This window comes from Papio anubis, chromosome 12 (genome assembly GCF_008728515.1).
Source record: "Papio anubis isolate 15944 chromosome 12, Panubis1.0, whole genome shotgun sequence".
Classification (NCBI taxonomy): Eukaryota; Metazoa; Chordata; class Mammalia; order Primates; family Cercopithecidae; genus Papio; species Papio anubis.
The window spans coordinates 10,380,710-10,502,605 of record NC_044987.1 but is presented as its reverse complement, the minus strand read 5'-3'; the positions used below and the strand labels follow the sequence as shown (position 1 = coordinate 10,502,605).

At 37.6% G+C, this 121,896-nt stretch overlaps 7 protein-coding genes and 1 pseudogene across 7 annotated transcripts; all 8 read right to left on the bottom strand.

The window, feature by feature from the left end:
• Nucleotides 1-9,211: 9,211 nt before the first annotated feature.
• LOC110741297 (olfactory receptor 8B3-like) lies at nt 9,212-17,142 on the bottom strand. Its single transcript, XM_021926682.2, has one exon. It carries the CDS (start codon nt 15,148-15,150, stop codon nt 14,575-14,577), a length of 576 nt encoding a protein of 191 aa, XP_021782374.1. The 5' UTR covers nt 15,151-17,142; the 3' UTR covers nt 9,212-14,574.
• A 1,022-nt stretch (nt 17,143-18,164) lies between these two features.
• LOC101011499 lies at nt 18,165-23,301 on the bottom strand (annotated as a pseudogene).
• A 6,695-nt stretch (nt 23,302-29,996) lies between these two features.
• LOC101011853 (olfactory receptor 8B3-like) lies at nt 29,997-33,210 on the bottom strand. The gene has a single exon (XM_021926942.2). The coding sequence runs from the start codon at nt 32,486-32,488 to the stop codon at nt 31,556-31,558; it is 933 nt and encodes a 310-aa protein (XP_021782634.1). The 5' UTR covers nt 32,489-33,210; the 3' UTR covers nt 29,997-31,555.
• A 9,009-nt stretch (nt 33,211-42,219) lies between these two features.
• LOC101012212 (olfactory receptor 8B3-like) lies at nt 42,220-44,415 on the bottom strand. Its single transcript, XM_009187556.3, has one exon. The coding sequence runs from the start codon at nt 43,247-43,249 to the stop codon at nt 42,317-42,319; it is 933 nt and encodes a 310-aa protein (XP_009185820.2). The 5' UTR covers nt 43,250-44,415; the 3' UTR covers nt 42,220-42,316.
• Nucleotides 44,416-55,077: 10,662 nt separating this feature from the next.
• On the bottom strand, nt 55,078-61,655 carry LOC101002424 (olfactory receptor 143-like). The gene has a single exon (XM_021926683.2). The coding sequence runs from the start codon at nt 59,554-59,556 to the stop codon at nt 58,624-58,626; it is 933 nt and encodes a 310-aa protein (XP_021782375.2). The 5' UTR covers nt 59,557-61,655; the 3' UTR covers nt 55,078-58,623.
• Nucleotides 61,656-62,057: 402 nt separating this feature from the next.
• LOC101002775 (olfactory receptor 8B3) lies at nt 62,058-65,603 on the bottom strand. Its single transcript, XM_021926684.2, has one exon. It carries the CDS (start codon nt 65,249-65,251, stop codon nt 64,310-64,312), a length of 942 nt encoding a protein of 313 aa, XP_021782376.2. The 5' UTR covers nt 65,252-65,603; the 3' UTR covers nt 62,058-64,309.
• A 21,281-nt stretch (nt 65,604-86,884) lies between these two features.
• LOC101003115 (olfactory receptor 8B4) lies at nt 86,885-95,024 on the bottom strand. The gene has a single exon (XM_021926685.2). It carries the CDS (start codon nt 93,303-93,305, stop codon nt 92,244-92,246), a length of 1,062 nt encoding a protein of 353 aa, XP_021782377.2. The 5' UTR covers nt 93,306-95,024; the 3' UTR covers nt 86,885-92,243.
• Nucleotides 95,025-102,296: 7,272 nt separating this feature from the next.
• On the bottom strand, nt 102,297-117,053 carry LOC101003460 (olfactory receptor 8B8). The gene has a single exon (XM_021926686.2). It carries the CDS (start codon nt 110,425-110,427, stop codon nt 109,486-109,488), a length of 942 nt encoding a protein of 313 aa, XP_021782378.2. The 5' UTR covers nt 110,428-117,053; the 3' UTR covers nt 102,297-109,485.
• Between the last annotated feature and the right edge of the window lie 4,843 nt (nt 117,054-121,896).

The following is a 121,896-nucleotide window of genomic DNA, read 5'->3' as shown; positions in this document are numbered from 1 at the left end:
CCACTGGGCAATCGAATCTATGTAATAAAAATATGTTTTAAAATGATGATTCTAACCTTGTTTAAAATTGAAGCAGAAATTGAGTCAGGGTTAGCGTTCATGAGAAGCCATGAAAGAACTATTATGATTGGTCGAAGTATTTTGAACACATTAAATATTGTGCAAACTAAGCCTTCGTAACAAATATAAGACACAAAATGTTAGAAATATTTACATTTTAGAGAACATGGAAATTTTTTAAAAAGAAAAAAAAAATAACCAAATGGTATAGTGAACAAAGAATACCACACAGGTGACCAAAGATTATATTTAAAATTTAAGTTTAAACCTAAGCAAACTTTCCTTCTCATCATAATAAATTACTGTTTCTCTCTTTAATGTTTACTGAAAAAGAGGCAGGAATCACCTTAAGATGTTCATCTGCTGAAACTATATATACATACATACATGCACACACATATATATTATATATAATATATATAAAATATATAATTATATATACACACACACATATATATGCAGTCATGCATCACATAATGACTGGATGTGTTCTGAGAGATGCATCGATAGGCAATCTTGTCATGCACACATCATAGCGTGTACTTACACAAACCTAGATGAAATAGCCTACTACAAACCTAAGCTATATGGCATTGCCTATTGCTCCTAGGGTACAAATCTGCACATCAGGTTACTATACTGAATACTGCAGATAATTGAAACACAATGGCAAGTATTTATGTATCTAAACATAGAAGAAGTAAAGTAAAAATAAATGATACAAAAAATTTAAAATGGTATACCTGTATAGAGCACCTACCATGAATAAAATTTGCAGAAATGTAAATTGTCTAAGTGAGTCAGTGAGTGAGGGGTGAGTGAATGTGAAGATCTAGGACATTACTGTACACTACTGTGGACTTTATATAAACACTGTTCACTTGGTCCACACTAAATGTATAGAAACGTTTTCTTTCTTCAATAATAAGTTAACCTTAGTTTACTATAACTTTTTTCTTTTATAAGCTGATTAAACTTTTTAACTTTTTAATTGTCTTAAAGTAACACTTAGCTTATAACACAAAGACACCGTGCAGCTGAACAAAAATATTTTCTTTTTCATATCCTTATTCTATCAGCATTTTTACTTTACAAATTTTTATTATCTTTACACTTTTTAAACATTTTTGTTAAACTCTAAGACAGAAGGACACACACATTACCTTAGGCCTACACAAAGTCAGGGTCACCAATATCACTGCCTCCCACCTCAACATCTTGTCCCCACTGGAAGGTCTTTAGAGGCAATAATACACATGGAGCTGTCATCTCCTATGATAACAATGCCTTATTCTAGAATATCTCCTAAAAAAATCCTACTGGTGGCTATTTTACAGTTAACATCATCTTTTATAATTAGAAGGAGTGCCCTCTACAATAATGATAAACAGAACAGTATACTAAATACATAAAACAGTAACATAATTGCTTAAAATGTTACGCATTATACTGGCAGCACAGTAAGCTTGTTTACATCAGCATCATTACAAATTTGTGAGTAATGCATTGAGCTGGGCTTTCAGTGGATACAATGTCACTAGGTGATAGAAATTTTCCAGTTCCATTGTAATATTATGTATATGTGGTCCTCTCTTTGACCAAATTTTCCTTATACCTTGAATGACACAAGTATATTTCATTGTATTGTGCTTCACTTTATTTTGCTTTCCAGCTACTGCGTTTTTTACAAATTGAAGGTTTGTGGCAACCCTCCATCCAGCAAGTCTATCAACATCATTTTTTCAACAGTACGTGCTCACTTTATGTCTCTGTATCACATTTTGGTAATTTTTGCAATATTTCAAATTTTTCATTATTACTATATCGTTATGATAATCTGTGATCAGTAATCTTTGATGTTACTATTGTGATTGTTTCAGGGCACCACAAACCACACCCATATAAGATGGAAAACTTAACTGATAAGTGTTATGTGTGTTCTGACTGCTCCACTGGCCAGCAGTACCCCATCTTTCTCCCTCTCCTCAGGCCTCCCTGTTGCCTGAGACACAGCAACATTGAAATTAGGCCAATTAATAAGCTTGACCATGACCTCTAAGTTTTTAAGTGAAGGAAAGAGTCATATCTTTCACTTTAAATCAAAAGCCACAAATAATTAAGCTTAGTAAAGAAGACATGTCAAAAGCAGAGATAGGCTGAATGGTAGGCCTCTTGTACCTGTTAGCCAAGTTGAATGCAAAAGAAAAGATATTGTAGGAAATTAAAACTGCTACTCCAGTGAACACATGAATGATAAGAAAATTAAACAGACTTATTGCTGATATGGAGAAAATTTCTGTCATCTAGGTAGAAGATAAAACCAACCACAACACTCACTTAAGCAAAAACTTAATCCAAAGCAAGGCCCTAACTGTCTTCAATTTTATAAAGGCTGAGAGAGGTGAGGAAGCTGCAGAAGAAAAGTCGAAAACTTGCAGAGGTTGCTTCATAAAGTTTAAGGAAAGAAACCTCCTTCATAACCTAAAATGCAAGGTGAGGCTGCAGGTACAGACATAGAAGCTGCAGCAAGTTATCCAGAAGATCTAGCTAAGATCATTGATGAAGGTAGCTACGCTAAACAACAGATTTCAATGTAGATAAAACAGCTTTCTATTAGAAGAAGAGGCCAGGCTTGGTGGCTCATGCTTGTAATCCCAGTACTTTGGGAGGCCGATGTTGGCAGATCACCTGAGGTCAGGAGTTTGAGACCAGCCTGGTCAACATGGTAAATCCCTGTCTCTATTAAAAATACAAAAATTAGCTAAGTGTGGTGGTGCATGCCTGTAGTCCCAGCTACTAGGGTGGCTGAGGCACGAGAATCACTTGAACCTAGGAGGCGGAGGTTGCAGTGAGCCGAGATTACATCGTTGCACTCCAGCCTGGGTGACAGAGTAAGACTCTGTCAAAAAAAAGAAGAAGAAGAAGAAGGAGAAGGAGGAGAAGGAGAAGGAGGAGGAGGAGAAGAAGAAGGAGGAGGAGGAGAAGAAGAAGAAGAAGAAGGAGGAGGAGGAGGAGAAGGAGGAAGAACAAGAACAAGAACAAGAGCAAGGACAAGAAAATAGATGTTATCTAGGACTTTCATAGCTAGAGAGGAGATGTTAATGCCTGGTGTCAAAGCTTCAACAGACTGACTGACTTTATTATTAGGAGCTAATGCAGCTGGTGACTTTATGTTGAAACCAACACTCGTTTATCATTCTGAAAATCCTAGGGGCCTTAAGAGTTATGCTACATCTACTCTGCCTGTGCTCTACAAATGGAACAACAAAGCCTGAATGACAGAAGATTTGTTTACAGCATGATTTAGTGAATATTTTAAGTCAACTGTTGAGACCTACTGCTCAGAAAAAAATATACATTTGTTTCAAAATATAACTGCTTATTGACAATGAACCTAGTCACCCAATAATTCTGATGGAGATGTACAAAAAGATTAATGTTGTTTGCATTCCTGCTAGCAAAACATCCATTCTGAAGCCAATGGGTGGGGGAGGAGTTTAGATTTTCAAGTCTTGTTATGTAAGAAGTACATTTTATGAGGCTATACCTGCCAAAGATAGTAATTTCTCTGATGGAACTAGGCAAAGGAAAACATTCCAGAAATAATTTACAATTCTAGATACCATTAAGAACATTTGTGATTCATGGAAGGAAACTGAAATGTCAACATTAACAGGAGTTTGGGAGAAGCTGATTCCAACCTCCACGGATGATTTCAGTGGAGGAAGTAACTACAGATGTGTTAAAAACAGCAAGAGAACTAAAATTACGTAAGTGGAGCCTGAAGAGGTGACTAATTGCTAAGATCTAATAATAAAACTTTAACAGAAGAGGAGTTTCTTCTTATGGATAAGAAAAGAAAGTGCTTTTTAAAAATGAATCTACTTCTGATGAAGATGCTGTGCATATTGTTGAAATGGCAAGAAAGGATTTAGAATATTACATAAACTTAGCTAATGAAAAAGTGGCTGGATTTGAGAGGACCAACTCCAATTTTGACAGGAGTTCTACTAGGTATAAAATGTTATCAAATAGCTTCACATGCTACAGAGAATTATTTCATGAAAGGAAGAGTCCATTCATGAGGCAAACTTTATTGTTGTCTTATTTAAAAACTTGCCACTGCCACTACATGCTGCCTACAAGAAACTCACTTCCCCTGCAAAGTCAAACATAGTGGAAAAAGAAGACATAGAAAAAATATTTCACACAAATGGAAAATATAAGCATGCAGGAGTAGCTCTATTTATATCAACAAAATACACTTTAAGTCATAAAAAACATAAAAAAAGACAAAGAAGGCATGGTAAAGCAATCAATTCAGCCAGAGGATATAACAATTATAAGTACACATGCACTCAACACAGAGCACCCAGATATATAAAGCAAATTTCGATCTAAAGAGATAGACCCCACTAAAATACTAGGTGGGGACTTCACTACCCCACTTTCAGCATTGGACAGATCATCTAGAGAGACAATCAACAAAGAAATATTAGACTTAAACTGAGCTATAGATCAAATAGACCTAACAGACATTTATAGAACATTTTATCCAACAGCTGAAGAATACACATTCTTCTCATCAACACACACACAAAATTCTCCAGAATAGACCATGTGTTGGGCCACACACAAAAAAAACTCAACAAATACTTAAAAATCAAAACTATATTAATTATATTTTCAGAAAACAATGGAATAAAACTTGAAATCAGTAACAAAAGGAACTCTGGAAACTATACAAGGCATGATAATTAAATACTATGCTCCCAAAAAACCACTGGTCAATGAAAAAATTGATTTCTTAAAACAAATACAAATTGAGTCAAGTTATATCAAAACCTATGAGATACCATGAAAACAGTACTACATCAAAAAAGTAGAATAATTTTTAATGACCTAAGTATGCACCTCAAGGAACTAGAAAACCAAGGAAAAAAAACTAAAATTACTAGAAGAAAAGAAATAATACAGACGAAGCAAAACTGAACAAAATAGAGACTGAAAAATAATACAAAATATCAAATAAATGAAAAGTTTATTTTAAAAAGGAGAAACAATATTGACACACCATTAGCTAGCCTGAGAAAAAAACAGAGAAGACCCAAATAAATAAAATCAGAAATGACCAAAAACATATTACAACTGATACCACATAAATTCAAAGGATGATTAGAGTCTATTATAAACAACTATATGCAAAAAAACTAGAAAGCCTAAAAGAAATGGATAAATTTTTGAACCCATATAAGCTATAGAGATTAAAAAAAGAAGAAATGGAAAACATGAACAGACCAATAATGAGTAATGAGATTGAATAGGTAATAAAAAGTCTGTAAACAAGGAAAAGCCCAGAACCAGATAACTTTACTGCTGAATTTTACCAAACACATAAATAAGAGCTAACACCAGTTCTCAAATTTTTCCAGAAAATTCAATAGGAATAAATTTTTCCTGACTCCTTCTATGAATCCAACATTACCTTGACACCAAAATTAGACAAGGACACACACACACACACACACATAGGCCAACATTGGTGATGAACACAGATGCAAAACTCCTCAACAAAATACTAGAAAACAGAATCCGACAATCCATCAAAAAGATAACACATTATGATCAAGTGGAGTTTATCCCAGGAATGCACATTGTCTTCAACATATGCAAATCATAAATGTGATACATCAACAGAATGAAGGACAAAACTCATAATTTTTTCAAGATGCAGAAAAAGCATTTGATAAAAATCAACATTTATTCATGAGAAAAGTTCTCAACAAATTAGATATAAAAGGAACATACCTCAACATAATAAAGGACATATATTTTAAAACCACAGTTAACATCATACTAAATGGAAAGTAGCTGAAAGTGTTTCCTCTAAGAAATAGAACAAGACAAGGATACTCACTTTCAGCACTGCTATTCAACATAGTACAGGAAGAGCTAGCCAGAGCAATTAGCCAAGAGAAAAAAAAAGGCATCCAAATTGGAAAAGAGAAAGTCTAATTGTCCCTCTTTGCAGACTAATAATCTTACATATAGAAAAACCTAGACCCCACCAAAAAACTCTTAGAATTGAAAAATGAATTCAGTAAAGTTTCAGGATACAAAATCAACATGCAAAACTCAGTGGTGTTTCTATACACCAATAATGAGCTAGATGAAAATAAATCAAGAAAGCAATCCATTTATAATAGCTACAAAAAATAATAAAATACTTAGAAATAAATTTAACCAAACAGGTAAAAATTATTTATAATGAAAACTATAAAACACTGATGGAAGACACTGAAGAGACCACCAAACAATGGAAAGATATCCCATGCTCCTGGATTACAAGAATTAATATTGTTAAAAATAACCATATTACTCAAAGCGATAAACAGAGTCAATGCAAGCCCTATCAAAATACCAATAACTTTCTTCACAGAAATAAAAAAAAAAATTCTAAAATTCACATGGAATCACAAAAGACCCTAAATAGCCAAAGGAATACTGAGCTAAAACAACCTAACTGGAGGTATCACACGACCTGACTTTAAAATACACTAAAAAGCTATAGGAACCAAAACAGCATGATAATGACATAAAAACAGACACATAGCTCAATGGAACAGAATAGAGTCCCTAGAAATAAATCCATATGTTTACAGCCAACTGGCTTTTGGCAAAGATGACAAGAATGTACACATTGTGGAAAGGACACTCTCTTCAATAAATAGTTCTGGGAAAACTGAATATCCATAGGCAAAAGAATGAATCTAGATTCCTATCTCTCATATACAAAACTCCACGCAAAATGGATTAAAGTCTTATATGTAAAACCCCAAATTATAACACTACTGGAAGAAAACATATAGGGAAACCCTGCAAGACATTGGTCTAGGCAAAAATTTTGTAGGTAAGACTTCAAAAGCACAGGTAATGAAACAAAAACCAATAGAACTGTATGACACAAAAACCTTCAGCACAACAAAGAAAACAATCAACAGCATGAAGAGACAACCTATAGAATGGTAGAAAATATTTGCAAACAATTCATCCAGCAAGGAACTCAAACAACTTGACAGTCAAAAAATATATATATTTTTTAAATGAGCAAAGGATCTGAATAGACATTTCTCAAAAGAAGACATAAAAATGGCCAAGTATACAGAAAAGACTAAAAATCACTAATACTCAACAAAATGCAAATAAAAACCACAATGAGCTATCATATCACTCCAGTTAAATTGGCTATATTCAAAAATTAACAAATGCAACCAAGGATGTGGAGAAAAAGGAACTCTTGCATACTGTTGGTAGGAATGTACATTTGTAGAGCCATTATGAAAAACAGTATTGAAGTTTCTCAAAAACTAAAAGTAGAGTTACCATACAATACAGCAATCCCACCACTGGGTATTTATCCAAAGAAATAGAAATCACTATATAAAGAGATACCTGCACTCCCGTGTTTATTGCAGCTCTATTTCATAGTAGCCAGCATGTAGGATCAACTTAGATGTCCATTGGTGGATGAATGAATGAGAAAACTTTGGTGCATATAGATAGTGGAAGACTGTTAAGTTATAAAAAAGGAAGGAAATCCTGTCATTCATGACACTATGGGTGATCCTGGAGGAAATTATGTGAGGGGAAAAAAGTCAGGTACAGAAAGATTAATACTGTATTTCTTACTCACATGTAGGAGATAAAAACATGTTGAGCTTATGGAAGTAAAGAGAAGTCGAATTCTGGTTATTAGAGGGTGGGAAGAGTAAACAGAAGTGGAGGATAGGGAGAGATTGGTTAACAGAGACAAATCTAAAGCCAGATGGGAGGAACAAGTTCCAGTGTTATGTAGTATCTTAAGGTGAATATGGTTACCAAAATTTAGTGTATATGGTCAAAAAGCTAGAAAAGAGGAGTTTGAATGTTCACAATATAAATAAATGATAAATGTTCAAGGTTATAGATATGTTAATTACTTGATTTGACCATTACACCCTGTATACACATATGAAGATATCATTCTGTATCCTATAAATATTTGTAATTATTATGTCAATTAAAACATAAGGAAAATATATATAATGCAAGCCAAATATATAAGTTCATATTTTTTAAGAACTTAAGCAAATTTACAAGAAAAAAACCACCCCATCAAAAAGTGGACGAAGGATATGAACAGACACTTCTCAAAAGAAGACATTTATGTAGCCAACAAACATATGAAAAAAAGCTTATCATCACTGGTCACTAGAGAAATGCAAATCAAAACCGTAATGAGATACCATCTCACACCACTTAGAATGATGACCATTAAAAAGTCAGGAAACAACAGATGCTGGAGAGGACGTGGAGAAATAGGAATGCTTTTACACTGTCGGTGGGAGAGTAAATTAGTTCAATCATTGTGGAAGACAGTGTGGCAATTCCTCAAGGATCTAGAATTAGAAATACCATCTGACCCAGTGATCCCATTACTGGGTATATACCCAAAGGATGATAAATCATTCTGCTATAAAGGCAAATGCACACGTATGTTTATTGCAGCACTGTTAACAATAGCAAAGACTTGGAACCAACCCAAATATCCATCAGTGATAGACTGGATAAAGAAAGTGTGGCACATAGACACCATGGAATACTATTCAGCCATAAAAAAGGATGAGTTCATGTCCTTTGCAGGGACATAGATGATGCTGGAAACCATCATTCTCAGCAAACTAACACAAGAACAGAAAACCAAACACCGCATGTTCTCACTCATAAGTGGGAGTTGGACAATGAAAACACATGGACACAGGGAGGGCAACATCACACACCAGGGCCTGTCATGGGGTGGGGGGCTGTGGGAGGGATAGCATTAGGAGAAATACCCAATGTAGATGACGGGTTGATGGGTGCAGCAAACCACCGTGGCATATGAATACCTGTGTAACAAACCTGCAAGTTCTGCACATGTACCCCAGAACTTAAAGTGTAATAAAAAAAGATATAGGTAAAATTAATTTTACTAAGATATTTTACTTAATTCAGTTATTATCCTTTCAGCATGCAGTCAATATAAAAATTGTTAATAAAATATTTACTTCATAAAAAATTAGAAGTCAGTACAAAAATAGAATTATTTTACTAAGTGCAAGCATGTTCTTAATATCATTCTTAATAAAATAACTCATTTAAATTTTGCCTGAAAAAGTTAAATAGAAATGAAATTTGAAGAAACTGCTAAAGTTTAGGTAACAACTTCTGTACCAGAAATAAGGAATTATCATTCGTTATTCCTTTACAGTTAAGGGAAGGGTTATGGAATATTTTTAGGCTACAATCTTTTTTGTTTAGCAGTTTGTTTCAAATCAAATTTCAACCTTCACTTTATTGAGTGGACTTCTATAGTGTGAAGAAACAACGTGTTCACACGACTCTTGTCTGTCATTCCAAACCTGGTAGTTTTAACTATGTAAACTATGTGTCTATATATTCAAGGCTGTAGCATTCAGCTATGCTCTATAATCATAACTCTCAGTTATTTAGTCTTAATTTTGTATTTAAATAATTCAGTGCTTACTCCCAGGCTTCTACTTTCTGGAGTTCTTTTGATTCACTTGTTAAGCATTTTCTTCAAGACTAGCTTAGAAGGACTATATTCTCTGAGGTCTTGCCTGCTTCAGGTTTTGTGTATGACTTTCCATGGCAGTATCTTATTGAAATGTAATTTTAGTACATAGTACGCACAAATCCTAAGTATACAAATTTGGGGAAGGGAGCTTTTCTCAAACTTCTTTTTTGAGGTAAAATTGCTATACAATAAACTATGCATATTTAAAATGTACAATATGGCCAATGTTAACTTGTGTTTACACCATGAAATCATCACCGCATCAGGAAAATGCACATACCCACCACCTTCAAAGCCTTCCTTGAATCACAGTACTAAAACTCTACAATCATCTTAAAAAGTAAAAAACATTTTCACAAATGTCAGTGTTTATGTATTATTTTTTAAAATTAAACCTAAAAATAAGAGGGAATTCTTAACATGATGAAGGGAATCTGCAAACAAACAAATAAAACTACACCTAAGTTCATACTTAAAAGAGTGAATTCTTTACTTATAAGTCTGGTGAAAAGAAAAAAAATTCCACTCTCACTGCTACTATATGATCATGTAGTAGATTAATGGACAGTGCAATAAGGCAAGAAAATATAATAAATGACAGATACATTGCACAGCAAAAAATAAGATTATTTCTGTTAATAAATGACATGGTGGTCTCTGCTATGAACAATTGGAAACTGAAGTTTTTAAAAGGCAGTAATGTTACAACAGCACCAAAAATCATGAAACCTTCAAAACAAATCTAATAATGTATGTACAAGGTATGTACACCATAAACTAAAACTAATTAAAGAAATAGAAAACTATGTAAATAGAAAGACATACTGTATTTATATTCCTTTTTGTTGCTGTGTATTGTTCCATTGTAAAGATCAAGATACCATAATTTATCAATTAACCTGTTAATAGACATCTAGGTTGACTACAGTTTTTGGCTGTTAAAAATAAACCTATTTTTAACGTTTGTGTGTATATGTGCATATATATGTGTATAATTTTTGAAATGTTAGCAAATTTAATTCTAAAGTACATAAAATAGATAATTCATTATGAGAAGTAAAGATAAATCTTGAATGAAATAAGCCAAACAGTGGAAGACTGAATATTTCTAACATGTCCGTCTTTTTAAAGCTGATGTATACAATCCATGAAATTACATTAATTTCAAGTAAGTTTTATTGTGAGAAATTGATTTATATGGATAGACAAAGACACAAAAATAGCCAAAAAAAAAAAAGAATAGCCAGAACAATTTTTCAAAGAAACAGAGTAGGAGGTCTCACACGACTTGATTTCAAGACTCCCTATAGTTCTGCAATAATTAAAACAGTGTGATATTGTCAAAAGGATACACAGATGGATCAATGGAATAGAACGTAGTGTCCAGAAATAGGCCCACATATATTAGGCTAATTGATTTTGACAAATGTGCAAAGGCAACCTATTGAAGAAATTATGGGCTTTTCAAGCAATGACACTGGAATAATTCAATATTCATAACAAAAAGAAAAAAGTGTCAAAACCTACTGCTATGGTTTGAATGTGTTCCCCAAATTTTACGTGTTGGAAACTTAATCCCAAGCTCATATGCTGATTGGAGGTGAGGCCTTTTGAAGTTAACAAGGATTAGATAATGTCATTAAGGTGGACCCCCATGATGAGACTGTTGGCTTCGTAAGAAGAAAAAGAGAGACCTAAGCTGACACACAAGCTCATGCTCTCTGCCTGTGATGCCCTCTGCCATGTTATGACTCAGCAAAAAGGCTCTCCAGATGCTGCCACCTTAATGTTGGACTTCTCAGCCTCCAGAAAGTGTAAGACATAAATTTCTTCTCTTTATAAATTACTCAGTCTTGGTAGTCTGTTATAGAAATGCAGAAGAGACTAAGAAACCTAACTCACATCATTAATATAATTATCACAAAATTACTCATAGACATAAAGGTAAAACATTAACCTTTAAGATTTTTAAAAGAGAGCAAAAGGGAAAACTTTTTGACATAGAATAAGGCAAAGTTTCCTGACAAGCTACCAAAAACAGAGTCCATCAGAGAAAAAAGATAGTTAATTAGACATTATCAAAGTTAAAAACCTTTCCTCTAAGAAAGATAATACTCAAAGAATGAAACAAGCCAAACACTGGAAGATTATATTTTCAAATCATGCATCTATTAAGTAACGTACATCCAGAATCTGTAAAGCACCAGTAAACCTCAAAAATAAGTAAAGAAACAACTGAATAAATAAATGAGCAAAGGTTGTACCTAGACACTTTGCCCAAAAGCAGCATATGGATGGGAAATAAACTCATGAAAGGATCCTCAACATCATTAGTTATTAGGGAAAGTCAAATTAAAATCACAATGAGATACCACTAAAAAGCTATTAGAAAAATGAAAATAAATAAACAAAACGACTAAATCGAATGCTAATGAGTACACAGAGCAGCTGAAATGTTCATTCATCAGTGGTGGGGATGCAACATGGTGCATCTGCTAGAAAACAGTTTGTAGTTTCTCTTAAGATGGTCACGATTTAAGGTATTTGCCTACAAAAATAAAAACTTCTGTTCACACACAAAAACTGTGCACTTATGGTCATAGTGGTCTAAGGATTATTCTAAAGCTCCTCCTCTTCTTTTTCTGTAGAGATGCTAAGGGCATTTATAAGTCTCAGTCTTTGACATCAGTCAAATAAAAGTCATGATTTTTAATTATGATTTTGCCCAGAAGTAATCATTTAACCAAAAACAAGGCATCTAAACAGCAAGCTCTATTTTTGAGGTATTATAATAATTACAGGTAGCATCATGAAAGCTCTTTTATTCTGATATAGTGGCTTCTCCAGGAGCCTGTCTATAATTCAAGTGCTTTAATAAAGCCATAATTATGAAGTCATTTATACACAGACCAAGATGCTTTTGCCCTGCTATCTTCGGAGGCTTAATATTCTATTCAAAATTTTACATCACGAATACCACGTTCCTCCAAGCCTAAAAGATCGGGAATTTTCTTCTCCTCTCCTTTTCTAACAGTGACTGTTTGACTTTTAGGTATAGGTCATTATCACACCATTAGTGACTCCTGAAATGCCTGTCAAAAAATATATTACACTCACGCACATAGTCTTCGTAGTTATATAATTTTAACATTATGACATACATGGCCCTATAATGCATAATGCTCTCTAATCTTTCAGATGAAATCACTTTTTTTCTTTTTACTCAGCACTACCTTCCTCTTAGCTCCCTCCAATTCATTGCCCTTATTTGTTTCACGTTTATAACCTACAACACACCCTCCTGTATGTTATTACGTGTTTATATAATCTCACAACTGCAATATAAGGTTATAATACCTTAAAATGCATATGAAAATAGCTAATGAAAGCCACAAAACCATGAGTGATTTAGTTATCTGCAGGTCCTCCAGCCTTCAGGTTTAACCTTTCTTTAATATCAGATAACTTATGCCTTCGTCCTACTCAGAAAAATTCTGTGATCACCATAGTATTTGTAAGGCCTTCCAATTTTGAGAAAAATAAGTCATAGGGAGAAGCATTAATTTTCCATGGTTCTACTTTCTAAGTTCCTCTTTCCTAACTTGAGATCCAATTACTACTCATTATTTTTCTGGTTGAAGTTTCCTTTCTTTCCCTTCCTGATTCTCCAAATGTGACCACATTCACTCCACAAAACATTATTTAATGTATAGTCATTGTGGATTACAAAGTTTGTCAAAGCTTTATGTTAATAAAAGATAGTTACAGTAATTTACAGAACAGATACAAATTCAGATTGAAAATTTAAATTGATTGAGAGTTTCAGATGGTTTCTAAATCCTCATTGATAATCCCCATAATCCCCACAGAGGGACCTCTTGTATATTGGCTATGTGTCTCTTTGAATTCTTGCCTAAATTACAAATTGGTAGGCTCCTTTCTCTCCTGTGCCTCTATTCTCTGAATTAGAAACACCAGAAAATATTTCAATATGCTTTTTGATTTTGTAAAATACATCAGCTCCCTGCTTGAGCCAATCAATTCGCAACTACCCCAGCTTAATAGATCTCCACTTTCACACACTCCAAAAAAACAATTTCCCAGAACAAAAAACTAAAGCAATAACCATTCTGAGATTATTTGTCATCTAGAAACAAAATGTCCAAAAAAAAAAAGTTTTCTCGTATAGTATCTCTTGTTTAATAAGTAAAACAATAAAGTATACCAGAAAAAGTAGTAGACTTGAAATTAGGAGTCTATTAACTTGTTTTAGACTTTTTTAATAAAGAAATTGTGTGACTTTAAGGGAATCATTAGCATCTCTTAGTTCCAGCACCTCACAGATGCAATATTGGTATATTGGTGATCTATTTGGGGTATACAAAGGTAAACGTAAAATTAATGCCAGAAGAAGCTTCATGTGTATATTTAAAGTGGCAAAGTGGGCTGTATTTGTTAGGTCTTGTCAAACCTTGTCTGTCTGGAAAACACCGGCATATAAAGGACACATGATGCTGCCCAGTGGAGGATGGAAAGACAAGAGTAGAGGCAGGTTGTCAGGTTCTTATATGCAGCGGAACATTGTCATCCTAATTTTACTTTACTTGATCATTTGAAAAACTAATCATCTTTTCTAGAAGAAAAAAGGAAGTCCATAATGACAATGGAAAAAAAGAAAAACTTTCTTTATTATTACACAGGAAAAATGACAAAAAGGGGAAAGATGTGCAAAGGGTGAGGGAAAAAAATTTACTATAAAAATTGGAGACAGATTGATAGGATGATATTCAACTAACCATCATCATGATAACAAATAGGAAAAATTATTTCCTCCTAAGTTATTATAATAAAATACAGAGAATCCCCATCCTGTAACTACATGCACAGAGAAATGTTGTTTATGGCAATAACATTCTCCTACTCAGAGCTTTTCCCATGGCAAATTTAGCATCTTTGCTCTTTAAGCTGTAGATTAAGGAGCTCATCGTGGGACGCACATTCATATAAAAAACAGAAGAGGATTTTCCCTCATCCATAGACCCAGCAGAAGATGGTTTGACATACATAAATGCACTTAATCCAAAGAACAAAGAAACAGCAATTATGTGGAAACTGCACTCATTGGAACTGATGTGGAGGATCCTGGAGAGGATGTCACCATAAGAGATAAAGATGGTGACAACAGGCACAATGATGTTGATGCCTGCCACAATGAAAACCACCAGCTCACTGATGTAGGTGCTGGTGCAGGAGAGCTGGAACACAGGGAGAATGTCACAGAAGTAGTGATTGATGGTGTTTGCATCACAGAAGGTCAGTCTCAGCATGCATCCAGTGTGGGCCATGACCCCAGAAAAGGACAAGAAGTAGGAACCAAGCATAAGGCTGAAATACACTTTAGGGGACATGGCAATGTGATAAAGAAGTGGGTAACAGATGGTCACACAGCAATCATAGGCCATTGACGTCAGCATATAACATTCAGAAATAAAAAAAGAAAAAGAAGAAGAAAAGCTAGATCATGCAAACCACGTAGGAGATAATATTCTTCTCTGAAATACAGTTCCTCAGCATTTGGAGTGTAAACACAGAAGAATAACAGAAGTCTGTGAAGAACAATTTAGAAAGGAAAAAGTACATGGGAGTGTGAAGATGTGAATTCCGCATAGTTAGAATTACCAAGACAGAGTTTCTTATCACAGTGACAACATACAGTACAAGAAACAGGAAGAACAGGGGGAGTTAAAGATCTGGCTGGTCTGTTAACCTCAGCAGAATGAATTCATTCACCAAAGAGCCATTTCCAGAAAACATTCTACTCTAAGGGAATCTATGGACACAGGAGAAAAGAAGACAACCCAGAACTTCCCACGGTATTTTCTCCCACACCTTGGAATATTGCTGAGATTGTCTGAAACTAGACTAATGTGGACCCACAGAATCTGCCTTTACCACTACTATGTTACTGAGTGGCGTTGACTTACCCATGATAGAATCTTACTAAGCCAAATATAGCACAAACTTAGCCTATGGAGTGAAGGCTAGTTCTGCCATGTGCAAACTTAATTCTTAAGAAGTAATAGAATAAGGGAGAAGAAGGATGAACAGGGACAGAATCATCCTTCCCTCATCTCATTATTTCTTTATTCACTTGAGTCCTCCCTTACCATTAAAATTGGAAGCAGAGACCTTTGCAACCTGGTGCCCATATCCAATGCAGATTAGACTCTGGTGTGGTGGGGACAAAGGATCTTGTTTCTAATACACAAGTAGGGAACCCAAGTCCAAAAAAGGTTACATTACTACCCCAAGTCACAGAAAAAGCCATAAATCTACAAGAGGGAGATTTTCATTCATGGAGAGGGAACTACTGACTAAAATACTGCATCCATCGCTTTCTCTGTTTTCTCTGAACATTCCTAGCTCCCACTTTAAATAGATTCTTACATCAGTTGCACTTGAATCTCAAGACTGACAAGGTGTAAAATAAAAGGCAATATCTTATATCCCTGTAATTCCATTTCAAAGCAAGACAGTAATATAAATAGAATTCAGAAATATCTCCTCTTATGCCAGACAACCTCGGTGCTTTCTTTTGATTACTTACCCTGTGGTCCTGAAAGGGCAATGTCAGTGTCTGAGGCTTTGGGTTTTTTGCTTCTAAGAAGATGCAGCCCAAACTCTATTTCCAGTATGTTCTGAAATTTTTTCTGAACTACAGATAGTCTAATTTATGATTATTGCTTTGAATCCTCTCAAGCATCAGAAAAAAATAGTCTTTACTGTTATTACATATGCCATTTAATGAGACACCAGAAGACTTACTACGAGTTTAATGATAATAATACAAGTGGTTATAAACAGGGTAGAAGCTTGCTCAGTCTCTTCCCCAGAAAACAGATTTTAAGAGTAACAGGAAAACAGGGGAATTGTATTTTCACCCTGGACCATAACCTGCCTTTACTTCCTTAGAGACTTAATATTTTACTCAAGTTTTCTTTTTCACTCTGGTCATTGTACATCAGTCATGCAGAGCCAGAAATAAGCTTTAATTTCTCAGTCAGCAATATGGTGCAACAGGAAGCCCTAGATCCTCCTTCCCCCATGAACAAAGTAATTCTACAACAATTCACGGACAGATTCTATTTGTGACACTTCTCAACCTAGTTATAACGTTCCTACACCCTAGTCTAGCATAAAACCAGCCACATGGAATCTGGTAGGAACATTTGCATTATCCCTGTACCATAATCCCTATTTCTGGCAGAGCATCATGCAGTTGAAATAAAAACTTCTCCTTGGGAAGGGCATTGGGGTACACCATGCATCCAATGCCCCACATTTTCCACAAGTTATGCCAAGGACTGGCTTCTATCTAGCCTGTCTCATAGGACTGACAGGACATAAGACACAGCATGCTCTGATCACTAAGGGCCAGTGAAAACATAGTAGGAATTTAGACAAAATAGCTCAGTACAGAGATAGAAGGGAAAGAAAGAAAAGCAAAGAAAGAGAAGGAAAAAAGAGAGAAAGAGAAAAAGAGAGAAAGAAAGAAAGAAAGAAAGAAAGAAAGAAAGAAAGAAAGAAAGAAAGAAAGAAAGAAAGAAAGAAAGAAAGAGGGAGGGAGAGAGGGAGGGAGGGAGAGAGAGAGGGAGGGAGAGAAGGAAAGAAAGAGGGAGGGAGGGAGGGAAAGAAAGGAAGAAAGAAAGAGAGAGAGAAAGAAAGAAAGAAAGAAAGAAAGAAAGAAAGAAAGAAAGAAAGAAAGAAAGAAAGAAAGAAAGAGAAAGGAAGGAAGGAAGGGAAAGAAAGAGAGGGAAGGAGAGAAGGAGGGAGGGAAAAAGGAAGGAGGAAAGGAAGGAAGGAAGGAAGGAAGGAAGGAGGGAAGGAAGGAAGGAGGGAAGGAAGGAAGGAAGGAAGGAAGGAAGGAAGGAAGGAAGGCCCTCCTAGCTTCTCCCTGGAGAGGGAAAGAGATACACTGAACTCTTCCAATGCAACCTCTCCCCAAGGCTCATCACAGGTGCCAGCAGTTAATGCAAACTCTAGCTCTTAGCATTTCCCTAAGGAGGAAAAGAGGTGTATCAGAAGTCCAGTGATCCAACTATTTGAGGGCTACCTGAGCAAATGGCTTCTGCCTTATTTGTTTCAGGGTGCTGACTGGATCTTGCTCTCTCTGGACAACTGGCAGTTACTAAGAACAAAGATATCTGGTGTATTCTACCAAACATTTAAAGAATTAATGCCAATTCTTCTCAAACTCAATAAATTGAAGACAAGGGAACACTTTCAAATTTAATTTATGAGACCAGCATTACCTTGATACTAAAGCCAGAAGAAAAATCACGAGAAAAGTCTTCTCTCTTTTTTTATTGGTTAATGTAACTAAGGATTTCCAATTTTGTTTTTGTCACATGTTGTTGCAAATGACAGGGTTTTAAGAGCCATCATCTCTTGCCTGTTTTTTTCAGAGGGAAACTAATGCAATATCCTATTTTAGAAAAGAAATTGTAATGATTTAGGTTATTCATCAAACATTTCCTTCAAATTATCATTGCTCTTGCAACTGTAATATAAGGTTTTAGTACCTTAAAATCCATATGAAAATAGCAAATGAAAGCCAAAAAAACCCGTGAGTGATTTAGTTGTTCCCAATCCTCCAGCCCTTAGGCTTAACCTTTCTTTAATATCAGATAACTTAAGCTTTCTTGCATCATACTCAGAAAAATTCTGTGATCACCAAAATATTTTTAGGGCCTTCAAATTTAGAGAAGAACGTCATAGGTAGGAGCTTCAATTTTCTTTTCACTTTCTAAATTCCTTCTTCTCGTGTTTTAATCACCACTCACGATTTTTTTCCTGAAGTTTCTGTTCTTTCTTTTCCTGGCTCCCCACAAATGTATCCACGTGTTTTCATATTAACTCCCAAAAACAGTATTAATTTACGCTCATTGTGGATTACACCTTTATCAAATATTTATGACTGTGAAGGACGATTAGTCTACACGACAGATACAAATTCATATTGAAATGTGGTTTCTAAATCCTCATTTATAGTCCCCCATAGAGGCACCTCACATTTCTTGGCTGTGTGTCTCTTTGGGTCATGGTTTAATGACATGTTGCAGGGCTTCTGTCCCTTCCACGCCCCTATTCTCTGAATTATGCGCATTTCAAAATATTTCAAGTTCTTTTTTCTTTAACTCTTGTAAAAAACTTTCAGGTCTCTATGTGAACCAATTATCTCTCACCTAACCTACCTCAACAGACTTCCTTTTTTAAAGTAAAAAGAAAAATAAAGCTGCTTTCCAGAACAAACAAATAAAGCAACAATCATCCTGAAAGAAATTTATATAACATCTAGAAACAAGGCATATTCAACTATCCAAAAGAAATGTTTTTCTCATTTAATATTCAGTGCTTAATGAATAAATATAATAAAATGAAGTAAGCACAAAGTATACCAGAAGGAATAGTAGACTTAAAATCATTTTGGAGGGTATTAGTTTATTCTAGGCTTTTTCATGAAGAGTCTGTATAATTTTAAGCAAATCATTAACCTCTCTGAGCTTCAACAACCTTTCCACGCAAAAAATTTCTATGGGTCATGTGCCATGAGCTACCTTGGGTGTACAAAGGTGAATGTAAGATGTATGCCAAAAGAAGTTTAATGCATAGTATTTACAACTGCAAACTCGATTGTATTTGACAGGCCTTGTAGAACCTTGTGTATCTTGGCATTTAAGGAGACACGATGCTGCCCAGTGGAGGATGAAGAAACAAGAGTGGGGACAGGTTGTCTGATTCATGTTTGCAATGACACGATACCAGTACCTACCAATGGCACATTGTCATCCTAGTTTTACTTCACTTGTTTGTTTGTAAAACTATTCATCTTTTCCAGGAGAAAACAAGAAAGTCCGTACTATTGATGAAAAAAATAAACATGAAAAGTTCCTTAACTTTACTATTAAGCAGGAAAAATGATGAAAGAGGAAAAAAATGCACAAATAATGGGGAGGAAGAAAACCTATTATTAAAAACATTAAAGGCAAATTGAGAGGATACTCAACTAACCGTCACCATGATAAGAAACAAAAGGAAAAACTATCCCCTCTTAAATTATTGTAATAAAATACAGAGACTTCCTGCCTGTAAGTAATGCACAGAGAGATGCTACTTCAGATCAACATTTTCTCCTACCTAGGGCTTTTCTCAGGGCAAAGTTAACATCTTTGTTCCTAAAGCTGTATATTAAGGGGTTCATCATGGGAACCACACTGGTGTAAAAGATGGAAGAGATTTTCCTGCATCCTGGACAGCAGAGATGGTTTCAGAGATACATAAATGCACCACAGTCCAAAGAACAGAGAAACAGCAATTATGCTTAGGGCTGCAGGTGCTGAAGGCTTTGGACCTGCCTGCCCTCCTTGGAGCTGATATGGAGGATGCTGAAGGGATGAAACCTAAGAGATAAAGATGGTGACAGTGGGCACAATGATATTTGAAACCTACCCTGTGAAAACCACCAGCTCATTGATGCTTGGGTGCAGGAGAGCTGGAGGCAGAGGGAAGACATCACAGAAGTAGTGAAGTTTATTGTGTTTATCTAAGAAGAGTCAGTCTCAGCATACATCCAGTGTGGGCCATGGCACAGAAAAGGCCATCAAGTATGAACCAAGCATAAGACTGGAGCAAACTCTAGGGGACATGGCAATGTAATATAGAAGTGAAATAGAAATAGCCACACCATGATATAGGCCATTGATAATGTCCAGCACATAACAAAATAGTGAAACAACAAAGAAAGCTGGGTCATACACCCCTTGTAGGGAGATCTAAAATTATCTCTGATATGAAGTTCATTAGCATTTTGGGTGTAAACACAGAAGAGTAACAGAGGTCTATGAAGGATAAGTTAAAGAGGAAAAAGTACATGGGGGTGTGAAGGTGTGAGTTCAGCGCAATTACAGCTACTAAACCCAAATTTCCCAACCCAGCGATGACATACATTACTAGAAACAGGAAGAACAGGGGCAGTTGGAGATGTGATTGGTTTGTTAACCCCACCAGAATGAATTCAGTCACAAAAGAACCATTTCCAGGAGCCATTCTTCTCTATGGGAAGCTGTGGACACAGGAGAAAAGGGGTGCATTAGAGGACAACTCAGAACTTCCCACAGTATTTTCTCTGAGGGCATGGAATACTGCTTAGGTTATCTAAGTCTAGCCCAACCTGGACTCACATAATCAGCCTTTGCTACCACCATGATACTGGGTGACACTGACTTCCCCTTTTTACTCTTACTAAGCTAAATATAGGAAAGAACAGCACCAACCTAGCCTACAGCAAGAATCCCAGTGCTACCATATGCAAACACGACTGCTGGAAAGACCAAGGGATAAGGAGGAAGGGTGGACCAGGACAAAATGATCCTCTCTCATCTCATCATTTCTTCTTTCACTTGATTCCTCCCCTCATCAGAAAAATTGGAGGCAGAGACCTCAGCAATCTGGTGCCCCTATCTAATGCAGATTAAACTCTGGTGTGGTGAAAACCAAAACATTGTTTCTAATGCAGGAGCAGGGCACCAGAGTCTAGGAGAGGTGAAGTTACCATTTCAAGTTACAGAAGCAAAGCACTACATACAGAACAGAGAGGGTTCTGTCCATGGAGAGGGAAGTTACTGATAAGATACTGCAACCACTGGGCACACTAATGTCCCTTCTTCTCCCTTTACTGATTCTTCTGGTAGCTTCACTTGTATCTCAAGATGTACAGAATGGGAAATAAAGGGCCTTAGATCCCTGAACTTCCATCTCAAAACAAGGAGGACATTAATATACAGGGAATTCAGAAACTCACCCTCTTTATGCCAGAAAACCTTGGTTCTTCCTTATCCTTATTTGCCACTGTGGTCCTAGAAGGACAATTTCAGGTTCTGAGACTTTAGTTCCTCTGATACTAAAAGGATGCAGTCCAGACTTAATTTCTGATATGCCCTGAAAATCTTCATGAACTACAGATCATAATTTATGATTATGACATTGAGTCCTCTCATACAAAAGAGAAACAGTCTTTATCATTATTACATTCCCCACTTGATAAGTCATAGAACATTCTATGTGAGTTTAACGATATAGCACACGTGGTTATAAACAGGGTAGAAGCTTGCTCAGTCTGTTCCCCAGAGAACAGATTCTAAGTGTAAAAGGGAAATGAGGGGATTGTGTTTACACCCTGGACCGTGATCTTTAGTTTCTTAGGGACTCATAATTTTACTCAAGTTTTCCCTTCACCCTAGGGCTTATCTATCTTCCAAGGCAAAACCAAAAGTAAACTCCCATTTCCCCATCTTTATATCTGATGAGAAATATATTGCTTAACCTATTTCTTTCCAACTGCTAAATGGAAAATTTCCACAGGTTCTACCTCCATGCTTTCTATTTTTTTAAACTGAAAATTTTCAAGAATTGCAATAACTCACTTCAGTTGTGCTTCTCATGGGATATGTCAACTTTTAATTGCCTTCTACCTTATAAATTTTTTACTCTAAACAACTACTAGAAATTTCTACCTGAAGATCCTTCTGGTTTTTTTTGTTTGGTTGGTTTTTTTGGGAGGTCTCTGTTATTTTGTTTTGTTTTGTTTTGTTTTGTTAGACAGGATCTGACTCTGTTACTCAGGCTGGAGTGCGGTGGCATGATCTTGGCTCACTGCAACCTCCATCACCCAGGTTCAAGTCGTCCTTCCACCTCAGTCTCCCAAGTAAGTAGCTGAGACCACAGGTGTGTGCCACCATGCCCAGCTAGTTTTTGTATTTTTAGTAGAGACGGGGTTTACACCATGTTGCCAGGCTGGTCTTGAACTCCTGGGCTCAAAACAATCTACCCACTTCAGCCTTCTAAAGTGCTGGAATTACAGGCATGAGCCACCACAGCCAGCACCCTTCTGGGAGCTTAAATGTGACAACTAACTTGAAAAGTTACTTAAACTCTCTGTGCTCAGGTTCATAATTTCTGAAATACATATGGTAATAACAGCATTTCTTTCATTGAGTTGTTTTGACTCCTAAATAAAATATTAGTAAATGATTAGAACACTGCCTGGCAATGGTAAATAGTCAATAAATGTCTGCTTTTATTATATGTATTTTCATGACTTTGATAGATCCCCCATCATAAGACTTGTCAGAAATTTTCTTCCTTTAATCCCTGCTTTCCCCTAAAACTGTAAGTTCAGTGAGGAAAAAGACCACTTCTCCCTCGCTTGTTACTTTGTTCCTGGTGCTCAGTGCAGAGTATATACTAGTACCTCCTTAGGTATTTATGGAAATTACATTATCCGGCTGAAAATATCTGTACTCTTTTTTACATTTCTCACATGCTAAAAATAGTCTAGAAAAACAATGACTTCCATTCCTTCCTCTCAAGCACCACACAAGTCTAGGCACTATTTAGGTTTTACTTAACCTGTACTACTGAACCACTACTGTAGTGGTTCCTTACTCTTATTCTAGCATTTCCCTCATATTCCCTCTTACTTAACACCTATCCTGCCTCTAGAATGAGGTCTGAAAGTACAACTCTGTCTCTCATTTCAGAACTTCCAACGGCCCTCCCTTACCCATGGGGCACTCAAATCATAGTAATAATAGTGTAAATGTCAAAACTATAATTCAGCCAGGTTTAAAATTAAAAAATAATTGAGTCAGAGTTATAGTTGATGAGAAGCCATGAAATAACTCTTCAGATAATTTGCGTCTTTTGAGCACATGCTCAACTAAAAAACTAGAATTAAAATTAAAAGTTTATTTTTCTAATATAACAGCGAATCTGGAGCTAGAGTGTCCTAGGGTAGACTCCACATTAAACACTCTAAGCAAGGGCCAGGTTCTTCCTTTCCACTGTCCTCAGTCTATTGGCCTTAGTCCTCAGGCTTATCACCTCATGGTCATAAATAGCTGCTATGGCTCAAAAGAAAACAAACAAACAAACAAAAAAGTCACATACAAACACAGCTATATCCAAAGAAGAAAGCCAGACAAGAAGGCTAGAGGACTCCCCTCACTTACCTCCCTATGTAAAGTGAAGTAAATCTTCTCTTGAAGGCAGCAGATAGCTTCCATTGATATCCCTTCAGTTAAGGGCTATGTAATATGGCCAATTTAACTTCAAGGAAAGCTAGCAAAATGAATCTCTCCCATTTTCACCCTCTCTCACGAAAGGAAGTTTCTGGCATTAAGAAAGCAGAGAAGGCCAGGCGGCGTGGCTCAGGCCTGTAATCCCAGCACTTTGCGAGGCCGAGACGGGCGGATCACGAGGTCAGGATATCGAGACCATCCTGGCTCACATGGTGAAATCCCGTCTCTACTAAAAATACAAAAAATTAGTCGGGCGCGGTGGTGGGCGCCTGTAGTCCCAGCTACTCGGGAGGCTGAGGCAGGAGAACGGCGTGAACCCGGAAGACGGAGCTTGCAGTGAGCTGAGTTCGCCCCACTGCACTCCAACCCAGATGACAGAGTGAGGCTCCGAAAGAGAGAGAGAGAGAGAGAAAGAGAGAAAGAGAGAGGAAGGAAGGAAGAAAGAGCTGTATCTATTAGATAGGGCAGCAGCACTGTCTCTCACAAACAAAAAGTTTGTGAAAAATGTTTGTAACAGAAACTTGTGTTTGTTTAATTTACCTAAAGAATATACTTATTTTTGGGTGAATATGTTTGTTATTTTAAAAGTTAAAAAGTTTTATTTTTAACAATTCTTAAAATATATACTATTTATTTAATCCTTTAAGCTTTAAATCAATTCATATGTCTTGGGATATTCAACCCATTATATAAATAAGTATGTATATGTATACATATATAATGAAAATAATTTCACACAAAAAATGTTTTGTGCTTGAATAAAATAAATATGTATTTATTTTTATATATTTATAATATATATTTATATATTTATTTTATATATTTATATATTTATAATACATATTTTAATATATTTATATTATATATTTATATATTTTATGTATATTTAAATATATATTATATTTATATAAATATAATATATATTTAATATATATTTAATTATATATTAATAATATTATATAAATATATATTTTATATATATTTTATATATATATATTTAAATATATATTTTATATATATTATATATATTTATAATATATATTTGTATATTTATTATATATTGATATATTTATAATATATATTTTATATATATATTTACAAGCATCCTACTTATTTGTGTTGAGTAGAGAGAAAAGGCATCATTCTGTACTTATTTGGTGAGGGTTCCTTTATTAATCAAACAGCAAAAAAGGAGGATTCCTTTATTAATCAAAAAACTCTCTAAATGTCTTTAAAATACTCAAAATAAGTAGTGCCTCCAAACACAAAATAACAACTTGCACTACCACAATTATGGGACTTTTTGGTTTTGATACAGTATCTCTTAAGCAAGAGAGATGGAACAGACCAAAAAGGTACTGAATTTTCAATGCATTAAAATTAAGATTATTTCCATTAACATTGAGATTTGCATTTCAGTTTGAAGCTTCCTCTTTGCTATCTTTGCTTAGATTCTTCCCAGTACATCACGTCTGATTTTAAAATTGCTAGAGTCATAAATTAGGTAAGCAAAGGGAAATTCATGATGTAGTGTTATGAAAGAAAAGAAAGAGATAATTATTAATTATATGGATTGAAGTTAGGAATGCCCCTAGAAAATGCCACAACTGCTTGTCATTTAAAAAAGAGACACTGGGCTCTCTCCAGGAGCATCCTTGCACCAACCCTGCTTTCCCATCTTGAAAAGAGTATGCCTACGGACTATAAAGACTCAAACAGCAGTTGTGAAGTATTAACAGATGCATAATCTGGATCTATTTCTCTCTTAGTCTCTGCGTAAAGATAGAGAAGTAAAAACAGAACCTGTCAATTCATGTTTTATGTGACCAGTGCATTCAACGTCCATCCCTGTCCCAAACCAAGTGGCCATGTTTGAGGCTTCTTTTTATTTCCTAAAAACTTGCACATTTTGAAGTTTCTGAAGAGATCGAAGTGTGAAAATTCTGTGTATAAAGGAAATGAACCTTTTATGGATATTACAACTCAGAACATATCCTAGCAAATCCTACAACGTGGCAGTGTGTGTATTATTAGAAGAGCAGTGCAGTGCCTGGGGTTTACCCTATTGTGGTACCAATAACCTACTTATATTACAAACGTGTTGCTTCTGAGAATTTGCTGGATCATAAATTCTCTACACATTTTAGAACATAACTCATGGCAAAGCACCGAAGAAACACTGGATCTTCAGAGGAAAGCCTTCTTACAAATTTCCATCGCCATAAAAATAAGAATTATATTTTGTCACAAAACTACTAGTGTGAAAAAATGCCGATCTGGTGACTTTCCATAAAACTCAGGACTAAATCCAGCTGGCCTCATAAATAACAAAGTGGAAATCTGTCCAGAGAAAGCTAAGGCAACAAGACTTGTACATTCTGTCACGTGTTAATTTTTGTTTGTTTATTTTACTTTAAGTTCTGAGATACATGTGCAGAATGTGCATGTTTGTTACATAAGTATGCGTGTGCTATGGTGGTTTGCTGCACCTATCCACCTGTCATCTAGGTTTTAAGCCCTGCATGCATTAGGTATTTGTCCTAATGCTCTCTCTCCCCTTGCCCGCAACCCCCCGACAGGCCCTAGTGTATGATGTTCCCCTCCCTGTGTCCATGTGTTCTCGTGGATTAAACTCTCTAATTTTTTTTTTTTTTTTTTTTTTGAGACGGAGTCTCGCTCTGCCGCCCAGACTGGAGTGCAGTGGCGCGATCTCGGCTCACTGCAAGCTCCGCCTCCTGAATTCGCGCCATTCTCCTGCCTCAGCCTCCTGAGTAGCTGGGACTACAGGCGCCCGCCACCTCGCCGGGCTAGTTTTTTGTATTTTTAATAGAGACGGGGTTTCATCGTGTTTGCCAGGATGGTCTCAATCTCCTGACCTCGTGATCTGTCCGCCTCAGCCTCCCAAAGTGCTGGGATTACAGGCGTGAGCCACCGCGCCCGGCCATGTTTGTTTTTAGCACATAGTTGGAATGTGTTTTCCACACATAACTTCCATTTATGTCTCTTCAGTTAAAGTCTATGTAATATGGCCAGTATTGGAGTTTGTTTTCCACACTCCACCTACGTGTTAAACAGACGTGAAAAAAAAAGCTTTGGATAAAATTCAACACCCATCATGAGAAGATCCTCAAAAACCTAGGCATCAAAGGAACCTATTTCAAAATAATAGATGCCATCTATTGATGTAAGTAAAGTGGCATATCTCATTGTGATCTTAATTAGCATTTCTCTGTTGACTGGTGATATTGAGCACTTTTTCATGTTTCTTGGCCATTTGTATGTCTTCTTTTTTTTTCTTGTTCACAAAAATGTATAACAAAATATAGACATTTTAACCAGTAACATATGACAAATATAGACACCATGACCAAGTGGTATTTATGCAGGAATGCACATTAGTACTTAAATGTGAAACTTTGAAATTCACCATATTAATTAAATCAGGGAGACATAGCAGAGTCAGTTCAATAGATTCTGAAAAACTAATTCACAAAATTCATTACCCATTCATTATTTCTAAGAAAACTCTCAGCAAATTTGAAATAGAGGAGAATTTTCTCAGTGTGATAAGGTATATCTATTAACATTGAACCGACATTATTGGTGAAACATGGAAAACTTTTATTTTTAACTTTTAAGTTCAAGCATAAATGTGCAGGTTTGTCATATACGTAAACTTATGTCATGGGGGTTTGTTGTGCAGATTATTTCATCACCCATGTACTCAGCCTAGTACCCATTAATTATTTTTCCTGATCCTTTTCCTCCTTTCCCCCTCCACCCTCCAATAGGCCCCAGTGTGTGTTGTTCCCCCCATGTGTCCATGCGTTCTCGTTATTTAGCTCCCACAGAACTTGTGATTTTGGTTTCCTGTTCCTGTGTCAGTTTGCTAAAGAAAATGACCTCCAGTTCCATCCATGTTCTTGCAAAAGAGATGATCTCATTCTTTTCTATGACTGCATAGTACTCCATGGTTTATCTGTACCACATTTTCTTTTTCGAATCTATCATTGGTGGGCATTTAGGTTGATTCTGTCTTTTCTGTTGTGAGTAATGCTGCAATGAAAGTATGTCTTTATAATAGAATGCACATGTCTTTATAATAGAATAGTTTGTATTACTTTAGGCGAATACCCAGTAATTAGAATGCTGCATCAAACGGTAGTTCTGTTTTTTAGCTCTTTGAGGAATTGCCACAGTGTCTTCCACAGTGGTTGAACTAATTTACACTTCCACCAACAGTGTATAAACATTCCTTTTTCTCCACAACCTCACCAGCAACTGTTATTTTTTGACTTTTTAGTAATAACCATTGTGACTGGTGAGAGATGGTATCTCATTGTGGTTTTGATCTGCATTTTTCTGAAAAGTATCTGCTCATGTCTTATACCTACTGTGATTGTTTTTTTACTTGTAGAATTGTTTAAGTTCCTTATAGATTCTGGATATTAGATCTTTGTCAGATAAATAGTTTGCAAATATTTTATCCCATTCTGTAGGTTGTCTGCTTATGTGTTGACGGTTTCTTTTGCTTTGCATAAGGTCTTTAGTTTAATTAGGTGCCACTTGATAATTTTTGTTTTTGTTGCAATTACTTTTGAGGGCTTAATCATAAATTCTTTCCCACGATCAATGTCTAAAATGGCATTTTGTAGTTTTCTTCTAGGGTCCTTATAGTTTGAGGTTTTATATCTAAATCTTTAATCCATTTTGAGTTAATTTTTGTATACGGTGAAAGGTAGGAGTCCAATTTTATTCTCCTGCATAAGGCTACCTAGTTAACCCAGCACCATAGATTAAACAGGGAGTCCATTCCCCATTTCTTAATTTCTTCAATTTTATCAAAATTCAGATGGCTATAGGTATGGGGCTTTATTTTGACATTCTCTATTCTGTTCCACTGGCAGCACCCCAGGCTGGAGTGCAGTGGCACGATCTCTGCTCACTGCAGACTCTGCCTCCCGGGGTTCAAGCGATTCTCCTGCCTCAGCCTCCCAACTAGCTGGGATTAAAGGTGCCCACCACCATGCCCAGCTAATTTTTGTATTTTAGTAGAGACAGAGTTTCACCGTGTTGGCCAGGCTGGTCTCAAATTCCTGACTTCAAGTGCATAATGCAACATGTATTACGAAACCTACCTTCATAATACTGTATTACCACACCTCATTTGTTTGTGACATACAGCATAATGCCATAAGTTCACAAGTTTATATTCACTTAGCTATGAACAATGTACAAGATGTTTGTGCATTGTACAGTGTAATGTATAAAATGTTTGGTGTGTGTCGCATCTCCATAAACAAGGAATGATTGAAGGAACAACTGTTCACTCTTACTGGATTCAGGAAGAATTTCCTGCTCAGCCCTGCCTCTCTGGAGTTGGAACTAGGAATTATCTACCTATGTGGCTGTAAAATTTTAATATGAGATTCCACGTGATGCAGGGGTCTCATAAAATAGAAAACTTGAAAGAACTCTGTGTGTGTGTGTGTGTGTGTGTGTATGGGGCCAGGGGACGTGCAGAGAAGTGGATAATGGGGCTCAATAGAGATTGAGGTTATAGAAGTAAAGAGATGTAGAACTCAAACACCCTTTTTACTTCTGGCTTTCATCATCCCTTCATCAGAGTGCATCCTAATCACACTCATTCAAAACCAAATCCTGATCAGCAATAGCAGCAAATTTAGAGAAAGTTCACTTTAAGCAAATTCAGGATATAACAAACTTTCTGGTCCTTAACTGGGAAAAATAATTTTCTGTTAATCCCCAGAAGGCCCAAACTTCCTCCCTGACTTAGAAACATCCCCTTCAAGTACACAGACACATATTAATCTCATGGCTTACTTCTTTCCCACTCTGCTGTCACAACTTAAATAGAACTATACTTTCTTTTATAATTTCTTTGGCATCATTCACATTTTAAAAAATCAAAAACTATGGCAGATAATTCTATGCTAAGCATGTAAGATACCATTTTGGTTCCATTTGAATGAATTCCAAATACACTGCTTAAGTTGCTAAGAAAAAATCTTTCAACTAAATTGCCTTGTTTATACTTGATCATCCTTGGGTTTTACAAACTGTATTTAAATACCTAAATTAATGTTTTCAAAATAATCTGAAAAATAGACCTTAATTTTAAAGTAAGTTTATTTTTTTCAAAAATGCTATTGATTTTATTTGTATTTTAAAGCTTGTCAAATGAAAGATTAGTGACAAGATTTTTCTTACTTTTAGGGTCACCTCAAATGTTCATAAAATATCTAACAGATGTGGCTCTTCCATGTCTACAAAGGGTCTCAAATAGCAGAGATAGTGTTTAATAATCAGATACATTTTTGCCTCAATAAGGAAAATAATTTTTTATTAAAATGAACAGTCAATGAAAAACAAAACAAAAGTTAATCAACATCAACTATTCTGTAGAAATTGTTAAGTGAAAATCGAGCATGTTGATATTGGGGTAAGGGGTTGGAGAATGAGGAGTTCTTAAAGTCATTTAATAACTTGGCAATGCCAAACATCTGAACATCTGAAAAAAAGCAAACAGGCTACAAACCAGCTATGCTAAACTTCAAATACCTAAATACTGAGCAGAGTTTAGAAAAATTATAAAATAATAAGTATATATAACATTATCTTTGAAAATGTTTAAACTGTCACTTGATACATGATTAAGAATTTTTAGAATAGTCATTTTTTGCCTGTTTCTCAAAAGAAAAATACACCAACATATTATTCCAGAAATTCCAGAAGAGGTATTGTCCCAATTTGGTTTATTCAAAGAATGTTTCGTTCAAATATAAAAATTTATCTTTGAGCCAGTAGTCCCCCAACTACACTGGCCCCAAACGCCTCCTGTTTCTTAACAAAAAGGAATCATCAAACTGTTTTCCCAAACAAACAACAGCCAAAGGGAATACCTGTACTGAAAAAAATTCATGTACTATCCTGAAACTAAGTACGGTCAACTTGCAAAATAGAAATCTGCTCTTATATTCCATGTATATTGAAATAAAAATAAAAGAGAATAAAGTAGAAGAGAGTATACTAGAAATGCTGGGAGACGTGAAATCAGAAGTCTATATTAAGTCTGGACTTTAAGAGGCTATGTAACTTGAAGTAAATAGTTAACTACCATTTGCTCCACTTTCCCATGCATGCAAAGAATATATATGGATGATATGCTGCTTCACTTTTAAAATTAAATAAGAAAAATGTTTCTCAAAAAAGGCTTAATGGCTAGTGTTTGCAAATACAAAGTGGGTAGTATAGTCTTCATGGAATCTTCCCTCTTGGGCATTTAAAGGAGATGTATTCTTGCCCAGTGGAAGATGAAACTGTGGGAATAGGAACACATTGCCTGATACATGCTTCCAATGGCAAGTGGCAGATAAGTTTTTCCTACAAGGACACAATGTAACCACAGTGTTACCTGATTCAATCATTAGCACACCATTCATCTTTTTCCAGAGGAAAAAAAAAATGGTGAAAAGAAACGATTACAAAATAACCAAAGACAAATTCTTCCCTAATGTTATTACCATACAGTAAAGAAAGGTGAATAAAAATGTTGAGAAAAGGAAGAAAGTGTACTCTATTAAAAGTGGGAATGAATTATTGAGAGAACATTCAAATTTCCTTACCATAGTAGTAAAGAAATAGGATAAGAAGACTGCTACTAAAACTACTGTAATCTCCCTGTCCTACAACTATATAAATGGAAAGGTACTGTTTCTGATCAAAACTTTCTCCTACTAAGGGTTTTTCTCAAAGCAAGTTGAACGTCTTTGTTCCTTAAGCTATAAATTAAGGGGTTCATTAAAGGAACTGTATTGGTATAAAAGACAGAAGAGATTTTTCCCTCATCCATTGACCCAGCAGAAGATGGTTTGAAATACACGAATGCACCTGATCCAAAGAACAGAGAAACAGCAATTATGTGGGAACTGCAAGTGCTGAAGGCTTTAGACCTGCCCTCAGTGGAGGTGATTTGAAGGATGCTGGAAAAAATAAAGCCATAAGAGATAAAGATGGTGACAGTGGGCACAATGATGTTGATGCCCACCACAATGAAAACCACCAGCTCATTAATGGAGGTGCTGGTGCAGGAGAGCTGGAGCAGAGGGAGGATATCACAGAAGTAGTGACTGATAATGTTTGCCTCACAGAAGGTCAGTCTCAGCATGCATCCAGTGTGAGCCATAGCCCCAGAAAAGGATAGGAAATAGGAACCAAACATAAGGCTGGAGCACACTGTAGGAGACATGGCAATGTTATATAGAAGTGGGTTACAGATGGCCACATAGCGATCGTAGGCCATTGATGTCAGCACATAACATTCAGAAATGGCAAAGAAACAGAAAAAGAAAAGTTGGGTCATGCACCCCTTGTAGGAGATAACATTCTTCTCTGACATGAAGTTCATTAGCATTTTGGGTGTAAACACAGAAGAATAACAAAGATCTATGAAGGACAAGTTAAAGAGAAAAAAGTACATGGGGGTGTGAAGGTGTGAATTCAGCCCAATTAGAGTTACCAAACCCAAATTTCCTATCAGAGTGATCACATACATTATTAGAAATAGTAAAAACAGGGAAATTTGGAGATCTGGCTGGTCTGTTAAGCCCACCAAAATGAATTCAGTCACCAAAGAGCCGTTTCCAGGATTCATTCTTCTCCAAGAGAATCTGTGGACACAGGAGAAAAGGGTTGCATTAGAGGACAACACAGTTCTTCTCACAATATTTTCTCCCACAACATGGGATATTGCTGGAATTGTTTGAAACTAACCCAACCTGGACCTAAAGAATCTGGCTTCACCACTGTCATGAGACTGAATGGCACTGACCTTCTCTTGTCAGAGTCTTACTAAGATAAATATAGCAAAGACCCACCTGAAGTAACCCTACAGAAAGAGGGCCAGTGCTGCCATATGCAGACGAGACTGCTGGAAATAATAAGGGGAAGAGAGAAGGGTGGATCCCGACAGAATTCTCCTTCCCTCATTTCTTCATTTCTTTATTCACTTGAGTTCTTCCCTCACCAGTAAAATTAGAGGCAGGGGCCTCAGCAACCTGGTGCCATTCTCTAATATGACTCAGGTCAGGGGGTGACCAAAGAACATTGTTTCTACACCAAAAGAAAAGCAACAGAACCTAGAAATAAGTTACTGCCCCAAGTCACAGAAAAAAGTCATGAATCTAAAAAAGGGAGAATCCAATTCATAGAAACTATTGACCGAAACTTGTCATTCTCTGAGTTCCTTAGGTCCCTGAACATTCTCACCTCCTATCTTGAACAGATACTTCTGACAGTTGCATTTGAGTCTCAAGGTGGAAAATAAAGTAGAATGTCTCAGATCCCTGGTATTCCACCTCAAAGCAAGTAAGACATTAATATAGAGGGAAATAAGAAACTCACCCTTCTTATGCCTTAAAAATTTTGTGTTGTCTTATTGTTTCCTTACCCTTGTGGTTCTGGAAGGGCAATTTCAAGCTCTAAGGCTTTGTTTTCTCTAAGATGAAACCCAGACATTATTTCCAATAGTTCCTGAAAATATTCCTGATATATACATCATAATTTATTATTTTAATTTTGGTTTCTCTCAAGCAGCAGGCAAAAAAAATCTTTAATAAAGATACGTGATAATAATATTATCACAGTTGCCACACCAGATTTATTGTGAGTTTAATGACACAATGTACTTGGTTATAAGCAGGATGGAAGCTTGCTCAGTCTCCTCCCCAGGGAACAGATTGTAAGAGTAACAGGGAAATAACGGGATTGTATTTTCACTCTGGACCATAATCTATCTTTAGTTCTTTAGGGACTCAGTATTTTGCTCAAGTTTTTCCTTCACTCTAGGGATTTTACATCCACCAAGGCAGAGCCAGAAATAAACTCTCATTTCTCAGTCAGCAAGATGGTATGATGGGAAGGTCTCAATTCTCCTTCCTCCATGAACAAAGTAATTCTGCACAATTCATGGACAGATTCCATTTGTGAAACTTCTAAACCTCGTTACAATGTCCCTACACCTCACTATAGCATAAAACCAGCCAAATTGATTTGATGGAACATTTGCATTATTCTTGGGCCATAATCCCTGTTCCTGGCAGTACACCATGCAACCAGGCAAAAGCTTTTCCTTGGGGAGGGCATTGAGATACACTGAGCATCCAGTACCAACCTTTCTGCAAGTTATCCAGAGAACTGGCTTCTATTTAGCCTGCCCCACAGCAGTGACAAGACACAGGACATGGCCTGCTCTGACCAGCAGAGATCAGTGAGAACACAAGGCAATTTAGACTAACATACACTGTAGCTACCCCCTCAGCTCAGAATAGAGATAAGACTTAAAAAAGAAAACTCTCCCAACTTCTTCCAGGTGAAGTGAAGCAAAAGCCCCTCCTTTTCTGGGACTATCTGGACGACAGGCTACTGTCCAGGAAATCTCAAATTGCTTACAGGACATGGGACACAACATACTATAGCATCCTGGGTCCAATGAGAACAGATTTGGTGGTTTTGTCTAATAATCTCCATGGCCCCTTCCCAAGGATCAACACAGACACTAGCAGTTTAAAAACTCCAGCTCTCAGCATTTCCCTAAGAAAGAGGTGAATCTGAAGTCCAATGATCTAACTTATCTGGAGGCTACCTGATCATTTGGCTTCTGCCTCCCTTCTTTCACAGCACTGGTTGGACCTGTGACACTCTGGACACCTGGCAGCTACTATGAACAAAGATAACTGGTTGATTCTACCAAACATTCAAAGAATTCATGCCAATCCTTCTCAAGTTCTTCCCAAAAATTTGAAGAGGAAGGAACACTTCCAAATTTAGTTTATGAGTCCAGCATTACCCTCATATCAAAGGCAGACAAAAACATCACGAGAAGTCATCTCTCTTTTTTTTTTCTTGGTTAGTCTAACTTAGCGTTTCTCAATATTGTTTACTTTTCCTTTTCAAAACACAAAACTTATTTTTTAATTAGTTATTGTTTTTCTATAATCTATGTGACTTGTTTTTAGTCAAATATTTATTATTTTCTTCCTTCTTCTAATTTGGGGTTTAACAATCTTATTTTCTCCCTTTTTTTCTTAGTTCCCTGAAGTACAAGATTAGATTGCTAATTTGATATCTTTTTAATTTTTTAGTGTAGGTATTTTTTTCCTATAAACTTCTCTCTAAGTACTGCTTTCGCTGCATCCCATAAGTTCTGGTGTTGGCCGAGCCCGGTGGCTCATGCCTGTAATCCCAGCACTTTGGGAGGCCGAGGCAGGTCGATCACGAGGTCAGGAGATTGAGACCATCCTGGCTACACAGGTGAAACCCCGTCTCTACTAAAAATATAAAAAATTAGCCAGGCGTGGTGGCAGGAGCCTGTAGTCCCAGTTACTCAGGAAGCTGAGGCAGGAGAATGGCCTGAACCCAGGAGGCGGAGCTTGCAGTGAGCGGAGACTGCGCCACTGCACTCAAGCCTGGGCGACTCCGTCTCAAAAAAAGAAAAAAAAGTTTTGGTGTTTTCATTTTTGTGTCTCTATATATTTTTTAAATTCCCTTTGGATTTCCGCTTTGACTCAATGTTTAAGAGTATATTGTTCTATTATACATATTCCTGAATTTTCACATTTTCTTATTGTAATCCATTCTTATTTTGATTCCTTTGTGGTCATAAAAGATATTTGGAATGATTTTGATCTTCTTACATTTCTCTAGACTTGATCTATGACCTAACACGTGATTTATCCTGGGGAGTGTTCTTTGGGTCCTTGAGAAGAATGTGTATTCTCTGCTGCTGGGTGGAAATTCTTTCTATATCTATTAGGTCCGTTTGGTCTACAGCGCTATTCAGTTCTGTTATTTTCTTATTAACTTTATGTCTGGATTATTGATCCATTACAGAGAATGAGGAATTGAAATTTTCTACTATTATCATATTGCTGTCTATTCCTTCATTCAGATGTGTCAGTGTTTGCTTTACATGTTTATATGCTTTCATGTTGGATCCACATATATTTATAGATGCTACATCTTCTTATTGAATACACCTTTTTATCATATACAATGACTTCTTTGACTTTTGTGAGACTTTTTGACTAAAGTCTAATTTGTCAGGTAGAAGTACAGCCACCCCTGCTCTTTGATTACTATTTAAATAAAATATCTTTCTCCACCCCTAAATTTTCAGTCTCTGTGTCCTTAAATGTAAAGTGAGTCTCTTATAGATAGCATGTAATTAAGTCTTGCTTTTATAAATCCATCTAGCCACTCTGTATCTTTTGATTTGGGAATTTAGTTCATTTACATTAATTATTGATAGATTAGGACATACTCTTGCCTTTCTTTATTGTTTTCTGTCCAATTTGTGTTTCTCTTATTTCTCTCTTCTCCTCTTGTGTTTCTTTGAGATTTGATTTTTCTGTAGTGATGTGCTTTACTTATTTTATTTTTTTATGAATCCACTGTATATTTTACAGGGTTCTCATCAAATATTTTATAGTTACTGCAGTCTGTTTTAAGCTAATAAAACTTGAATTGTATGTGTACTCTATACTTTGCCATCACCCACACACAAACACTATGTTATTGCCATCCGATTTTATTTCTTTCTATATTGTGTTTGCATGAAGAACTGTATGTTGTTATAGCTTTTCTTACTACTACTTGAGTCTTCTATTTTATATAGTAGTGTTAAAAGTGATTTATCCATTAAAGTTTTACAATCCTTTTTCTTTCTTTATATTTGTATTTAGCAGTTAGATTTTTTCTTTGTTTATCATCATTTTCTTTCAACTTGAAGAATATTTAGCACTCTTTGGCAGGCGTAGTGGTGACAAACTCCCTCAATTTTTGTTTGTCTAGAAGTTATTTCCCATTCATCATTAAAGGACAACTTCCCTGAGTAAGTCTTGGTTAATTCTTGGTTAATGTTTTTGGTATATAACTAAGTAATTCTTGGTTAATATTTTCTTTGACTATATCTTAACCTGCAAAGTTTGTATTAAGAAAATTGCCAATAGTCTTGTGGAGTCCTCCTTGAATGTGACAAATGACTTTCTCTTGCTTTTCTCAAAATTCTTTGCATTTGATTTTTTAAATTTTATTTTATCTTAAGTTCAGGGATACACGTGCAAGATTGTCAAGTTTGTTACGTAGGTAAATGTGTGCCATGGGATTTGCTGCACCTATCGCCCATCACCTAGCTATTCAACCCTGCATGCATTAGCTATTTATCCAGATATTCTACCTCCCCTCACCCTGCTGACAGGCCCCAGTGCGTGTTTTTCCCCTCCCTGTGTCCATGTGTTCTCATTGCTCAGCTCCCACTTATAGGTGAGAACATGTGGTGCTTGGTTTTCTGTTCCTGTGTTAGTTTGCTGAGAATACTGGCTTCCAGCTCCAACCATGTCCCTGCAAAGGACATTATCTCATTCCTTTTTAGGGCTGCATAGTATTCCATGGTGTATACTGGTGATGGGAATGTAAATTAGTTCAACCATTGTGGAAGACAATGTGGCGATTTTTCAAGGATCTATTAATAGAAAGAGAAATACTATTTAACCCAGCAATCCCATAACTGGGTATGTGCCAAAGGGAATATAAATCATTCTGTTATAATGATACATGCATGTGTATGTTTATTGCAGCACTATTCACAATAGCAAAGACCTGGAGTCAACCCAAATGCCCATCAATGATAGCCTTTAATTTTTATAATTTAATTTAAATGTGTCTTGGCATATGGTTCCTTTGGTTCAACCTATTTGGTAATGTTTGGTCTTAATGAATGAAAGTGTCTATTGCCCTCAATAGATTTGGAAAGTTTTCAGCTATTATTTCTTGAAATATGCATTTACTCCCTTTCTCTCTTCTCTATCCGGTACTCCCAGAGGGTGTATATTGGTTTGAGGGTGCCTCTTAAGTCACATATACTTTCACTATTCTTTTTCATTCTTCTTGAATTTTTGTTCCTCTAACTGGATAATTTCAAATGACCTATCTTTAAGTTTACTGATTCTCGCTTGAACCCAGGTGGCAGAAGTTACGGTGAGACAAGATTGTGCCACTGCACTCCAGCCTGGGTGACAGAGCAAGACTCCATCTCAAAAAAAAAGGTTTGCTGCTTCCTTCTTCTGCATGATATAATCTGCTGTTGATACTTTTGCTTAAATTTATCATTTCAGTAATTCTACTATTCAGGTCCAGGATTTTGGGGTTTTTTAATGATTTCTATTCTTTATTAAACTTCCTCTTTTATTTGTGTATTGTTTTCCTATATTGTTTTGCTGTTTATGTGTCATCTTGTAATTCATGGAGTCCCTATAAGATGATTATTTGAATATTTTTTCATCAAGTAGCCCATAAACCTCCATTTATTTAATGTTAGATAGTGGAGCTTTACTAGTCCCCTTTGAGGGTGTTAAGTCTGCTTAATTTTTTGTGATCTGTGTGGCCTTGTGTTGGTGTCTGTGCATTTAAAGAGGCAAATACTTCAAGTTTTTACATACAGACTTGTTTTGGCAGGTTAAAAACTGTCCCAACTGCGTCCCCAGATTCATAAAACTACCTCTGGAATCACAGTCCAGCAGGTCTAGAGTCAGGTCATGTGATTTATGGTGCATTTGTCTTATGAATGCGTTATAAATAGGCGTGGTTTTCAGTGGATCCCTGGCTGGGTCCCTAGGCAGGCATCCCCTCAACTGTGTAGAATGGGTCTGGAGGTGGGAAATGAGGCCGCTTCAGAGTCTGCAGTCAGGTCTGAGCTTGGCAGACCTATTACTAGGACACAAGAAAGCGTATCTTCTGCTGTGATTATGGGAGGGCAGGGCTGCCTCAGGATCATGATAGAGCAGGGATAGAGCAAAGCCACAGGACTACTTTAGATTCCACAATCAGGACCAAGATAGCAAGGATTGTCACCAGGGGCAGAGATGGGGATGTCTTTGACCAGGTCTTTGCAAGGTATGAATGTCCTTACATTGTGACAGAGAAAGGATTGAGCCAGGTTCTAGTGCTGCTTCATGGACTGCAGTTAGTCCAAGTTCACCCAGCCTGTTACTGAAAGCATACATGAGCATAAGTCCTCCAGAGTCTCTTGGAAGATGGACTGGGTAGCAGGACCATGACAAAGCAGAGCTGGAGCTAGGTTCGCAAGGCTAAACGAATGTTTCCAGTCTATATCCAGGAATATGGTTAATGAGTCTGCCACCAGGGCATGAACCTGCTTTCTCAAAGCAACATCTTTGGTCTTGGGCTCCACCATGTCTTCGAAACCTGATAAATGAAGATTGGATACAAATCTCTCACAAAAGCACATTTGTTCATCGATGGATGCCGAATCATTGTTTCTGTGGATATCTGTGTGCTAGGCACCTTCTTATTTCACCATCACAAAATCTACGAAGGATTGTGTGTGCGTGTACACACAGGGGGCAGTATAAGAGGAGTGGATGATAGGACTCAATAAATTTGGGATTGAGGAAGTAAAGGGATGTACAACACAAAGCCTCTTCTACTTCTGGTTTTCACCACCCCTTAACCAGACTTTACCCTGATCACACTCACTGCAAACATAACCCTGAGTAGCATTAGCAGCTTGCTTAGAGAAAGTTCACATTAAATAAATTCAGCAAGTTATCAGCAAACATTCTTTCTGGTCTTTAACCAAGAAAAACATTTTGTGTAATCACACAAAAAGTCTAAGCTTTCTCACTGAATTAGAAACACCTTGTTCTTAGTACACAGGCATAGGAGAATAATACTACTTACCTGTTTAACTCAGCTGTGACAACTCCAATAGTACTATACTATGCTAGTATACTATACTATACTAGTACTGTACTATGCTTGCTCTCATAACTCCTTTTATCACCTGTTCCATAATGAGAATCAAAAACTACAAAGGATTGCTCCATGCTCTGCATTTAACACACCTGACTTGGTTCCTCTGACTTATTCCTTTCTTTTGAAAGAAGTCCAAATAGATACGTAGTGCCTAAATGTTCTAACTAAAAATATATCAGCTAAATGGTCTCTATTAAAACCTTGCCACCCACCCTTAACTTTTACAACTTTTTTTCCAAAATAATATGAATGTTATTTTTAATGAAAGTTGTTTTCTTATTGAAGCACATTTTATTGGTATTTTGAGGCTCATCAAATGAAAGACTAGTAGCCAGGCTAAACCTGAAATAGTAATAAAATATATTCTAAAAGGATGCACCTCTGCAATCTCTACAAAGGGTCTCAAGTAGCACAGACTTATTTACTTATTTAAAAACACTCTTTTTTCAACAAAGAAAACTATTTTTTAAAGCTAACACAAAACAAATGGATAAAAAGCAGAAAGAAAGCTCCAAGCAGGATAAAATATTTTATATAAATAGGACTTGTTAAGCAAAAAATCAAGCATGTTGATATTGGGGTCAGGGGATGAGATATGAGTGCTATTTTAAAATCAAAAGTCAAGGATTTAGCAATGCCTAACATCTAAAAAAAAAAAAAAAAAACCAAGTCAACAAACCACATATGATACGTTTCCCAATTACTAAATATTGAGTGGGGACTTTTAAAATAGTAAAATAATAAATGCTATCATAATTATTTTTCAAAATGTTTACATTGTTATTTGATAAATCAGATTAAGAATTTTGAGATGCTCATCGTTAGACCTATTTTCTCAAAGTAAAAATAATCCAACATCCTATTATTTTAAAAACATCATCACCTAATGTTTCCTTCAAATTGTTATAATCTCCCAGCAGTAATTTGAGGGTTTTGTATCTTAAAATTCATATGGGAGTAATATTTGAAAGCCCATAAAAATGGGTATGATCATTTTGTTCCTGGGCCCTCAAGACCTGTGGTTTTAACCTTTCTTTAAAGTCAAATAACTTAAGCTTTCATCCTATCTAGAGAAATTTTTATCTCCTTAATTTTTCTAGAGCCTTCCAGAAAAGAGAGGAGAGTCATAGGAAGGGGATTTCATTCATCTATTATTTTTCCTTCTAGATTCCTTCTTTCTAACTTGAGTTTCAATTACCCCTCACTATAATAGCTCCTAAAGTTATGCTCCTCTCTCTATACAGTTTACCACAAATGTACCATAACTCTTCTAACATTTGCCAGAACACTTTTAATGTACCATCTTTGTGCATGGTATATTTTATCAAAGATTTAATGAGCAGTATACAACAATTACAGTGCTTTACAGGACAGACACAAATTCATACTGCAATGTGGTATCTAAAGCATCATTGATAGTTCTTTACAAAGGGAAATCTTGTTTAATTGCCATTTGTGTCTTTGGGTCTTGGCCTAAATGTCATGTTTTGCTGGGCTCCTTTCTCTCCCTGATCCTGTTCTCTGAATTACAAGACCTTGAAAACATCTCAATTTTTTTTGATGTCGTAGAAAAATTCAGCTCCCTAGTTGAAGCAATCATCTTCCAACTATGCTAGCCTCAAAGGCCGGATCTGTCCCAACAACAAGAATCATCCAATTGTTTTTCTAAACAAAAAACAAAGCAGCAACCACTTGGAGGAAGATTTATGTATCATTCAGAGAGAAAGCACATTCAAATTTTAAAATAGAAATATTTTTCATACTTATATTTACTGAAATAAAAATAATAAAATGAAGTAGACCAAAAGCATACTAGAGAGAGTAGTGGACTTGAAATTAGGAATAAATAGTATATTCTAGGCTTTTTTATTAAGAAACTCTGTAAATTTAAGTAAATTATTGACTTCTCTGAGAATCAGTATTCTTTCCATACATACATATTAACAACTGAGTTTGTGCTGTTTGGGTATACAAAGGTAAATCAGAAATATCTACCAAAGAAGGTAAATGCATCGTGTGCAGCTGCAAAATGGGTTATATTTGATGATCATTATGAAGTCTTTTATATCTGTGACACTGGCTTTTGAAGGGAACATATTCCTGCCCAGTAGAAAAAGTACATGCAGAAGTAGAACAAAATGATCTGATTCAAGCTTCCAATGGTATAAAATGAGTAGAAAATAAGAAACCCTACACCAATGAATTAAATTCTCACATGTACCCTGAAAATACAAACATCTATTATGTATCAATACAATAATAACATTTTTAAAAAGAAACCCTACACCATATGAGTGGCACAGTGTCACCCTAGTTCTACTTTACCTGATTCTTTGCATAAAAACTCATCTTTCAACAGAAGATGAAAGGAAGTCCATAATGAAAAAACAAAAATGTAGAAATAAATTTCTTCCTTAATGCTATTCCTAAACTGAAAATATCGTGAAAAGATTTAAGAAAAATAGTGAAAATCATAAAGAAAAGAAATATACTCCAAAAAATTGTATGCAATTTAAATTGAAAGAAAACTCAGATGTTTTCACCACAGTAAAAAGAAATAGGATAAGAAGGCTACTACTGTAATACTTTAATTAAATAAAGAGAATATCCCTGTCTTGTGACTATGCATACAGACACATACTGTTGCTTATCAAAGTTTCCTGCTTCTCAGGGCTTTTCTTAGGGCAAATTTAACATCTTTGTTCCTCAGACTGTAGATTAAGGGGTTCAACATGGGAACCACATTTGTATAAAAGACAGAAGAGATTTTTCTCTTATCCATGGATTCAGCAGAAGATGGTTTGAGATACATAAATGCACCTGATCCAAAGAACAGAGAAACAGCAATTATGTGGGAACTGCAAGTGCTGAAGGCTTTGGACCTGCCCTCCTTGGAGCTGATATGGAGGATGCTGGAGAGGATGAAACCATAAGAGATAAAGATGGTAACAGTGGGCACAATGATGTTGATGCCCACCACAATGAAAACCACCAGCTCATTGATGTAGGTGCCAGTGCAGGAGAGCTGGAGCAGAGGCAGGATGTCGCACAAGTAGTGATTGATAGTGTTAGCATCACAGAAAGTCAGTCTCAGCATGCATCCAGTGTGGGCCATGGCACCAGAAAAGGCCATCAAATAGGAACCAAGCATAAGGCTGGAACACACTGTAGGAGACACGGCAATGTGATACAGAAGTGGATTACAGATGGCCATATAGCGATCATAGGCCATTGACATCAGCACGTAACATTCAGAAATAACGAAAAAACAGTAAAAGAAAAGTTGGGTCATGCACCCGTTGTAGGAGATAATATTCTTCTCTGAAATAAAGTTAATCAGCATTTTGGGTGTAAACACAGAAGAATAACAGAGATCTATGAAGGACAAGTTAAAGAGGAAAAAATACATGGGGGTGTGAAGGTGTGAGTTCAGTCCAATTAGAGTTACCAAGCCCAAGTCTCCCAACAGACTGACCACATAGATTACTAGAAACAGGAAGAACAGAGAGAATTGGAGATCTGGCTGATGTGTTAATCCCTCCAGAATGAATTCAGTCACCAAAGAGTCATTTCCGGGTACCATTCTTCTTTAAGGGAATCTCTGGAAACAGGGGGAGAAAATGGTTGCATTAGAGGACAGCCCAGCTCTTCCCACAGTGAGGCTGCCCGACACTAGCCTATCCTGTACCCACAGAATCTGCCTTTACAGAACACCACCAAGGAGCCCTAGAGAGGGAAGGCCAGTGCTCCCATATACAAACATGACTGCTGGAAATAACAAGGGATAAGGGAGATGGGTGGACCAGGACCGAACCGTTTTTTTCCCATCTCATCATTTCTTCATTCACCTGAGCCCTTCTCTCAGAAGCAAAATTGGAGGCAGAAGCCTAAGCAACTGACACTGGCCTCTAATGAAATTAGTCTGATGCAGTGAAAACCAATACATTGTTTCTAATCCACTGGTAGGGGACCAGAGTCTAGGAGAGGTTACATTACTGTCCCAGGTCACAGTGAAAAACTTCTCAATCTAGGACAAAGAGGGTTCTGTCCAAGAAAAGGGAACTTGCTCAGTAAATACGGCAACCATTGAGCCTACTAGTGTCGCTGAACATTCTCTGCTCCCCCTTCAAACACATTCTCCAGTTTCACTTGAGTTTCAGAATTGTTCAAAATGAGCAGAAATGGTGTATCTTAGATCCCTGGGCTTCCATCTCAATGAAAGAAAACACTAATGTAAATAGAATTCAGAAACTCACCATTCTTAGGGTCCGGAATACCTTGATGCTTCTTTCACTTTCTTATTTCCCTGTGATCTTGGAAAAGTAATTTCAGGTGTCCAGGCTTTTGTTCCTTTGATTCTAAGAACATACTGTCCAGTCTTAATTTCTTATATGTCTTTATTTGTGATTATGACTTTGATTCCCCTCAAGCAGTAGAGAAAAATGAAGTCTTGATTATTACCCGTTTAGTCACTTGGTAAGATATAGAAGGTTTAATATTAGTTTAATGATATAATGTGCTTGGTTATAAAAAGGGTAGAAGCTTACTCAGCCCCCTCCCCAGGGAATAGATTCTGGGTATAATAGAAAATAAGGGAACTGTACTTACACCCTGCATCATGCTCTGTCTTTACTTCCTCAGGGATTCAATACTTTTACTCAAGTTTTCCCTTCCCTCTAGGGCTCGTACATACCTCAAAGCAGAGCCAGAAATAAACTCCCACATCGCCACCACCTTCATCTCTGAAGGGAAATCATTGTTTTTGGTTTTTTCTCTCTTTCTTCCTTATGGGAAATTTCCCACAAGGTCTACTTCGAGACTTCGTGGTTTTTTTTTTTTTTTTCTGATAAAACAGACTTTATTATTATTATTATTATTATTATCATACTTTAAGTTCTAGGGTACATGTGCATAACGTGCAGGTTTGTTACATATGTATACTTGTGCCATGTTGGTGTGCTACACCCATCAACTCGTCAGCACCTATCAACTCGTCATTTACATCAGGTATAACTCCCAATGCAATCCCTTCTCCCTCCCCCCTCCCCATGATAGGCCCTGGTGTGTGATGTTCCCCTTCCCGAGTCCAAGTGATCTCATTGTTCAGTTCCCACCTATGAGTGAGAACATGCGGTGTTTGGTTTTCTGTTCTTGTGATAGTTTGCTAAGAATGATGGTTTCCAGCTGCATCCATGTCCCTACAAAGGACACAAACTCATCCTTTTTTATGGCTGCATAGTATTCCATGGTGTATATGTGCCACATTTTCTTAATCCAGTCTGTCACTGATGGACATTTGGGTTGATTCCAAGTCTTTGCTATTGTGAATAGTGCTGCAATAAACATACGTGTGCATGTGTCTTTATAGCAGCATGATTTATAATCCTTTGGGTATATACCCAGTAATGGAATGGCTGGGTCATATGGTACATCTAGTTCTAGATCCTTGAGGAATCGCCGTACTGTTTTCCATAATGGTTGAACTAGTTTACAGTCCCACCAACAGTGTAAAAGTGTTCCTATTTCTCCACATCCTCTCCAGTACCTGTTGTTTCCTGACTTTTTAATGATTGCCATTCTAATGGGTGTGAGATGGTATCTCATTGTGGTTTTGATTTGCATTTCTCTGATGGCCAGTGATGATGAGCATTTTTTCATGTGTCTGTTGGCTGTATGAATGTCTTCTTTTGAGAACTGTCTGTTCATATCCTTTGCCCACTTTTTGATGGGGTTGTTTGTTTTTTTCTTGTAAATTTGTTTGAGTTCTTTGTAGGTTCTGGATATTAGCCCTTTGTCAGATGAGTAGATTGCAAAAATTTTCTCCCATTCTGTAGGTTGCCTGTTCACTCTGATGGTAGTTTCTTTTGCTGTGTAGAAGCTCTTTAGTTTAATTAGATCCCATTTGTCAATTTTGGCTTTTGCTGCCGTTGCTTTTGGTGTTTTAGACACGAAGTCTTTGCCCATGCCTATATCCTGAATGGTACTACCTAGGTTTTCTTCTAGGGTTTTTATGGTATTAGGTCTAACATTTAAGTCTCTAATCCATCTTGAATTAATTTTCGTATAAGGAGTAAGGAAAGGATCCAGTTTCAGCTTTCTACTTATGGCTAGCCAATTTTCCCAGCACCATTTATTAAATAGGGAATCCTTTCCCCATTTCTTGTTTCTCTCAGGTTTGTCAAAGATCAGATGGCTGTAGATGTGTGGTATTTTTCTGAGGACTCTGTTCTGTTCCATTGGTCTATATCTCTGTTTTGGTACCAGTACCATGCTGTTTTGGTTACTGTAGCCTTGTAGTATAGTTTGAAGTCAGGTAGCGTGATGCCTCCAGCTTTGTTCTTTTGACTTAGGATTGTCTTGGCAATGCGGGCTCTTTGAGACTTCATGTTTTTATGTAAAAATTTTTTTTGAAGGACTGCAGTAACTCACTTCAGGTATTGTCTCTCCTAGGACATCACCAAAATAACTTTTAATGGCTTACATTGCTTCTAAAGAAGGTTTTTACTTTCTCAGGTTTATAGTTTCTGAAATAGGGATACTAATAATAACATCCCGTTCACTGGGTGGTGGCAATTAAATGAAATAAATACAATGGTAGAAACAGCCCCTGGCACATGATAAATAATCAGTAAATGTCAACTGTTATTATTTGTGTTCTCATAACTTCTGGCAGATTCTCCATCAGGATTTTTCCCCTTTAATTTTTGTTTTCCCCTAAAAACTATAAGTTCTGTAAAGACAAAGATCACTTCAGATTTGTTTACTACTTTGCTCCTAATGCTAAGTACAGAGAAGGGTACCTGGCAGCCCCTCCTTTAAAAATTATGAAAAGTATGTTATCTGACTGAAAGTCTTCAGAATTGAATTTCCACGGTTCTTAGACGCTTAGAGTCTACAAACGCAATGACCTCCATGCCCTTCTCTCAGCCACCTCACAAGTAAGACACTCCTTAGGTTTTAATGGGACTGTACTATTGAATTGCAGTAGCTTCTAAGTGTTATTCTAGCATTTTTCCACATAGTTCCTCTTATTACCCACCTATTCTGTTGCTAAAATAAGCTCTGAAAGTGCAGCTCTGCCTTCCCTAGTTTTAGAACTTCCAATGGCTCTCCATTACCCACTGAACAACTGAAACTATATAATCAAAGTGTAAATTTCAAAGCTATTATTCAGTTTCGATTAAAATTAGCAAGGAAATTGAGTCAGATTATAGCTAATGAGAAGCCATGAAAGAACTATTCTGATTAATTGAAGTATTTTGAGCACATCTGGTATTGTATAATTTCTTATTTTTCTCACAAATATGGGAAAAAGAATATTAGACAATGTTCATGTTTCTGAGTTTGTAAGAGTGCACAAAAAAAACCAAAAAACACTAGCCAGGGGAGGTTACATTTAAAATTTAATTTTAAATCTTCACAAGCTCTCCTTCTCATCATAATAAATTACAGTGTTTTCTTTTCAATGTTTACATAAAACAATTAAGAATATACTCCAAGATGTTCATCTGTAAACATGATACGTTTTATTTACTTTCTAAGAAACATAAACTTTCAACCCACGTTATCAGTTAGAAAAAAATTTCTTCAAATTACAGAATCTCTTTAAAATAGGAGCTCATTTCATTCCCATAACAATAAATCTAGAGGCAGAGTGTCCCAGTGTTGATTCAGCAACTAAACCCTCTCATCAAAGACCCATCCTCATCCATTCCACTGTCCTCAGTCTGCTGAACTTATTCCTCAGGGTTTTCACTTTATGTTCACAAAACAGCTGTTATAGCTCTAAGAACCACCTGTATCCAAAGAAGAAAGCAAAAAAAAAAAAAAAAAAAAAAAACAAAAAAAAAAAAACAATGCAGAATAACTCTCCTCACGTATCCCTCTCTTTTTATTCTGAGCTAAGTCTTCTCCAGAAGCCTAAAAATGACTTCCTTCTATGTCTTACCAGTCAGAAATATGCCACACAGCCAACCTCATTGCAGGGAGGACTGTCAAATGATTATCTCTTATTTTCAGCCACTATCATGAGAGAAATTTTCTGGCATTAGAGAGAAGGGAAGGAACAATGTCTACTATAGGCAGGACGCCAACATCTTCTACCTCAGTCAGAAAGCTTGTGAAAAATGTTCGTAATAGGAAATCGTGTTTATTCAATTTAACTATAGAGTATACTTGTTATCTGTTAAGTGAGTTACTCTTTGAAGTTTTAAATCAAATCAGCTGCCCTAGCATATTCAAACAATTATAAAAACATTTATGTGAAATATATGTATACATTGAGTTCGTATTTACACACACAGTCCTTATGTAATTAAAAGAAAAAGGAAATCATTGTATGTTTATAGAGGGTTTTTTTTATTAGCCAAAAAGCCACAGACTCTCTGAATGTTTTCCAACTCCTCAAAATAAGGGTCATTCCCAAAGGACATTATTAAGAAAGTAAAAAATCCCACAGAATGGGAGAAACATTTGTGAATTATATAATCTTAAAAGACCTAGTATGCAGAATGCCTAAATAACACTTAAAACTCAATAATAAAAAGACAAAACACTCAATTTTAAAATGGGCAAATGATTTCAATTGACATTTCTCCAAAGAATATACACAAATGGCCAATAAGTACATCAAAAGATGTTCAATATTATTAGTAATTAGGGAAATTCAAATCAAAACCACAGGAAAATATTACCTCACACACAAAGACAGCTATAATTTTTAAAAAATCATAAAACCACATGTTGGTAAGGATGTGAAGAATTGAAACCTTTGTACACTCCTGGTGGCAATGCCAACTGACTGCAACCACTTTGGAAAACAGTCGTGCAGTTTCTCAAAAGGTTAAACACAGAATTACTGTTTCACTCAGAAATTCCTCTCAGTTATATGCATCAGAGAAACAAAAAACATACATTCGCATAAAACCTTTCATATGAATATTTATAGCACCATTGTTTATAATTGTCAAAATGTAGGAAAAAACACCAAATATCTACCAACTAGTAATTTGGTAAACAAAATGTGGTATATTCACACAATGGAATATTATTCTGCAAAGAAAAAGGGTGAGTAGTGGTGAATGAATGAAGTATCATTACAAGTTAAAGCATGATACACCTTGAAAATACATTAAATGAGAAAAAGTAGTCACAAAGACCATTATTTTATTATTTATTTTATAAGAAAGATCAGAGGCCGGGCACGGTGGCTCACGCCTGTAATCCCAGCACTTTGGGAGGCCAAGGTGGGCGGATCACCTGAGGTCAGGAATTCGAGACCAGCCTCAACGTGGAGAAACCCCGTCTCTACTAAAAATACAAAACTAGCAGGGCGTGGTGGTGCATGCCTGTAATCCCAGCTATTCGGGAGGCTGAGGCAGGAGAATTGCTTGAACCTGGGAGGCGGAGGCTGCAGCGAGCCGAGATCGCACCATTGCACTCCAGCCTGGGCAACAAGAGTGAAACTCTGTCTCAAAAGAAAAAAAAAAAAGAAGAAAGAAAGAAAAGAAAAGAAAGATCTGGAATAGGCAAATCTACATAAAAAGAAAGTAGATTGGTGGTTGCCTAGGGCGCAGGTAGGGAAATAGGGAGGTGAGAGTTAAAGATATGGGGAATGGTGGGGGTCAGAAAAATATTCTAAATTTGGTTATGGTTTTGCTTGCACAATTCTGTGAATAAACAAAAAGTTGTTGAATTTTACCCTTTAAATGTGTGATTTATACGGTATATGACTATTTTGATTAAAATGTCACCAGGGAAAAATAGTAAGCTCTTAAATAACGGAAGATGCAACAGAAAGAAAATCAGAAAACTTTTGGAAGGAAAAGAAAATGTAAACACAAAATATGTGTAATGTGTTGAAATAGAATACTTACAGGTCAATTTATGCCACCTAGGTGCCTACACAGGAAAAGAAGAGAGGTGTCACATTACAAACTGAAGTGTTCACCTTATGAAACTACAAAAAGAACCCCTAGTTAAATTCAAAACAAGCAGAACAATAAATGATAACGAAAATGACCAAAAAATCAAATGGGAAAAGAAAGATGTATAAAATTGATTAACCTAAAAGTTTTCTTTTTTATATTAATAAGAGTGATAATCCACTAACCGGACATGTCAGATAAAAACGAAAAAAGACACACATGACTAAAATATGAAAAATGAAAGCTGTTCCCTCAAATCCCATAGATATCAGAAGAAAAGTACGGGAAAATTTTGTAATTTTTAAATTTATGCTAATAAACCTGACCACTATTGAAGGATAAATTTATTGAAAGACACGAACTGCCAAAACTCACTAAAAAAAAAGTAGGTAACTGGAATGGCCCTATATATATTTTTAAAGTTGAATTTTCAGGCCAGGAATGGTGGCTCATACTTGTAATCCCAGCATTTTGGGAGGCCCAGGGGGGCAGATCACCTGAGGTCAGGTGTTCAAGACCAGCCTGGCCAGCATGGTGAAACCCCATCTCTACTAAAAATACAAAAATTAACTGGTTGTGGTGGCATGCGCCCGTAGTCCCAGCTACTCAGGAGGCTGAGACAGGAGAATCGCTTCAATCCGGGAAGTGGAGGTTGCAGTGAGCCAAGATCATGCCACTGCACTCCAGCCTGGGTGACAGAGCAGGACTCTGTTTCAAATAAAATAAAATAAAATAAATAAAAATTAAATTTTCAGTTAAAAACTTTTCCACAAATCAAACTCCAGACCCATGCAGCTTTGCTCTTAAATTCTACCAAACATTTACAGATGAAATAATACTCACGTTACATGAACTCTTTGAAAAATTAAAAAGGATGGAAAACATTGCAATACATTTTATAGACAAGAATTTTGATAACAAAAGCAGCAAAGTAGTTATAAGAAAAAAAAAACAATAACCTTCATAAATGCAGATGCAAACTTTTTTTTAATTTTAGCAAATTGAATTCAACAATGCATAAAACAAAAATACATCATGGAAAGTACATTTTATTTTTGGTAATGCCCAGCTGGTTTAATTCTGTATGTCAATATAATTCACCATAAAAAAGACTACTAAAAAATACAACTATATGATCATCTAAATAGCTGGGGAAAAAAGCATGAAAAACTCTAAATAGAAGGGGGCTTCTTCAACCTGATGAAGGGCATTTACAGTTAACTTCACAGTTTAAGATGAAAATGAATCCCTTACCCCTAAGAGTGGAAACAAGAAAAGTATTTCCACTCTCACTATTGCTATTTAATATTGTACTCAAGGTTATAGGCAGTAAAATAAGGCAATAAAAATAAATAAATGGCAGATAGATTGGAAAAGAAGAAATAAGATTATCTCTATTAGTAAATGACATGATTGCCTATATTTTAAAATCCCCAAAAGTCTAAAAACTACTACTATGACAACTCATAAGGTATTTTAGCAAGGTCACAAAATATAGCATAATTTTTTTAGTTATTAGTAATAAACAATTGGAAATTGACATTTTTAAAAAGCAATACCGTTTACAACACCAAAAATTTAACCCATAATGAGGAAAACATCAATTTGTAGGAAATATCCAGAAATGACACATTGCTAGTATTAGTAGATATAGACAATAGCAGCTATTACCAATATATCCCATATGGCTATGAAATTGGAGGAAAGAATTAGCATGTTAGTGAAACACATGAAGGAGATTACCAAAACCAGTAAGCATTTCAAGAGATAAAACATAAAATGATTAAAATAAATAATATACAGTATGAGATTAACAGAAAATTACTGCAGAAGAAATGATTAGTGAACTTGGGAGCATAACAAGAGAACACAAAGAGGAAAGAAAGACTGAAATAAATCAACAGAGCACTAGTGAACTATGAGACAATTTCAAGTGACCCAATATATGTGTAATTGGAATCCCAAAAAAGTAGAGTCATAAAAAATATTTAAATAACTAATAGCCAATATTTTTCAAAATTTGATGAAAATTACACACCTATACAGCTCCAAGAATCTCAAAATAACTCTGAGCAGAAGAAACAGGAGGAATACTTCTCCAAAGTACATAATAATCAAATTGATTAAAGCCAATAATAAAGAAAATAATATTAAAAGCAACTGATGGTGGGTAAGAGTTTGGGAAGAATATATTATATACAAAATAATGAAGAGAAGGGTAAAAACAGGGCTTTTGTCAAAACAGAATAAATCAGTCAACAGTCATGCAACATCTTTAAATTATTAAAAGAAAAAAACACTGTCAACCTAGATTTCTATACCTAGAAAACATACCTTTCACCAATTACAAAGAAATAAACAGGCTGAGCACATTGGCTCATACCTGTAATTCCAGCACTTTGGGAGGCCGAGGTGGGCAGATTGCTTGAGGCCAGGAGTTCAAGACCAGCCTAGTATTCCTGGTTTTTCTCAATCCTTTTCCTGGCTCTGCCCCCTCTATATATATTCCATTCTAACCAGGTTTCCTGCTTATGAGTGAGCCATTGAAAGTTCAAGCCCAGGGTTGCTATCCTCTGTCTGGCAAGGGTGAACAGTTGAAAAGCATTATCACAAAATGCCTCAGATTTGCTGAGCCTGATTACCAAGGTTGTAAAGGCCCACTTCACTAAAATTCAAGGATAGCCAGTGTGACTGTCCTTCAAAATCAAGGGTTGACTAGAGAATTCCCTGAGTCGAAACATTAGAAATGAGAAGTCAGTGATGGAGGCAACTTAGGAAGAGGAAACATTTTTAAAAGAGAGAGATAATTGTGAGTTGCTCAATAAACAGATAAGCTAAGAAGACTAATGCATTAATTTTAGGCAAATAAGATGGATCCAGTTCACACAGAAATAATAATGTGCATTGAGAAAATCTGGGAAGAAAAGAATCTTTCTAAGTGCTTGCAAAACTATGAGCCCAACAGAAGCTGGAGAAAACTCCTCAGCTCTGGAAACTTATTTTAGGTTGTATATATTTATCATTATTTTGTATTATTTCTCCAACAGCTTCTTTTTGAAAAGTCCAGCATGAAACTGTTGTATAGTGATAATTAATAAAAAGCAAGGTCCCGGACAGACCAAAAAACAAGGCTATTAACATATTTTGAATGGACAAAGTGTAATGGTTCAGGTATAGGAATTAAAAGAAGGTGAATCAAAGGGACACAGGAAAATTCAGAGGGAAATACCTGTGACAATATATGTAGCTATCTAATCTCCTCTAGGTATTTTCTGTCCTGTGTACATTATTTACATGATTCTGTATAATGTTAAAGTCTACCAAATATGTAATGGAAAGAGACTTACAAAAACTCACAAAACTGAAATATACAGCACCTCACTTTCTGAATGCTAAATATACAAGTATTTCTTTGGCTATCAACAAAAGTTGAACTACATAGTGAGCGCACCCAGTCCACTGGCCCTAAATTGGACTAAGCTATTTAACAACTTAACTATCTCATATTGTTGGATTAGGTGTTTGAGACCTAAACAAACACTTGGGGAAAAATGTAGTGAAAAATACTTAATAAAAATGTCTGGCAATACTTTATCAACTCGGTAGTGATTATATTGACTGCTTTCATTATTCATTAAATTATAAATGAATATTTTGGGAAATTCATTTCAATGCATATGATAAATTTGTTGATAAAATAAGGAAACAGAGTCCTTTCAGTATGTACCATATTAATGTAAATTATTTAAAACCCAAAATACACTTAAAATCAGAATTATAATTATTTTACTTTTATTAGATAACATTTTCAAATAAAATATCTTCATAATAGTCAATAAAAATGTGTGCTTGCTTCTGGAAAGTAATTTTTTCTATCAGGTTTGTGAATAAAGCTTGTAATTACTGTATGAGAATTCTTAGTAATTATAACTAACAAATATTTACAATCACCACCAACAACAAATTTGAATGTAAAAGTAACAGAATTTAAAATTGTTTTGAAAAAAATAGCCAAATATTTAAAATTGAAATCCCATTCAAACAAAGCAAATAGTCTTTTCTTTCATTGACAAATTTTATTTTGAATCAGTTTGGAACCAGCTTCACTTTTTTGCTTAATATTTCCAAATAACAAAGATACCCTAATTTTTAGAAAACTTGTGCATTTTTAGACCAGTCATGCTAACGGATGATACTAACAGAATACATCAGCTGGAAATGGGCAGAAGTATCTGATCTGGGAACAGAGAGACCAGATCACAGACAGCAGCACTTAAGGCTGGGCACTGTACTTCTTGAGCACCTGACAACCTCTTCAGCAAACCCCTGGGCCTCTTGTTCACAATAAGCTCTGTCACCCTCTGCATGTGACAGTTGTAGCTGGTATCCAGGGGTGAAGCATATCTTTGGTTGGGATTTTAAAGTGGAGCAATGAGTGCTATCTTGTCTCACTGCTCTTGCTCCTACCAAAGCCGTGGTGTGCCGTCACATCAGACTTCTTTACTCTTGACCACCCAGGAGTCCTTGCCAAGCTAAATCTGCCAGAGCAACCAGACTGAAACTCCCAACCTGATTATCCTAGGCTCAGTACCTTAACCTCAAACCCCTTTTGCCATTCTATCTGTTATGCAGTAGTTAGAAAGCTCTGTCCCAATCTATTTTCATAAAGGAGAAAGAATGAGACTTTTGGAAAGCAGTACCTCAAAACCTTTTCATTAATAAGTCAGCCTTGGTGCTATGTCAAATCCAGGACCTGATAACATTTCAATTCCTTTGGGTGATGAAATGAACTTGGTTGGTAAATAGGTACCATTTCATGAATCTCTAAATATAATTTCTAATTTAATGTTTTTCCTGAAAGTTAAACCTTGGGATGTTGCCCTTTTAAGTTTGTGCAACAAAATCTGTGTTTAAAATATATATAATTAATATAATTAAGCTTTTATGTAAAAAAAAGAAAGGTTTTATATGTCTTTAACATATATTAGTATGGTTTTCCAGTTTTAATTGTGTGTATGGAGAAACTATGATACAACAAATAAGAAATAAGTATTTGACAATATCTATATCTTTACCAAAGTACACATATAAAACTTATAAGCATTCAATAATTTTAAAATAAGCTTATACATTCGAAAGTTATTTTATATCTAATTTTCTCATTACATTAATTTTTTGTTTGAGATGGAGTTTGGCTCTTGTTGCCCAGGCTGGAGTGCAACAGAGCCATGTTGACTCACCACAACCTCCGCCTCCCAGGTTCAAGTGATTCTCCTGCCTCAGCCTCCCGAGTAGCTGGGATTACAGGCATGCACCACCACTCCCAGCTAATTTTGTATTTTTAGCAGAGATGGAGTTTCTCCATGTCAATCAGGCTGGTCTTGAACTCCTGACCTCCAGTGATCCGCCCACTTTGGCCTCCCAAAGTACTGGGATTACAGGTGTGAGCCACTGCGCCCGGCCTCATTATATTAATTTTAAAAGATAATAAACTTTAATTTAAACTTTAGTTATAAATATTATTAGAAGTGGTTTTAATTAAAAAGTGAAATCAATTACATTTGCCATGTCAACACAAGAAATTCAACCTATAAAATAAGCCGGTTGACTTCACAGAACTAAGTCAAGCTATTTGCTGATTCATTTTCCATGAGAGAGTGCTGGTGACTATAATACAATACTTAGATCACAAAGTAATTCTATGCCTGCAAATCACATTTTACTTTTTTTTAAGTACTGGGTGGTTATAGACATGAATTTTATACACCTCTTTCTATGTCATTATTAGAACATGAACTTCTAAAATATGTGCTTTAAAGCAAAATCCAAACCAAACAGTTATAAGGTTTCTCTTTAACCAGGCACTATAATGAATGTAGGCAAAAGAAAGATAGAAGCAAATATAGATATTCAGATTCTGCTTCAGGAGTAAAAGTTTTAAACAAAATTAAGTAAGTGAGATAAATATACTAATGAATGTAAAAACTTGACTCTTCACTCTAACACCAATAATTTTAATCACATAGAAGTAAAGTACTTAGCCAGCAATATCATCTTCTAAGGCTATTCTCACAAAATGTTTTAGAACTTTTCAAAAATTATGGTATCTTTGTATAAATATAAAAATTACAATGATAATTAATCATGTCCCCTACCTCTGATATATCCTTTGAGGGGCATCTTGCCCTGAGTTCATTCAAGGTAGTAATGATGCAGGATTTTTCTCAACCACTTTGCCAACTGGGGACCTCCATGGCTTGTGACACCCCCTACCCCAAGCCAGGGCCTTACTTAGCTCGTGTCCTGCCACTAGAGGCACCCCACCCACTTGGCCTGCCTATCTTATAGATCGTACCCACATCCAGCAGTTCCTGAGCTCTTGTCCCATGTCCAAGAAGAATGAGGTTACACTGATAATTCAAAGGATGAGGATGGGCAGAGAAGAATTTTATTGAGTGACAGAACAGCTCTCAGCCAAGGGAGGATGTGGGGAGGTGGCCCCCCACCACTGCATTCTGGTGGTTTCTCTCCCAGTGTAGCTGGATCCAGGGCTTCTTATGGACTCAGAATGGGGAGTGCGTGCTGATTGGTTTGTAAGTATGCAAAAAAGATTAAAGCAAAGACACCATTCAAAGGTGGGCAGAAAACAGTGTAGAAAATCAAATGGGAAAGGGTAGGTAAATGTAAAATACATGAAGTGTGGGGATCAATCAGAGGAAAGTGCACTAGAAAGAAAGACAGGTTCTCAATCCAGTCCATGGATTTCACTTGTAGCTTGGCTTTCAAGCTTTAAACTGTCTTTGGCTTGAAGGTAGGGTTTCAACCAGGGACCTGCCCCTATCTGCCTAGGCATTTCTGCCTCCTGCCACTATCAGTAATAGGCAATAGACAGTTTAACTTCTGTGTGGAGCCTATTTTCTATTCTTTTTGTTATGAGTAACTATTTTTGTTTCTAAATGAAGGCATATTATCTAATAGGCCTGTACAGTACGTACACTACTATGGAAATAGTGACATGCCTTTTCAGGAAGGCTTGACCCAAACTCCTCAGCCTCACCATTCAGGAAATTATCACTATTATTAAAAGATCTGGATGAAACATGTCTTTGGAGCTCACCCTGTTTACCCTACCTTAAAATCAAACCTTTGCAGAGGCAAGTGTATTTTTCTAGTTGGGGATCAAAGCCTTGAAGAGCATCTCTGTGCTGTAGGCATTTTGGCTGAAGGCACCATCATTCCCATACAACCCCCACCTTCCAGTTCATTCTGAAATAACTCCCCAGAAGTCCTCTTTCTTCCCAGACTTCTTTTTTTCAATTTATTTGTGGGATGAACAATAGTTTCAAAAATCAGGCCCTGCATCATAAGCTGTGTGACCTTGAGCAAGTCACGTATCATTTCTTCATCTGGAGAACAAGATAAGAAGATCTAAATGTAAAGGGATTTGTTAAAAATGCAGCACACAGCATGGGCCTCAGATTTCCTTTTTTATTGTCAGAGGAAAAAGAAGTCAAATTTACATATTACAAGAATAAATCTCAATCAGGCAAATTTGTGCCATATAATTTTGTTTGCTTTTTAAAAGAAGTATTAGATCTCTTTTTCAATAAGAACCCCTGTTACACAGCTAGGTAGACAGAAAATCTTGACACTCATTATACATGGCACTTTATTCTTTTGCCAAGAATATCATTGTAAAACTTTTAATCACAATCACAATCCACAGAGATTGTGGACATGAATAAGGTGGTAACAATGTCAATTCTATTACAACAAAATGTAAGTTGACCAATGTATTGTCATTCTATTGGTAGGATTTGAGAAAGGTGGATAGAGTTGTGAGCCTAATCCATCTGTAAACATCTGTAAGAATAGAACCTTGGTGCAAGAAGGTGTGCAGTTCCATTACAGTTGTGAGGCCAGAAATCCAGAATAAGAACCACTCTTAAAAGAACCCTGAAAAATTCTGGAGATTTTTACAACTTTACCTTGTCCACAATTGTTGTCATCCCTTCTGTCTTTTAATGTAGTTATAAATAATAAAACTAATGAAACAAGAAAGAATTCTATGTAATTGCTTCAGAGAAGGCAAGAAAAAAGTGAATTTGTCAGACAGCATCCACCTCCCTGGCGTACCATCGATGAGGGTGACACTTAAGAAAAAATAGTAGGTAGATAGGAAAGTATATCAGCTCAGCATCTCCATCTGGTATTGTTACTGGCTAATGTTGTGAAATCCCAGGTTCTTGGTGCCATGAACAAAGAATTGGACGTGACACACATGCATATAGCAAAGCAGCAAAAAGGTTTATTAAGCACAGTATGATCCGCAATGGATCAGGCTGACCCATGAGTGGTATCAGCCCTGGTTTATTACATTTCATGGCCTTTTACATGTTTTTATCATCACTTGCTTAACCTCACCTTCTCTCCTGTAAATGAATTGCTCATCCTTGCCTTTCCCTCATTGTGCCTTAACCTCACTTTATTTCTCATAAGTTAATTGCTCATCCTTGCTTAACCTTACTTTATCCCTTCTGACCAAATTGCTCATCTTTACTTTTATTTCTCACGACCAAATTGCTACAAGTCATTCCAACTCACTTGCCTTATATTACATGTTCCAACTCACTGCTTACTCCCTCATCAACTTGCTGCTTACGCCCTTATTTCGTATGTTCTATTGCTGCTATCTTGCAGGTTTTGCTTTCGCTATTGCTTAAGCTAGCCTACGTCCAACAGGTCCCCTTCACCCCCGACTTCACCCCCAACTTCCTGGGCTATTCTCCTGCCTCAGTATGGGGAATAAAGTTCAGGCTTGGGCCACCTTGGGATGGAGGAGGATTCTTCTGTCCAAGGATAGACCCACAGAGTTACATTGCATAGTGGGAGAAGAAAGGCAGAAATCTTGCTAACAAGACTTTAGAAAGAAAGATGGAGAGAAGGAAAAGAAGAATAGGAGGAAGCAGATAGAGAGGAGAGGAAGACTCAGCAATTGGAAAAGGGGCTAAGGCAGCACCATTGCCTCTACTCAGTTTGTAATTTTCTTTAGGGTTTTCTTTAGAGCAAGTTTGACATCCTTGTTCCTGAGACTATAAATGAAGGGGTTCAGCATGGGTACTACATTTGTGTAAAACACTGAGAGAAACTTCCCCTGACCCATAGACCCATCAGATGATAAATTAACATGAGCGAGCAGCCCAAATCCATAGAATAGGCCAACAGTTATTATGTGGGAGCCACAGGTACTGATGGCTTTGAACCAACCCTCAGCTGAGGACATGTGAAGGATATTGAAAAGAATCAAAGCATAAGAGATTAAGATAATGAGGCTTGATACTATCACAACTGTGCCCACAATAACAGACGTCACCAGCTCATTAGCATAGGTGCTGCTGCAGGAGAGCTGGAGCAGTGGGAAGATGTCACACATGTAATGGTTGATGACGTTGGAGTCACAAAAGATGAGCTTCATCATACATCCTCTATGGACCATGGCGCCAGCAAACCCCATCACATATGAACCAAACATCAGCAGAGAACAGATCTGAGGGGACATGGTGACTGTGTACAGAAGGGGTTTGCAGATGGCCACATAGCGATCATAGGCCATGGCTGTCAGCACATAGCACTCAGAGTGGACAAAAAAGCAGAAGAAAAAGAGCTGAGTTATGCATCCTGGAAAGGAGATGATGTTCCTCTCTGAAATAAAGCTCATCAGCATTTTGGGGGTAAAGACAAATGAATAACAGAGATCAATGAAGGACAGATTGAAAAGGAAAAAATACATGGGAGTGTGAAGGTGTGAATTCAGGCAAATTAGATTAATTAAACTCAAGTTGCCCACCATGGTGGTCATATAGTTCACCAAGAAGAGGAAAAACAGGGGCAATTGGAGCTCGGGTTGGTCTGTTAATCCTGTAAGAATAAATTCTGTCACTGAAGAGTCATTTTCCACAGCCATTCACTCGCTGGGTGTGATCTGTAGGAACAGGTGTAGAAAACATTAATAATGGACCCTCACTCTTTATCTCCAGAGGGAGAGCTGAATCTACTGGTTTACAAACCCAAGGGTGTCTGAAGACACATAGCAAGGCATCCAAGGCTTAATACTTTCTATGGTGATTCCTGAGAATTCCCTTTTCCTGCCTTTCTCCCCCATCATGTTGTGTGTCTGTCTGGTGAGAATGCTGGTAGACCTCCCAATGCATCTGCACAGTATTCCCTTCCTTCTCCTCAAGTTTCTCTAAGGACTAAAGCTGGAAAAAGCAATAAATTGATGGTATTGCCCCAGAACTTTTGATTTATATAGTTTTGAGCTTGAAAGGAAATTATCAAGACAAAAGTGATTCAATGCTTACTTTTCTATGCTTGGAGGACTAACTGCTGAAGGACCATCAGAGTCCTTCCTACCCACTGTCCTGAGAGGGTCAAAGTTGCTGATGATGAAGGCAGTAATTGTCAACAGCATAGACCTCCATCTTCGACATGCTAGAAGAGGTATTCTAGGGAATATGCCATAAAATCTGTTTGAGAATTTTCCCAGAAGGTTCTCCTCTCTTGTATGCAGGAAAACAACCACCTTATAGGAGCCTCCTAAAGTCAGATGACTTGAATAAAAATCTATTTCACGTCCCATAGTTCTGGGAAAGTTGATTAGAAGCACAAAAAATTATTCTCCACTTTATGATTTCCTCCCAAGTTTAATGAGCCCCTTGAAGGTAGATATTACCAAGACTGTGTTTACAACCTGTGTCACAGATCCAGCATCGGCTCCTTTGGGACTCAGTGTTCCACTCAGTTTATAATTTGACATCAAGAAGTCCTAATTCCCACTGCAGAAGGGTGAGCGCCTCCCTTCGTAATCATGCCCTGGAGTCTATGCACAATTCTACAGGAGAAATGTCCAGGGCACAGTCACTTGCCATTTCTGCTACCTTCCTACAAGACCCCAGGATTGTGTTAGTAAAATATTAGATCATAGCTTTAACACGATACATGCTTGCGGAAACCAACACAATAGAGATGTAGCCAAATGGTTGAGGGAATGGGAGCAGGGCCTCAAGTCAGGCTGAGTTTAAATCCAGGCTTCTTAACTTTCTCTGAGACCTCAGACAAGTGATAGAACTTCTCTGCCCCTTGTATATGTGTATTTGTCTCTATATAACCTATGCATATCTATAAACTAAGGCTAATTTTAAAAAGCTATCTCATAACGTTTTGTGGGAATTACATGAGTTACACATAAAGTGTTAGAAATGTGCCTGACACATAACAAGAACCTGGTTGGTGTTGGCACCCCTGCCCCTGTTACTCGTCCATATGTATATAAATCAGGATTTATTGATCTTGGTGCTTTTTACATTTTGGACAAGTTTAGGTTGTGGGGCTGTCCTGTGTAGCACAGGGCTCAAAGCACAGCATCCCTGACCTTACCCGTTAGATGCCGCTGATATTCCCCCCACCACACAGACACACCAATCATTAAATCAAAATTTTCTCCATTGTCAGACATCCCCTGGGGAGCAGCATTGCCCATATTTGAGAACCGCTGCTCTGTCTCTATAGCCTGCACTTCTGCCATAACAGTTTTTTAGAAAGTTCTACTTTATGTCTATTTATGTGTCTCAAGTTCAAAGTGCCCCAAATTGAATTCAGTGTTTTCTTAGGCTTCCCAAGGCTGCTCCTTCTCACGTCATCATTTTATAAATTATTTTTACCACCATCTGGGCATATAATCCACAAACTAAACTTAAGCACCTCCTTCTCCCTTACTATCTCTTCCAGTCTCCAAGTCCCAGAGAATATACCTCTTTGAATGATCTGGACTTTCTCTCAATTCTACAGCTTTCGTAGTCCCTCTTCATCTCAAACTTGGATTACTCTAAAGGTTTTCTAACAGACTCCTTAAAGGTGAGAATTTGGACCTTTCAGGTCTGTCAACACCACTGAAAACACACACACACCTCCTCTTCCTGCCCCCCGTACAAACTCCTACCAATAGGATTATAATTATAAATTCGGTTTTAACAATATACCTGTGTTATGTTATTAAGCCTATTTTTAAACACTATTCACAAAAAATTCATCAAGTACTATAATTGTTTTTCTTTTTTTCCTATAATCCCATATATTTTTCCTTTTTTCTTTATATATTCTTATCTTTTTTTTTTTTTTTTTGTAAATCTCTTCTCAGTACATGCCGTCATGGAGATACAATTTCATATTTATTTATTTATTTATTTATTTATTTATGTATTTATTTATTTATTTATTTATTTTAGACAGAGTCTCACTCTGTCACCCAGGCTGGAGTGCAGTGGTATGATGTCACTTCCCTGCCACCTCCACCTCCCAGGTTCAAGTGATCCTCCTGCCTCAGCCTCCCCAGTAGCTGGGATTACAGGTGTGTGCCACCACACCCACCTAATTTTTGTGTTTTTATTAGAGATGGGGTTTCACCATGTTGGCCAGGCTGGTCTTGAACTCCTGACCTGAGGTTATCCACCCATCTGGGCTTCCCAAATTGCTGGGATTACAGGCGTGAGTCTCTATTCTGTCCCATGGACTTGTTCACCTGACTTTATAACAAAACTAACCTGCGTTGATTGTCACAGCCTTATACTAACTTTTAAAATCAGCTAATGTAAGTCTTCTTTGTCATTTAGGGTCCCCTAAGTAGGAGATGTCAAGAAATGATAAGACCTCCAACACATATTTTGTTATACATGCCTATTAAGGATAAAATTGGAGGAAGCAAGAGTCAGCAATGAAGGCCTCAGATCAGGATGAAAGTCACCTATGAAGGAGAAAGAAATGGAAAGTTCGCATAGGAAAATCTCAGACCACAGAGTAGTTCTAAAAAGTCTTGGTTGGGAGGATAGGAAGTCTCTAAACAAAGATTTCCTATCAGAAAAGACCCATGTGAGATGGAAATTGCCAGCTCTCTTTAAGGCCCACTCGCCCTGCAGAGTCATTGACTGAGGGCATCTCAGAGTAAGAATGGACTCTGCCTAAACACCATGGTGGATCCAAAGAAGTGCAGCTATAGACTTTCAGTCAGCCATGCACGCCACCAATAGGTCTCTTGATAGGGAGCTGAGCAGTTCTTCTCTGAGGCTATCACAGTTCACCTCTAAAAACATAAATTAAACCCCAATGTTGTTCAGATTTATAATTGTCATTATTTTTATATGTTATTAATTATTAATTAAAATAATACATTTATTGTTGGTGTTCACAAGCAAGGTACTCCAATTCAGCCAGGCACGGTGGCTCACACCTGTAATTCCAGCACTTTGGGAGGACGAAGCAGGAAGATTGTTTGAGGTCAGGAGTTAAATTTTTTTCTCCAAATATTTAAAAATTAGAGAGGCATGATGGTGTGTGCATGTAGTTCCAGCTACACAGGAGGCTGAAGAAGTCTTCTACTTCATGCTATACACAAAAGTTAACCTAAAAATGGGCCAAAACCATACGTACAAAAAAACGTTTAAACTGTAGGCTGAAGTGGAAGAATTACTTCAGCCCAGGAGTTGGAGGCTGCAGTGAGCTATGATTGAGCCACTGCACTCCTATCTGGGTGACAACCTTTATATAAAATGTGTTTCATGTCTTAGTGGTGAGATAAAATTTAAATAGGCCCACAAAATATTTGTAGAAATATAGTTTATTAACATTAATATACATTTCTTATGATAAACCACATTGGATAAGGAAAAGGTTGTATAAAATATTTCTGCTAACTTGATGTGTAGTATTTACCTATAAGGAGTAAAAAAATAACATTTGCAGTAGGAACTACATGCTTTTTTCAAAATTGTCAGTGCTGTTTTAGATAGTAATAAATGAAAGTTTTGTAATGTAATCTATATTCCCCGTTATTGGAATCCTGAGGTGCAAATGTATTATTTCTCTAATCATCCTCTGTTAACACTGACTTTGGCAATAAAAGGTGGAGATACACATATTCTTTGCTATATCAAATGGACTGGACTGATAGAGGTTCTCAGAAGCAAACGGCATGTGGTACAAATTTTGCCATTCTCAAAGGGAACAAGAAAAGTCAGAATAATAAAAGGAAAAATGGTGAGAACATAGAACAAAAGGACAAGATCACTGGGATCTGATTCTGCTTTATGCTACCTACATTTGTAACAGAGACATTTCATTAAATCCAGCTGCCTGTATCTGTAACAAAGTTGATAAAAATAAAAATGCTTCTATCATATTTGGCACTTCTGTGTTTAGGTGAGAAAGCCATGACTTTGACATTTTTATAATTCATGAAATTTACCATATTTGTCTAGTTAAGAGTAGCCCAGGAGAGAGGAAGTGTATAAAATGATAATGAAAAATATCAGTGCATTATGTTCCTTTTACAAATATGCCGTGACCTATTTAGTAAAATTGTGAGAAGTGCCAGAGATGCAAAAACAAAAAAAAAGAGACAAGATGATTGCATAAGAGAAATGATAAGACAAGTTTATTAAATCACACTTAACATCATCTGTAGAAGCAACAAAATCTCTTCATGAAAAACCTAACGTAAATGACGAGTTAATGGGTGCAGCACACCAACATGGCACAGGTATACATATGTAACAAATCTGCACGTTGTGCACATGTGCCCTAGAACATAAAGTATAATAAAAAAAAGAAAAACACTAATAAAAATTTGAAGTCCTTCAATTGCTTTACATTATTACTGCTTCTAATTAGAATATCTTTCTTCTCTGAATTTTAATCAGAGCTTTCCTCAGTGCAACTTTGACATCCTTGTTCCTCAAACTGTAGATCAGGGGATTGAGCATGGGCACCACATTAGTGTAGAAAACAGAAGAAACTTTTCCCTGCTCTGTAGATCCAGGAGAATATTTAAGATACATGAATGCTGCTGACCCAAAAAACAGAGACAGAGCAATGACGTGAGAGCTACAAGTACTAAAGGCTTTTGATCTTCCTTGAGTGGATTTGATATGAAGAATGCTAATGACAATGAAAACATAAGAAATGAGGATGATAAAACTGGGTACCGTGATATTAATACCCACAACGATGAGAACCACCACCTTGTTGACATAGGTGCTGGTGCAGGAAAGCTGGAGGAGGGGGAGTATGTCACACAAGTAATGGTTGATGATATTAGCACTGCAGAAGGTGAGTCTAAGCATGCAGCCGGTGTGGGCCGTGGCTCCAGCCAATCCCATTGTGTAAGCAGCAAAAGTTAGCATGGAACAGACCTGATGGGACATGGTGACCTTATACAGCAATGGATTACAGATGGCCATGTAGCGATCATAGGCCATTGAGGTCAACATGTAGCATTCAGAGATGACAAAAAAGAGAAAGAAAAACAGTTGAGTCATGCACCCTTCGTAGGAGATAATATTGTTTTTTGATACAAAGTCCATTAACATTTTGGGAGTGAAAACAGAGGAGTAACAGATATCAATGGAGGAGAGATTGAAGAGGAAATAGTACATGGGGGTGTGGAGGTGACAATTTTGGCTGATAAGAGTGATCAAGCCAAGGTTGCCTACCATGGTGACAATGTAGATCACTAGAAACAGGAAAAAGAGGGGTTGCTGGAACTCCAGACGATCTGTTAATCCAGCAAGAATAAATTCAGTCACTAAGGAGTTATTGTTAGCCAGCATTTTTTGTCTTCAAAACTCTGGGAAGACAAAAGAAAATTCCATTAGTAGGGAACACAGATTTCTTTTTATAAAATCTCATTCATGAGGAGGGGACTCAGGCTGTAGGAATTTGGGTGAGTTCCTCTTTGTTTCACGGGATCTGAATGTGCTGAATGTACTGCCACACCCACTCCTCAACATTTCAGTCACTGTCTTTTGTCTGCACAGGGTGAATGTGACAAACAATTGCTCCAGTCCTTACTAGAAGACAGAGAGGTGAAGTAGCTGAGGCACAGGCCTACTTGCTATTGAGCTTGGGTTGTGTGGATGTGTCTCATCTCCCTCGCTTCCACCTGGCTCTTCACTTCCTAGTTTCTTTTTTTTTTTTTTAAGACATATTTTCACTCTTGTTGCCCTGGCAGGAGGGGGATCTCGGCTCACTACAATCTCTGCCTCCAGGGTTCAAGAGATTCTCCTGTCCAGCCACCTGAGTAGCTGAGATTACAGGTGCATGCCACCACCCCAGCTAATTTTTGTGTTTTTAGTAGAGACAGGGTTTCATCATATTGGTCAGGCTGGTCTTGAACTCCTGACCTCAGATGATCCACCCGCCTCAGCCTCCCAAAGTGCTGGGATTATAGGCATGAACCACTGCGCCTGGCCACTTCCTAGTTTCTCCTTATGTTTCCATTATTCTGCTAGACACTTCAGTTTCCTTGTGATGTCCACCAGGTAAGGGAGGATTCCTTTAGGGCAGAGACCATGCCCATATTCTGTTTCCTAGACAAGGGTCTCCTATAGCATTTCCAGATACCTTACTGTAAGAATCCATGAAGTCACCAGGTGATAACTGAAGACCCTTGGTAGTTGAAGCCTTATGATTCACCACACACAAATCACATAAGTGTTTCTGCACATTCTCCTCTATTCCATCCTAGCTAGACAGAGGATGAAGAAAGGAAGCTGAATGTGCTTCCACAGGTCTTTGTAGGAGGGCATGAGAGAAACATAATTAATTTGGGTACAGTCATATTAGTTGTTAAGTTTGTAAAATTTTACCAAACTGGTATTTTTATGATACTTAAACTCTTCTATATGTATAGCACCTGTCAATATATTTTTTAATTAAGAGACAAATCTCCTTTCCTGACATTCCTCTGTTCTGGATGTTTCACTTGTAACTGCTATTGCTATCTTGATTACCAGGCTACGAATGAATCCAACAGAGAGAACAATGTGAGAGAAATGCAAGCCCTAGAGTCAGAGCTCCATACCACTAAGTTTCTTGCTATTGAATAGAATTCTTTTCCCCATTTTTCAGCAACATCCAGGAGGGAGAAATAGAAGCTTGATTAACTCACCTTCCTTCCACTGAGAGAACTCAGTGCTGACCCTTGATGTGTGTTTCACCTTCACTGCCCTAGAGGAAGAACTGGCTGTGAAGGTATCTATTTTGACCAGATGTAGTCAAAGAATCTTCTTCTCCCTTCACTGGTAAAAGGATTGAGGATAGATCTCAGACTCTGAATGTTCTGGGAGTCATTTTGAGGTGTAGGTCAAACTATTATTTATAAATTTGCCAAGAGGTTTTGTTGGAAAACCGAACTTCACACCAGAGCTACCATGTCATAGAGCACATGGCATTTGCTCAAGGCTTATAATTCTTTTGGACCTGATTAGATATCCAGCAGCAAGTCTCTCAGGACCTCCCCGACCTGACAAACTCTGCAGGGAAGGAATTATATGCCTGTGTTTACAGCCTAATTTGTTGTAGTAGATGTAAACTTCTCATCAGGGATTATGCAATCCACAGGGCATAGAAGAAAGAGCCTCTGCTCTCATGTATAAAGATGTAAATGTAATGATTGTCAGAATTTTTGCTAATTGTAATCCTAGGTAGTGTATTAGCCTTAACAGCAATGTATGTATAATTTAGTAAAGTTCATTATTATGCTCCTTTTTTTTTTTTTTTTTTTGAGACGGAGTCTCACTGTGTCTCCCAGGCTGGAGTGCAGTGGCGCGATCTCGGCTCACTGCAAGCTCCGCCCCCCGGGTTCACGCCATTCTCCCGCCTCAGCCTCCCAAGTAGCTGGGACTACAGGCGCCCGCTACCGCGCCCGGCTAGTTTTTTTTTTGTATTTTTAGTAGAGACGGGGTTTCACCATGTTAGCCAGGATAGTCTCGATCTCCTGACCTTGTGATCCACCCGCCTCGGCCTCCCAAAGTGCTGGGATTACAGGCTTGAGCCACCGCGCCCGGCCTATGCTCATTTTTAATATTGAGTGATTTTAAATAATCCATTTTACTTTTGCATACTTCATAGGCAGAAAGAAAAAGGATACTTTTCATTGATTTCAGATTTTTTCAATAAAAATTTTGTTAACAGAATTAACCTTTGTTTCATAAAAATGTATTTACCTTGGGTTGCTCTAATTCAACATGTCTTTGCCTTTCGGGTTAAAATCAAATCCATAAGAAAAATCAGTATTCAGGGGCCCTCATTTCAAGACAGTGTGACTTCAGAATTTCCCTGTAGGTAGGAATTTGTGCTTGTGAGAAGGCATGTATTTTTTTTTTTTTTTTTTTACCTTTTTACTTTAAAATTACTAGAATCACAAGAAGTGGCAAAAGTCATACATAGATTCCCTTGAACCCAGTTTCCTCACATAGAGACATCTTCCATGACTATAGGACAATAGCAAAACTAGGAAATTGACATAGGTTCAATAATGTTAACTAAACTACAGACCTTATTCAGTAGTTTAATATGCTTGTATGTATGTATGGTAAATCTATGCAGTTCTATCCCATGTACATATTTATGTAACCACCACCTAAGTCAGGATACAGAAGTCTTTTTTTTTTCTTTTCTTTTCTTTTTTTTTTTTTTGAGACAGGGTCCTACTCTGTTGCCCAGGCTGGAATGCATTGCTGCAATCACAGCTTACTGCAGCCTCAACCTCCCAGGCTCAATAGATCTTCCCACCTCAGCCTCCCAAGTAGCTGGGACTACAGGCACGTGCCACCGCCACTGGATAATTTTTGCGTTTTTCATAGAGACAGGATTTCATCATGCTGCCCAGGCTGGTCTTGAACTCCTAAGATCAAGCAATCCACTTGCCTTGGCCTCCCAAAGTGGTGGGACTACAGGAGTGAGCCACCATACCCAGCCAAAGATATCCATCTTAAAAGAGATGTATAAATTTTTATTTTTTTATTTTTTATTGGTAATTATTTTATATATTTATGGGACACAATGTGGTGTTCTGATAAATGTATACATCATGGAGTCACTAAATTAAGGTCAATAACATACCTATCAACTCACATACTGATTTTCTGTAGTGCAAACACTTACAATCTACTCCCTTAGCAATTTTGAAATATATATTGCATTATTATTAACGATACTCTCCAGTCAGTGCAATAGATTTCAAAAACTTATACCTCCTTTCTAACTAAAACTTTGCACCCTTTGACCAACATCTCCTCATTACCTTCACTCCCAGCCTTTGGTAACAACGATTTTTTTCTTTTTCTTTTTTATTATACTTATTTATTTAAAGTAAATAAATTAAATAATAAAATAAATAAATAGATTAAATAAAATACTTATTTATTTATCAATATCTGAGACCAGGTCTCACTGTCACCCTGGCTGGAGTGGCACGATCTTGGCTCATGGAAGCCTTGGCCTCCTGGACTTGAGCAATCCTCTTACCTTAGCCTCATGAGTAGCTGAGACTACAGGCGCCTGCTACCACACCCAGCTAATCTTTTTTATTTTTGTAGAGACAGGGTCTCACTGTTTTACAGGTTGGTCTTGAACTCCTGGGCTCAAACAACCCTCCCACCTTGGCCTCCCAAAATGCTGGGATTACAGGTGTGAGTCATCACACCCAGCCTAATTTTAAAATTTCTCTAATTTTTATAAGATAATATTCCACAAATATATATATTCATAATTATTAATGAAAATTTGTACTTTCTTTTGGAACATAAAGTCTTTACATCAGGCTTTGTGCTAGAAATAGTTATTTGCAATGCTTTTCAAGAATTTTTAATGAGTGTATCTCTAATTTCTTTTATAGTCACTGTTTTATTTCACATTGACCTGCTATAAGAGAATACCTAAGACTGGGTAATTTAAACAGAATTTTCTTGGCTAATGATTCTGGAGGTTGGGAAGTCCAAGATTGAAGTGTCAGCATCTTGCAAGAGCCTTCTTGCTGTGTTATCACATAGGAGAAATGCAGAGAGACGGGGGGAGAGAGAGAGAGAGAGAGACGAAAGAGAGAGAGAGAGAGAGGGAGAGAGACTGGAGCTGAACTCATCCTTTTGTAAGGAACCTACTCTTGCTATAAAGGCATTAATTCATGAGAGGAGAACCCTCATGGCCTAATCACCTCTTACAGGTCTCATCTCTTAATACTGCTACAATGGCAATTAAATATGAAGATGCATTTGGGAGGGGACAAACAATCAAAACACAGCAATCATCATCAATGAGAAATTATATATAAAAAGTGGTGAGAGTTTTCAATAATTTGTACCACCATTTAGAACTTTGCTATTGAAATCAGAGTTTAAAAATATAAGAGTTTTTTTCCTTTCTTTGGCATATTTAATGTTGAATCAGTTTGGAATCAATTTCACTTTTTTATTTCAAATATTACAAAACAACAAAGAAGTTCTAATTTGTAGAAAGTGTATGCATTATTAGAGTAACCACATTGCAACCAGCTTAAATGCCACCAAAAGGCTCCATCAGCTGCTATAAGAGAATATATGGACAGAAGTATCTGATCTAGGATACTTGGACAGAAATATCTGATCTAGGATACTTGGACAGAAGTATCTGATCTAGGGCTTCTGCCTGGAGCAGTGGCCATAGAATTTCTGGCCTGCTCTCCCACCACCACGGAAGGCAGCACCTAAGGCTGAGCACTGTGCTTCTTGGACACCCAAAACAAAAGCTCCATCAGCAGCTCCATAGGTCTCTTGTCCACAATGGTCTCTGTCCTTCTCTCCATGTGACAGCTGTAGCTGGTCTCCAGGTGGTGAAGTGCCTCTTTGGTCAGGCTGTGAAATAGAACAGTGAGTACCTAACTTGGCCAACTGTTCTTGCAGCTGAGCAAAGCATACTATCAGATACTCTCCACCCTTTCCCTCCTGAGAGCATCTTTTTAGGTTCTGTAGCCTCTGCCTTTCACATATATTCTTATAGGGCTTCTATATGAATAAAACTTTCTTCCAATTAAAATTGTATTTATACAGCTGGTACAACAGAAGGATAACAAGGATGTATGACAGTACCCCTATCTTCAAGAAAGTCACTAATTTGCAGATACGATACTTCCAAATATCCACAAGTTGGTTTTAAAAATGCGTCATATTCTAAAATAGTCTTACTTCAAATCTCAAATTATATTAGTTTTTAAACCTACATTTGAATATTTAATCATTTCAGTTTTATGTAAATTATAGCTTTAATTTTAAAAATTGAAAATTTTTGCCAGGATGATGAAAAGAGTGGACCTGTAAAATAACTCTGTTGATTCACAGCAGAACTAAGCATTTTGCTGACTTATCCTCCACCAGGGGGTGCTGGTGACATGGATATCATATTCAGACTGCAAGGTACATGCCAAACCTGCGACTCATATTTCACTTTTGTTAAGTACCAAGGATGTAGTCGTGGATGCTGAGCATCTTTGCTTGTCTTTTGTAAAATGTGACTTTTTAAAGATGTGCTGTCGAGCTAAACTTAGATCAAACCATTTTAAGCTATTTAATCAGGCATCTTAATGGATGTAGGAGAGAAAACGGTAGAGGCAGTTATGAGGCCTTCAGATTTCTGCATGGTAGAGTAAGAGTTTTAAACAATCCATTACAATAACGTAAGTTTACCTAATAAATGTATATAAATGATGCTTCATTCTTACAGCAAATTTTTTAGTCAGATGTAAGTAAAGATCTTAACTGGTATAAATACATTCTAAAGCTGTTCTTACAAACCAGTCTTTTCAGCTTTCTCAAAAGGTAGTAGTATCTTCTGACAAAGATAAAAATTGCACACATAGGGAAGCTTATTCTCCGGAATCAGATATGTCCTTTAAGGAGTATTTTTCCTTGAACCTTTTGAGAAGTAGAAACGGATTTTCTTGTGAGTAAGCCACAAAACATGAAGATTTTGTAAAGATTCATTTTCTATGATTTGTGTTATAAATAACTCATTTTTTTCTGTTTCCAAATATAAAAACATATTACAATATGTAACAGACTTTTTAAAGTACACCTGCAATTCTAGAGATTGTGTCTTGCTTCACTAAGGAGCCTTGTCCCAAATCTCTGCAGCCTCACTATTTCTGGAAATAATCACTGTAATATAAGAATATGATGAAATGTTGCTCTGTAGCAGACTTTGTTTATCCCATTCTAAAATCAAACCTTTCTAGGGCCATGTGCATTTTTCTAGTTTCACATCAACAACTAGTCCATTATCTCTCAACTACAAGCATCTTGGCTGAGAACATTATTCCCACAAAGACCCCACTTTTAGGTTCTTTGACAAAGATGTAAAAGAAATATAACTGAATTGGCCATCCCGCAAAAGAGATGATGTTCCTCTCTGAGATAAAGCCCATTGGAATTTTTGTGGTACAGACAAATGAATAGCAGACATCAATGAAGGATAGAGTGAAGAGGAAAAAGCTCCTGGGGGTATGAAGGTGAGAATTTAGGGACATGAAATTATGTTCAAATTCTCCCCACGGGGACTACATTAAGAATGAAACACTGGGGCAGCTGGAGTTTGTTAATCTCACAAGGATAAACTCAGTCACTAAAGAGTTATTTTCTACTGCCATTCATTTCATGATATGATCTATAAGAACAGAAGCAGGCAATAACATTAATGACAGATCCTCCCTCTTTGTCGCTAGAGGGAGAGCTGGATCTGCTGGTTTGTCAGCTCAGGGTTGTCTAAAGACTTACAGCAAGGCATCCAAGGAGGAAGACTTCCTGAGGTGGTCCCCCACGGCCTGAAAGTCCAGATTGTCGTTCCCTCTTCTCTCCCTCCCCCATGTCAGTTTTTGTAGGTCTCTAACCAGAGAAAACTGCTTGTAGACCTTTTGCAGTTTCAGCACTTCCTCCATCCAGCCAGGGCTGTCTCCAGAGTATTCCCCTAGAATCTTTGATTTATGGGTTTGGAAGGAAATTGGCAAGACAAAGATGATTTAGACATTCGTCATTTTTCCTAGAGACCCTACCGATGCTAGGCCTCGAGGGCCCTTCTTTCCCATTGTCTGGAAGGGGGCAAATCTGATGATGCAGCAGGCAAGAGCCATCAGCACAGTCTTCAGTCTCTGTCAAGCTAGAAGAGTTATTTGGAGAATTTTCCACGACTTCTATTTGAAAACTTGCCCAGAAGGCCCTCTTCACAAGCAAGCAGTAAAACAACTTTTGAAGCCTAAATGGCTTGAATGAGAATTTGTTTCATGCCCTACAGTTCTGGAGAAAGTGATTCAAAGCCCAGAGAATGATTATTTCTATTGCAATTTCCTCTAAAGTTGGATGAGCCTCTTAAAGGTTTATATTACTGAGCCTGTGTGTATATCCTGTGTCACAGACCTACCCTTCAATCCTTCCATACTCAAAGGTCTCACTCAGTTTATAATTTCATGTCAGGAAATCCAGTCTCCGATGCAGAAGAGTGAATGCTCCCTTTGTCACTTCATTTTCCCCTGGAGTCTATGCACAGCACTACAAAAGGAAAGTCCAGGGATACAGTCACTTGCCATTTCTACTACTTTCCTACATGCCTTTGGGACTGTGTTAGTAAAATAGTAGATTATAGCTTTGACACTATACATGGTTGTGGATTTCTCCTCTATAAAGATATTTGTAGCAAAGTAGATAAGAGACTATTTAGCTACTTTGTAGCTAAGTCAGACTATCTCCATTGAAATCTAGACTATTTCTCCACTTTCTAACTGTGAGATTTTAGATGTTATGTAACTTCTTTGACCCTTGTTTCCTCCTCTGTAAGATGAGAATAGTAATTGATTGCCTTGGGGGTTAAATGATTTAGTACCTGGAAAGTATTAGAACACTGCCTGGAATATGAAAAGAGTCTGGTATGTGTTTGTTCTCCTCCTCATTCATATTCATCTATATATACAAAATGTGAACATTTTCCCTGCCTGCTCCCTGAACACTTTTATTTTATGTGTATTTATGTGCCTCAAGTTCAAAGTGTCCCAAACTGTAGTCAGAATTTTCTTACGATTTCCAGAACCGCTCCTTCTCTGTTCATTATTGTCTAGATTACTTTCATGATCACCCAGGTTACTAAATCTAAGAATCTCCTCCTCACTCTTCTTCTTCATCCAGGCTCCATGTCCCAGAGAAGCTATCTCTTTGAAATCTTGCTCTGGTCTTTCCTGTCTAATACATTGCTTTTATAAGTCTCTCTTCACCTCCTGATTGGATTACACTTGGTTTACTAATGTGGGTTCTTATGGAATAAAAGAATTTGCTCTTTGTAACCTCCTTCTCACTACACACACACACACACACACACACACATATCTTCTCCTTGCAATATGGTTTATAATTATAAATTTGGCTAGATAAATATTGAGTAGTTGCATTATTAACACAATTTTAAACACTATTTACAGATAATAGATCAGACACCAGAATCATTTTTATTTTATTTCCTTTTCATTTTCCATGAAGCAAATATTTTGAAGGGCTCTCCTTTGCTTTGATAGTCTATGATTTCTTTGAATTATCCTCATGACCTCTTCTCCTTTTGTATGTATCTTTTCTCACCATATATAGTTGTAGCTATATGATGTTAGCTGATATTTCAAATTTTCATCTTCTCAAAAATCTCATCCTAAGAAACTTGTGACCTACTACAATGTTAACAGGATTCCTCTAGCTTTATTGAAAATCTAACATTTTGAGATCTCTTGTCATCATCTTTCTGGGAATTCTCTTCATCTCATACCTGTGTTAGGTAACCTGTTTTCTTGACTCTATGTTTTCCTGTTTCTTCATTTATCTCTCCATTTTTAAAGTGAACTTCATTTTTTAGAATAGTTTTAGATTTATAGAAAAACTGCGAATATAGTACAGAGAGTTATCATATACCCCACTCTCAGTTCCCCTAATATTAAATCTTACCTTAGTATGGTGCACTTATTATAATTAATAAGCCAATGTTGTTACATAATCATTAACTAAAGTCTGTATTTATATAGCCTCAGTGTTTATCTAATGTCATTTTTTCTGTTCCAGGTCATCCAGGTTACTCCATTACATTTAATTTTTAATTCTCCTTACATTCCTCTCAACTATAATAGTCTTCTTCCTCATTTTGATTGAAAAATGTTCTATTAATTTCCAGAGAAAATATACATGGAATACAAATTTTATAGAAATTGCCTCTCTGAAATTGCCTCTCTCTCTTTTTTTTTTAACCATCTTCTTTGATTGGCAGTGGTAGGGTTTAACTTCCAGTTTAAAAGTTAATTTAAACTTCAAGTTTAAAACTTAATTTTTCTGAGAATTTTGAACATATTGAGACAATGTTTGTACTGGGATCGCATTAAATCTATAGATCTAATAGATGGACATGTTAATAATACTGTATCTTCCATTCCATGAATATCATGTATCTTGCATTTATTTATATTACTTTTTCTTTCTCAGAGCAAGGTTTTAAAGTTTTCAGTTTAGACATTTGCACATATTTCATTAAATTTATTCCTAAGTTAGTTTGGGATGCTATTATAAATGATGTATTAATATAACTTTCCAAATTTTTGTGGCTAGTATATAGAAATACAATTGATTTATGTTTAACGACCTTGTATCCTGAGACCTAAATTCATTTTTTAGCTCTAGTATTTTTGTTCTGTAATTTTTTAAGAATTTTCTACATAAGCAATTATTTTAGGTGAACAATGCTTATTTGTCTTCTTCCTTTTCAATCTGTTGGCATTTTAATTCATTTTTCTGTCATATTTCAACAAACTAGGCTCTTCACCAAACATAGAGGAGACAGAATAATCTTAGTTTGTTTCCAGTCTTTTGGGGAAAGTATTCAGTCTTCAACCATTAACTATGATGCAAGATATAGTTTTTTAATAAGTTTCTTTTGCTAAATTGAGAACATTCTCTCTTGTTCTGTTTTTCTGACAGTTTTATTGTAAGTGGCTCTTTCCATGGCTGAGAGGAATAAAGGTGGAGACACATTTTCATAAGGAGCAGAATGGGGTTTTCTCGTCTAGAGGTGGAGAAATCTGTCTAAGAAAAAGCCACATAGATTCAAGTACATCAGAAAAATTGAAAAAGAGGCACAACCCCTGTGACCCCTTGGATCCAGACAAATCTGAAGCAAAATGTGTCCCTAGGAGGAAGGACTCGACTCCATTTACTATTTTAGGGAGCTGCCCTTCATATAGATTGAAGACTGACTGAAGCAGGAAAGAGGCACCAAAAGCACTTCCCCATAAGACATGTCCACCAGTGCCATGAAAATTTACCATTGCCATGGCAACACCCAATGTCATCACCCCTTTTCTAGAAATTTCTGAATAACTCATCTCTTAATTTGCATGCAATTAAATGTAGGTATAAAGATGACTGCAGACCTACCTCTGAGCTGCTGCACAGCGCACGCTGCCTCTGAGTAGCCCTGCTCCACAAGGAGCGGTACCTCTGCTGCTGCTATACATTGCCACTTCAATAAAAGGTGCTGTCTACTACCACTGGCTCATCTTGGAATTCTTTTCTGAGCGAAGCTAAGAATTCTACCAGGTTAAGCCCCAATGTGGAGGCTTGCCTGCCCTTCATTACTTGGACTTTCCAATTAAATGAACTTTTTTGTTTAAACTGATTTGGCTCAGGTTTGTTAAATCTGAATTACCAAAAGTAATTACTGAAAAGCAATCACTTAGAATTAAAAGACTCTTAATATATTGCACTATTGTACCTTGTGCAAATTTCTGTGGCAATGCTTACTTCCATTTTTATGAATAGCACTGTAGCAGAAATAAATTTTACATTAAGAAAGATCTGTATTTGAATCCTGACTCTGTCATTAGTTTTTGCAACTTGGGCAAAAGCATTTAAACTAAGCCTCGATTTATTCCTGTGTAAAACAGAGATACTTGTATAGAGATTTTAAAAGGTAAGTTAATAAAAGAGCTTAGCGTTGTTAATACCAGTTACCCATAAGTTGTGCAATTCTGTTTCTTCTGTTGCTTCTTCAGTTCGACTAAGGGGCAGATCTGTGTGTTATCTCCTTTTATGTTCAGAGAGTCTTGATACTTAAATCCTCTACGGATGTTTATTTCATGAAATGAATAAGTAAAAGTTCCAAAATAATCAGATACCTTACTTGTGGAGTTTAGATCTCAAGGATCCTTTATCTAAGCAAAGGCATATTAACTGAGGAGAGGAGGGTTTTTGCCAATAGACAGAATTGTGCAGGCTTTGTGTGCGCACAGACTTCACCTTAGAAATTTAGCCAGAGGACTTTGGGTTAGAGAAATACAGTTGAACTCATCCATTTTAACCACTGCTACTTTCTGAAAGGCCACTAAAATGTTAATGAAGGCATTAAAAGGCAGAAGCACAAGCATGTTTCATTAACTTACTGGGACAAGAACACAGGGGAAAGACAGCAGGAAAAAAAATCAGAAAGCTGGAAGGCACAGTGATAATCAGTAACTGACTCGGTGATTCCCAGAAAGCTGAATTCAGAGCTCCATAGTGGAAGCAGATATCCAGATTATGTCATAGCATGTCTCACATGCTCAGTAATGTGGTGGCACAGCTCACCTCTGAAAGTAGGGGTGATGGTGAACATAAAAACAGGAGGGCGGCTTGAAAGTCTGTTACAGAAGTAGGCAGATCCCCAGATTCTCTCCTCTACTCAGTGCATCCAGAAGAGTGATCCTCCTACACCCCAGTAGAAGACTGGAGGTTTATTCTGTAGAGATGGAAAATGAAGCATCTCCAGAATAGAATGCACTTGAGTGTGGAGAAGTACTATACTAAAAATGAGGGAAATAATTGGCAGTTCACATACTGAATGTTACTGTATCATTGAAATATGAGTATAAAATAAGGACACTTTCAGACATGCCAGGTGTGGTCAAGACATACAAAGTGTGGGCAGGCTAGATGCTCCACAAACTCATTTTATCTTCTTCCTGATCACAAAACTAGAATACTTTTCCCAGAGTCCCTTTTGCTTAAGCACAGCCATAACTGAGTTCCAGTCATGGAGGATAAGTGGAAATCAAGTGTGTCAGTTCCAAACCCACAAAAAACTTCACTTCCATCTTCTCTCATGATGCTCCCTCTTTGGCCACACTGATGTCGAAGAGCATGTGTTGGAGATGACAGAGCAACGTAAGAAAAGGGTTTTGGGTCCAAGTTTATTATTTTACGGAGCTGCCCTCCATTTAGAAAAACTTATTTTAAACTTTATATGGGTAAGATGGAAACTTTTATTATATTTAAGTTATGTATATTTGCTTTTGAACACCAAATTTTGTAAGTATGGAAAGATGATTTAAACATCAGAGGGAGAGTATTAAGATGAATTTATTTTAAGTACATAGAAAACTGAATGAAAAACCAAAACCATAAATATTCTAGAAAGAACAAAGTTAGTGAAAGAAAAATGATCATAGCACATTATAGTGTTTATATATGCAAAGCATTTACATTCTTATAATTATGTAAACACTGAATATGAATCCAACTAGAAAAAAATAAACTGTATTGGGAGAATAAAGAGAATAGGAAGTATATTTGTGTTGAAGGGAGGTAGAAAATGAAGTTAATTCTAATATCCTAAACTGAAAGTCAGTTGACTTTTTATTTAGGCCTAACACTGAAAAATCAAGAAGCAACTGCATATATTTAGTGATAGGGTGATAAAGACCAGAAAAAAAAAAGCCAAGATCTGTTTTTAATAGGACCATAGAAAATGATAAACAAGATTGAATTCTTGCCACTAGCATACTAGAGGCCAGTCCTTAGCTTCATTTCATTAGTTTCATTTCTTATGCCCTGATCCTCTTCAATATCCTCCACATCTCATCAGCTGAAAGTCTTCAGCACCTGTAGTCCCCACATAATAATTTTTGCTGTTGTCTATGACTCTACATTATTCACACATCTCAAAACCTTTCCTGCTGATTCTTGGGGCAGGGGGAAATTTTTTACTCTGTTTTTTTTAAATCTCTTGATATCATGAACATGTTCTCATATCAGTAGATATTTTTCTTGAGGAAAGCACTGTTTAGGATGTCACACATTCTCTCTTCCCTCTTAGGCTTTTCACTGTTTCTTCCCTCAATGCTGTTTCCCCTGAACAGCTTTCTTTTACCACATTCTCTTATCACCACCACCATCTCTCTAAACTTAGCTCTCTCTCTCTCTGTCTATATGTGTGTGTGTGTGTGTGTGTGTGTGTGTATATATATATATAATCATATTCTATAAGGAAAATACAGCTTCTTAGTATTGTGGGTTTTTAAAAAATGATTTAAGTCCATGATGCAATGATATGGTTCAAAATTCAAACGATTCAAAAAGGATATGCAGCGGAAAGTCTCCTTTATGTCCCTGTCTCTCAGCCAGCTAGTTGTTCTCCGTGGAGGCAGCCAGTGCTACCAGTTATTTTATCAATGCTATTAGTGATGTTTTGTTGATATACAGTCCTATGTCGCTTAGAGCCTAGGACTATGTTCTGAGAAATGTGTTGTTAGGTGATTTTGTGGCTATGCAAACATCACAGAGTGAATTTACACAAACCTAAATAATACAGCCTACCACACACCTAGGCTACATGGTACAGCCTCTTGTTTCTAGGCTACAAACTCCTACAGCATGTGACTGTACTTTGTACTGCAGGCAATTGTAACACAATGGTAAGTATTGCTGTATCTAAACCTATCTAATCATAGAAAAGGTACAGTAAAAATACAGTATAAAAGATTAAAAATGGTACACTTGTATAGAGTACTTACCATGAATGGTGCTTGTGAGACTGGAAGTTGCTCTGGGTGAGTCAGTGAGTGAGTGGCAGGTGAACGTGGAGACCTAGGACATTACTGTACACTACTATAGACTTTATAAACACTGTACATTTAGGCTACACTAAATTTATCTTAAAATATTTTCTTTCTTCAATAATAAATTAACCTTAGATTACTGTAATCCCAGCACTTTGGGAAGCCGAGGCAGGCGGATCACGAGGTCAAGAGATCGAGACCATCCTGGCTAACACAGTGAAACCCCGTCTCTACTAAAAACACACACACACACACACACACAAAATTAGCCGGGCGTGGTGGTGGGTGCCTGTAGTCCCATCTACTCGGGAGGCTGAGGCAGGAGAATGGCGTGCACCCGGGAGGTGGAGCTGGCAGTGAGCTGAGACTGCGCCACTGCACTCTAGCCTGGGCGACAGAGTAAGACTCTGCCTCAAAAAAAAAAAAAAAAAAAAAAAAAGAAAGAAAGAAAAGAAAAGAAAAAGTACACTCAAAAATAATGATAAAAGAGTAGAGTATAGTAAGATTAATACATTAACCAGTAGCAGTCATTCATTAGTAAGTATTATGTACTGTACATAGTATGTGCTATCCTTTGCTATGACTGGCAGCACAGTAGGTTTGTTTACACCAGTATCACTACAAATATGTGGGCAATGCGTTGTGCTATGTCTTTACCTTTTGATGACTATGACGTTGCTAGGGGGTAGGAGTTTTTCAGCTCCGTTATAATCTTATGGGACTACCATCATATGTGCAATCTGTCATCAACCAAAACGTCATTGTGCAGTGCATAACTGTATCATGAAATTCACATGCATTATCCCACAAATTTTACACAAACAGTAGTATACTGTACGCACTGTTTGTCAACTTGCTTTTTATTTCCTATCTATCACTTCTTGAGAAACAACTGAAGAATGAGTAAGACTTAGGACCCAGGAAGAGTAGATTCAGAAGATTAGTAAAGAGGAGTCCCAGATATCTGTGCAGTCACCATACGGACCAACCAGGCTAGACTGGAACAGTGGTGTAAGAGAGATTTTTCCACTTCACAACACCTTTTGGAGATTATTTCATACATAAAGGTAGTCTTCATTTTTTATACACCTAGATAGCACTTTTTGTACAGATATCTGAAAATGTATTTGATCTGTCCTGCTTTAATGAATGAGTAGGTTAATCTCAGTCCTCTGTTATTATTTTTTAATGTAATGAGTAAACCGATACATAAATCATATGTATACGGTTTCCTCTCTGTCCAAATCCATACACCTATTCTTTTACTTTTCCTTTATGGTTTGACTCTAGGAATATACTTTTCTTTTCTTTTTTTTTTTTAATTTTACTTTAAGTTCTAAGGTACATGTGCACAACGTGCAGGTTTGTTACATATGTATACATGTGCCATGTTGGTGTGCTGCACCCATTAACTCGTCATTTACATTAGGTATATCTCCTAATGCTATCCCTCCCCCACGCCCTCCCCACAATAGGACCCAGTGTGTGATGTTCCCCTTCCTGTGTCCAAGTGATCTCATTGTTCAGTTCCCACCTATGAGTGAGAACATGTGGTATTTGGTTTTCTGTTCTTGTGATAGTTTGCTGAGAATGATGGTTTCCAGCTGCATCCATGTCCCTACAAAGGACACAAACTCATCCTTTTTAATGGTTGCATAGTATTCCATGGTGTATATGCGCCACATTTTCTTAATCCAGTCTGTCACTGATGGACATTTGGGTTGATTCCAAGTCTTTGCTATTGTGAATAGTGCCACAATAAACATACGTGTGCATGTGTCTTTATAGCAGCATGACTTATAATCATTTGGGTATAACCCCAGTAATGGGATGGCTGGATCAAATGGTATTTCTAGTTCTAGATCCTTGAGGAATCACCACACTGTTTTCCACAATGGTTGAACTAGTTTACAGTCCCACCAACAGTGTAAAAGTGTTCCTATTTATCCACATCCTCTCCAGCACCTGTTGTTTCCTGATTTTTTAATGATTGCCATTCTAACTGGCATCTCATTATGGTTTTGATTTGCATTTCTCTGATGGTGAGCGACGATGAGCATTTTTTCATGTGTCTGGTGGCGGTATGAATGTCTTCTTTTGAGAAGTGTCTATTCATATCCTTTGCCCACTTTTTGATGTGGTTGTTTGTTTTTTTCTGGTAAATTTGATTGAGTTCTTTATAGGTTCTGGATATTAGCCCTTTGTCAGATGAGTTGATTGCAAAAATTTTCTCCCATTCTGTAGGTTGCCTGTTCACTCTGATGGTAGTTTCTTTTGCTGTGCAGAAGCTCTTTAGTTTAATTAGATTCCATTTGTCAATTTTGGCTTTTGTTGCTTTTGCTTTTGGTGTTTTAGACATGAAGTCCTTGCCCATGCCTATGTCCTGAATGGTATTACCTAGGTTTTCTTCTAGGCTTTTTATGGTTTTAGGTCTAACATTTAAGTCTCTAATCCATCTTGAATTAATTTTCGTATGAGTAAGGAAGAGATCCAGTTTCAGCTTTCTACTTATGGCTAGCCAATTTTCCCAGCACCATTTATTAAATAGGGAATCCTTTCCCCATTTCTTGTTTTTGTCAGATTTGTGAAGGAATATACTTTTCTTTATGATACTGGAGCTGAGCCTCTGGAGATTAGATTTCTACTTTGCCAACCATCTTAGTATTCAGTTCCACCAATACTCAATGCTTCGACCAGAAATAAAAAACACCTTAAAAATATGAAAATAAATGAAATATCAGTTTGGGAGAAATGACCTGAATCCTTGATATGATTTAATCACATGCAATGAAAGACAGCAAGAACAACACCCCCAAATGTTACAGTTGATATTATGTAAATAAGCCATAAGTTATAGCCAGAGTTAAAAATGTGAGTCAAATGTATGAACTTGTTTCTTTTGGGGGAAATCCTCCATTCAGTGTCATGTTGGAGGGACTCAACGCCCACTGCAGAAACCATGTAGGAGACAAGGCCCCTCCTCATACCACCTGGCAGCCAGAAAACAGGAACCTTGACCTAGGTCAGCAGGACCTACGTGCATGCTCCCACCTGAGAAATTCATCTACAATGATACACACAAATGGAACCATTGAGAACCATTTGCATGGCTTCTGCAAGATCCAAGGAGAGTGTCAGATGCATGTAGCAGGGGTGTGGCATTTTGGCCAGACTGTTCTTGTTGAAATATGTCCTGGCCTTGGCCTCTGGGGATGTCTTGGTTCTTACAATTCTGCAAGTATGGTTTTACAACCCACTCCAAATTACTTTGCATCCCCAATATTCTTTCCATCAACTCCTACAGTTGCTTTCTGTTACTTGTCAGAATAAACACAGATGCTCTGTTGAGAACTAGGAAGATGTCTGCACTGTTCAGTGCTAAATCCCCAGTGCCAAATGTAAGGCCTAGTACCTTGTTGGTGCTCACTTCAACAATGTTTGTTTGCATGGATAAATGATTAATTTTTTTAACAAGTAGAAAAAGTACACTCCAAAATAAAGATGACTATGACAATGCTAGGGGATAGGAATAAAATTGCCCACCATCCAAGAAGTGACAGATAAGCATAGGAAGTGGGAAATGAGGGGCCAAAAAGGTGGAATTCTGTGTCAGGAGCTGGTAACAGAGCCTTGGGGAATGTGTCTGTATTCCACGTACTGTTCTTGAGCCCAGGAGAGAGAGGGCAGCAGGCTGAGCTGACAGAAATGCCAGGGAATGAGCACTGAGTCCCTTTCTCCCCCTTCCCCCTCCAGAGCAGTCTACCTCCTCTGACTTTGGGGGAAGGAGGAGGCTGCAGGAGAAGGTCAGTCAATGGATGCCTGGAAGACTAAGGCACTGCTGGTGAGGCAACTGGTTCCTGAGCACAATCAGATGTTTTTGGAGACTCTCAGAAATTCTTAAAGGGACGTCAGAGGAGTTGGATTCCTGCATTAGTTAGTGGGAGCGCAGGGAGATGAAAATTATCTATTTTAATGAATTATCTGTGGTTTTAATATCTTGAGATTAGAGGTTAAACACTCCTGCAAACACTAGTGCAAATACGCCTGTGCCTGGTGAAATATATTTTAAAACATCTCTGTTCAGATGATCATTTAGCTTTTGCCTGGATATTTCTAGTCATGATCACTTGAAGGAAGTGTCTTTTCCAATCCTCAGATTATAAATATCATAGATCGGACAAAGATAACTTTCCTAGACTCTATTAACTCATCAATGACTTTTAAAACCCACTAAACCCTTCAAAATGTTGCAAATAAGTAAAACAGCAATTGTTTTTAATTCACAAAATCCTTATATTCCTGTAGGAGATAAAGATCATCATTTAAAAGTGCACAACAGTCTTCTTGGTGGAAATTAATTATTATGGAGAGACACATTTTCTAATCACATTGGTATTAGAAGAGCAGTGCATACAGTATGTTGAAAACGCCTATATTTATCTTACAAAAAGTTATGTGTTTTAATTTTATAATGCTTATAAAATTGTAATGTGTTTTTTAAAATATACTTTTTTAAAATGCCTGGCCAGTACAATAATGAAAACATAACCAGAGGAAAAAAAAATTGACACCGAACCAGGCAATTCACTTAAGCAGCCACTAGGTTGTGCTGGTGATTCAGTAACATTGCATAAACCAAAAAAAAAAAAAAAAAAGAAAATTTTGTTTGAGATTTCGTTTTTCACATCTTTCTCTGGCCCCTAACATGTATAGCCATGGATTTTACATAACTCCTTACATGAAAATGTAAACTCCTTGTTAAAACATAAACTTTTTTAAAAATCTGACCTTTGGAGCAAAATTTAAACCGGTCGAGCCTATTTAATTTGCAAAACTTGTTAAGCACTTTCTCTATTGTACAAAGGAGAAGAATGGCTAAGACATGACAAGTACAGCATAAGTCATATACACAAATATAAGCAAAAAATTCCAATATAATAGATCACTGTAATGCTAGCTCTAAGTATTTTTGTTGTTTTGCTTACTGTTCTATTCCAAGACGTAGAACATATTAGGAGCACAATAAATGTTTGCTGAATGAGTGAACAATTAGGTGAATTCATGATTATACAATAGCTGTATAGTCTATGGTCTAAATGTATTCCTATAAAACAGTGTTTATAATCATCTTAAAATCATTTGATAAAAATATAAACTTTACAAATCTCTAAGAGTATATATACCAAAGAAATAATAGCCTTACTTTCAACTCGTTGGAATAAATGATGTTAAGAATATAGTATCTATCTTTTGCCTATTCTCACCAGAACAATTTGTATTACTAAGTTGTATTACTAAATTGTTTGTACTTATTTCAATATATAAAGTAACATGATAATGTCTTTTATTTTAACTGTACACAATGTTTCTAAAGAGTGACACATTCCCAGAATGAGGTTGGCTTCACTGTGAGAGCTACTGTTGAAAACAAACCATGATTAAATGTTTCTTTGTAGCAAACCTTATTCTTCTAGCCGTGGGGACAAACTCTTTAAGGATACCTGCATGTGTCCACTTTGGCGTCTAAATCCACACAGATTATTTCTCACATATAGGGATTTGGAACACCGTTTCTGTGATCACTCTTTCATGTTGATTGCCAGTTATTTCTCCAGATTGCCATTCTCTACTTTTCTATTTCTCTGTTTCATACTATTTCTTTCCACTCCTTTCTGGAATGCAATGTGTCTTGGTGCAAAAAAAAGCACAGCAGTTGGAGCCAGATAAAGAAAGATTTAAAAATGGAATCTGCCACCTTCTGGGGGACCTTCAGCAGATTCCTTAATTCTGAATATCAATTTACTCCTCTGTAAAAGATGATAGCCAACAGAATGCACGTTATTTCTGCCTTCTAAGAAGCACGACAAGTGGTGGGAGCTACATGGAAAGGTATTCAATCTGCTCCACACCGTTTCAGGATTAGAAGATCGTTTGTGCTAGGAAACTGTCTGCAGTTGAGAAAACAAAGAAAATTCATTCTGTAGACAGCCCTTTGGTCCTTAGCTAAAGATAGTATGCTGTGTTTTTCACTCTATCAATTATGGAGCCCAGAATATTTATTCAAAATTTGGAAATAGCTAGAAGATAAGAGAAGCTATAAATACACATGAACAAGGCAGTAACAATGTTATGCTACACCTAGTATGCCATGATTATATTAGTAATATAATATAAAAAATAAAATTCTGTGAATTTTTCTCAAAGACCAAGAGTACTTTGATGAATGTCAGAGATTCTTAGAAATAAAAGGAAAAAGAGCCAACAAAGTTTTTAGCTCTAGGTTAGAAAAGGAAAAAAAAAAAAAAGGTACAAACTTCAAAGTAGTTCTATCAAGTCCTTTTTTTTTTCTGAGATGGAGTCTGGCTCTGTCGCCCAGGCTGGAGTGCAGTGGCGCGATCTCAGCTCACTGCAAGCTCCGCCTCCCGGGTTCACGCCATTCTCCTGCCTCAGCCTCCCGAGTAGCTGGGACTACAGGCACCAGCCACCACGTCCAGCTAAATTTTTTTTGTATTTTTAGTAGAGACGGAATTTCACCGTGTTAGCCAGATGGTCTCTATCACCTGACCTCGCGATCCACCCGCCTCGGCCTCCCAAAGTGCTGGGACTACAGGCGTGAGCCACTGCGCCTGGCCAAGTCCTATTTTATAAAGCAAATTTAATCAATAATGGGTGATAAATTTGAATAAATATCTTTTTAGCATGTATGGAAATGATCACTTGATTTTTATCCTCAGCTGTGTTTTAAAATATATTAGTAGATTTCCTAATGTTGAATCGTCCATGCATCTATGGAATAAATCCCACTTGGATATGATAATTCTTTTTTCTGCTGCTGAATGTTTGCTAATATTTTATTTAGTATTTTGTGTCGATATTCCAAAGTAATATTTGTCTGTGGTTTCCTTTTTGTGTATGCAATCTTCAAATTTTGTGTTCACTTTGTAAAAATGACTTTGGAGGGAGTTTTTCTTCTGCTCTAAGCTCTGAACCAGTTTAAATACTATTGGAATTATCTCTTCTGTGGTAGACTTCTCCTGCGAAACCATTTGGGACAAGTAATTTTTGTGATATAACTCTGACAACTTTTTCCATTGCTCCTATGGAACTGACTCTTTGGATTTTCTATCTGATCGATAATTCATTTTTTTTAATTTATATTTTTCCAAAAAATAGTCCATTTCATTCAGGCCTTTTATTTCACTTGACTAATGCTCAAAAATGTCCTTATTTTAATATCCTCTATTTCTATGGTTTTCTCTCTTTGTAATTTCTTATTTTTTCTTTCTTCTTTTTCTCTGAATTAGGATAGATAGCAGCTGATATATATTACTAATGTTGAAAGAACAAGCTCTTGAATGTATTTATTATCTCTACTGTTTTTGTTTTCAAATTCAATATTTTCTGATTTTAACTTTATTAATTCCTACTCTGTTTTCTTTTAATTTTACTATGTCTTTTTCTGACCCATTAAGTTAATGGTTTAATTTATTTATATTTATTGCTTGTTTAATATAGCATTTAAAATTATTTTTCTGTTTAAGCTGTATACTGTCTCATAAATTATAAAAGGTTACATCTTCATAGCTTTTTTCTAGGCATTCTGCAATTTTATATTTTTTCTTTGACTTACAAGTAGCTTAAAAGAAAATGTTAAATATCAAAGTAATAAAGTATTTTTGCTTTCTAATTATATAATTACGCTTTAGTTTTATTGCATGATGATCAAAGAACATTGGTGGGACTATTTTTAATATATCAAATTTATTGAGGTTTGCTTTTGTGACCTAATATTCATTCTTTATGTGACTGTTTTTTGACCCTTTGATTAAAAGGTATGTTTTTAATATCTAGGACACAGAACTACACATACACACACACATACACATAAAAAATTGGATGTTTATATAGAAAAAACTAATTTGTGTATGTAATTAGATTTATCTCTCTATTGTCTTTTTGACATTTTCCACATCTTTTATCTTTTTCTATAAACCTGCTTTATCACAGACTAAAAGCTGTAATTTAAAGTTCCCTTCCAATAATGTTTATTTCTCTTGTAGCTCCTGATGTTTTACTTTTTGGTGCATAGAAAGTCATAACTATTACATATTTATTGTAAATAGTATCCTATAACATTATAAAGCTTTTGCATTTAACATTTTTTGACTGAATTTCCATTCTGACTGAAATTCAGCGTGTTTGTTTGCTTGTTTGTTTATATTTACCTGTTATTTATTTAACCACCATTTAATTTTCAATCTTTCTGAATCACCTGATTGTAGATGGGTTTCTTGTATGCCACATGGAGTTGTATTCTGCTCTTTGATCCAACCTGACTCGTGTTCTTTTAACGAACAAGTTAGAACATTTACCTTTTAAAAATAGATAAAATTGTGTGTATTTATCACATACAGCGTGATGTTTTGAAGTACATTTACAATGTAGAATGGCTAAATCTAGCTAGTTAACAAATACATTGCCTCACATGGGTGTCATTTAATACACAGTCCCCCCTTATTCTCAGGGAATATATTCTAAGACTCCAGTAGATACCTGAAATCACAGATAGTACCAAACCCTATTTGCCATCAACTGGAATACGATTTTCTCTGTTCATATCTTCCACATGCTATTCTGTGAAATTGTGAGTCCCCTAGCCTAAATTTTCCTGTCAAATTTCCTTATTAGCTCACAATGAGCCCTCTGTCCATGGCCCTTGCATTTTATTCATGGTTCTCCAGAGAGAAAAAATCAACTGGATATGATAGCTCAGAGATATAAATGTGGATTAGGTAGACAGATAGATAGATAGGAGGGGATTTATTAGGAAAAATGACTCAAATGATTATGGAGGCTGAAAATTTCTATGACAAGCTGTCTGCAAACGGGAGATTCTGAGATGCCAGCAGTGTGGATCAGTCCACGTGTGAAAACCTCAGAACCACGGGAGCCAACGGGGTAACTCTCAGTCCAAACCCAAATACCTGAGAATCCAGGGACCACTGGTGTTAGTCTTGGAGTCCCAAAGCCAAAGAGCCTGGAGTTCTGATGTCCAAGGACTGGAGAACAGTTTCCCAGCTCCAAGAAAGAGAGGAAACCCTTTTCTCTGCATTTTCTGTTCTATCTGGGCCCCCAGCAGAGTAGATAATGCCCACTCACATTGAGGGCAGGTTTCCCCCACTCAGTCCACTAACTCACATGCCAACCTCCTCTGGAAACACCCTCACGCTCACACACCCAGCCGTTCCCTAGGTGTTCCTTTATTCAGTCAAGTTAACACCTAAAATTAACGAGTAGAGCCCTATTTGAGTTGCACTTCGTGTCCTCTCAGACAGTCTATTCTTCGCATGGTTTCCAATAACCCACTACCAGAGCAAGAGGGGTCATTTCAAATCATAAGAAAATGAGAGCTTCAATTACCAGAAGTCCTTCTGCTAAAAGTGCAGAGACAGCTCTAATGTGGGAGATTTGGCAATATTAATCACTCACTCCCGCTTTCCTGTGGGTCTGATTAGTGAGAATGAGTGGAGCCAAAAGAGGATGAAAATACCATTGCATCTTTATTCATAGCCATGCTGAAGAGGCAAAGATGTCAGGACTCACACCTCCCTCTCAGAACCCGGACTCTAACTTAACCCAGTAGGAGACAGGAGTAGAGGTTGGGATTGAAATAGCTCAGATCTGGATTGTCCTCACCATGAGCTTGCCTTACGTTAGTACCAATGGTTTGGTGATGAAGACGCTGGGCACATTTCCATCAATGATCAACTTGTCAGTCTCTTTCAATCTTACCTGTCCAATTAATCTAACCTTCTCTCATGGAGTGGACCAAGTAAGAAAGCAAAAATACAGAGAGAGTGTATTCACTTCTGAATTGTTCCCTCCTGGCAAGTGGTATTCTATCCTTTGGTGGATACTGCTAGTTGTCTACACAATAGCCATGTTAGCACCTTCTTCCTTAGCAACAAAATTCTACTTTTTAAGGATGATAATGTTATCAAGTGAAATGCTAAGTTTCTCAGCCTCCTTTGCAGGCAGGGTGCTAATAACTTTTCAGTAGCAGTCATACATTAAATAGGTGAAGTATGCATTTGCTTATGCTCACCCCTGTGTCTTCCTGCTGCTTGAAATATGGACAAAACTTAAGAGCTCTGGTGGCCATCTGGAATTCATGATGCATTATTGAGAATGAAATCTCTAGCTAGACAGAAGAGAAAAAAGATAGAGACTGAGTGCTTGATGGCTCAGCACTGTCAAATCAGTCCTGGACTGCCCACCTCTGGATGCCGTTTATGTTGGAGGACAATAAACACTTACATGTTTCAGTCACTGCAATCGGACTTTTGTTACCAGCAGCTGAAGTAGTTTGTAAATGATACATTTCTGCTGTGGAAGTGTGAAGGGAGAAAGGGTGCTATGCATCTAAGCTGAGAGTTAATGCTGAGTCAGCCACGGACATCCTCTCATCTGCCTCATGAGTGCAGGGAAACGACCTCCTTTTCCTTCCAAAGATCCACTGGAAGTTCTCCTTGTACTCTCGCTCTTCCTACTTGGAGGGTCACTTACCTGTCTTCTCCCACATGGTTAGAAATGTGAGAGACAACAGTTTACTCCTCCTGATACTCCAAAACTATGTCATCACTTAATCGTTACATAATTCTGTTTGAACATCAATGTTAGCAATACTTGCATGTTTCCAATTTACAACTGATTACAGATTCTGACTGTAGCTAAGGGTCAGAGTTATAGATTTGAAAGTCACCATCAAATGCATGGTTGTTGAAGTCACCTGAGTCAGAGAGATGCCTCAGGAAGAGCCCAGAAGAGAAGGACACCAAGAACTGAACCTAAAAGAATCTCAACCTTAAGAATGCTTCCTAAAGAGAAAAAAGTAGTCTTGCTAGAAATTAAAACGTCATGATGTGAGGAGATGACAGAGTTGTGGTCTTGTGACAGAAGGACTCACTTTAGGACAGATCTGACACTCAGTTTCAAATTACGTCTCTGTTACTGGAATGCAACAGCCCTCAACCCTGTTTCTATTTGTTTAACACTGTGAGAACAAACAATTCCTTAATGTCAACCCAAAACAATATGCAAGATGATCCATCTTTGGTTTGAGACAGAAGTGCAGACCTTCTGAACTTATTTAATGTTGTATTTTCTGTGGGAGCAATAGATGCTCTTATTTGACTGTTACAAGAGCCAAGAAAGTCACTCTGAGTTTTTATCATGTCAGATCCTCAGTCACAAAGGAACTTCTTTCCAAAAGATCCAAGCCAGTGTCTGATTAAGTCAAACATACCTTCACGGCTACTCACCCCAGTGCCAATATGAAGTGAATGCAAGGAAAGTTATTCTTGGACTTTAATGCATTGATTACATAATTGTTCCTTTCCATTCATATCCTATGCCCTGACTTAGTTCTTGTTCCCACTTATTTATACCAATGGTAATTGGGTTTTTTTCTTTTTCCATATCAAAGTAGATTTACTTTTATCCTTCCTTATTCTTGATTCTTTTCTAATATCCCAAGACCCCCATGGACCTAGACACAGACAGTCCACTGGAGGGTGGGATTCAGCAAGGCCCAGAGGACTGACCAGCAGTGGTTGAGTAAGGTATTAAATCAATTCCAATAAATGAATTAATATATTTAAGATATCTCAAACAGCGCACAAACACATAGTGCAAGCTGAGTAACTGTTAATTGTCATAATTATCATAATCAAGGCATAACCCAGGTATCAAAATTTTTTTCCTCCAAAGATCTTCTTCCTCTAACAGACTTGGAGAAGATAGAGTTTGTCTCACGTCTCCTGTCGGTCAGCCCTGTGCTGCGAGTGCTTCTCCGCCCTGCTCTCAGCTCTCCCTCAGAATGTCTCCTGGCCACAAGCTGGAGGACCAAGCTCTTCATTGTAGAACAGCAGAACCTTTAGCAGAGTAATTCAGAGTGGTCTTCTGCACTCAAAATCCAGATCCCTTCCAGACTGCCTGAGAGTGGGAAGTGTAATATGACTTCTCTTTCTTTCTGATTCTGTATTGATTAATTGTAATACACACACACACACACACACGTTGTCAGAACTGTAAAATCTAAATCCACTTAAAAGAATAAGCAATCTTCCTAAAATCCAATAGTGTGCTCAGTATCTCCAGAGCAAGACAGAGGCCACATTTTACAGATCATGCAAATCTGTGGAGTTCTTCTTTGTTTTTTCTTCAACCTGAGTCTCCAGAGCCAAAGAAATTGGGTCAATTACACAGGATCACTTACCCCTGATTACCATTCCAAGGCCCAGAAGTTTTAAAACTTTGAAATAAAAGATTTGGATTTGATTTACCCTTACACAGCAGAGCACAGAAAATTCTTGCATGAGGGCTTCTCTTATGTACATACATGTATATGAAAAGGAGGGTTTATGATCTTCCTGACCAACCAACCTCCTGAAGGGCTGGAAGATTATATTAGCATTGGCAACAAGGTATCTACCTTTGATCTTTAATAAGTCTGCTCATGTAACTAAAGAGAAAATGTTCCTCAACCTTTATACCATCACCTGCCCCTTGTTCCAGCCAGAAACACTCTTGCTCAGAAAAACTCATTTAGCCTACCAAGAAAAGAATGGAAGGCACGGAGCCTCATCTTACTCATCTCTTGGGCCTAATACAGAGTTCAGTAAACAAAAGGCATTTCTTAGGTGCTAACTCGCATGCAATCAGCCAATTTAAGTGTTGCAAAATAGTATAATCCTCAAGGAGAGTATAGAAAAGAGATTTTCAATTTTTAAAAGTGGAGAGAAGACTCTCTTTGAAGAGAAAGATTAAAATTCCACCTATAGATTGAAAGACACTTGAGTATCATGCTTACCAAGAACCAGTTGCCAGTGATACAGAGAGACCCATTAGAAGGGCACTCTCTTCAGGGTTTTGCCCAGGGCAAGTTTAACATCCTTATTCCTCAAACTGTAGATCAAAGGGTTAAGCATGGGAACCACATTGGTATAAAAGACTGAGGCAAATCTGCCATGGTTCACAGAGCTGGGAAAAGATGCTGTGAAGTAGGTGAATGCCCCTGACCCAAAAAACAGAGCAACAGCAATTATATGGGAGCTACATGTGCTAAAGGCTTTGGATCTGCCCTCTGCAGAAGGAATACGGAGGATGTTGGAGAGTATCAAAGCGTAAGAGATGACGATGCTTAAGCTGGATAGCATGATGATTACTCCAACAACAATGAAAAATACCAGCTCATTGATATGTGTGCTGGTGCAGGAGAGCTGCAAGAGGGGGAGAACTTCACACAGATAATGGGCAATGACGTTGGAATCACAGAAGCTCAATCTCAGCATGCTTCCAGTGTGGGCCATGGCCCCAGCAAACCCTACCACATATGAACCAAACATCAGCAGAAAGCAGACCCTTGGGGACATGGAGACCATGTACAGCAGGGGGTTGCAGATGGCCATATAGCGATCATAGGCCATTGATACCAACACATAGCACTCAGAATTGACGAAGAAACAGAAGAAAAATAGCTGAGTCATGCATCCCACATAAGAGATGATACTTTCTGACACAAAGTCATTCAGCATTTTGGGGGTAAACACACAGGAATAACAGAGATCTATAAAGGACAAATTGAAGAGGAAAAAGTACATGGGGGTGTGAAGGCTCGGATTTATCCCAATTAGGGTGATCAAGCCCAGGTTGCCCACCACAGTGAGCACATAGATCCCTAAGAACAGAAGGAAAAGAGGGAGCTGGAGCTCCGGCTGTTCCGATAATCCCACAAGGATAAACTCAGTCACTGAGGAGCTGTTTCTCAGAGTCATTCTCTCCTGGCGAGTTGTCTGGGGAAACAGAGGGCAAAACACAGAGTCATGACAGGCATAAGCATGGCTAAGGGAGGAAGGCTCTAGCAGACCAGCCAGTGTGCAGATGCCCTCTCTTCCGTCCTCTCTCATCTACACACCTGCCCACCCTGAGGTATGGACGTGTCTGTGAGAGGATTTCAGCTCTGCTGGGCCGATCATGAATTCAAGCTAGCGTCTCTTACCAAGAATTCTGTCTCTGCTTGAGAAATGAGGAGGGAGACAACACACCTGAATTGGCTGCCCGGGGACTCTCAGAAAGACACCCTGAGAACTAAGAGTACAACCTGGGCCGCTGCCTCAGGTGCTGAGAGACCAGAGCTCTCAAGGTCCCCAGGATGCCCTCCCATTCTCTGCCTCCATCTCCCAACTAGCTAGTGGATTTCCATTTGGAGAGAAAGCCAGGAGTTTTCCGTACTGGCTCTGCACATCCCCCCCACACCCCCGCCTCCTCAAAGATCCTCCACTCCATCTCACTTCAGGGTCAGTGTTGAGAGCAGAGACAGGATCCGTGCTTCCCAGAGCCCTCAGTTGCGGGTTTCAAAGAGACCATCAGGAAAGACGGGATTCAGACCTTCACTTTCCTTTTCCTGGGCCCCACTCAGTGCTGGGCCTCACGCCGTCTCCTTTTCCATTAGCCAGAAAGAGAAAATGGTGCTGCTTGTGGAGAAAGCACACAACCTTGCATATTACCTCTTTTGACTCCCTCGGTGCTGAGAATCAGAGCTTTTACAGACCCCAGGCTTCAAGGTGCTCAAGGAATACACCACGGTTTCTGTTTGTGGATTTTCCCAGATGGTCTCAGCAACTTCAGGAAAGAAAACTAGGGACTCTCATTTTGACCAGAACCCCAGCTGTCATATCGCAGAGGAATTTAAGCTGTTTGACGATCTCAGGGAACTGATTAGACACAGTTTCCCCTGGGAATTTCTCCAAGATCTGTCTCTATAGGGAAGGAATTGCACTTTGTTTACAGCCTGGATAACAGTGCTTATCTAGCATCTTGGGAGTGGGGGTTCCACTCAAACTTTCCGTCTACTCCAGGGATTTCATGTTACTCAGTGCTGAGTTTGGGAACTCATTTTTCCCTTTCTTATTAACTCTCAGAGCCTAAGCTTGAATTTAAGGATGAATAACCCCAACCTTAGTCACCATCTCCAAATCTTCACAGGGAGCTATGAGAGTAGGACCCCTCAAAAAAGGTCAGATCAGATCTACAGAGAGCACCTCAGACAAAAGGCTTCTTGGACCATGTGCTGCTCAGAACAGAAATCACACCACCTCCACCACAAACACCACCTACTTGCAGCTCTAATAAGGGCCACAGACAGGCCTTTACTATATATGAAGAGATTAAAATATCACAACACATATGCAAGAAAGCACACACACACACACACACACACACACACACCCCTCCATACACAGAGTTACTCTCTAGGCATGCAGGCTTAAAGTATAATGGGAGATGGATGTGAGGGTTTAATCCTGCCATTTTTCAGATGACAAAGTTGCTCTCCATATGATCTGCTAGATGAATATTTTAAGAAAAATTCAAAGACATGGGAGCATCTGCATTTGTAAGTTTCACTAAGCTGCCTAAAATAATCCCAGTTCGCCTGGGACGGTCCTGACTTCCACTCTTATCTCTGTATAATTATTAAGAGCATACCCTTTCACTCTCAGAAGCATCTGGACTTGGATAACAAATTGTATGATCACTGGATAAAAAGAGCAGAAGTAGGCGGGGCGCGGTGGCTCAAGCCTGTAATCCCAGCACTTTGGGAGGTCGAGACGGGCGGATCACAAGGTCAGGAAATCGAGACCATCCTGGCTAACACGGTGAAACCCCGTCTCTACTAAAAAATACAAAAAAAAAACTAGCCGGGCGAGGTGGCGGGCGTTTGTAATTCCAGCTACTCGGGAGGTTGAGGCAGGAGAATGGCGTGAACCCGGGAGGCGGAGCTTGCAGTGAGCTGAGATCCAGTCACTGCGCTCCAGCCTGGGCGACAGAGTTAGACTCCGTCTCAAAAAAAAAAAAAAAAAAAAAGCAGAAGTATCTTTTCAGGTCCTCTGGCCCCCAATGTCTCCTAAATCCACTGACTTTCATCCCCTTTTGGACAGTCTCTGTATTTCACCCTCCTTAAGCCCACCTTTCTGGACAACCAATGTTATCTCTTAAGGAGAACCAGTCTTCAAAAATGGGAAAGGCATTAACTGCAAGCTGCTTCTGATTTATACCTAGCCCCAAAATCCTAAAGCAAAGAAGCACAACCCCTAGTTGTCTGCCTAAAATCAGTGAAAAGGAAAAAAAGGGGGGATAGGAATTACCTAGGTATAAGGAACAAATATTAGTACATTGTTGTACACCACTGTATGTGGGAACAGTAAATTGGTTGGCAGTACTTGACAAACTTGGACATATGCATACATTTTGACCCAGTGGCCTACCACTAAGTGTATACTGAATAAAAATAGGTATGCATGTTTACCTAAAGACATGCCAAGATTTTGCACAGCAGCATCGTCCTTCATAGCCACAAACTGAAATCACCCCATCTGTCAGCCAACTGTAGACTGGATAATAAATGGTAGGATGTTAATAAAATAAAATTCCACATAGCCATGAAAGATAATGACATAGATAAATATCACAAACCAATAGGGAGTGAAAGGAGCCAAGCACAAAAGAGGGCATATTTTATGATTTCATTTATATACACTTTAGAAACAAGGAAGCTAATCTATGGTGCTAGAAGTCACACAGCACTTCCTCTTGGCTGGGCAGGCAGGGGCTAGTGACTGGAGAAGGATTTGAAGGGTGCTTTAGGGTTGTTGGCAATGTCTGGTTCTGACAGGGGTGCTGGTGACACAGATGTATGCAGTTAGCAAAAATTCATCAAGCTCTATCCTTATGTTACACTTAAATAAAAAGTTTATTTAAAACGTAAGTGGAGAACAAAAAATAAATCATCCTACCAAATTAGTTTAAGACAAAAATTACTCAAAAGCTTTGAGCTATAATTCCCCCATTTGTAAAATGGATATTTACTGCCCTGGCAACTCAGTATAGTAGAACGTGCAAGAAAAATAACACCGTTTATGTTTCTTTTCCATCTTATGTCACTTAAAATTTAAAAAAAAAAAAAACATTTTTTAGTATAAAAGGAGGAAATCAAGAGAAAAGAGAATTAATGCATATGGAGCAACTACAGAGTGCCTGGCCTTATGCTGGATGTTTTCTGATGTAATATGTTGTTTATAACAACTATACAATGTGTATGTGTGTGGCAGATTGCATTTCCCTAGTATGACTATACCAGTGAACACACACGTACACAGTCACACATGTATATACCTTGCATCCCACATGCTCTTGATATAATAAGACTGAAACTCCTCCAATCAAAAGATGAGGCCTATATGCCCTAATTTTGCCTCTAGGCAGAGACTTGGTATTTTTCCAATCAATAGAGTATGATGGAAGTGATGCTATGTGACTTTCAAGGTTAGGTCATAAAAGGGTAGAGCCTCCACCAGGCATGCATTCTCTCTCTATATATATATATATATATTCTCTCTCTCTCTCTCTCTCTCTCTCTCTCTCTCTTCCTTCCCCACCCCAACCCCCCGCTCCCCGTACTCCACATTGATCTCTCTTTTGACATCCCTTAACCTTCAGGAAAGTCATATCAAAACCCTCTGGCCTTGTCACAAGATAAAATTACATAATTACATGCCATAGGAACTTAACTCTTGTTTATGTCACTTAGCCTGTAGGAAAATTGCTCTCATTATACAGTACATTATTTCATTTAAAGTTGTGGTTTCCAAGCACCTACCAAAAATGTTGAGTGCGGACTTACTGTACACTATAAGGTAGCAAGTGGGTGGTCATTTGTCCAGTGTTGAGGAGCAGGAGCCCCTTAGGACCGACATGCCAGTGAGTGGACACTTGGAAAAACACTCAAGGGAAATAGCCAGGGGACTCACCAGGACAGGTATGGATCACTTGGCCCAATTCTCCCGCACTACCAAGAAAGTCTCCTTCCAGTTCCATATCTGAATAATGTTTATGAGGTTTACTTTTACGAAGAAAACAAGCATTGCTTTTTAGTACACATAATTCCTTACCCATTGCATTTTCCCACCCTGAATGGCAGTTTATTAGGTATGCAGCAATGGTCTAACAATGGAAGAGAGAATCATTAGAGTCGACATCAATTTATTAATCGTCCAACAAATATTTATTAAAGCTAGTTATTTCCAGCAATATTGCAAATGCTATTGTATTAGTCAGGGTTCTCTAGTGGGACAGAACTAATGGGATATATATAGAGAGAGGCATTTATTAAGTATTAATTCACATGATCACAAGGTCCCACTATAGGTTGTCTGCAGGCAGAGGAGCAAGGAGAGCCAGTCTGAGTTCCAAAACTGAAAAACTTGGAGTCCAATGTTAGAGGGAAGGAAGCATCTAGCACTGGAGAAAGGTGTAGGCTGGGAGGCTAGGCCAGTCTGTCTTCTACATTGTTCTGCCTGCTTATATTCTGATCTCGATGGCAGCTGATTAGACTGTGCCCATCCCAGATTAAGGGTGGGTCTGCCTTTCCCAGCCCACTGACTCAAATGATAATCTCCTTTGGCAACACCCTCACAGACACACCCAGGATCAATACTTGGTATCCTTCAATCTAATCAAGTTAACACTCAGTATTAACCATCACAGTTATATTCAGAAAAAGTTCTCAGGATAAAAAAAAACAAGAATTCTGGACAAAATATTAAAAACATCTATTTGTTCACATTTGAGCTGCCAAAAACTAAGTAAATATCTGTGGGAGCAAAAGAGAAGTAACAAAGTAAGACTTCAGAGGGATGCGCAAACCCCAGAGCTAGAGTTTGCCTTTGGGGAACTAGCGGATTCCTGGGGAGCAGAGTTGGGGTTTTATGAGTTAGCTATGCAGGAGATAAAAAGATAAAGCCTGGAACTTTAAGCAGGTTGGAAGTTTGGAACCATGACTGACTCATAATACTGACTTCCCAGAAAAAAAAAAAAAAAAAATTCTCAGTGGCTAACTTGGAGAAAAAATGCCCACAGCAGGAGCCAGCCTAGAAGTATAACTGACTTGGCGTTGGCTCTAGAATGGCAGAAAAACAGACAAAATAACCTCTGACAATTTCTAATCACCTCTGTGTTTCAAGTAAAAAATTCATATTACAAATATAACAATAACAAAAAGTTCTTTCTGGAGAATACCACTTAAATCCAGATATGAAATAATTTCCCCAGATAAATATCCAAGGATCATGAGCTTGTGGTGAAAATTACTAAACAAACACAAAATAATCCACCATCAATGAGACTCGCCAGGAATGATAAAACACAAATTACATACCTAGCCAAACCTGCAAAATTACTAGCTTGTCAGGGACAGAAAACAAAATATATGTATATGATATGTTTTTAAAAATTATAAAAGCAAACAAAGTATAAAGAAGGAACCATCAAAACTGAAAGAACCCTCCAAACTTTAAAGAATCAAATAGAATTTTTAGGAATGAAAATATGATGATTAAAATTGAGACCTCCATGAATATGTTAGACAGCTTATTGGACACAAGTGAAGAGAAAATAAGTAAACTGAAGGGTAGATCTGAAGAAAGTGTCCAGAAAAGTCAACATCAGTGTGGGAGAGACTATGAATTAGAAATACAATTTAAGATACGTAGAAATAAGAAGTTTCAATGTGTGTGTGTGTATACATAAGCATTTAAAATAATTTAAACCCTGTGTTTTGCTCCAAAAACAAGGTAACAATCAAAACAGACACAACCCCTGAACTTTCAAACATATAATCTAGATGGAGAAAGCTAGAAGAAACAGATACTGACGCATAATTAGAAATACAGTAAGTGTGCCAGGAAGAGGTTCTAGAGTTCTATGAAACCATTTAAAGTGGGCCCTACGAAGTCTTCAAGGTCAGAGAAGTCCTCCCTAAAGAAGTGAAATTCGATTTTAAAGCAAAATTTAAGTAGAGATTTAAAAATATATAGCTGTTTGTTTGTGACTGTCCAGCATTGGAATTCCTTCCAAATTGAGGACTCTGCCCCTATGTGAGCCTTGGCTGGAGCAAGGACCCCGCCTCCTTCTGTGAAAGCGCCCCAGAGAACATCAGATCTGAGCTCAGCCAGTCAGATGTTCCCAGGCAGAACTCTTGAGTTTGGGGCAAGTGACAGAAAAAAAGCCACGAACAATTTATGTTTCATTTTTGCAAAATCAAAAACAAACAAAAATCTACCAACCAATAATAAATGTTAGGTACTAGTGGTGCCAGCAGGAACAATCAGTGCAGTCTAACCGGATAGTCGTGTGGTATAATTTGGCTGAGATTCCACCTGTCTAGCTCCAAAAACTAGTTCCCTAGCCTGTTCTAAGATTCTATGAACTACCCCATTTATTGCTAATGAGCTCCCTTTTTTGCTAAAGTTAACCAGAATCAACTGTTGCTTGTAGCTAAGATCTCTGTCTACTAAAATAGGGACTGGTGGTTAAGGGGTCTGTGGGAAGGGAATAGAGACAGGGAAAGCATCACAGGCTGTGGGACAATTTTTTTCATCTCCCTATGATCGGGATAGGCACACTCCCCGCAATCATCTGCACAGAGGCGTGTAACAAACCCTCCTCAAAGCATGTAACAAACCCTCCTCAAAGTTTTGGTCTATTTTTAATAGACCAAATGATTTTCCCCTTCCAGGAATATGTTTGGATGTGGTTTGGAAAATAAAATAAAAAAGCATCCCAGTTTCCAAAGACTGCTATTCTTCATACTCTTGCAACAAAGTTCTTAAAACCTTTGATTCTTCAATGATTCCTTTTTTTCTAAATAAGCTAAATTATGCTTCTCAGTGGAATGAATATAAGTTTCTTTGCCAGTTAAACAGAAATGCATTTAATGAATTATTTAGCCAGGTTTTTTAATGGAATGTGGGCCATATATAAATAAAATAAAATAAAAAGATTATGTTTAAAATCTAAGGAAGTTAATGGCTCAATAACTAATTTTATTAATGAAGAGTATCTAGTGTATGTTTACATTGGTCAATGTTATGATGGTGCTCTGCTTTTCCATATGCTCTATATTCACTTTATTGGTTTCGAGATCCCTTATAAAATCAATACATGGAATAACGTTTTGCACATCTTGTAAAATTTGGAAAATAATTTTGCTCTTAAAACTATTATAGGCTATTATGGAAAGTATATCTTTGATTTTATAACAGGTTATTTTATACTAAATCTTTATTCAGAACATCTCCAGTTATTATATTGTTACTATGGAAATTCACAATCTGCTTATGACATAGTTTTAGAAATGTATTGCTATCAGTCTTGAATAACAAGTAGAAGGTTACCAGCAGAGAAAATCAGGAAAACATTTTGAGCAAAAGGAACCACAAAAGGAAATGGAAAAGGTTATAAAGGAAAAAAAACACTGCAAATTTTAGGAATTGCCAAGTGACAGAGAACTGAACAGCTGTATACATGGCAAGGAGCGGTTGGAAATTGTGGAACGGGTTAATGATGAGAAATGTAAAAAGAAAATAAAATGTCAGTACCTTCCAAATTCATTGTGCTGAAGGGAAAAGTTAAGCTCTGAAAGCTGACTCACTCATGTTAACATGACTGTTTTTCTTCTCTGCTGCATGACTGTTGCTTTGTGTTGAGATGTTATACAGTAACTAAACTCCCTGTTCTTTATTCAAACTCAACTAAGTGACACTGGAAATAGAGACCCTTGTGACTGTTACCTCTTTACAATAACATGTAAAACAACCCCCTTAGAGTGGAGCCAAGAGTAGTCAATCAAATCTTATATCTGTATGTTAGCCTTTGCATGGAAAGTGTAATCCTGTTCCGCACCTCCGTTTTTTTTCTGTATAAATTATCCTTATTTTTCACCACACCAGGAGCACGGATCACCATTCTTTGGTGTAGCTCTGCTCCCTGGACCATGCCCTCATACTTTCCATTTTAATGAACTCTGCTTAAATTAGATTCTGACCCTTTTGATTATCTTAGGGTGACATAATTAATCATATCCCTTTCTGTCTGAGACTAGAATCAATCAAAAAAATTAAAACAGCAGTGACAGAGGAAAAAAAAAATGCCAACTTTATTGCTGATAAAGTTAATTGGGAAACCAGCTTGGATGTGCAATAGGACCTTGTACTTCTCTCAATGCACACCACAGATTAAATTTGTTCATTTAGGTCTAAACTGAACTGGACAACAGTTGTCTTCACTACAAAGGAGAAAGGTTGAAAATGCAAGAGATTAGTGGGGGCCCTACGAACATACCTATTCCGCTAGGAAAAAAAAAAAAAAAAAAAGGAAAGGGTCTGTAGGAAGAAGGCTGGGTCACCCTGAACCACAAGTTCATTCTCCCAATTTCTCATCAGTCCTATAAACCACTCCTCTCCCTCAGCAGCTTCCTGATTTACCTTCTGGAACCGAAAGCCCCACATGCTCTAGAGAATGTGAGGTGCAAAGCATAAAGGAGACCAGAATCACAGTTTGGGCCCAAATCAGTTGTTACCACAATTTGGACTTGACTGTGGCCAATGGTAAGCAAGATGGGAGAGTGCTGACATCACCAGGCTGGCCTTCTGGCTTTTAGAAATGAGACAGATGGGACTGGAGACAAAAAACCTGAACTAGAATGGTGCAAGGGATATGCAGAATTTGACACCTAAGGATAAGAAAGGGAAAGCTACTTTTAGAATTTAGAAAAGGAATTTAGGATCATCAGATGAAATGTCACTGTTACAAAGTTCTTTGCAAAGGAGGAAACTATGTTTTCTGTGAGGCAAACAGAAACATTTGTCTTTCTACTGACCTGATAGCTATAAACACAGCAAAGGAAAAACCATAATTTTGGTATATATATTTAATCATACAGAAAACTGTTTATAACATTTTACACAATGAAAATAAAATTGCAGGTCGGGTACAGTGGCTAATGCCTATAATCCCAACACTTTCAGAGACCAAAGCAAGAGGATCACTTGAGGCCCAGAGTTCAAGACCAGCCTTGGCAACATAGTGAGACCCCATCTCTACACAAAATTTAAAAGTCAATTACAAAAAAAGAAAATTGCAAAAGGGAACTTAACATGATCACATCTTTGTGTGTGTATATATATATATGCACACATATATGTCTGTGTGTGTGTGTATATGTGTGTGTATATATATACATGCATATATATATGCACATACATATATATATACGCATATATAATTTTTGCAAACTGGTCTGTGCAATCACAACTACACAGACATACCCAGAAAAATATACACCAAAATGCTAAAAGTAGTCACATTTAGGTGCCAGGATTGTGGAATTTTTAAAAAATTTTGCTTATTGCTACATATTCCTTATCTCACATAGTCCTACAATAGTAAAACATGGCTTTTGCAAATTTAAGAAAAATAATTTTTAAAAATTAAAAAATACTGCATAATTTCAGTATTTTAAGGTCTAAAGGTTTCTTCAAAGTGTATTTAGTATCTTCTATACCTAGCAGGCATTATTACCTGGCTGAAGTTGGGAATATAACCTCAATAAACATTTTCTAAATACATTATTGCATAATCCATGTAACAGGAGATCAGTAGGTCTCCGATACATTTATATTACTGATCCTTAATAATAATGACTGAGCTAATGCTCAGTGCATTAAATAAGGAGAAAAATCTTTAATGTCTTCATCTTAGCATTTTCTTTGACAAATTGTTTCAACTGAGAGTGAATGTAGGGACTCGTTCAGCGCAAAGGCAGCAAGGATTTGGACTTTGTACAAGGTGAAAATATATATGCACCGCGCGTGCTCCTTCTTGCACACCCAGACTGAGCCTTCTGGAAGGCAACTAGTGTTGAAAGTGTGGGCGGCTCTGGAGTCCTGCAGTCTCAATTCAATTCTTTACTCCACCACTGACTATCTGTGCAATCTTAGGCAAGTACCTTAACTTTTTACAGCCTCGGTTTGCCCATTTATAAAACAGGGACAATTATCTCATGCATTTCTACAGGAGATTAAATGAGAACTTGTATCTAAAGTTCATAAGACAAATAAAGTCTCAAAAATGTTATTATTAGGGTTTGAAAAACTCATGTCCCTTAAATATTAAATTTTTATCTATATGTGCACATTCATTCTCAGATCAGGGTAGTATGGAAAAAAATTTAAAAGAGAAGAAGTAGGAAAGGAAGATATTACAAAATACTACAAGAATGGAAGAAGCAAATGGGACAAGCAGTCATGTCTTTGAGGAGGCCAGACAGAATGGCATTTACAACCAAATTGCATGGGTAAAATTCTCAGGGCTTTCTTTCTTCCACCTCAGGCTGATTTTCTTCTCATCTAGTCCCATCAGTTACTAACAGGAACTGGAAGAAGCTGTCATGTGAGGAGGTAAAAAGTGGTAAGAAAAGGGCCACAAGTGACACTTAGGAATCATTGGCTTTGGCCAGAGTATTGGCCCATTCACAGAGACAAGTCCATTATTTGCCCACAGACAGGTGTATTCAGAGGGACAGACATAAAAATTGTATTTTACAGACATGAATGTTCTTCCACTGAATATCTGCTCACAGAATCACATTAAATATAGCTCATCTCCACTACCACTCATTTCTTAGTTGTAAATGCCATCAATCTCTAAACAGTACCAATGCTGGGCGGGGAACGGGCAGCAAGAACCTGAAATGTACCGTTTTGCCAGACAGTGATAAAGTGGTGCTATATTAAAAGGACACAGAAATCAGTGTGAAGTGGCTCCCCCTGGCTACATCAGGGACAAATTGAGCATCAGAGTAAACAATGATGATAATGAGTCATAACCAATTAGATAAAATTACAAAGCATGAGTCCATAATGACATAAATGAATGAACAAACTGATGAGAAGAAACAGTTCTTAACAGAATGCCCACTAACAAATAAAGAAGGCCTGATGGAATTAGAAAATCTTCATTTTTCAGGCATTAGAGTAATAATTGATTCAGGCACTAACTGATCATTAATAGATGCTAAAACCAATGTGTGAAAGTTTGAACAAGAACAAAATATTTGCATAGTCTCAAAATATCTCCCTATAATGTACTGTGAATTGCAAAAGAAAAAGTGGCAATCTTTGCCATTAAAACTACTGAGGAATTTAGTTACAAAAAAACTCTGTATTATCAAATGCCCCAGAAGCAATTCTGGGAAGACATAAAACATACTCATTTGTGAGAATTTTTTTTTTAAAGGAAGATTTGTTCTGAGAAAGCAGTATCGTACCCAGCAAAGACAGCAAAAATGAATCAGGCTATGGTCTTGGTGGCTTTTTTCTAAGTATATTCATCTTTTCAAGGCGAGTTTTCAGGCAAGTATTCTGGGGAAAATGAGAGCTCCGTGCGTGAATGATTCATTTTCTCATCATGTAAATTTTTCTTCAATGTGTTACCTCTGGGATATCAGTTTAAATGGAGAGTACAAAATGAATGCTCAATTGTTGGTATTTTATAAAATCCTTCAAAGCCCTATGTTCAATTGAATAAAGATTTAGAGCTTAAGTTACCTATTTTATATTATGCTACACATTTTACCATATAAAGGGGTGGAAAGTTGAGGTTTACAAAACTAAGGGAGGGTCTACTTTCTACTACAGCCACCAGGTGACATGAGTGTAAAGTTGGGGATCTTGAGTGAACAGGAAGCATATGATCAGGGGACCGGGGTGACGGGCATATGTTCATCAATGTGGTGGAAGAAAGGAATGAGTTGCCAGAAGGATGAAAACAGGAAAGCCCCTTTCGTAAGGCAGCTTCTAAAACTGCTAGACACTCCATTCTTGTATCCAATAAATATTTGCTAAATTCCTACTCTATATATGCCAGACACTGTGCTAGGTATGGGGGATATAGCAAAACAGACACTGATGACCTTGCCTGTACAACAGTCAGAGTGTAATTTGTGGTGGGAGTACATGTGGAAAAGTAAGCAAGTAACAGTCCCACACTGTCCAGCACTTACTAGGTTATGTGCCGTGTGCTGTGAAAGCACAGAGAAGCGGCACTGAAACCCAAGAGGAAGAATGGAGAAGATATTCCAGAAAGAGACCTCGTATTCATACATTACCACAAAGGCCAAGGGTGTCTGCCCTTCCTCAGATTAAACCGGTAACCAGAAATATGGTCAAGCCAAGAAAAAGCCGTTTAAGAAATAAGGCAAGTTTATTGGAAGGAAATGTAGAAGGAAAAAAACATTTTCAACGTTGCCCTGTTTTCTTTATCGATCCACATACCACAAGTAGTTGATGAAATAAAGTAATGGGAAAAAAGATGTAAAAAGGAAGAGACAATAATATAAACACTACCATCACCAAAACTAAAAGTAACACATCCCTATGAGCAGTGCCCCGGCTAGGACAGAACCTGGCCAAGAGTAGATTTTCCAGATATGCTTATTCTGGTAATGAAAGTGCACATTGAATTAAACTTTCAAGAGGATTTTTGCAACCAAATTCAAGAATCTTGTGCAATTCAGTCAGTCTCTGTCCAGGAATATATCCAAAGTATGGGGAAAACCCAAAGAGTTGCTGAATAAGTGTGTTAAACAAGTATTATTTATAATTTGGAAAAATGGAAATGACCTAATGTACAGTAGTAGAAAACTGTTAATTACATATAATACATCCATATGATGGAATTTTGTGCAGTCATGAAAATTGAATTGGAGGCAACAGATCAGAACAAACAAATTCTTGCTGTGGGCTATGTCTTTCTTGGGGTGTACACTTTTGCAGAGCTAAAGCTCCCTTGTTTTCACATCATTACTTTCTCTCCCCCGCTTTTTTCCTAACCACAACCCTTCATATACACTTTTAGGCTTTTCTCTCCATTTATTTATCTTAGTAACAAACCCTAATTCATTCCTCTTCTAATTAATTTTCATAGTGGATATATTTCAAAGCAGGTTGTCATGACTTTGGAAACAAATAAAAAAATTGTGTGTATGTATGTGCAGGCACACACAACTTGTACATGCAGTGGCTATGTAAAAATATACAGCTAACAGGCAACTATGATAACCCCTAGAAAAGAAGAGGACTGGATGACAAGAAAACTGAAGTAAAAGGAGGCTTCCTTTCACTGATTATTCTTTGGTACTAGTTTTAAATTAGTACCAAGACATAAACATTGTCTTAGTCTGTTTAATCCACTATAACAAAACCACACACCAGGTGGCTTTTAAACAACAGGAATTTATTTCTCATGTCTCCAGAGGCTGCAAAGTCCAAGATTAAGGCAGCAGCAGATTCTGTGTCTGGTAAGAGCCCACTTTCTGCCTCATAGACAGAGCCTTCTTGTTTTGTTCTTACATGGTAGAAGAGGTGGGGGAGGTCTCTCTCAGGCCTTTTTGTTGTTGTTGTTGTTGTTTGTTTTTTTTTGTGTGTGCTGGGATTATAGGTGTGAGCCACCACGCCCAGCCTCAGGCCTCTTTTATAAGGACACTAACCTCATTCATGGGGCCCCACCCTCATTACCTAATCACCTCCCAAAGGCTCCACCTCCTTTCAACATCCGTCATTTCAAAATCTGAAATCAAAGAAATCTACTATTTATAATCTTGTTAAACCGAAAAGCAACTCTACCTTCTTTTATACAGTACCATTAGGCTGTGGGCTTACAAACCTGAGCCATATCATTTCTCCCACCCTTTATTGGAAGGTACAGCAGTCAGGGTTTCTGCAAAAATCAGATGATCCACACAAAAACAGTCATTGAAAATACAACAGAGAAACTATTTGCATTCGTTTAAGCAAAAGTGGTTGGGAGAAACCACAAAGGGATGGTCAAGCTCTCTGGGTTAGCAACAGCAAGGAGACATTTTCACTCCTTGGCATGAAGGAGTGACACATGTGCTCAGCCTATAGCAAATGTATGATCTGGTCAATATATAAATAAACATATCTTGTAAATGGAAAGTAGAAATAATCTGATAGAATATGATCATTTTCATATAAGCAAGCATAGGTCCAGAAAAATGAAGCAATTGTGCCAAGGTCACATAATAAATTAGTGCAAGCGCTGATATGAAAAGGAAAAGGATCTGGCAGGGATAGAAACAAATTTACCGAGAATCTGGCATTTAATTATCTTAATACCTCTGAGAAAAACGTTTTTAAAGATGAAGAAATTGATGCTCAGAGACATCATGTAATGCTTAAGGTAACATAGCTGGTGAGGAGAAGCTCAGGTTCAAATTTGATTCTACCATCCAGTTCTCTGGGCTCTGCTCTTCTTGAGTCTTTATGCTGCTCTGCCCCTGTCAATCCCATAGCCAGCTAAATTCTGTGTTGTTTATCTAGTCCATGCTGTCCAAGACTCAATCCTCTCATTCTTTTGAATTCACCCTTATTAATCTGCACTATCACAAAGAGCAATACTATACATCCATCCAAACTTTACTCTTTCTAAATAGAAGAGAATCTTCCTAAAGGGAGGCTCATAAGTCAACACATTTTCACAGCATTTCACATATCATTGTTTTACAAAGAAATCTACTATTTATAATCTTGTTAAACCGAAAAGCAACTCTACCTTCCTTTATACAGTACCATTAGGCTGTGGGCTTACAAACCTGAGCCATATCATTTCTCCCACCCTTTATTGGAAGGTACAGCAGTCAGGGTTTCTGCAAAAATCAGATGATCCACACAAAAACAGTCATTGAAAATACAACAGAGAAACTATTTGCATTCGTTTAAGCAAAAGTGGTTGGGAGAAACCACAAAGGGATGGTCAAGCTCTCTGGGTTAGCAACAGCAAGGAGACATTATCACTCCTTGGCATGAAGAGACGAGGGAGGGAGCAGTTATTATAATCCAGTAAGAAATTGGGCATTCAGTTACTGCCACTGTAGCCCAGCTGGGAGGAAGTCAGGGAAATAAATATCATAATATCACACTCCTACCCTTTGATGTCCTCTGCTGATGTTGCCATTGGTCTAACCCAACTGAAACCAGAGGGCAAGGAGACCGGTTAGGGAGTATCTCCCAGGATTTGGCATGAGGCACCAAGGCGCAGAAAGTTGATCTATGAAACCATGCAAAAAATACCCCACATGGTTTCTGCTGCATGCAGCATTATACCATTTGGTGGTCATTCCCTCCACTGACTGATTGCTGTGTGGGTCTCACCTGACTACTGACTTGTAACACAAGGCTCTCTGTGGTTCTGAAATATTCTCCAGATCCATAACTGACCACCTGAGGCTGTGGACTTCTCCATCTTGAGATTTTGTTTTTTTGTTATTGTTTTGAGATGGAGTCTTGCTTGGTTGCCCCAGGCTGGAGTGCAGTGGCATGATCTTGGCTTTCTGCAACCTCCACCTCCTGGGTTCAAGAGACTTTCCTCCCTCAGCCTGCTGTGTAGCTGAGATTACATGCATGCGCCACTGTACCTGGTCCCTACCTTGACTTTTGAAAACAGGGAAATGCTTGTATGTGATTGTATGTGAAATAATTCCCAAATTCTGTTCTTCATAACCTTGATATTTTCTATAAGTTCTTCCACCCAGCATCACTAAAACCCTTCAAGTCCAAGTCCCTGAAGGTCCACCCCACTGTCTTAAGAGGTATCATGCATGCTGCTCTCTGGGTCCTAACACACTTCCCCTGCACCTTCTGCAAAATGCTTCAAGAATTTCCCTGGTCAGTTGGCCAAGGCCATCTCAACAAAAAATTCTGTATACTCCCTACCTACTTGCAAAAGTGTGACATTTAAAATTAGCCTTTGAAAAGTTGCATGTAATTTCTGAGGACAGAATCAGATTTTAACTTCCTAGGCCAGCTCACATTTGAAATGAAATCTTCCAGAGGCTGAGGGAGGAAGAAAGTGAGCCATAATGAAAAGCAGCCAGTACTGGAAATAAAGAGCCTGGATTTTAGTCACAGTTCCACTACTGAGCAGCTGAGCGACCTCGGGGAAGTTACCTAAGCCTGAGTCTATCCTCAGAAATAGCGGGCAACTGAGTGAAATGATCTTCAAGACTTACTGTGCGAGTATTCAATGCTCTTAAGAATATTTGTAAATTAAAGAACCCTTAAAATGGGGATGATGAACCTGTTTGAGGAAAAATTATATTTCTTCCATGTAACCAATGGAATCCAAATCACTTATGGGAGAAACAGTGTTTCTTTCTTGAGCATTGCCCTTTTCTCAGGAGAACGCATTTTTGTTCAAGATTTTCTTTAGAGCAACTTTGACGTCCTTATTCCTCAGGCTATAAATTAATGGGTTGAGCATGGGCACCACAGTGGTATAGAACAGGGAAGACACCTTGCCCTGGTTCATAGGTAAAATAGAAGAGGGTTTGAGATACATGAATGCTCCTGACCCAAAGAACAGAGAAACTGCAATTATGTGGGAGCTGCAGGTGCTGAAGGCTTTGGACCTGCCCTCCGTGGAACGAATGTGGAGGATGCTGGAGAGAATGAGAGCATAGGAAATGAAGATGGTGACTGTGGGCACACCAATATCGATGCCCACAACAACAAACACTACCAGCTGATTCACATAGGTGCTGGTGCAAGCACGCTCGAGAAGGGGAAGGATGTCACACATGTAGTGGTTGACAAGGTTATTGGCACAGAAGGTCACACCCATCATGCACGCTGTGTGGGCCATGGCCCCAGCAAACCCCATCCCATAGACACCCAGCAAAAGGAGCAAACACACCTGGGGAGACATGGTGACCGTGTATAACAGTGGGTTACAGATGGCCACGTAGCGGTCATACGCCATCGCTGACAGGATGAAGGACTCAGAGACAACAAAGAAAAGAAAGAAGAAGAGCTGAGTCATACACCCAGCGTAGGAGATGCTGTTCTTCTTCGAGACAAAACTCATCAGCATTTTGGGAGTGATAACACTGGAATAGCAGAAATCTATGAAGGACAAGTTATAGAGGAAGAAGTACATAGGGGTGTGCAGGTGAGAGTTGAGCCCTATCAGGGTTATCAAGCCCAGGTTCCCCACCACAGTGACCACATAGAAGCCTAGAAACAGGAAGAAGAGGGGGATCTGGACTCCCGGTTGGTCGGTTAAGCCTGCGAGGATAAACTCTGTCAGGAAGGAGGAATTCTCGGCAGCCATTTTCATTTAAGGCATTCTGTGGGGACAAGGGAAAAAGTTGTTTAGAGAGAGAGAGAGAGACCACTGCTGCCCTCCCAGTCACCCTTCTTTCTTTCTAGAGAATAGGAGGCACACAGAGAGATTTTGAACTTCAGCAGAGGGGGCTTTGCTGCGGCTCCCTCTGGAGTACACCCGCCTCCATGGCCAGGGCAGGTGCTGCCGGGAAGACCTCCCGTCTTTACTTTGATCCCTTTGTTGCGTCCTTTCAACTCCAGTTTCTACTTAAGTTTACAGACACTGGGACCAATCTCCAGGAAGAGTCCTCGCAGAGGCCAGACCCAGTCCACCTGTGCCTGGAGACTTAGGGTTAGGGTCATCCTGGACAGAGCAGAAGGGTGGGGCGGTCTTCCCCAGGACTTTAGTACCTGACACTGGGGACTCAGGAAAAGTTCGGACTGCTCATCCAGATTCAGCCACTCACCCTTTTCAGCCCAGAGCTTCAGTGATGTACCTTTTGGCCCAGCTCTTATCTTCACTTGTTCAGACAGATTGGCTGCGGAGATATCACAGATGAAAGACTCAGCACCAGCCCGCTACGCCCTATCCCGATGGCGGCACTGGAGCCTCGGCTGCCTCAGAACTCTTTCTGAGCTACAGAACATGGCATCTGATGGAGACTGTGCCCTGAGGCCTTTCTCTAGCTTGCAGAAAGGTGACAGCATCCTTACCATTATCAGTGACAGCTGATGACAGGAGACTGAGCAGTTTTATTTTGAGTTTGGAGGTCTGGGGAACTGATTAGAAGTAGAACAGCAGAAGTTCACCTGGGATCACAGCCCGAAATATAACAAAGTTGTGCTCATACCCTTGATAATATTTGAATGGGCTTTTAGAAACATGCAAATATTTGCTCAATTAACATTTACTCAGAAATACACAAAGCGTTGTGCAAAAACAATAATTTACCATTTATTGCGCACCTAATGTATACCCAATGCTTTTTTCATCCTAGCATTATGCACTGACCTTAGCATGCCAGGATCCAATACCATTTTTCATATAATGCTTCATTTTAATTCTACCCCAAATTCTATGAGCTGGGTTTTATCACCCTCATTTTAGAGATGAAGTAACTCCCTAAATGTTAAATTACAAGGCCATATTATAACTAGGTCCATCTTACTCCAGATTTGGTGTTCTTAATAACTGAGTTTAATACCTCCCTGTAGAAGATAATGAAGTATGTAAAGCCCAGTTCTTGCCTTCAAGGCTCTGACCATGTCTTGAAAAAGATGCTAGAACACACATAACTAAGCAAAAGCATGCGATAACATCCAGAAAAGGCAAAAACAAAATGCTAGGCCACTCTGGTAGAAGACATTCAACCTATCACTTATATTTCAGTTCACTGCTGAGCTGCACAACCCAGTCCAGAAAACAAACCAACCTGTGTTTTCTTGAAATTTGAGCTTTACAGTAAAAATCAATCTCCATTGGTTAAGAAGAGTTTTTTTCCAAAATTGCTAACTTGTTGGGATTCCCCTAGATGGCCCCTGTCCTCTATCGTTGCTCTTTCCAGTCTTATTTTCAGCTTTCCTCAGGCTCCCATCCCCTCATCGTGAGCCTGAAGGCCTTGTAGTTTGATTCTCCTTCTTCCCATGGGATATTTGCTTTCTTGTTTTGCTTGCTTTGCTCTTTTCATAACTTCCCTCTCTCATTACAAAAGTCATCCCTTCTGTGTCCCAGCCTCTCAGAGCCTTGCCTGAGCTCAGTGACAGCTAATTATCATTCTTGGAGCCCCATACATTTGAATCAATATTTAAAAATCATCTGATCCTGTGGTTCATAAACCTGGCTGTGCAATTGAATTAGATAACTCTATGCTTATTAAAAGTATTAATCCTGCTGCCCCAGGCCAGACATCATAAATTAGCATCCCGAGGCATGGGGTTTTATAACTTGTATTTCTCACCCTGTTGATCTGGGTATTTAGACAGGTTTGGGGTTCTCTGGCCTAATCCTCTACCCTGTGTTTTCTAGGCAGGAAAATTGAAGTCCACCAGTCAGAGTTGGTTGGTGGTGGAGTCCAGAATAAAACTTGGGTCTCCAATCTTTCCAGTTACATTGTCTGGAAGAAATTCACCTGGCCTTTAGTTTGGCTGGAATGTAGAGTACAGGAAGGGATATAATTGTGTATCAACCCTGGAATAGCATCCCAGGTTCCTACTGTGGAGAGACTTGAATGTCATGACAGAAATTATGTATGCAATGTGAATCCATGGAATATATTGAATATGAGAGTGACATGGTCAGAGTTATGGGGAGGGAGACCAATTAGCCTATTGGGCTATTGGGTGTTGATGACTTGATGCCATGTGCCCCCCAAGTGCTATGTTTAATGCGTAATTCAGACACAAGGCCTCAGCTCAAAGCACCAGCAATAAGATAAAGGATGAATTTCCAAAACAAGTAACAGGTAAATGGAGCAAAAGGCCTTTCTAAGCTTTTTAGCACATTCTGAATCACATAAGGCTGGCTCTGCCTTCTGGCTGAGTTGTTCTCTGCTTACTATCCTGAATATTTTCACCAGGCCTGAGTTCAGGTCCTATCACCAAACTCTCTGTGTTGCACATGTTTTATGCCTCATTTTGTATTACTCAGCCTGTCTTTTGGGCTTCTGCTGTTGCTGTGGCAGTGAGCTGCATCCAGCTATAGCCCAATAACAATGTTTCTTGGCTGCACTACGTATCCCCTCCTTTCAGCCCTGCGATATCTCTGCCACCACAAAGTGGAATGTTTGAGAATCCATTCAGCCATTCTGGTGCACGTGCTGACCTGTAAGCGTGAAGGAATTAACACCCCTGGGAGCCAGTGGGTAAATGTCTCCCTTTTCTGTATCTCCAGTGGTTCTTTCCTCTTAGTACATCAAAAGACCTCAGAGGAACTAATCCTAAATTCCCCATTAAGGTAACATATAACAGAACATTTTATTGGTTTTCCATACTTCCCTGTTTTTCTCCCTCTCTTCCCTGGGATGACCTCTAAAAATAAGCTATCTGCAAGCATGGCCTTGTCCCCAGCACAGCTTTTTGTGGAAATCCCAGCTAAGGTACTCCTAAAACAGTATTTGGAGCAGGTTTCAACAAAATGTTCCTTACTCCACCTGGGAGGAAGCATCCTCACCCAAGGCTCTTTGATTCCAGGACAAGAAACTAAATATGAATCACTAAATTCATCAAGGACCTGAAATTATTCAGCACCATGTTACAGAGAATTTTTATGTCTTGAGCATGACCTATCAAAATGCCTAAATGCCAGAAGGAGTAATCTCAAATAATTATCGGCTCACACCTTAATAGGGATTAGCCACGACAAATCCTGTGGTACTTTGTTCTTAGATCTCTTGCAGCTCTACTCACAATGTATTACTGTCCAATCCCTCCATGAACTATAGCGATGCTAGCAACATTGTAGTTTTATTCACTTTTTTATCTTTAAATCATATAGCTCGCAAAATGCTCATTAATCTCTAATTCTCAATCTCCTCATCTGTAAAATGGGGATGATGGTGATAATTCACAGTGTTGTTGTGAGGGTTAAATTAAATCTTGAAAGTGGAAGAGCCAAGCAGAGTGGTTGACAAATGAAAGAGCCCTGATAAATGCTATAGAAAACAGACATAAAACAAATATGAAATGTGTATATTCTAGGAATGGCGTGAGGGAAAGAAAAATATTGCTTAAAGCTAGATGAGCCTGAAAGAGGCAAGAGAGGGTCTGCCATAGGGCAGAGGAAGAGAGCTGACAAGAGTGAGAGGAGCTTTGGAAAAATACCCTCTTCAGACTTTAAGGCCTGTCTCTCCAACACAACCCAATCCACAGACAATATCAGGCCCTTGAGTATATTACCCTGTCCCTACTCGCTGTCCTATCACCAATGCCTGTTTTGCAAATATCCACATTCCACCACACCACAAAAGCCAAATTCCAAAATCAGGTAAGGGTTTCTTTACAGTCTCCCATTTTCTCTTCCTATACCCGTCTCTAGTCTCCTAGTCTCAGCAAAAATTCCTCTTCCCCAGCATTCACAATCTTAGTGCTTACTTTCCTTCAATTCTATGTCAAAACTAAGTTTTCAGGAAGCATCTCACAAATGTATCTGCACACAATCTACTAAAACTTGCTGGGGACAATCCACATTCTTCACCTTCCTCCAGGCAGTTTTTAAAATGAAGACAAAGTCTTTAGCCAAAACAAAAACAAAAACAAAAACAAATAAACAAAAAATCTCTAGTTATGAAATTTCAAACAGCACTCAGTTAATGAGAGGTACATTTTGGTCAGGATAAGGCAGCTGAAGTGGTGGCTTCACAATTAGAGCTCCATTGGCAGCTGTCTGACCTCCATGCATCAAGTTGATTACCACCCTTCTCTCAGTCCTGTGTATGTAGTGTGTGTCTGTGTGTGTGCACGTGTGTGTTTTGTGTATAAGTGCTGGGTGACATCTGAACATACCTCAGAGCTTGCTCCTCTGCCACATGTGGAATATATTTTAGTCACTGCTCAGAAACAAGAGGCCTCAAGTGTGACTCATACCTAGAAATTTGCCGCTCCCTCAGTGATTATGAGAAACCTCAATCCTTGCTCTCATTCCCACTGTAGTTAACTCACAGTTTAAGAAAATAAGTCATTATTACAAGCATGAAATGAGTCCCACAGGAAAGGTGCTCCTTAGGGCACAGAAAGCAAAGACTCCAGCTTCATTAAAAGTTGACTTTCCTCCGGGAGCCTTAGAGGATTCTTGTTTGGATGATAGAACAACCAAGAAAGTTCTTCTGGATGTATGTCATTTTAAAGCCTGTTGCCATGGAAACTACGCTTCAAAATCCTCTCAACTGGGGCTTTACTAAAGTCTTGTTCCCTGAGGAGCAGATGAAGCCCAAGCAGGAAGCAGTGTAGGAAGAACTATTCTTAACTCTGTTCCTTTTGTTACAGAACTGCCCTCCTTCCAAAACTTGAATTTCTGTATAGTGCTTCTTTGTTTTATTTATTTCTACGTTTTCCTATCTTTTTAAAATTACATTCTACTTTGTGTGATTTCATATGTGATTTCACATGAATATGAGTCAATACAATGTTTCTCACACACATTCATTAACCTTCAGACTTCTGGTGGCACAAGGTTGGACCCAACTGCAGCAACCATCAGAACACACCAAGAAGACCAAGTCCAAGTTTCATAAGAAGTTATAAGAAGTTACAAAGCCTGATCAGAGAAAAAAGATGGCAACTGAAAGGTCTTCATTTGAAATGGCCTTCATTCGCTCCTGAGAAAGCAATCTCAGCAGTAATCTGTTTCTGCATTATACTTCATCTCACTTTACTTTTATTATTTTCAACTCATTGATACACAAACCTATGCATAAATTATACGTGTATTTAATATAGAATTCTAGAGTTAGATGGGACCTTGGAGGTCTATGTCGGGGAATAATTACCATGTATAAACACATATGTGCCAACCACTGTGTAGGAAGTTTTATATACATTATGTCATTTGTAGAATATGAGTAATCTGCACAAAGTACAAAGCTGACATTTTAAAAAATATCACCCAATGATATTTTAGTATCATTAGTACTAAGAATACTAATACTAGTACTAATATGTTATACTTTGTAAGTGCTGACCATGTGCTGGGAACTATGCTAAATGCTTTACACCTATTAATGCCATTAGTTTTCACAAGTTGTATTACATGGGCACTTTTATTATCCTACTCTGCACAAGAATACTTCCTTGAATTAAAGAAATCAAACCTGTTTATCTGTTAGTTGTGACAACCTTGTCTCTTTAGGCCTCGAGTATTTGTAGTGATAGAGGATTAATAGATTTGCTAGATTAATGGTTGTAAAGAAAGAATCGAGAGGGAAGGCCAAGTGTCAAAGGTTACTAAAGTCTCAACCCCAGGACCCAGAAATAAGGAAGTAAAGAGAGAAATAAAGAGATAGAATTTAGACCTGACTTTCATGTGCTGAAAGGACATATAAGAGCAAATGGTCAGTAACAAGTCATCAGTGTGAGATCAGAGCTGAGAAAAAGATATCAAGACCCATATTGAGAAGTCATGTAAATAAAAGTGATCGCAGAAACTACCAGTCAAGGGTAAAGGCTGGAACCACATAATTATCCATGATCAGTAAAAGGGAAGGAGAAAACTGTTAATAAATTTGTCAGAGAAGGCAAATATGGTACCCTGAGCAGGCTTTGTAGCAAAATAACCTGGGATCTCATTACATCTCCGACTAGCCAAGCAAGCTTACACTATTTGGACCTCAGTAACTCCATCTGAAATCAGATATGTTAGCACCTAGCATACAAGATTGTGTGAGAATCAGCTATCACAGTGTTCAACAAGTAGCTTCGAATTAACAAAGTGTTATAGACTTACTGAAGTGTTATTACTACACATCTTTTTTATCCACATAGTCTAATTCATCCTGCTTTAGGAGTTATTTACCCCAGCCATAACTACCTTATAAGCTACTAAAGTCAAGATCATATGTTCAGAGCTGGTGGCTTATGCCTGTAATTTCAACAACTCAAGAGGCTAAGACAGGATGATTGCTTGAGGCGAGGAGTGTGAGACCAGCCTGGAAAAATAGAGAGATTTTGTCTCTTAAAAGTAAATAAATAAATAAATAGCCAGGTGTGGTGGCACTCATCCGTAGAGTCAACTACTTGGAAGGCTAAGGCAGGAGGATCTCCTGAGCCCAGGAGTTGAAGCCTACAGTGAGCTATGATTACACCACTGCACTCCAACCAGGGTGACAGAGCAAGACCTTGTCTCTAGAAAAAAAAAATCGTATATGGCTTAAAAATCTAGTCAGAGCAAGATGGCTGATTAGAGACACCTGACTGTCATCTCTCCCACAAGAAAAGACCAAGACAATGAATCAACAGCTAAGACTAGACTGGAGTGTCAATGTGAGAACACCAGAGTGCAGGAAGGGAGTGGAGACACATCTGTGATGATGGAAAATCCAAGAAGGCAGACTCTGCATCCATATCTCCCCAGTCCAGATCAGATTGGCCCAGAAACAGGAGGGACTTCTAATTACAGGGAAAATACACAATCCCAGGCCAGCAAAACAGCTGTGTACTCATGTGCTGGACCTGAGAAACAGCCCTGGAAGCCAACCATAGGCCAGCCAAGCAGACTTGTGCCCATATCACAGGTCTGAGAAACAGTCTCATGAGCTGCCCCTGCTAGATACACCCCCAGGCTGATGAGCAGCTGTACACCCATGTCCTGAGCTGGAGGAAGAGCCCTGTGGGCCACCCCCAGCAAACACTCACACACCACAGCTGAGAAGCCACATGATGGTCTGGGGCCGAGAAACACCCCTGTGGGCTGCCTCTGGCAGACATGTCACCAAGCTGGCCAAGCAACCACATTTGAATGCACCCATCAAGAGTAACAGTGCCATGGCCTCAACTGCAGCAAGGTATACCCCAAGTTAGTTGGCCCACCAAGTGCATACACATGTCCCCAACCTGAGAAACAGCCCGGCAAACCCACCCCTGGCGAAGCTGTACCACCGCTGCCATAAACTCTCACAGCCTAGGCTATCAAGAAACTCACGAATGCCACTAGTGTGGATTGCAGCTGAAGAAACTACACAGAGACCACACTATTGGGCTTAGCTAGATCCAAGGCCAACACATTCCACTGAACTAACACCCCAAGACTCATTTATAAGAAATTATACAGAGACTACACTATTGGGTTTACCTAGAACCAAGGCCAACGCATTCCACTGAACCATCATCCTAAGACTCATTTATACAAATAAGACTTTTCCTAAGAAACCTACTACATAAAATTGGAAAAGGTGACTTTTCCACCAGGTGTGTAGAAATCAACATAGGGACGTATCAACAATAAAAAAGCAAGAAAACACGTCACCTCCAAAAGAAGATAAGAATTCTTTAGTAATAGACCCTAATCTTAATGTATAAACTGCCAGAAAAAGAATTTAAAATAATTCTCCTAAGGAAACTCACTGAGATATAAGAGAATACATCTAGACAATTCAACAAATCTGCAAAAATGATTCATGATTTAAATTAGAAATTCAACAGCAAGACAGATATTATAAAATAACCAAACAGAAAACCTAGAGCTGAAAATTTTGTAAATAAAATAAAAAACACAATTAAGACCTTCAACCACAGACTAGACCAAGCAGAAAAAAAGAATCTCTGAACTGGAAGACAAGTATTTTGAAAAAACACAGGCAGACAAATTAAAAAAAAAAAAAGAATCAAAGGATTTATGTAACATCGTTAACCAAAAAAAGTCCATGTTATGGGTATTCCAGAAGGAGAAGAAAGGGAAAAAGATAAGGAAATCATATTTGATAAAATAATATAAGAAAACCTCCCCAGTCTTGGCAGATAGATGGACATCCAGGTCCAGAAATCTCAAAGAACCCCAGATACATTTAACCCAAACAGATCCTCTCTCAAGTACATTACAGTCAAATTGTCAAAAGTCAAAGACAAAGAAAGAATTTTAAAAGCAGCAAGATAAAAGTATCAAGTTACATATAAGAAAATCTCCATAGGGCTAACAGTGAATTTCTCAGCAGAAACTTTGTGAGCCAACAGAGAATGGGGTAATATATACAAAGTAGTGAAAGAAATAAAACTGGCACCCAAGAATATTATACCCAGCAAAGCTATCCTTCAGAAATGAAGGAGAAATAAAATATTTCACAGACAAACAAAAACTAAGGGAATCCATCACCACTAGACCAGCCTTACAAGAAATGCTTTAGAGAATCTTACATCTGTAAGTGAAAAATGATAACTACCATCATAAAAACAGGCAAAACTATAGAACTGTTACACAAAGGAAGGAATCAAACCTTATCACTACAGAAAACCACTCAACTGCAAAAATATATGAGAGAGGAAGTAAAGAACAAACAATATATTAAACAATGGAAAACAATAAAATGACAGGAATAAGTCCTCATCTATCAACACAATTGAGACTAAAATATTTAAAAATCAACAAACAGCTGTTTTTTTAAAAAAAGAAACAAAATTGACAAACTATTAGCTATACTAATAAAAAAGAGGCAACACCAAAATAAATAAAATTAGAAATTAAAGAGGAGATGTCACAACAAATACCACAGAAATATAAAGGCTCATTAGAGACTATGGTGCAGAGTACACACCAATAAATTCGAAGACCTAGAGGAAATGCAAAAATTCCTGGACACATGTAACCTACAAAGATTGAACTAAGAAGAAACAGAAAACCTAAACAGACCTTGACAAGTTTTCACAGGAGTGCAAGAATGGTTTAATATACATAAATCAATAAACTTCATACATCGCATCAATAGAATGAAGGATAAAAACCACATAATCATCTCAATAGATGTAGAAAAAAGCTGTTGATAAAATTCAACATTCCTACATGATAAAAACTCTTAATAAATTGGATGTAGAAGGAAAGTATCTCAATATAATAGAGGCCATATATCCCAAACCCACAGTTAACATCTTACTGAATAGGGAAAATTCGAAAGGTTTTTTCTCAATAACTAGACCAAGACAATGATGCCCAACTCTCACCACTCTCATTCAACATTGTACTGGAAGTCCTAGCCAGAGCAATAATGCAAGAAAAAGAAATAAAGGACATCCACATTGCAAAGGAAGAAGTCAAATTGTCCTTTTTTGTAGATGACATATGTTATATATATAGAAAAACCTAAAGACTTTATTAAAAAAACTCTTCGAACTTATAAACAAATTCGGTAATGTTACAGGTGCAAAATTAATAAATAAAACTCAGCAGTGTTTTTATACACAAACAATGAACTACCTGAAAAAGAAATCAAGAAAGCAATCCCATTTGCAATAGTGACAAAAAATTAAAATACCCAAAGATAAATTTAATCAACGAAATGAAAAATCTCTACAAGGAAAACTACAAAATCTTGATGAAAGAAATTCAAGAGGATACAAACAAAAAGAAAGACATCCCATGATCATAGATTAGAATAATTAATTTTATTAAAATGACAATATTGTCCAAAGCAATCTACAGATTCAATACAATCCCTATCAAAATACCAATGACATTCCTCACAAAAACAGAAAAAAAATCTAAATTTTTTTTGAAATCACAAAAGACCCTGAATATCCAAAACAAGCCAGAGCAAAAAGAACAAAGCTGGAAGCATGATCCTGCCAGACATCAGAATATGCTACAAAGTTGTGGTAACTAAAACAGCATGGGAGTGGCATAAAAATAGACACATTGACCACTGGAGGAGAATACAGAGTTCAGAAAGTAATCCACATATCAACAGCTAACTGATTTTTTGACAAAGACACCAAGAGCACTCGTTGGAGAAAGGGCAGTCTGTTCAGTAAATGCTACCAGGAAAACCAAGTATTCTTATGCAGAAGAATGAAACTAGACCCTCACCTCTCACTCTATACAAAAAGAAATCAACTCAAAATGGATCAAAGACCTAAATGTAAGACCCAAACAATTAAACTACTATAAGAACCCATGGGGGAAATGCTTCAGGACATTGATAAAGGAAACGATTTTATGAATAGGGCCTCAGATGCACAGGTAACAAAAACACAAATAGACAAATGAGATTATATCAAGTTACAAAGCTTCTGCACAGTGAAGGAAACAATCCACAGAGTGAAAAAGTAACCTACAGAGTGGAAGAAAATATTTGCAAACTACTTATATGACAGACAATTTATGTCCAGAATACACAAGGAACTGAAACATCTCAATAGTAAGAAAACAAGCAATCCAATTAAAAAACGAGCAAATGATGTGCATGGACATCTCTCATAAGAAGGCATACAAATGGCCAACAGATACAAGAAAAAAATGTTCAACATCACAAATCATCAGGAAAATGCAAATCCAAACCACAATGAGATATCATCTCACCCCAGCGGATGGCTATTAACAAAAAGACAAAAACTAACAAGTGCTGGCAAGGATGCAGAGAAAAGAGAACTCTTCCATACTGTTGGTGGGAATGCAAACTAGAAAACCACTAAGGAGAACAGTATGGAAGTTCCTGAAAAAACTACAAATAGAATTACCAGATGATCTAGCAGTTCTGCTACTGGGAATCTATCCAAGGAAAGGAAATCATTATATGGAAGAGACGTCTGCACCCTCATGTTTATTGCAGCACTATTCACAATAGCCAAGATATGGAATCAACCTAGGTGTCCAACAACAGATGAATTGATAAAGAAAATGTGATATATATACCCAACGGAATACCATTCAGCCATAAAAAAGAATGAAATCATGTCATTCACAGCAACATGGATGGAACTGGATGACATTATGCTAAGTGAAGTAAACCAGGCACAGAAAGTTAAACACCACATGTTCTCACTCATATGTGGAAGCTGAAAATAGTTG

What these genes read in the sequence shown, in the direction of transcription:
- LOC101002424 (XM_021926683.2), bottom strand. Translation starts at nt 59,556, where the DNA reads ATGGCTGTGGAAAATGACTCTTCAGTGACAGAATTTATTCTTACAGGA.
- LOC101002775 (XM_021926684.2), bottom strand. Translation starts at nt 65,251, where the DNA reads ATGCTGGCTAACAATAACTCCTTAGTGACTGAATTTATTCTTGCTGGA.
- LOC110741297 (XM_021926682.2), bottom strand. Translation starts at nt 15,150, where the DNA reads ATGCTGACGTCAATGGCCTATGATTGCTGTGTGACCATCTGTTACCCA.
- LOC101012212 (XM_009187556.3), bottom strand. Translation starts at nt 43,249, where the DNA reads ATGGTACCCGGAAATGACTCTTTGGTGACTGAATTCATTCTGGAGGGA.
- LOC101003115 (XM_021926685.2), bottom strand. Translation starts at nt 93,305, where the DNA reads ATGAGAGAGGACGGAAGAGAGGGCATCTGCACACTGGCTGGTCTGCTA.
- LOC101011853 (XM_021926942.2), bottom strand. Translation starts at nt 32,488, where the DNA reads ATGAATCCTGGAAACGGCTCTTTGGTGACTGAATTCATTTTGGTGGGC.
- LOC101003460 (XM_021926686.2), bottom strand. Translation starts at nt 110,427, where the DNA reads ATGAAAATGGCTGCCGAGAATTCCTCCTTCCTGACAGAGTTTATCCTC.